Source organism: Somniosus microcephalus, chromosome 11 (genome assembly GCF_052327205.1).
Source record: "Somniosus microcephalus isolate GS21.2 chromosome 11, FLI_Smic_1.0, whole genome shotgun sequence".
Taxonomy (NCBI): Eukaryota; Metazoa; Chordata; class Chondrichthyes; order Squaliformes; family Somniosidae; genus Somniosus; species Somniosus microcephalus.
Window position 1 is genome coordinate 104,027,974 of NC_140997.1, and position 144,179 is coordinate 104,172,152.

Here is a 144,179-nt window from a genome sequence, read left to right on the forward strand (position 1 = left end):
CGGAAATCGCAAGCTTTCTTTTGAGGCGACGCGCGCGTCGGTACGCTCTGTAACTTTCAAACGTATAGAACACGGACAGACAGACAGACAGAAGAGCCGCTTTATATATATAGATACTAGCTGAAGTGCCCGGCGGTGGCCGAGGCTTTTTCGAGGGCATGTTGTTGTTGGAAGAGAGAGAGAGAGCGACTGGGGGGAGAGAGAGAGAGCGACTGGGGGGAAGAGAGAGAGCGACTGGGGGGGAAGAGAGAGAGCGACTGGGGGGAAGAGAGAGAGCAACTGGGGGAAGAGCGAGAGCGACTGGGGGGAAGAGAGAGAGCGACTGGGGGGGAAGTGAGAGAGGCGACTGGGGGGAAGAGAGAGAGCGACTGGGGGGAAGAGAGGGAGGGGAGGGGGGGAGGGGAGGGGAGGGGTACGGGAGGGGAGGGGGGTGGGGAGGGGAGGGGGAGGGCAGGGGGAAGGGAGGGCGGGCGGGGGGAAGGGAGGGCGGGGGGGAAGGGCGGCGGGGGGACGGGGGGGCGGGGGGGAAGGGAGGGCGGGGGGGAAGGGAGGGGGAAGCGAGGGCGGGGGGAGGGAGGGGGAAGGGAGGGGGGGGGAAGGGAGGGGGGAAGGAGGGGGAGGGCGGGGGGGGGAAAGGGAGGTGGTGTGGGGGGGAGGGGGGCCGGGGGGAGGGAGGGCGGGGCCCCCCCGAGGGTCGCGCCCCCTCCCGAGGGTCGTGCCCCTCCCCGAAGGTCGCACCCCCCCCCCAAGGTGAAGGCCGCCGAGGCGGGGGAGGGGGGGGGGGGGGGGGGGGGGGGGGGGGGGCGCGGAGAGCAGAGGCTGAGACGCGGCGTCTCTCTCTGGCTCGGCCGGCGGGCCCGGTTGCCCAGGGTAACCGTGACGCTGACCAAGCCCCGCCCCCCGGCCGAGCAGAGAGAGAGACGCCGCGTCTCAGCTGCTCCTGCTCGCGCGCGCAGCCCCCCACCCTCCCCCCTCCCCCCCGAGGGTCGCGGCCCCTCCCCGGAGCGTCGCGGCCCCCCCCCCCCAAGGTGAAGACCGCCGATTGCGGCTGTGCGAGACGGCCGGCGGGCCCGGTTGCCAGGGTAACGCTGGACGCTCATGCAAGCCCCGCCCCCCGGCCGAGCCAGAGAGAGACGCCGCGTCTCAGCTCCTGCTGCGCGCGCACCCTAGCGGCGCTGGGCTGAGGCTCGCCCTGCAGCCTTCGAGTGGGGCCGGGAGGTGCTAGCTTGGGCGTGGGTGCGGAGGAGACGCCGAGGCTTCTAGGCCTACCTGGAAAAACGGGGAAAGGTTGGAAATTAATGAGATTAGATAAGTTAATTACTTCCTAAATCATTTTTTTTAAAAACAATATGTGTTTTAAAAGCAACGTTTTTTTTTTTAAGACGCAGAAAGCGGGAAAAAGAAAGGAAAAGTTTGGAATCAAGATGGCGGCGACTCACCTCGGTTCAGAAGGATAAGGCCCGGCCACACACGCACCGATTGGCCTGGCGGCACACGCCAGCAACCCGGCGTACGATTGGTCGAGCTCGAGGTCACTCTGTCGCTAATGAGCGGATAATGAGATGCTAATGAGCGGAATCTTAAGGTTTTGGGATACCGCGGGGCGCGATTTTAGCCCAGGCCGAAAGGTAAATACACTTAAAACCGTCTCGGAAGCGTAAGCTTTCTTTGGAGGTAACGCGCGCGTAGGTACGCCCTGTAACTTTCGAGCGCATACCCGACAGACGCACACGCGATGACAGACAGACAGAATGACAGACAGATCGACCGATTTATATATAAAATAAGAAGATAGATAGATAGAATAGATATATAGATAGATATGCTACCTTTGTGTCCCTGAGTGGGCCCTTTTTCTTTCAATGCCTACTTTTTTATTCACAAGATGTGGGCAAGGCTGGTTTTTATTATCCACCCTCGTTGCCCTGAGAAGATGGTGGTGGGCCTTCTTGAACCGCTGCAGTCTATCTGGCGATGGTGCGCCCAGGATGTTAGGTAGGGAATTTTGGCCCAGCAACCATAAAGGATCAGCAATATATGTCCAAATCAGGATGGGCGTTGCTGCAGTGCATCCTGCAGTTAATACATACTGCAGCTACCGTGGTGGTAGCAGATAACAGTTGTGGTGCTGATTACGCTTCTTTTCTTCTAGTTTGCAGATGTTGCTGCGGGGAGTTGCAGAAACCGCTTTCCCCTTGCTGTTTGCAGATGTTGCAAGCTCCCGGGCAACTCCGCCCCGGTGACGTCAGGGGTTCGCGCGGGAACTTTTCAAACGGGGTGTCCGGGCTGGCCGAGCAGAGTCCGGAGAGAGAGAAAGACCACACCACAGGTACTGGGGGAGAGCGGGCTCCACACCATCATTACCACAGGTACTGGGGGAGAGCGGGCTCCACACCATCATCATCATCATCATCACAGGGGAGGAGAGAGACCGCCCGCCCGCATCACGTCATTATCACACCTCACCACAGGTGCTGTGGCGGGGCGAGCGGGGGTTCGGTCACTCACCCGCTCCCGGGAGCGGCCCTAACGGTCAGTGGACGGTTCCCCCCCGGGCCGGGCCCCTCCAACCCCACCCCCGGGCGACTCCGGGGCCCCGGGCCTGACTCTTTCCCCCGGGCTCACCTCGGAGCGGGGTCCAATGCCGGAGCCTCGCCACCGCCGGCCTGTCGCGGGGGGAGGGAGAGGCCGAGTCGGTCTGGGCCGCCCGGGAGCCGCGGTGTGACCGCGGTCCCGGTTCTGTAAATCCGTGTTCACCAGGTTCAGGTTAGTAGGTGTAAAACCGCCCAATCCAATGATTCGCGGCCCATGCCCAATTGTGCCTTGTTTTAAAATGTTACTCTAAGTATTTCTCCATTTTAAATCCTGCTCATTCATTCATTATTCTAAATATTTACTTTGCCTTTTAGTTATATCTTTCTTTCCAACCTTGCCTTTCTGCAGCCGTCAATGAAAGAATGCTTGGTAGCTGGGCTGGGCACTGCCAGCTACTGTCTATAGAAACTTATAGTGGCCCATCAGTATTTCCAAAACGACGACTTTGCGAGACAAGTAAAGAAAGTCTTGTGTTTATATAAAACTAGCTGGGGGTGCCCGGCGGTGCCGAGGCTTTTTTGAGGGCATGTTACATAAGAACATAACATAAGAAATAGGAGCAGGAGTAGGCCAATCGGCCCCTCGAGCCTGCTCCGCCATTCAATAAGATCATGGCTGATCTGATCCTAACCGCCAATCCACTATCACAGAACCATCTCCTGAATCTAACAGAATTAGACACACGAAATAGGAGCAGGATCAGGCTACACGGCCCCTGGGCCCGCTCCGCTACCCACAGGGCCATGACCGATCCGAACCTAGACTCATGTCCAAATTCCTGCCCGCTCCCCGTAACCCTTAATTCCCTTTACTTCTAGGAAACTGTCTATTTCTGTTTTAAATTTATGTAATGATGTAGCTTCTACAGCTTTTTGGGGCAGCATATTCCATGGACCTACCACCCTCTGAGTGAAGTAGTTCCTCCTAATCTAAGTTTTGAAAGAGCAGCCCCTTATTCTAAGACTATGCCCCCTAGTTCTAGTTTCACCCATCATCGGGAACATCTTCCCCGCATCCACCCGATCCAACCCCTTCACAATCTTATATGTTTCAATAAGATCGCCTCTCATTCTTCTGAACTCCAATGAGTAGAGTCCCAATCTACTCAACCTCTCCTCATATGTCCATCCCCGGGATTAACCGAGTGAACCTTCTTTGTACTGACTCGAGAGCAAGTATGTCCTTTCTTAAGTATGGACGCCAAAACTGTACGCAGTATTCCAGGTGCGGTCTCACCAATACCTTGTACAACTGAAGCAATACCTCCCTATTTTTATATTCTATCCCCCTAGCAATGAAAGCCAACATTCCATTGGCCTTCTTAACCACTTGCTGCACCTGCATACTAACCTTTTGAGTTTCGTGCACCAGGACCCCCAGATCCCTTTGTACTTCAGTACTTTCCAGTTTCTTGCCATTAAGATAATAACTTGCTCTACGATTTTTCCTGCCAAAGTGCATAACCTCACACTTTCCAGTATTGTATTCCATCTGCCAAATCTCTGCCCACTTACTTAGCCTATCTATGTACCCTTGCAGGTTTTTTATGTCCTCCTCACTCACTATTTTCCCTCCCATCTTAGTATCATCTGCAAACTTTGATATGTTACACTCGGTCCCCTCCTCCAAATCGTTAATATAGATTGTAAAGAGTTGGGGACCCAGCACTGACCCCTGCGCAACACCACTAGTTACTGATTGCCAGTCTGATAATGAACCATTTATCCCAACTCTCTGCCTTCTGTTAGATAGCCAATCCTCTATCCATGCCAGAAAATTACCCCCAATCCCGTGATTTTTTATCTTAAGCAATAATCTTCTGTGTGGCACCTTGTCAAATGCCTTTTGGAAGTCTAAATACACTACGTCCACTGGTTCCCCTTTATCCACCCTATATGTTACTTCCTCAAAGAACTCCAGCAAATTTGTCAAACATGACTTCCCCTTCATAAAAGCATGCTGACTTTGTCCTATTAAATTATGATTATCCAAATGTCCTGTTACTGTCTCCTTAATAATGGACTCCAAAATTTTACCTACCACAGATGTTAGGCTAACCGGTCTATAGTTTCCAGCCTTCTGTCTACTGCCCTTTTTAAATAAGGGTGTTACATTAGCAGTTTTCCAGTCTGCCGGGACCTTTGCCGAGTCCAGGGAGTTTTGGAAAATTATTACCAATGCATCCACAATCCCTACCGCCACTTCCCTCAAGACCCTAGGATGTAAGCCATCAGGTCCAGGTGATTTATCCGCCTTGAGTCCCATTATTTTACCGAGTACCACTTCCTTAGTGATTTTGATCGTGTTTAGCTCCTCCCCCTCTTTAGCCCCCTGTTTGTCCAGTGTTGGGATATTCTTAGTGTCTTCTACTGTAAAGACTGATATAAAATATTCATTCAGTGTTTTTGCCATCTCCATATTTCCCACCATTAATTTCCCGGTCTCATCCTCTAAGGGACCAACATTTACTTTAGCCACCCTTTTTCTTTTTATATAACTATAAAAACTCTTACTATCTGTTTTTATATTTTTTGCTAATTTACTTTCATAATCTATCTTCCCTTTCTTAATCAATCTTTTTGTTATTTTTTGCTGTCTTTTAAAGTTTTCCCAATCCTCTATCCTCCCACTAGATTTGGCTACCTTATATGCCCTTGTTTTTAGTCGAATGCTATCCTTAATTTCTTTACTTAGCCACGGATGGCTGTCTTTTACACCCTTTTCTTCTCAGTGGAATATATTTTTTTTGGAAGTTGTAAAATAACTCCTTAAATGTACACCACTGATCATGCATCGTCTTACCCTTTAATCTATTTTCCCAATCCACTCTACTCAATTCCGCTCTCATACCTTCATAGTCTCCTTTATTCAAGCTTAGCACGCTTGTTTGAGATCCAACCTTCTCACCCTCTAATTGAATATGGAATTCAACCATGTTATGGTCACTCATTCCAAGGGGATCCTTTACTAGGACATTTTTAATTAATCCTGTCTCGTTACACAGGACCAGATCTAAGGTTGCTTGCCCCCTGGTCGGTTCAGTTACATACTGCTCAAGCAACCCATCCCTAATACACTCAATGAACTCATCCTCAAGGCAGCCCTGCCCAATTTGATTTGTCCAATTAATATGATAGTTAAAATCCCCCATAATTATAGATGTTCCCTTATTACAAGCCTCAACTATTTCCTGATTGATACTCCATCCAACAGAGTTGCCACTGTTCGGAGGCCTATAGACTACGCCCACTAGTGTTTTCTTCCCCTTATTATTCCTTACCTCCACCCAAACTGTTTCATTATCCTGATCTTTTGACCCCATATCATTTCTCTGTATGACAGTGATTCCTTCCTTTATTAACATGGCCACCCCACCTCCCCTTCCTTCCTGCCTGTCCTTCCTGATCGTTAAATAACCTGGTATGTTTAATTCCCAGGCATTGTCACCCTGCAGCCATGTTTCTGTAATGGCCACAAGATCATACCCATATGTAGTTATTTCACAGAAATCACAGAAACCCCACAGTGCAGATAGAGGCCATTTCGGCCCATCGAGCCTGCACCGACACATATTCCACCCGATCCCCGTAACCCCTACACCACATATCCCACCCTATCCTTGTAACCCCACGTGTTTAATCCCCCTAACACTAAGGGTCAATTTATCATAGCCAATCAACCTAACCTGCCCATCTTTGGACTGTGGGAGGAAACCGGAGCACCCGGAGAAAACCCACGCAAACACGGGGAGAATGTGCAAACTCCACACAGACAGTCGCCCGAGGCCAGATTCGAACCCGGGTCTCTGGCGCTGTGAGGCAACAGTGCTAACCACTATGCCACCGTGCTGCGTATTTGTGCCATTAACTCGTCTATTTTGTTACGAATGCTACGTGCATTCAGATAGAGAACTTTCAAAGATGTTTTGTGACACTTAGTTCCTGCTTTTGCCCTTTTTATTACTTTACCTTTTACTCCATACCTTCTGCCCCTTCCTGACACGCTCTGGTTTTTAATTTCCCCACTGCTACCTAAGTCTATGACCTTCTCTGTTGTCATTTTTATTATTTGCTCTTTAGGAACCTCCCCCCCACTAGTTAGTTTAAAGCCCTCTCTACAGCCCTAGTTATATGATCCGCCAGGACTCTAGTCCCAGCACTGGCCAAGTGAAGCCCGTCCCAACGGAACAGCTCCCTCCTGCCCCAGTACTGGTGCCAGTGTCCCAGGAAGCAAAACCCATTTCTCCCACACCAGTCTTTGAGCCACGCATTTAACACTCTAATTTTATTTGTCCTAGCCAAATTCGCTCGTGGCTCAGGTAATAATCCAGAGATTATTACCCTTGTGGTTCTGCTTTTTAATTTGGCCCCTAGCTGCTCAAACTCCCTCAGCAGAACTTCCTTCCTTGTCCTATCTATGTCGTTGGTACCAACATGGACCACGACAACGGGATCCTCCCCCTCCCACTCCAAGTTTCTCTCCAGTCCAGAGGAGATGTCCTTAACCCTGGCACCGGGCAGGCAACACAGCCTTCGGGACTCTCGCTCTCGGCTGCAAAGAACTCTATCTATCCCCCTAACGATACTATTGATAAATATCTAAATCTGCACTGAGAAGGCCACTGCTATTGTGGTTCCTTCTTGAGGGTTGACAGCGATTGGCTGTGGACTGGAAGCTCTTTTTTATGCACCCACTGTTCAGGAGCAAGGTCGTAGCCACTATCTAAAAATGTTTCAAATTTGTGAATATTCTTCGGAATGACCTACATAAAGCTACTCTGAAACAATGGGGAAAATGTTTGCACAGCCAATGCTCTTTGATGCAGCCCCGAAACTGTTAGATCCGTGATTCTTTAAATAGGATGTTTCCCCAAGAACTACACGGAGGCTGTAACTTAACAATCAACAGGTGTTTACTAGAGTAGAGTAGTCTCAAGACTGAAGTACAGGTGTGGTCACTGCCGGTACTACAGTATACAGGAGCTGTGAAACAGTTCTCTCTTAAAGGTACATACACAACAGAAACCAATCTCTTTATGGGAAGCCGGCCGAAATTAAGATTATAACCTTGCATGTTCTGTTACCGTTGCTTGGCGATAAACTAATAGAATAATCCTCATTGTTTTGGTGCACTGCGAGAATGAATGGTTGAGATATATAAAGTGAAAAGAAATTAGTTTTAGTGAATTATGCAGTGTATAGTGACTGGAGGATAGTATAATGTGTATGGGTAGCATGTTGATATATTGTAAATGAATTTCCCTGTGATTATTGTGCAGTCAAAACATCATGTGTTGTAGCCAGTGGAGAGTTATCAAAACCAACCAAAGCCATTCCTAATGCTTAAAGTACAGTCCTGTAAGTCATTGAGTCAGCTTAAGCCTTCCATGTATTGTACACCCATTGATATTTCAGATTACTTTTTGTTAAACTTGCAATCCATACCAGTCTGGATATCATAGTGGTTTAGCAAGCATTTCTTATGATTCCAAGCCAGAGTTTGATTCCAGCCAAGACTGATGGGAGGAACATCTCCCCGTACCCTCTGCCAGCTGTTAGTGTCTTTCAAGAAATAATTTTGGAGCAGCCTGAGCCAATTCTTAGACCCCAAGCTAGACAGCTTACTGACATAATAAAGATAACTAATGTGGGAAATGGAATATCTAGCACTGACCAGGCTCGGTTAGCATATGTTTTAAGGCAGAAAAAAAGTTCCTTTCAAAGATGCCATCCAAAAAAATGACACTCGAAGAGATGTTAGGAGCGATAACCAAAAACTTGGTCAGAGGTTGGCTTTAAGGAGGAGGGGGATTTAGGGAGGAAATTCCAGAGTGTGGGACTTAGGTGGCTGAAGTGGGGCAAAGAGGCCAGAGAAACATCACAACATCAGGATCTGTCTCCACCCGTGCCTCAGCTTATCTGCAGCTGAAACCCTCATCCATGCTTCTGTCACCTCTAGTTCAACTATTCCAATGCTCTCCTGCCCGGCTTCTCCTCTTGCACCCTTTATAAACTGGAGCTCATCCAAAACTCTGCTGCCCGTATCCTAACTAGCACCAAATCCCATTCACCCATCACAGTTTTAAAGAGTGTGCAGGGACAGAGGGACCTGGGAGTTAATGTGCATAGGTTCCTGAAGGTGGCGGGACATATTGAGAGTGGTTAGCAAAGCATATGGGATCTTGGGTTTCATAAATAGAGGTATTGAGTACAAAATAGAGAAGTTATGCTGAACCTTTATAAAGCACTGGTTAGGCCACAACTGGAGTATTGCATCCAGTTCTGATCACCATACTTTAGGAAGGATGTGAAGGCCCTTGAGAGGGGGCAGAGGCGATTTACCAGAATAGTTCTGGGGATTGGGGGATCTTGGCTACAAGGACAGGTTGGAGAAGCTGGATTTGTTTTCATTAGAGCAAAGGAGGTTGAGGGGTGATTTGATAGAGGTGTACAAGATTATGACGGGTTTGGATAGACTAGACAGGGAAAGGCTGTTCCCACTAGTTGATGGTACAAGGACTAGGGGACACAGTTAATGTTTTGGGCAAGAGATACAGGGGGGATGTGAGGAAAAACTTTTTTACGCAGTGAGTGGTGATGACCTGGAACTCGCTGCCGACAGAAGTGGTGGAAGCGGAGACACTACATGTTTTCAAGGGGAGACGCGATAGGCACTTGAGGGAAATAAATTTGCAGGTCTACGGGGATAGAGTTGGGGAATGGAACTGACTGGATTGCTCTACAGAGAGCTGGCATGGACTCGATGGACCGAATGGCCTCCTGTGCTGTATGACTCTATGACACCCATGTGCTCGCTGACCTACATTGGCTCCCGGTCCGGTAACACCTCAATTTAAAAATTCTCATCCTTGTTTTCAAATCTCTTCATGGCCTCGCCTCTCCCTATCTCTCTAACCTCCTCTTGCCCTACAACCCTCCAAGATCTCTGCACTCCTCCAATTCTGGCCTCTTGTGCATCCCCGATTTTAATTGCCCCAATATTGGAGGCTGTGCTTTCAGCTGCCTCAGCCCCAAACTCTGGAATTCCCTCACCTAAACCTCTCTGCCACGCTCCATCTCTCTCTCTCCTCCTTTTAAGAAGCTCTTTAAGACCTATCTTTTTGACCAAGCATTTGGTCACCTGTCTTGATATCTCCTTATGTGGCTCGGTGTCAGATATTGTCTGATAATGCTTCTGTGAAGCACTGAGACATTTTACTATGTTAAAGGTGCTATATAAATTCAAGTTTTCAAAATTGGTTAAAAATTATTGTTGCTGTTAATGCCGTTTATGTTTTGTTCTTTGCTGTGATGTTTGGTCATTTTTGTCTCGATGGCAAGTGCTGATCTGATTTGTAACAACAATCCAATGAGTGCTTGCCTGGTAATTGTGTTAATGTTGCTCCCTCACAATGTTCGAGTCAATAAGGAAGTGGTCTGAGATGGTTAATTGCAGGGAGTACAAATAAAAAAGGGGGAGGAAACTAGAAATGCTGGAAATCTGAAACAAAAACAGTGCTAGAAATCCACAGCAGGGCCGTAAGCATCTGGAAAGAGAAAAGCCAGGTTAATGATTTGGGTGTTCTACCCTTCCTATACACCGCCGAATGGGTCACGGCTGGGCAGGCCTGCTGTTGAGCTGTGGGTTGTTTAAGACTGTGAATAATGTTTTTGCCGTTGTGACAGCTCTGGGTGAGAGTTCTGCTCCTCCCCATGTAAATTTTTAATGTTTTGAGAGTGCCGGCAGGAGTGTCCAAAACATTAAAAGAAAAATTCTGCTTACGTTTATACAGACACCCTGAACAGTTTTTAAACATTCCCCTCATTTGAGTTTGATTTTATTTTTTTTTAAAGGAGTTCTATTGGTGAGACTCCAGCTTTTACCAGCCCTGGTGGCGTTATCGAGGTACGAGTTTGTCTGATTTTCCCAATTGAAGCAGTGTAGTGAGGTGAATAAACAGCAGTTGATAGTGTGTAACCCAAGTTGCTTTGGTTGCATGTGCCGTGTAAACAGACAATCCTCGAGACAGTGCAGTTTAGATAGAGGGTCAAATGATAACTGATTGGAAATAGCAAACATGAATCAAAGCAGCATCCGTGGAGAGAGAAACAGAGTTAACGTTTCAGGTCTGGGACCCTTCATCAGAACTGGAAAAAGCTGGAGATGTAACCGATATTAAGCAGGTGCAGATACGGGGGGGGGAGCGGTGCGGGGAAGATAAAATGTTGCAAATGGGAATGGCAAAATCATACAGCATGAAAAATGGGGGCAGGGATTATTATCTGAAATTGTTAAACTCGATGTTGAAGGCTGTAAAGTGCCTAATCGAAAGATGAGGTGCTGTTCCTCGAGCTTATGTTGAGCTTCATTGGAACAAAGATCAGAGTGGGAGTGAAGCGGAGAATTAAAGTGACAGGCGACCGGAAGCTCAGGGTCACGCTTACGGACTGAACGGAGGTGTTCTTGGACACCAACGCCCCTCCGGAACCACCTTCCCCGTCACTTTCCTCTGATCCCATCACTTCTTCCAATCTCACTCCCTGCCGTGTTTTCACTATCCCCTCTGACCTTCTCCTCTCCGACCCCGAACGATCAGTCCTCAGCAAAGGCCGGAGTTGCAGCCCCTTACGCCCCCATCTCGGTGAATTTCGATCTCAGCATGATGCTGAGCTCTTTTTCCGTCGCCTTCGTCTCCGTGCCCACTTCTTTGGCCAGGAGTCTCCCCCACCTCCCCCCGCACAGCTGACCCTTTCTCCCGCCTTCTAAATTCTCGTTCTACTTGGAAACCTCCCTCTAGCCTCTTACCCTCTCTAGATCTTTTCATTGCTAACTGCCGACGTGACATCGGCCGTCTCAATTTCTCTGCTCCCCCCCTCTCACTCCAACCTACCTCCCTCTGAACTTGCAGCACTCCGTTCTCTCCGATCCAATCCTAACATTATCATTAAACCTGCTGATAAGGGTGGTGCTGTTGTTGTTTGGTGAACAGCTTCCGGCCTCTACCGTGCGGAAGCTGAACACTAACTCTCCGACACCTCCTCCTAACTCCGCCTGGACCATGACCCCACTAGCAAACATCAAACCATTATTTCCAAGACTGTCACTGACCTCATCTCCTCTGGAGATCTTCCCTTCATGGCTGCCAACCTCATAGTCCCCCAACCCCGCACAGCCCGCTTCTACCTCCTTCCCAAGATCCACAAACAGGACTGCCCTGGTAGACCCATCGTTTCAGCCTGTTCTTGCCCCACCGAACTTCTCTTCCTATCTCGACTCTATCTTTTCTCCCCTTGCCCAGTCTCTTCCCACCTACATTCGCAACTCTTCCGACGCCCTCCGTCACTTTAACAGTTTCCTGGCCCCAACCGTTTCCTTTTCACTATGGACGTCCAGTCCCTCTACACTTCCATCCCCCAGCAGGATGGCCTGTTGGCGCTCCGTTTCTTCTGTGAATAGAGGCCCAACCGGTCCCCATCCGCCACCACCCTCCTCCGCCTGGCTGAACTTGTTCTCACATTAAACAACTTCTCCTCTGACTCCACTCACTTCCTCCAAATTAAAGGTGTTGCTATGGGAACCTGCATGGGCCCTAGCTGTGCCTGCCTGTTCATGGGATATGTGGAACATTCTTTGTTCTAGTCCTACTCGAGTCCCCTCCCTCACCTCTTTTTCCAGTAAATCGATGACTGTATCGGTGCCGTTTCCTGCTTTCGCCCTGAACTAGATTAGTTCATTCACTTTACTTCCAATTTCCACCCTTCCCTCACCTTCACATGGTCCATCTCCGAATCTTCCCTTCGCTTCCTTGACTTCTCCATCTCCATTTCTGGATATCGGCTTTCGACAAACATCCACTACAAGCCCACTGACTCCCACAGCTACTTGGACTACACTTCCTCCCACCCCGCTTCCTGTAAGGACTCTATTCCATTCTCCCAGTTTCTCCGTCTCCGCCGCGTCTGTTCTGACGATGCCACCTTCCATACCAGTGCTCCTGACATGTCTTCCTTTTTCCTCAACCGAGGATTCCCCTCTACCGTGGTTGACACGGCCCGTGACCATGTCCGTTCCATTTCCCGCACTTTTGCTCTCACCCCTTCCCCTCCCTCCCAGAACCACGATAGGGTTCCCCTTGTCCTCGCCTTTCACCCCACCAGCCTCCACATTCAACAGATCATCCTCCGCCATTTCCGCCACCTCCAGCGTGATCCCACCACCAAACACATCTTCCCCTCACCTCCCATTTCAGCATTCCGAAGGGACCTCTCCCTCCGCGAAACCCTGATCCACTGCTCAATCACCCCTAACAGCCCTTCGCCTGGCACCTTCCCGTGCAAGCGCAGGAGATGCAACACATGCCCTTTTACCTCCTCCCTTCCCACTGTCCAGGGCCCCAAACACCCCTTCCAGGTGAAATAACGATTTACTTGTACTTGCAATTTAGTATACTGTATTCGCTGCTCACAATGTGGTGTCCTCTACATTGGGGAGACCAAACGCAGATTGGGCGACCGCTTTGCGGAACACCTCCGTTCAGTCCGTAAGGGTGACCCTGAGCTTCCGGTCGCCTGTCACTTTAATTCTCCCCTCCACTCCCACTCTGATCTCTCTCTGTCCTCGGTCTATTACTTTGTTCCAATGAAGCTCAACGTAAGCTCGAGGAACAGCACCTCATCTTTCGATTGGGCACTTTACAGCCTTCCGGAGTCAACATAGAGTTCAACAATTTCAGATAATTATCCCTGCCCCCATTTTTCATGCTGTATGATTTTTGCCATTCCCATTTGCAACATTTTATCTTTCCTGCTTCTTACATAAGCACAATATGTTCTTTCAATTCCTTCCTCCCCTCCTAGGCACCCCCCCCCCCCCCCCCCCAATCTCTGCACCTGCTTAATATCTGTTACATCTCCAAGTTTTTCCAGTTCTGATGAAGGGTCCCAGACCTGAAACGTTAACTCTGTTTCTCTCTCCACGGATGCTGCTTGGCCTGCTGAGTATTTCCAGCATTTTCTGTTGTTTCAGATTTCCAGCATCCGCAGTATTTTGCTACAGGAAACTTTGTTATATCTGGCACCGACGGGACCTAGCTGTTGCCGATCTATCAAAACTGCCGGACATACCAGCGTTAATGTTGAAGCATATGGAGGTTTTCATCTCCGTATCTGACAAACACTGTTGCTTAGCAACAGCTTCAAACAGTCGGCCCGTACCTTGGAAGCGTCTCTGTAGCTTAGCAACAGCTTCAGAGAGACTTTCCAGAGCCTGACCGTTGGGGGGAAAAAAAGCCACGAGAAGGAAAAAAAACCTAACAAAACGGCTCCTGATTTCTGCCGGTAGATTGAGGTTTCTGGACATACAACCTCTGGATAAACCAAAGTCTCCTGTATTGTATGAATCGAAACAGTTGGCTTGTTTGCAACAAAGTGATTTAACCTGAATGCCAGCAACACTTGTGATTAATGTCATTTTTAATTTTCTACTTGCATTGCATTAATGTTGCTTTTTTAAAAATAAAAAAAATAAAAAAAATTCCTAAGATTATTTCTGGGATAAACACAACAAAAGGCAAGCCTTTCAGAAGCCAAAACTGTTTTCCATGGGAGTTGCCACTCTCGGGGTTTGTTAACAATGGGAAAGAATCTGAATCATTCTTGCTGTAGCTAGAAAAATAGTTTGAACTGCTCCAGGGCTGGAGAGGCATACAGTCCCCGCCTCGGAATCTAATCATTAACATGGGAGAGCATAAAATTTAGTAGCTGAAGGACCTGTGAATTGCAGTTAGGCCTCTTTGTGTAGACTTGAGAACTAATCCTGAAATTCCTTCTAAAGCCAGTCTGTAAGTATATTCAACCGTTCATAAAATGTTGCTGATTTCCATTACTTTAAACTATGAACCCTTGTGTGGATTGGTGGGAGAGTTCTGACTGTGTGCTTTATTTTTACCTGGTCATGTGGAGGCTGCTGTTGTAAATATGATATACTGGCCGGCAGCTGGTTTGTTCAATGGATTCTTTAAACGTCTGATTATATTCCTTTTAAAACTCACCGATCAAAGAAAAGCTCTCTTTTTTGGGGGAGATATTGACTACTGGCAATACTTTTGGTAAAAATAGTATGCTTGGCAATGAACTTCCTTGAAAAAGTGTTGTTGCATTGGTAAATTTGAGTTTGACAGGATTTTTGTAGTTTATTTAACACTTTCCCTTTGTGCTTCCTTCTCCCCGCCCCCTCCTTCCCCAGAAGGGAACAGAAGTTAGAACGTGCAGCTGAATTGTTTTGCAGTAAGATGAGACTAATTAAAATACCATCAACTGTTTAGTGTTGGTGAATAGAGTAATCGTATCAACTAAACGTTTGTTTGAAAGCAAGAGACGATCTATGAGCTGTCTCGAGTAGACACTGACATCTGTTGCAGTTGGAAGTTTTCGGTTGTGCCTGGCAGGCAGGTCATGTTCTGTTTTGGCTACTGCTCATTCGTGGGTCTAGTTTTACAGTACTACAATCAAAGACCGTATGCTTGCCAAAAAGGAACCTAGATTGTGGCTGGGAATTTCATTTTAGTGCACACATTCTATTTGACTGGAGTAAAAATTAAAGTATCCATCACCTCAGTTGGTATTTGATTTATAATGTGTGCAGTTGTCAGCATCTTGGTTGAATTCCATCTTACTTCACATGCTCTGCAGGTATTGAGGGGTGCAATAGCCACTGAAAGTTCATATTGGCAGAAAACTTTCAAACCATCCCCTGGAAGGGTCTGGTGTATAATTATTTCAGCATTAAGAGTTCATGGCTTTCCATAAGCAGCAAACTGGTAAAGCACTGATCTGAGTGGAGGATGAAAATCAAACTAAATTGATCAGGATCCGTTGGCTGAAAGAGCAAGAGCGGTTACATTTCTGAATACGTAATTATTAAAATGATATTGGTCAGATCTCTCGGTGACAGATTCAAATATAATGGTGGAATCACAGAAACCTGATTGTTTGCCTGAGACAGATAGGCCAGTGACAGTTGTGTGCTGAGAACAATGTCAGAAATTCAGTCCTGTAGTTTCTGCTTGGTGAAATCAGATTGAAATGGAGAGTTTTGTGTGGCACGGGGCTGGCTGGATGTGTGGGATCTGGAGTGAAGTCTCGTCACTGCAAGGGGCCAGGAGGCATCTGCTCCCGTTCCGTAACAAACCCAGCGTCGGAGAGAGGGCAGCAGTTGTCTGTTCCCTTCTAGTTTCCAGAGCACTGATTTTTTTTTAATGGTGTAATTTCTGGGGCTCTGCTGATGCTATGCAGAGAATAAAATGTTTAAAAATAGACACGTGTTGCAGTGTTGTACCTCAGAATGGTGACGCTGCTTTGTGTCTGTGGTTCCCTGCAAAGGGAGTTACTATTGCCATGAAGTGGAGGCCAGCCATTTCTTCAAGGCTAGAGCAGCGTTAGTCAGCTCTTGTGCAACTCCTTGTCGTTTGTTGAGGAAAAACATTGATGAGGGCTCTGGGAAAAATTACTTGTACATGCTTTCAGTTAGGCAATGATCGTAGGATGCGAGAAAAATGCCGCACAAATCAAAACACGGATCACTGAACAAAATTCAGACTACATTAAAATAGGAGCTTCGAGAAACTGGAGCGATAGTCTGAAATATGTGACTCTTGCATAATGGTGAATCATCCTTGAAACCTGGAGGAATTTTAATATAATGCTAATTAGCTCTGTGTTGTTATGAGTCTGTCAGTTTCTCTTGCCCAGTTGAATAAATAAACAGCTTACACTGAGGCACATCTCTTCACTGCATCAAGGAATACTTTTGGCAGGCCTACATTCTCAGCGCAGATTTCAGCTAAGAATTTGACACTTCATATTGTTTGTAAATCAAATGAGAGCATGGCGGAGCCCAGCACGTGAGTACAAAAGACAAGGCTGAAGCATTTGCAACCATCTTCAGCCAGAAGTGCCGAGTGGATGATCCATACTGGCCTCCTCCTGAGATCCCCACCATCACAGAAGCCAGTCTTCAGCTAATTCGATTCACTCCACGCAATATCAAGAAACGGCTGAGCACACTGGATACAGCAAAGGCTGTGGGCCCCAACAACATCCCGGCTATCGTGCTGAAGACTTGTGCTCCAGAACTAGCCGCGCCTCTAGCCAAGCTGTTCCAGTACAGATACAACACTGGCATCTATCCGACAACGTGGAAAACTGCCCAGGTACGTCCTGTCCACAAAAAGCAGGACAAATGCAATCCGGCCAATTACCGCCCCATCAGTCTACTCTCAATCATCAGTAAAGTGATGGAAGGTGTCATCGACAGTGCTATCAAGCGGCACTTGCTCACCAATAACCTGCTCACCGATACTCCGTTTGTGTTCCGCCAGGACCACTCTGCTCCCGACCTCATTACAGCCTTGGTCCAAACATGGACAAAAGAGCTGAATTCCAGAGGTGAGGTGAGATTGACTGCCCTTGACATTGAGGCAGCATTTGACCGAGTGTGGCATCAAGGAGCCCTTGTAAAACTGAAGTCAATGGGAATCGGAAGGAAAACTCTCCACTGGCTGGAGTCATACCTAGCACAAAGGAAGATGGTTGTGGTGGTTGAAGGTCAATCATCACAGCCCCAGGACATTGCTGCAGGAGTTCCTCAGGGCAGTGCCCTCGGCCCAACCATCTTCAGCTGCTTCATCAATGACCTTCCCTTCATCATAAGGTCAGAAGGGGGGATGTTCACTGATGACTGCACAGTGTTCAGTGCCATTCGCAACTCCTCAGATAATGAAGCAGTCCATGCCCACATGCAGCAAGACCTGGACGACATTCAGGCTTGGACTGATAAGTGGCAGGTAACATTCGCGCCACACAAGTGCCAGGCAAAGACTATCTCCAACAAGCGAAAGTCTAACCGCCACCACTTGACATTCAACGGCATTACCATCGCTGAATCCCCTACTATCAACATCCTGCGGGGGGCTCACCATTGGCCAGAAACTTAACAGGCCAAGCCACATAAATACTGTGAGAACAAGAGCAGGTCAGAGGCTGGGTATTCTGCATTGAAACATAGAAGATAGGAGCAGGAGTAGGCCATTTGGCCCCTTGAGCCTGTTCCGCCATTTAAAGAGATCATGGCTGATTATCCAAATTTACTACCCTGTCCCTGCTTTCTCCCGATATCCCTTTAGCCTTAAGAAATATATCTAACTCCTTCTTGAATATATTTAATGAATTGGCCTCAACTGCCTTCTGTGGTAGAGAATTCCACAGGTTCACCACTCTCTGGGTGAAGAAATTCCTCCTCATCTCTGTCCTAAATGGCTTTCTCCTTATCCTTAGACTGTGACCCTTGGTTCTGGACTCCCCTGCCATTGGGAACATCCTTCCTGCATCTAGTCTCTCTAGTCCTGTTAGAATTTTATAAGTTTCAATGAGATCCCCTCTCATTCTTCTAATCTCCAGTGAATATAAGCCTAATCGACCCAATCTCTCCTCATACGCCATTCCTGCCATCCCAGGTATCAGTCTGGTGAATCTTCGCTGCACTCTCCATGGCAAGAACATCCTTCCTCAGATAAGGTGACCAAAACTTCACACAATACTCAAGGTGTGGTCTCACCAAGGCCCTGTACAACTGCAGCAAGACATCCTTGCTCCTGTACTCGAATCCTCTCGCTATGAAGGCCAACATACCATTTGCCGCCTTAACCGCCTGCTGCACCTGCATGCTTACCTTCAGCGACTGGTGCACAAGGACACCCAGGTCTCGTTGCACGTCCCCTTTTCCCAATCTATTGCCGTTCAGATAATAATCTGTCTTCCTGTTTTTGCCACCAAAGTGGATAACCTCGCATTTATCCACATTATACTGCTTCTGCCATGCATCTGTCCAAATCATACTGAAGTTTCTCTGCATCCTCCTCGCAGCACACGCCCACCCAGCTTTGTCGTCTGCAAACTTGGAGATATTACATCTAGTTGCGGTACCCCACTAGTCACTGCCTGCCACTTGGAAAAAGACCCGTTTATTCCAACTCTTTGCTTCCTGTCTGCCAACCAGTTCTCTATCCAAGACAGTACCTTACCCCCCAATCCCGTGTGCTTTAACTTTGCACGCTAATCTCTTATGCGGGACCTTATCGAAAGCCTTCTGAAAGTCCAAATACACCACATCCACTGGTTCTGCCTACCAGTCTATTCTACCAGTTACATCCTCAAAAAATTCCAGTAGATTAGTCAAGCATGATTTACCTTTTGTAAATCCATGTTGACTTTGTCCAATCCGGTCATTGTTTTCCAGGTGCTCTGCTATTACATCTTTTATAATGGACTCTAGCATTTTCCCCACTACCGATTCTCTCTACCACCTTTTTTAAATAGTGGGGTTACAACCTGCAGCGAGTGTCTCGCCCCCTGACTCTCCAAAGCCTTTCCACTATCTACAAGTCACAAGTAAGGAGTGTGATGGAATACTCTCCACTTGCCTGGATGAGTGCAGCTCCAACAACACTCAAGAAGCTCGACACCATCCAGAACAAAGCAGCCCGCTTGATTGGCATCCCATCCACCACCTTAAACATTCACTCCCTCCACCACTGGCGCACTGTGGCTGTAGTGTGTACCATCTACAAGATGCGCTGCAGCAACTCCCAAACCCACGACCTCTACCACCTAGAAGGACAAAAGCAGCAGACGCATGGGAACACCACCACCTCCAAGTTCCCCTCCAAGCCACACACCATCCTGACTTGTAAATATGTCGCCGTTCCTTCATCGTTGCTGGGTCAAAATCCTGGAACTTCCTCCCTAACAGCACTGTGGGAGCACCTTCACCACACAGACTGCAGTGGTTCAAGAAGACGGCTCACCACCACCTTCTCGAGGACAACTAGGGATGGGCAATAAATGTTGGCCTTGCCAGCGACACCCACATCCCATGAACGAATAAAAAAGATGTTGGCTTATCGGCTTGCCATGCTGTGCTCTAATGAAAATATGCAAGGCCCAAGTTAAATTCCTAATTTACTATTTCAAATACAGCAGATTGTTCTGGGGTTTTTTCAGCTGCTGACTAACACTAGCTTGAAGTAAACTTTCAAAACTTGTGAAGTGTGTTCGTCAGTCAATAGCACAGTATTCAAAAAGGCCGTGTTTCCAAAAACAGGAGACTCTAATTTGATCTGTTACACCCATTAAAAACATACTGTATCTGTGCCAGGCACAGAAAACCTCAACCTGTTGGCTGCTACTCACATCTGAATGACTGAACTCTTACCGTGCATTGAAGTTCGCGGTGCTTTCTGTTGCTGGAAGATTTCTCATTTTTGCTGTTTATATGTCTTTAATTCTCCATGAGAGGGCTAGTGGCTGGTAAACTGTAAGCAATTTTTAATTCATAAATGAGCACAAGTTAAATAGTAATGACAGAGTTTGAGATCATCATCTGTATAAACGCAGTGTTGATATGCTTACGAAGATTTTTTTTGCAGCAACCTCTCTTGAGCTGAAGCAATTTGCAACTCTTTGATCTGGTCAGAGTTGAAACAGTGAGAAGTCAGGGCAGATCTGCATCAGTGCTCTGGAAGGAAGATAAGACAAGTTTCATTGTGGGAGGCTTTCAGAAGGGAAATAGAGCGAGTACAACACCAACATGTTCCTGTAAAGGTCAAGGGTGGGACCAACAAGCAAAGGGAACCTTGGATGACAAAGGATATACAAAAATGCATTAGGAAAAAAAGGGGGGCTTTTGGCAGTTACAAAAGACAAAAGACGGTGGAAGCCCTAGAGGAGTATAGGAGGTGCAGGGGCATACTTAAAAAGGAAATTAGGAGGGCGAGGAGGGGCCATGAAATAACACTGGCGAGCAAAATAAAGGAAAATCCTAAGATGTTTTATAAGTATATTAAGGGCAAGAGGATAACCAGGGAAAGGGTAGGGCCCATTAGGGACCAAAGTGGCAATCTGTGTGTAGAGCCAGATGAAGTAGGTGGGGTTTTAAATGAATTTTTTGCCTCAGTGTTCACTATGGAGAAAGACGATGTAGATATAGAAGTCGGGCAAGGGGACTGTGACATACTTGAACATATTAGCATCGAGAGGGAGGAGGTACTAGCGGTTTTAGCAGGCCAAAAAGTGGATAAATCCCCAGGCCCGGACGAGATGTATCCCAGGCTGTTGTGTGAGGCAAAGGAGGAGATTGCAGGGGCTCTGACACAAATTTTCAGAACCTCTCTGGCCACAGGGGATGTACCAGAGGACTGGAGAACAGCTAATGTAGTACCATTATTCAAGAAGGGTAGCAGGGATAAACCAGGGAATTACAGGCCAGTGAGCCTAACATCTGTGGTAGGGAAATTATTGGAAAAAATTCTGAGGGACAAAATTAGTCTCCACTTGGAGAGGCAAGGATTAATTGGGGATAGTCAGCATGGCTTTGTCAAGGGTAAATCATGTCTGACCAATCTGATTGAATTTTTCGAGGGGGTGACTAGGTGTGTGGATGAGGGAAATGCTGTGGATGTGGTTTACATGGACTTCAGTAAAGCTTTTGACAAGGTCCCGCATAGGAGACTGGTCAAGAAGGTAAGAGCCCATGGGATCCAGGGGGCCTTGGCGCGTTGGATCCTAAACTGGCTGAGTGGCAGGAGGCAGAGGGTGATGGTCGAAGGTTGCTTTTGTGACTGGAAGCCTGTGTCCAGTGGGGTACCTCAGGGATCGGTGCTGGGTCCCTTGCTGTTTGTGATCTACATTAATGATTTGGATGAGAATGTAAAGGGTATGATCAGTAAGTTCGCAGATGACACGAAAATTGGTGGGGTGGTAAATTGCGAGGAGGAAAGCCTCAGGCTACAGGACAATATTAACGGGTTGGTCAGATGGGCGGAAAAGTGGCAAATGGAATTTAAACCGGAAAAGTGCGAGGTGATGCATTTTGGACGGACAAATAAGGCAAGGGAATACACAATGAGTGGTAGGACCCTAGGAAGTACAGAGGGTCAGAGGGACCTTGGTGTACATGTACATAATTCCCTGAAGGCAGCGGAACAGGTAGATAAGGTGGTTAAAAAGGCTTATGGGATACTTGCCTTCATTAGCAGAGGCATAGAATATAAGAGCAGGGAGGTTATGATGGAGCTGTACAAAACGCTGGTGAGGCCACAGCTGGAGTACTGTGTGCAGTTCTGGTCGCCTCACTATAGGAAGGATGTGATTGCTTTGGAGAAGTTGCAGAGGAGATTCACCAGGATGTTACCTGGGATGGAGCGCCTCAGCTATGAAGAGAGACTGGACAGGCTGGGGTTGTTTTCCTTGGAGCAAAGAAGGCTGAGGGGGGACCTGATTGAGGTGTACAAAATGATGAGGGGCATAGATAGGGTAGACAAAGAGGAACTTTTCCCCTTAGTAGGGGGGTCAATAACAAGGGGGCACAGATTCAGGGTAAGGGGCAGGAGATTTAGGGGGGATTTGAGGAGGAACTTTTTCACCCAGAGGGTGGTTGGAAGCTGGAACTCACTGCCTGAAAGGGTGGTAGAGGCAGGAACCCTCACAACATTCAAGAAGCATTTGGATGAGCACTTGAAATGCCATTGCATACAAGGCTATGGACCAAATGCTGGAAAATGGGATTAGACTGGACAGGGAGGGATGGGCGGCGCAGACACGATGGGCCGAAGGGCCTCTTTCTGTGCTGTAAAACTCTATGACTCTATGAACAAACATGACTAGTGTAACTTGTCTTGCTTGAGTTCTTGGATACTTCTTGTTCATTTAGTTCAAATTGCATCAGTACCAACATCCCCGTGTCTCTGTTAAAAACAGTAGTTCAGTAGGAGTAACAGAGAAACACTGAGAAATCTTTTCTAGATATTGCTACCCTCACGTCCAACGCAGTTTAGTTTCAGAAATGCATGATTAACTAAAAAATCAATCAATCAATGCTATTTTTAGCCACTGGCTATGTAACAAACACTTTATAATTGCGTTTGGTAAGTATTCAGTGTGTGAATCTTGTTGAATGAGATGAGCGTGCTTGGTGAAAAAGTCATGCTCCACAATGGCTCCAGCTGGTTAAGATCATGAGTAGCTAAGCCTGTGCCACTGTATTCCTGGATGGCTCGAGGGAAGAGAAGCAAAGATAATTGTCAGGTGTGGGAAGGAGAAAATAAAAAGTAAGGAATATTCGTTAGATGTGACATACAAATATAACTCTAATTTTAGGGAAGTGTTAGGTGGTAAATTTTAGACCCTTTTGTTTTGTAGTCATACCTTTTGTCATTTAATCACTCCTGCCTTCCACCCTATCACAGACCTTCCCTTTGTTCTTTCTGCACTTGCTTAAAATCTGTTACATCTCTAACTTTTTCCAGTTCTGACGAAAGGCCATCGACCTGAAACGTTGACTCTTTCACTCTCCACAGATGCTGCCTGACCTGCTGAGTGTTTCCAGCATTTTCTGGTTTTATTTCAGATTGCAGAGGAGATTTGAGGATGTTGCCTGGACTGGGGAATTTTAGCTATGAGGAAAGACTGGATCGGCTGGGGTTATTTTCTTTGGAACAGAGGAGGCTGAGGGGAGACTTGATTGAGGTGTATAAAATTATGAGGGGCCTAGATAGAGTGGATAGGAAGGACCTATTTCCCTTTGCAGAGGTCAATAACCAGGGGACACAGATTTAAAGTACTGTAATTGGAGGGGATTTGAGGAGGAATTTTTTCACCCAGAGGGTGGTGGGGGTCTGGAACTCACTGCCTGAAAGGATGGTAGAGGCAGAGACCCTCATCGCATTTAAAAAGTACAGGAAACTTTCGATTAACTGGCCCCTAAATAACCAGAACGCTCTATCCACTGGCAAAATTCAGGAGTCGGTTCAGGTAACTTTTTTTTACTTTTAGTTACTTTTTTTAATTGATTTGTTGCTGTGCAAGGGTGTAGCTGAAGCTGTTGCTAAGCTACAGAGACGCTTGCAACTTGTGCCGATTTGTTTTGAAGCTGTTAAGCAACAGGGTTTGTTGCTTTATACGGAGCTCTGAGCTCCGTATCTTTTACTATAGCGTTCGGTTATCCGGAATTGTTGACGAACCGGCACCACGTCGGTCCCGTCCGTGCCGGATACCAGAAAGTTTCCTGTACTTGGATATGCACTTGAAGTGCTGTAACCGACAGGGCTATGGACCAAGTGCTGGAAAGTGGGATTAGGGTGGATCGCTCTCTCGGCCGCCACGGACAAGATGGGCCAAATGGCGGCCTCCTGTGCTGTAAATTTCTATGATTTCCAGCATCGGTAGTATTTTATCACAGTTTGTTTCCCAGTGTTGTGAATTGCTTGGAGAGATTATATTGTAAGGGTAACAAATTTCATTTGTGGCTGCTGTTTTCTTTGAAAAGAATAATTGTTCATGTTTTGCTACTTCCTGGATGCTGCCACTCTTGGCACTGGGAGGTATGCAGCTTTGATTTTAACCCCCTCTTCTCTCTCTCTCTCTCTCCTGTTCTCCACTGCTTGCCTCCCCAAAGCATTATCGTGCTGGGCACCAGTATAGTGCTTAGGTTTGGGAGTTGTTGCTGTAGTTGAAATTATTACGAAGCTGCACTCTCGTATAGCCGGGGTGAAACAGATCGTTTTGATCCAGGATGTGTAGAAAATGAACGGTCTTGACTCTCTGCTGTGAACATTTAATCTGAGGGAAAATGGTTTTTTTTCTTGCAGCTCTATGAATCACTTACTTTTGCGTAAATGTGCATTTCACATTGAAAATGGGTCAGACCTGATGCTGGTATAAGTGAATGCACACAAGTGAAAATTTGTGGTCCTGTGGTTTTTTTATTTTGTCCTCTTGGGGCTTTGTGACATTCTGTTAACTGAGCTGACAGATGGCCTGATCTTGTGCTCTGCCTGTTCATCATGGCTTCAGTCAGTTACCTTGAGGTGCAGAGAGTGGCCAACCATGGACCTCCCCAGAGTATCTCCATCAGGTACATGAAGTGCCACGGTGACGGTTTTCATGTGACCTGCATCATGAGAGCAGCAGCTCCGGGTGCAGTTGAGACTTGAAACAGCACTTCTTCTCCACACAGCAGCAGAACTTCCTGATGACTTTGTACTGGGAGGTTTTACTATTTATTTTTCAGCATGTTTTTCTCCCCTCTTCTGAAAGTGGTGACTCCTTGCTAACGGTACTGGTCAGTAGGTGCTGAGCACTGTCTGGTAATTTGGTCAGATGGTCATTCTTCAGTGGTCATTCACTTCTTGACAATATTGGTAGGCTAGCTGACTGGGGGAGGTGGTGGGGACATCGCAGCTAAGCCTGACCTTGTCCTCACTCAATCAGTACAGCAGGGGCTGCTGGAGATCAACAGGGGACCTGGGCTGGCTTCTTCTCCTGTGTACGCAAGCCAATTGTAGTCGCCACTGACCGAATGGGATCAGCTTCAGTTAGGGTATTGAACCTGGAACCTTCCTGGTTGGTATGGCTCAGCTCACTCATTGGATAAGCTCACTTGAGCTGTCAAAGGGTGGGGAAGCCCTTTAAGTTCTTGAGCAACATGAGTGGCCCAAAGTAGCAGATAGCAAAGATTAAAAAAAAGAATTGAAAGCAGCACCAAAAAATGCAAACAATTTACTCCGAATAACTCCTATACAAAGTCATGGCTTTGTGTGTATGTAGAGAGGTTGGTTGGATGGTAATCTTCAATCCCTTTTTAACCTGATCTTCCTTTTAAAATGAGTTAATTAACATACAATAATGAACTGCCTTTAACGGGGTTATTGCACTTAAATGATAATCAGTAGAAACGGGGAGTTTCTTATCTGCATTTTCAGCCGAGGCTTGTTGTTTTTGCTCTTGTGACCTGAGGTTACACAAGCAGGAGTTAAGTTTACATTTACAGCACCGCCACTGTTCAATACCTGGCTCCACGGCTTGCTCAATTGTTTGTGAGAAAAGTGGGAAATAGGTTTAGAAGAAAGAAAAGTAGATTTTGAACCTCCAGGATTTTTAAATAAGTTGCCCATCACTGGAAATTCAGATTGCACGTGGTCTGTGGCAGGGATCTGGTCTGCTCTTTTTTGGTGCAGTTATTAGTGGCAGAGACTTTTTGTCTCAATTCCCTGCCTAAAGCTCGCCACTTTTTTATATTTAAAAAAACTTGTCGAAACCTATCCTTTCGACCAACCTTTCTCGGCTCTTCTAACTCTCTCACTGTGGCTTATTGTTTATTCCTTTATTCTTTTCATCACCCCATCCCTAAAGCATTTTGGGATGTTTTCTATAAAGCTGCTATATAAATGCAAGTTAATTTTGCTGTCATTTGATTTGGAGTGTGGAACCTTTTTGTACTTGTACACATACATCCTAAATGGTAATTAATATCTTCATTAGATACTTGATTGTTCCACTCCTTAATGAACGGAGTACCTTTTTAAAATTGTAATACTTTTTAAAAAAAACTGTCATGAAAATGAACAAAAATGTTAAGTTTCCAGCATGTAGATGAGTGCCTTCCAACATTTCAAAGTTGGAAGAAAGACCACAGCATTGCCAACCCTACCTTATGGAATCAATGTTTATATCAATACTTAGTAAAAGTCTGTTTACAACATGCTGTGTATTTAAATTAACCATCAGGCATTTATATAGTGCCATTAATGTGGAAAATCTTCAGACACTTCGATTAAAAGTCAAAGTCCCACTTGTCTAAATGTTTTTTTTAGACTTCTTCAATTGTTCTAAAGTGCACAAGTTCCTGGCTTTAATATGTAATCCATTTATGTAATTAACATGTCTAGAAAAGTAGTATTAGCTCTCTCATAAGTTTCTAATCAGTGCAGGACAACAGTGAAGTAGTTAACATTCTCAATGTAGTTGGTACTGTCGTCCTGTTCCTTCTTTGCCTTCCCTCCCTTTCTCATTCAAATCAATCTCTTGCAATAGGTTGGAATCTGAAAGAGTTAATTGCCTTCTCAGTTGGCTGAAGTGCAGCTGCAGTGGCCAATAGCTTTAAAGGTTGTTCCTGACTGACAGCATTAATTGGTAGTAGGTGGACCAGATTCGTAATCCTTCATGCTTTGTGGAAACAGGGAGGCCATTTTGGAATACTGTGTTGTTGACGAAGAAATACATCGGCAAGTTGTGAAAGTTCGCCTTCAGCCAGCATTAATCACTGTTTAAAACCGTGGCATACAAGGATGTGTTAAATGGGAAGACTCCACTGTGTCTAAAGATGTAAAGCACATCAGTGAACGTAGGATACTTGGATTTGCTGCCTTGGTGGATTTGCATCAGGAGGTTATACTGACAGATTCTGTGAATGCTGCATGGGCGAGCCCTTTGAATAAAAGCTGACTTACTATAGTTTGCATAGTGCTTAAATGTTTTTAGCATGTCCGGTATTCAATAAGTTGATGACAAATATGTGATTTGCAATTTGCTTTTGTGTTTTAGGCCTAAACTGAATGATACTTGCTGTGTGGTGCGTGATGATGTAGACAAATGTGCCTAACTGTATAAAGTTCTTGCTCTGCATGAGGAAATAATTTTAATTTGCCTTGTTCCTGTTAATGTTTAGCTTCAGTGTAGATGTTTTTTCTCACTGCATGCTGATGTACTGTGTTCAGCCTGTTAACCTGCTTTTAATTGTCTTAACAATTGACCTCACTCGATTTTTTTTTCAGATGAAAACAGGGTTAAAATTTGCTTTAAATTTTGTGTACTTGGTTGGAGAAACCTTAACAATTGAGGGATATAAGGAAATGGTGTACTACCTGTGTTAAATAACAACTGGAATCTTCAGACATTTTACAGAGCTTGGGAATATGGTGAAGGATGCTGCCCTGGGTCATTGTAGTAAAGATAATTTAAAACATTTGGTGTTAGACTTGCGATTGGTTTTCCCCTTTGACAAGGTTAAATCGGGTACAAAATTTTCCATTCTAATTTTTTTCCAGAATGTATGTTAATGTCAGTAGATTATTTTGAAGGACGGTAATTTAACATTTTTATTAACTTCCAGCAAGTTGAATTTTTGAAAAGCTGTCTGCCAGTGGCCCATTTTATTTCTGTTGTAAGCCTGCTCAAGATACTTTTTTTTGTCATTTTACTTAACTCTAAACAGGAGAAGCGGTAGAGTGAGCTCACATATTACATGACAGTGGATTTTGTAAATGTTTATCAGCTGTCCCAGCTTTCCTGTCCAGTGCTCATAAATCAACATTGGGATTTAATCAGGCACTAACATGTGTTGGTGATGGTTTTGACCATCACTACTACTGAAATTTAGTAGGACTGAGAAATTTGACGAGATAACAAGGGAAAAACAGTGAAATTGTCCTCTTAAATGTATCAAACATTGGCTACTCAAAGTGCTGATATCCATTTAATAAATAGGGTTTTAATCTTGTAAGTAAGTGTTTTATAAAAAAAACGAGTTCAGGTGCAAGGCTGCAGAGCTCAATGTTGCCAAATGCGAACAATTAATGGTATACATTCGTGCTGCACACAGTGAATGATGCATATAGTGCTGTGCACAATTCAAATAATTGGATTTAAATGACGGTTGGATCGAACACCAAATTAGGACTAGAGTCTCAACTGTTTGTGGCACTGATAATCGTTTTCTCATTCTAGTTCACTCTCGTGCTCTGTCCCAGAGAGAGAGAAAGGTGGTCTCTCTGGTTCCTGCTCGTGCTCCAGTTCTCAAGCCATTGCTAAAGTGGTTTAAAGTGACTCCCTCTGCCATTTCACTCTTTGTAGGGAAAGCACTGGCTTCCCCAGAATGATGTGGCTGAGACTGGGAACTCCAGCAAATGTAGACTCAGAGATGGAATCTACATCTATCCCACTGTGCCACTGTGTTGATTCACTATGTTGCTCCAGGGTTGCAAATCTTCCCAGATTGTCCTGGAATCTCATGGATTTGAAGATTAATCTCCCACAAGCAACCTGGGAAAAATATAGGGGCATTTTCTTTTGTTTATTAATTATAAAAACATTGGAGTTGGGGGGCGGGGGGGGGTGAAGAAGCGCTGTTTGACTGATGGCCACGAATCATCCAATCTAGTAATGAGTCTGTTTGCTTTCCAATTGACACGGGAAGGTGGCGTGTCGCCAGCCAGTGGCAGGAGCATGGGGGCAGGTCAGTTAGAGGCGGGAGGGAGAGAGGGAGGACAGGTGATGAAACCTCCCGAACTACATTTAACCAGAGGAGGCAACCCGACTCTGCTGAGGACTGCCCACTGTTCTTTATTTCCTTCCTTCTATTTGTGTAGGACATTACCTGCTAAAGAAAGTGTCTGCTTTTATTAATGGCACCATGCCTGTGATTTAGCCAAATAAGTTCCTAATCTCATTTGTGCTGCTGTGGAATAGCCTTTCCCCAGATAGGAAGTAAATCGCAGTCAGAACATCCCTCGGTGCTCCATTGGTATTGGTGTAAACCTGGAATGTAGTTGCATGTCCACCTTCTTGGCTGAGGAGTTAGGGGAGGGAAAACATTTTTTTTTTTTTTTTTATAAAAAGAACCCCAAAAATAGTTTGGGGTTCTTAACATTACGTTTTGAAATTCTTAAACTATGAAAGAAAAAGTAGTTTCATTCAGTTATTGGTATCCATGTAATTGACAGTAAATTAAATATGATGGATATCGATTTCCAGTGACCAGTTTCCACTGCTGATAATCCATACCTAGACATACTGTATGCAAGCTATGGTTTATATTTTTAACTTATTTGTTTACTCATTGAAAAGGTTTTTCATTCTTCTGAAATTGGGGGAAAACAGTAAATTCTAACTAATCCTTGGTGTGAAGATATATGGCTTTTCTCGACTTGTAGTGCAAAGGTAGAAGTTTGGTAGGTTTTGTTTTAATCACAAGTACAACTTAACAAGACACTGAGTGTTAAACCTGTTTAGCTTTAGACTCTTAAACACATGTAAATTACCCTTGTGATTCGTGCTTTCAGTCGAGATTCTATATTCGGCTTAATAAATTTGGCTCAAATACACTATTTCTAGTTGGAGTGGATGTTTGTAAATTTCCTGCTTTTTTGGAAAGCAGATTCTAAAAGGAAATTGAAATCGAAGTTGTATCTGACAGTTTAGTTTTAAATATGATGGGATTCCTGATAGAAATGTAATTTGAATATAAACAAGCCCAGCTGGCCAATGAAATCATGTGATGCAGCTCGCGTGTAGCGTTACAGCAATGTGTTTTGTTTGGGTGTGTCTGATTTGAAAACACATCCTCGGGAGGGCATTCTGGCTCAATTTGTCTTGCATAGTGGGTTCATGTCATTCGCTTCAATAAAAGTAGCTGGTGAGAATGACGAACGCCACATGAATGGGTGCTTTTTTATTGAAATCTGGGGCCATTCTGGTGAAAATCAAATTGGTGATTATCAACTATCTAAAAGTGGAACTGGATAATCTTGAGCCTGGATCTAATAGGATTTCTGTCAACATTACTTATTGGTGGGAAAATAATGAACTACAGTATTTTCTATCCGAATGCAGTAGAATTCCAAATTAAAGTTGGTAATTTAGCACCTTGGGGACAGGCAAGTCATAATCTAGGACATACTCCTCCGCCTCTGTTAATGTTCTATTTTTTGAGTCTTTACCAAGTTTAATGTTCAATAATACATGACTTTAGAAAGTGCAACATCCAACGCCAGATGCACAAGAGAACACATACAGGACGATACTGTGCTGCAACACCAGCTCGGCTCAAATACTCAGTGTTCTTTGGGTGAGAGGAGGGAAAAGCCCACAAACAGCCCCTGAACATCCCTTGACCTCCACACAGGTAGCCATCTCTGCACAGCCCCTGTACTAGTCCTTGACCTCCACACGGGTGGCCATCTCTGCTCTGATGGATATTCGTTTCCTACTACAGTACTTCCATTCAGAATTGTTGTTTGGGGCCTTTTATTACCTATCACAGGTTTATGGTAGCTGATTCAGTTACAGCTTTAATTGTAATAAACCTAAAAGCCAGAAACACTGAACATTTTGGGGCTTTTATAATAGAATGGTTAGCTTTTTAAAAAAATTGAATTAGCTCACAAACTAAATATTTTCTGTGTTGGTGTTCCATTTCCGACCACGTCTCACTTGAGTTGGTCATTTGCATTGTGGAAGATCAGGATTTTTTTTCTTTCGGAGAGCAGGAAACTGCTTTCATGTTGGGTCATGCAGCTTCAAGCTGGAAGACATTCAGGATTACAACAACTTGAATTTACATAATGCTTTAATGTAGAGATAGGCCGCAAGGCGCTTCAGAGGTGTAATCTGACCCAAAAATGGACGCAGAACTAAAAAAGAACATTTTACAAAAGCTTGCTCAAGATGGTGGGTTTTAAGGAGGGCCTCAAAGGAGAGGCTGATCGAGGCGGAGGGGTTTAAGAAGGGTATTCCCGAATTGGGCCTCGGCAGCAGAAGACACAGCCGCCAATAATGGGGTGAAGGAAGGGATGCACAAAAGGCCATAGTTAGATGAATGGAAAGAACTGAGGGGGTTGTCAGGCTGGAGGTGGTTACAGAGATAGGTAGTGGTGAGGCCATGAAGGGATTTATACGCAAGTTTGAGAATTTTAAATTGGAGGCGTTGGAAGACTGAGCCAGTGTAAACCAGCAAGGACCAGGAGCAATGGATGAGCGGGACTTGGTATGAGAAAGATTGTGCGCAGTAGAGATTGAATGGGTGTAAAAGATGGGAGGCTAGGGCAGGAGAGCATTGGGATAGTCATGTCTGGAGGCAACAAAGGCATGGAAGAGAGTTTTGTCAAAAGATGGGCTGAGGCAGGGGTGATGTTAGAGAGGTGGAAGTCGGTGGTCTTTGTGATGGAGAGAATATGGGGTTAGAATCTCAACTTGGGGTCAAATAGGTCACTGAGCTGCAAAAAGTCTGGACGGGCACAAGAGTGGCAAGGGTACGGAGTTTGTGGCAGGGAGCCGAGACTATGGCCTTTACCTGAAGGAAATTGTACCTCCTTGTCTTGCTGACAGGTCAGGGGCAGCATGTAAATGAGGAAGGGGCAAGGATAGATCCTTGGGAGACTCTGGAAGTAATGATACGGAGAGGCAGTGAGAGAAGCCATTGCTAAAGATGATCTGGCTACGATTTGAATGGCAAGAGTGGAATGAAGCGAGGGCCAGTCCCACTGAGATAGTATTGAATGCCATGGGATGGAGTTCTGTGTTGGAGCCTGTTTTGGTTTCCATAGTGTTTTTTTAAAGGGAGTGGGGTGGGGAAGGTGAGTAGCAATATGTTTTTGGTCCACATCCTAAGGGCCATTCCCCTACACAGAAGGCATTCTCTAATCACTAGGCATATGAGAGCAGCCCAGGGTGGCTTGCCCGTACTTGGATTTATTCTTCCCTCCGTGAAGTTATTTTAGAAATCGGAGCCTTGACTATTGAAAGGTTTTGCCTGGTCAGATGGAGTTTTTAACAAGCTTTTGTGTTGTCCAATCAGTGTTCTGCGGTAATGAAAGCATTGCTTGAGATCTGGAGTTAATGGGGTTCTTAAAGCATCAGAGTTGACCTCCCCTTAGTTTTTATCTTTGTGATTCTACAATGGTTTTGGTTCAGAATGTTTTTGTCTCCGCAGCAGAGCATAAAACTAAACATGACTTTTAGAACTTGTGTAAAGACTAACTTTGTCACAAATCAACAACAATTTGCTTGCTCAGGAGACTGCATTACAAGTAATTTTAAAATCCACATATCTATTGCTGAGGCAAGCTAAAATCCTTTTGTTGATTTTACCACCATATGCAATATTAAGGCGTGCATTGTTTCAGTAATTTTTTTTCTTAGAATTGAAAGTCCATTTTGGCAAGGGTCTGCTCTTGCATTGAAGTATATTAACCTCGAGTCATGTCACCTGAAGTACAGGTAATGCAAGGGATAAGGCGCTTCACGTTGCCTCATCACTACTGCAGGCTAAACCTGCTTGGCCCCTCTGTACAGCAGTCTTTTTAATTGCAATTCTGCTGAATATTCAGACTGTGCTACAACAATAACAACTTGTACTTGCATAGCGGCCACATCTCTGTCCGAGTTGCAGAACCCCAGAAAGATTGGAAGCTGTCCAGAGACGCCCATAAAGCAGCAATGCTATCGCCTTGAAAATTCCTCAGGGTCTAGCAACCCTTTGACTATTAAAGTAATGGAAATGTCCCAGATGCATTTACTGCAGGTGGATTTTGAGCCTGGCATGAGAGGAATCACAAGACCTAATGTGAGTCAGATTATGATCTTCCCATCAATTAGCAGACTAAGTTCCCTTTTTTCTACCTCCAAATTAAACACTTCCTGCAGGACCTGGGAACAGCATCAACTACGTAAAGGATAACCATTGCAGAGATGCTTTTATTCGTGTATATAGTAACAGAAATATATTGCTCATCAGTTAAATACAGAATTTTGATGGACTGAAATCTCATGAGCTTGGGAACTCCCTGGGTTTCCTGTCGGGTGGATCCTATGGTCCATAGACTGCAGTTTTTTTGGTGGGGTGGGGGGGAGGGTTTCCTGAGGCAAATGATGTGTAACACACTTCAATCTTTCACCCGTCCCGACCCCAGCTTATCCACACAGATATTCCCAAGACTTGGCAATGTGTACATGTAGTAATTCAACTTCTTTTGTGCATTTTACTATTTTTGTTTCTTGTATCAGGCAAATCGGTTGAACACAAAAGTGGATTTTTATGTTTTGATACACTGAAATGTACATGGTCTTCTATTGCTTGGAAGTATTGCATCATGTTATTTTTCACCTTGCAGTAGAACAGTTGAGCATGGATTTTTCCCGACTACATACATACACTCCTCCTCAATATGTGCCAGAGAACACTGGCTATACCTATGCACTCAGGTGAGATTCTCCCAGCTAAGGTGCATGGTGTTTGTTGTAGAAAGTCGCGAGCAATGATTCATTTGACTTGAATGTTTAATGGTTATTTACAATTACCACAAATGTTGTATTCTAGAGATTGAGAGTGAAACACTGACTTGTGTTTGGTGTATTCTATCAGCAAACTGGAATGCTCTAAATTGTTGGTGGTTTAAATATTTTCCTAATTAGACAACAGAAAACCATGTTAACCATGCTTATACTGCAATCTAAACTCATTTTCTGTGTTAAAAGAGCATGTTTTAATCTTGGTGGAATTGTAGCCTTGCAACAGAGGGAAAACTTCCTGAAATAAATAGAAAATTGGTTTTCGAATAGAGCTGTACAATGCAATTGATTTGTCTAAATTGGACTTGATTTGGTGAATGTAGGACCATGTATTGAATGCCCCTATAATAGAAAGAGGAGCATCCTAATGCGAGTCTAAATGCATCTGTTTTGGAGTGTACTTGTTGCTTATATTGCATTGTTAACGTCTTGCCTTCTTGTGCTGTTTCCGCTCTTATTCGCCTGCAAGATCTGTTTCTGGTAATCATTCTTCTGAAAAAAGTGTGCCTGGACAAATGCATGCTTGATTTTCCACCATGGTCCTGAAGTGAACTGACCTTGAGTTCATTCTGGATATCTTCATTATTCTTATTTATCATTGTTCCTACCTGCCTCTCTTGCAAATCCCTTTGTCGCACTGCCTCTCTTTTCTGATATAGAATTGGACTCATACTTTGCAGTTTATGTTGGTGTAACAAAAGTTGGCACATCATTGATGTGCTGCTTGTACAGGTTTCTCTTGATTTTTGTGTTAACCTATTTCACGTGAGCAGGCTTCTGAGAATCATGTCTGTAAAAATATAAGTTAATGTGTCTTCCGCAGAGGCTGCCAACAATTTTATCTGTCTTTTTGAGATTTGGATTTGAGTACATTTGTTCATTTTCATTACCTTATCATACTATACTGACCTTTAATCCATTTTTCAAGATCACTTGGCCGGCAAGAGTTTCCGTAACTGACATTATATCTGTGTAAGGATCCTCTACCCTGATTACGGTATCTTAAACTTCACCAGTTGTTTGTTCAGTCCCCCCTAACTCTGCATTCGTTGACTTGATCAATGCAAGTTACGGAATTTGGGATGGGTAAGCGCACTCAAACAAATGCACAAGTCTGTTAACACAAACACTGCTTTATGTTTCTGGGTATTGCTTTTGGCCACGAATGAAGAGACCTGGCAAGAGTGGCCCAGTTGTCTTGAGAGCACATGTGGTGTGCATGTTTACAAGAAGATTGCAGCTGCCATTTCTTCTTTAGATTTGTGCTTCTAATGTTGCACCTAACACTGCCAATATTTGTTTAGTGTGGGGAGAATGAAGACAGACAGATGCACATCACAAGTGTACGGAGAGTTAATTTAGAAAGCAGACTGTCATGTGTTCAGAAAAGCCTTAGAGCTGATAATTGGCTTTTGAAATACTGTAATCCTACAGAGGGTGAAACTAGGGTTTGTGGCGTGTCAAAGATTTACACAAGGGCGACTGTCCTCGATTCAAGATTTGAAGAGTGAATTGCCTTGTGTCTACTTGCATCACCACAGTGAAAATCTAAAACTCTAACACTCATAGAAGGCAGACCAGCTATCGGGTTCAAATACTGTCTCTACCCTTTTCACTAAAATGCTTGAAGTGGTATTTTAGTTTCAGAAAGGTAAAGTAGAAGGCAGAATTTGATTTTCATTGTGCTAGTCGTCTGCAGTAATGACTTGAAAATGCTTCACCTGGTTTCTTCTGAAAACATGCATTTTTAAATCACCGTCTTCAGCTACGTTAGGATTCTTTGAACAGAGATAACATTAGGAATACAACCAGGTATACAATACTGTGTTCTCTATCCTCTGGTAGGAAATTCACTATTTCTGTTTTACTTCAAGGTTTGAAATTGTTTAATACTGAAGTGTGTATGCAGATGCTATTCCTAGCTCTGATTCATTTAGAGAGTCTGTTCAGTCTTAATACAAATTGTCATTGCAGCAATTGAAGATACTGTGATAGAAAGCAACTAATCTAATTTCATTTTTGCTGTAGCCGTGACTATGTAGCAAGCCTGTGCCTGTATGAGGTGGGGGAGATGTGAGGAGCTTGAATAACCTTATAGCATTTTTGTATTCCGTATTGAAGATACAGACTGAAATCTATCTGAAGTTACTCTCTTGAGATCTTGAGAAATAAATAGACTCTTCTAAAGTGAATTTGTCAAATGTGAGTCCTTAATGTGTCTCATTTAAACATTGAGAAATTGGACCTTCATTCCGATCTAGGCTGCACAGATGTTTAAGCATTAACTTTTCAGCTCTGGCTCCTGACCGTGAATCCAGTTCAGTTTGTTTGGTATGGCTTTTGGCACAGTGCTGGTAACATGTAGTGAAGGAGTTCCATCCTGCAACGAATATATGGTGCGCCTGTCCTGGGAATAGTAGAGTTGGTGACACTGGCTGCAGAATCAGAAAATGTCCTCTCCCTTGCATTAAAATGGGTCATCTTCAGCACACAATCCTCCTCTCAATGAACAAGTAAATTTAAGCTAATTTATTTGCTAACTGGGGGAAGGATTTGGTGTTTAATCACCTGGGCTAGCAGTGAAGAAGCTGTTCTGTTAGAAATAGTGTATTCTGTGGCAAAAATTAATTATTAATTCGATTCCTTCTTGCAGGTGACAGTACACACGAAAACTAAAGTTCATTTGGGGAGAAAAAGAGGCATTTTGATAGACAGACTATTGTCTCCCTGCCCTCTTTTTCAAACATACTTTGGTAAATTGGGTTTCTGTACTTACATAGAAACATAGAAGATAGGAGCAGGAGTAGGCCATTCGGCCCTTCGAGCCTGCTCTGCCATTCAATGAGATCATGGCTGATCATCCAAATTCAGTACGCTGTCCCTGCCTTCTCCCCATATCCCTTGATCCCTTTAGCCTTAAGAAATACATCCAACTCCTTCTTGAATATATTTAATGAAATGGCCTCTACTGTGGTAGAGAATTCCACAGGTTCACCACTCTCTGGTTGAAGAAATTCTTCCTCATTTCAGTCCTAAATGGCTTACCCCTTATCCTTAGACTATGACCCCTGGTTCTGGACTCCCCGGCCATCAGAAACATCCTTCCTGCATCGAGTCTGTCCAGGCCTGACACAATTTTATAGGTTTCGATGAGATCCCCTCAATCTTCTAAACTCCAGTGAGTATAAGCCCAATCGAGACAATCTCTCCTCATACGTCATTTCTTCCATCCCAGGTATCAGCCTGGTGAATCTCCGCTACACTCCTTCCATGGCAAGAACGTCCTTCCTCAGATAAGGCAACCAAAACTGCACACAATACTCAAGATGTGGTCTCACCAAGGCCCTGTACAACTGCAGCAAGACATCCTTGTTCCTGTACTCGAACCCTCTCGCTACGAAGGCCAACATACTATTTGTCTTCTTAACCACCTGCTGCACCTGCATGCTTACCTTCAGTGACTGGTGCACAAGGACACCCAAGTCTCGTTGCACTTCCCCTTCTCCCAACCTATTGCCGTTCAGATAATAATCTGTCTTCCTGTTTTTGCCACCAAAGTGGATAACTTCGCATTTATCCACATTGGGCAGAAGCATGGCATAGAAACATAGAAACTAGGAGCAGGAGTAGGCCCTTCGAGCCTGCTCCGCCATTCAACGAGATCATGGCTGATCGTCCAAACCCTAGCACCCGGTCCCTACACCGACAGCCATCCCACCCAAGCCCTATCCCCGTAACCCCACGTATTTAATCCCCCCTAACACTAAGGGCCAATTTTTATCATAGCCAATCAACCTAACCCGCACATCTTTGGACTGTGGGAGGAAACCGGAGCACCCGGAGGAAACCCGCGCAAACACGGGGAGAATGTCTGTGTGGAGTTTGCACAGTCACCCGAGGCCGGATTTGAACCCGGGTCCCTGGCGCTGTGAGGCAACAGTGCTAACCACTATGCCACCGGCAGATGCAGTATAATCATCCAACCTGTCCAAATCATACTGGAGTTTCTCGGCATCCTCCTCACAGTACACACGCCCACCCAGCTTTGTGTCGTCTGCAAACTTGGAGATATTACATCTAGTTCCCTCATCTAGATCATTAATATATATACTAGCTGGGGGAGCCCGGCTTTGCCAAGGCTGTTTTGGGCCGGGCGGTTTAAATCGAGTGCCAGGCTTTGGGCCCTGTCTGTGTCCCTTTGTGAATCTGCTGCCGGGCAACATTTCTACCTTTTAATACCTGGAAAGATGAAAGTGAAAGTACTTATAAAACGTTTTTGGTAAATCTTATGTTATTTTTAAAAGAGATACTAACTTTTTCAAAGCTGGATGATCAAAGTAGTTTGAGCTGGAAGCTGAAGTAATGGCAGTGAAACAATGGCTGCCAGATCCCTGAGATGAAAACGATTAGTCACACGCACGCACGCACACACGATTGGCCAACCATCAGGGGACTGTACTGTAGGATTGGTCAATCGTGACGGCACAGGATTGGTCGAACCTTGACGTCAGGCAATCAATGCTAAGTAGCAGATAATGAGTTTAATTTTGAAGGTTTTTTTGCATAAGGCGCGAACAATTTTCGTCCGACCGAAAAGTAAATACGCTTACGAGCGTCCCGGAAGCGTAAGCTTTCTTCGGAGGTAACGCGCGCTTAGGTACGCTCTATAACTTTCGAGCGCATAGCCGGACAGATGCACACGTGAGGACAGACAGAAGGACAGACAGATAGAAGGACAGAAAGAAGTATCCGTTTATATGGAAGAGAGAGAGCGCGGGTGGGGGGGAAGAGAGCGCGGGTGGGGGGGAAGAGAGAGCGCGGGTGGGGGGGGAAGAGAGAGAGCGGGTGGGGGGGAAGAGAGAGAGCGGGTGGGGGGGAAAAGAGAGAGAGCGGGTGGGGGGGAAGAGAGAGAGAGCGGGTGGGGGGAAGAGAGAGAGCGGGTGGGGGGGAAGAGAGAGAGCGGGTGGGGGGGAAGAGAGAGAGCGCGGGTGGGGGGGAAGAGAGAGCGCGGGTGGGGGGGAAGAGAGAGCGCGGGTGGGGGGGGAAGAGAGCGCGGGTGGGGGGGGAAGAGAGCGCGGGTGGGGGGGGAAGAGAGAGCGCGGGTGGGGGGGGAAGAGAGAGCGCGGGTGGGGGGGGAAGAGAGAGCGCGGGTGGGGGGGGAAGAGAGAGCGCGGGTGGGGGGGGAAGAGAGAGCGCGGGTGGGGGGGGAAGAGAGAGCGCGGGTGGGGGGGGAAGAGAGAGCGCGGGTGGGGGGGGAAGAGAGAGCGCGGGTGGGGGGGGAAGAGAGAGCGCGGGTGGGGGGGGAAGAGAGAGCGCGGGTGGGGGGGGAAGAGAGAGCGCGGGTGGGGGGGGAAGAGAGAGCGCGGGTGGGGGGGGAAGAGAGAGCGCGGGTGGGGGGGGAAGAGAGAGCGCGGGTGGGGGGGGAAGAGAGAGCGCGGGTGGGGGGGGAAGAGAGAGCGCGGGTGGGGGGGGAAGAGAGAGCGCGGGTGGGGGGGGAAGAGAGAGCGCGGGTGGGGGGGGAAGAGAGAGCGCGGGTGGGGGGGGAAGAGAGAGCGCGGGTGGGGGGGGAAGAGAGAGCGCGGGTGGGGGGGGAAGAGAGAGCGCGGGTGGGAAGAGAGCGGGGGGGGAGAAAGAGGGCGGGGGGAGGGAGGTGGAAGGAGGGCGGGGGGGGAGGGAGGAAGGGAGGGCTTGAGGCTGAGACACGGCCACGCCCGGTTGCCGGGGTAACCCTGCCGCGCCGCCCCGCACTCCCGAGAGCCCCGCTCTCGAAGCCCCAGCCGCCCCGCACTCCCGTTGCCGGGGTAACCCTTCCCGCTCACCAAGGCCGAGATCCGCACTCTCGAGAGCCCCGCCCGAGCCGAGCGCGGAACAGAGTCTCACCTGCTGCTGCTGCGCACGCACCCTGACCCTCGTGGCTGACGCCGTTGCCCCGGGTAACGTGGGGCGGGGGGCGGCGGTGAGGAGCTTAGCAGCAGCCCAATTACCTAGCTCTGGCTGGGCAAGAAAGGCCCAGGCTTTCAGGCCTAAGAAAAAAACGGGGAAAGGTAGGAAAAAGAATCTTCAGGTTAGATAAAATATTTACAAATGAGTGATTTATTTTAAAACAATTTAATAAATTCAATTTTCTTTTGCTGGAAATGTATATTTGAAAAGAAAGACGCAGAAAGCAGAAAAAAGAATGGAAGCAAGATCACCTCGGTTCAGAACGATAAGGCCCGCCCACACACGCACCGATTGGTCGACCGTCAGGTGACCAAAGCGTAGGATTGGTCAATCGTCCCGTCACTCGACCGTAGGAGGGCCCGGCCGCACGCGGCAGCAAGCCGCCGTACGATTGGTCGACCTCGAGGTCACTGTCACTAATGAGCGGATAATGAGATGCTAATGAGCGGAATGTTGAAGGTTTTTCGGATACCACGGGCGTGATTTTAGCCCGGCCGAAACGTAAATACGCTTAAGACCGTTTTGGAAAGGTAAGCTTTCTTTCGACGTAATGCACGCGTAGGTACGCCCTGTAACTTTCGAGCGCATAGCCCGACAGACGCACACGTGATGACCGACAGACAGAAGGACAGAAGCATCGCTTTATTTATATAGATAGATATATAGATATATATCGTGAATAGCTGGGGTCCTAGGACCGATCCCTGCGGTACCCCACTAGTCACTGCCTGCCACTCGGAAAAAGACCCGTTTATTCCAACTCTTTGCTTCCTGTCTGCCAACCAGTTCTCTATCCAAGTGAGTACCTTGCCCCCAATCCCATGTGCCTTAACTTTACACGCTAATCTCTTATGCGGGACCTTATCGAAAGCTTTCTGAAAGTCCAAATACACCACATCCACTGGTTCTCCCTTATCCATTCTACCAGTTACATCCTCAATGGACTCTAGCATTTTCCCCACTACCGATGTCAGGCTTACCGGTCTATAATTCCCCGTTTTCTCTCTACCACCTTTTCTGAATAGTGGGGTAACATTAGCTACCCTCCAATCCATGGGAACTGTTCCAGAGTCTATCGAATTTTGGAAGATGACCAGCAATGCATCTACTATTTCTAGGGCCACTTCCTTAAGTACCCTAGGATGTAGATTATCGGGCCCTGGGGATTTATCGGCCTTCAATCCCGTCAATTTCCCTACAAATACTGATTTCTTTCAGTTCCTCCCTCTCATTAGACCCTTTGTTCCCTGACATCTCTGGCAGGTTATTTGTGTCCTCCTTTGTGAAGACAGACCCAAAGTATTATTTAACTGGTTTTCCATTTCTTTGTTCCGCATTATAAATTCCCCTGATTCTGACTGCAAGGGACCTATGCTTGACTTCACCAATCTTTTTCTCTTCACATAACTATAAAAGCTTTTACAGTCAGTTTTTATGTTCCCTGCAAGCTTACTCTCATACTCTATTTTCCCCCTCTTAATTAATCTCTTTGTCCTCCTTTGCTGAATCCTAAACTGCTCCCAATCCTCAGGTTTGCTGCTTTTTCTGGCCAATTTATATGTCCTCTCCTTGGATGTTATGCTATCCCTAATTTCCCTTGTTAGCCACGGTTGAGTCACCTTTTTTTTATTTTTATGCCAAACTGGGATGAACAAATTCCGTAGTTCATCCATGCGATCTTTGCATGTTTGCCATTGCCTATCCACCCTTTGAGTAACATTCCCCAATCAATCCTACCCAACTCGCGCCTCATACCATCGTAGTTTCCTTTATTTAAATTCAGGACCCTAGTCTCTGAGTCAACTACTTCACTCTCCATCTTAATGAAGAATTCAATCATATTATGATCGCTCTGACCCAAGGGGCCTCGCACAACAAGATTGCTAATTAATCCTTTCTCATTACATAATACCCAGTCTAAGATGGCCTGATCTCTCGTTGGTTCCTCGACGTATTGGTCCAGGAAACCATCCCGTATACACTCCAGGAATTCCTCCTCCACAGTATTGATACTAATTTGGTTAACCCAATCTATATGTAGATTAAAGTCACCCATGATAACTGCTGTGCCCTTATTGCACGCGTCTCTAATTTCCCGTTTAATGCCATCCCCAACCTCTGCATTACTGATGGGAGGTCTGTATACCACTCCCACCAACGTTCTCTGCCCCTTGGTATTTCTCCGTTCTACCCATGCAGATTCCACATCATCAGAGCTAATATCCTTCCTTTCAATTGTGTTAATCTCCTCTTTAACCAGCAATGCTACCCCACCTCCTTTTCCTTTTTGCCTATCTTTCCTGAATATTGAATACCCCTGGATGTTGAGTTCCCAGCCTTGGTCACCCTGGAGCCATGTTTCCGTAATCCCAATCATATCATATATCCGTTTACCTCTATTTGCGCAGCTAGTTCATCCACCTTATTACGAATGCACCTCGTATTAAGACACAAGGTCTTCAGGCTTGTTTTTTTAACACTTTTACACCTTTTAGAATGATTATTTACTGTGGCCATGTTTGATTTAAACCCTTGATTTCTCTGACTGCCACCTTTATTTTTCTCCTTCCTGTCTTTTGCTTCTATCCTTGTTTCCCTTTCCTCTGACTCCCTGCTCAGTTTCCCAACCGCCTGCCATTTTAGTTTAAACCCTCCCCCAGAGCACTAGCAAACACTTCCCCAGGACATCGGTCCCGGTCCTGCCCAGGTGCAAACCGTCCGATTTGTACTGGTCCCACCTCCCCCAGAACCGGTTACAATGTCCCAGGAATTTGAATCCCTCCCCCTTGCACCATTCCTCTAACCACGTATTCATCTGAAATATCCTTCGATTTCTACTCTGACTAGCACATGGCACTGGTAGCAATCCTGGTGCAAGGTACTAATTTGATTCATCCTGCCAGCATTCATGTCGGATAGGATACTTGTTTACAGGTAGGCGGGGAAGTTATTCAATTCAGACATCCCGTCATTAACATCTTGGGCATCTTATTGAAGTTGTAGGTTTGATTGACAGCACTGAGAGGGGCAAGGCCACCTCTCGAACTATAAGCTTCTGATTTGTGGGATTTCATTTGTCTGGCTGCCCACTAGTCAGTCTGAAGCCAGCACAAGTACAGGACTAGTCAGAGTACTCCTTGGTAACTGATGGGTCCATGGTCCAATCCTGAATGTAAAAATTCTCACCCTTGTGTTTAAATCCACCCATAGTCTCGCTCTTCTTTACCTCTGACCACCCCCCCCCCCCCCCAAAAAGTTGTTCCTCTGACTCCGGCCTCTTGTGCACCCCCAGCTTTGCCCCACTATTGGCTGCTCTGCCTTCAGCTGTGTTCTAGAATTCCTTCCCTAAAACCCTTCACCTCACCACCTGACTATTGTCCTTTTTAAGCAGCTCCTTAAAACTCACCTCACGGGACTTCTTCCGGTCCCCTGGCCAATAATTATCCTTCAATCAACAGCACTTTAAACATTTTGTCTAGTTATTTATCTCATTACTGTTTGTGGGTTGAAGCCCCACTCCGAGGCTTGAACACGTATACTGCAGGCTGACATTTCAGTGCAGTACTGAGGTGGCCATACATGATCCCATGGCCCTGTTCAAAGATGAGGAGGGAGTCCTTCCAGTGTTCTGGCTAACATTTTTAGAAACCAACACCACCAAATCAGATGAAGTGAAATAAATCAATCATTTATTGCATTATTGTTTGTGGGACCTTGTAGATTAGCTGCTGCAGTTGGCTACCAAACAACCTTGATTACGCTTCAGTGTTTTTTAGTGGCTTGAGAAGTGCTTTAGGCCATCCTGAGGACATGAAAGGTGCTATATAAATGCAAGTCTTTCTCTCTAAATTCTTACTGCAGACTGTCTTGAATGGTTAGTGACAACCAGTTTGAGAATCTGTATGAATGACTTGGTAAGCTACACTTTTCTGGTTACCACAGTTAAATTATAATATGCAATTTGTTCGTACACAGGCCATTTCTTGTTGCTATTTTGATTCTCACTTTCTTAATCCATTGTAAAGGAGTGAGCAGTTGGAGTATGCTGTACGGGGAACTGTATTAATCCAAAGATGTGCGGGTTAGGTTGATTGGCCATGATAAAAATTGACCCTTAGTGTTAGGGGGGATTAAATACGTGGGGTTACGGGGATAGGGCTTGGGTGGGATGGCTGGCTGTGTAGGGACCGGGTGCTAGGGTTTGGATGATCAGCCATGATCTCGTTGAATGGCGGAGCAGGCTCGAAGGGCCGAATGGCCTACTCCTACTCCTATCTTCTATGTTTCTATTAAGTACAGGAACAATGCAACACAGTAATTAAAATTCTAGCAAAATCTACACACATACTTCCTGGAATATTTTTGTGTTGGCTCTGAGATACTGAGCAAGGTCTCCATTCTTGAAGCAAAATTCGATTCACGACTTGATGTCTGTAAAAGCTGTATGCAGAGGAATTGTAAGATTTGCAGAATTTAAGTTTGTGTAGAATTCAGGTTAATACAGGGTCAATTACATCAGGCATTTTTTCAATTGGTAACTACCTGTTGGATGAGATTCCTTCTAATTCCGAGTACTGTATATTCATGCTATGAATGGATACACTAGTTCATAAATAGTATTTTAATTTGCTGGCATTACTTGCTGCTTTGTCTTCCTCCTTTCCAACTCTGCAGTTGGTTGGCCTAGCCCTCCATTGAGATAATGTTGTCTGCCACCTGTTGCTTTTCTTGTGAAAGACTTGGCTGGTAGATGGACCAGCAGTTGACTTTAGTAAGTTAATGTTGCCGTGAAAAAGGTGATGAATGTCGCGCCTTATGGTTGTAAGGATCCTTAGACCATGTATACGGACATCACCACTAAATTGCAGGAAAATGGCATTTGTAGCTATCTGATCTAAATCATCAAGCCCAGCTCGGCAAAGCCCTGCTTTTGTTGGGCTTTATTTCTTTGTTTTAGTCTCTGCCTTTCTGATCCCGCACACAGTTTTTACCAACCTATTCACCAGTGATCTGTCTTTCCATACTTTTGGTTCTTGTACTTTCTCTGCTTTGATTTGCTGTCTTGTAGAAAAGAGCATGGTCCAGAAACACAAAGTGAGATTCAGAGAAAGACTGCAAAAGTAAACAAAAAGTGAAAATTGGGAAATAAGTAGAACAAGATTGTTCGGTAGTAAGGAAAGAAAGGAGGGAGGCAGAAGTCGAGGACAAGTTTGAATAAAACTGCACCATCTTGTACTGTAAAGGGAATAGGACACAAACATTATCTGGAATTTATACTGCTTGCTTGCAAAAGCAACTCCTGTATCTTGGAAATACTCAGCCGGTCAGGCAGCATCTGTGGAGAGAGAAAGAACAAACATTTCAGGTTGATGACCTTTCATTCTGACGTCGAAAGTTCTGACGAAGGGTCATTGGCCTGAAACGTTGACTGTTTCTCGCTCCACAGATGCTGCCTGACCTGCTGAGTGTTTCCAGCATTTTCTGTTTTTATTTCAGATTTCCAGCATCTGCAGTATTTTGCTTTTGTCATAATGTATCTTTTTGCTTAATGGACTGCTATTGCAGTAACTACTTATTTATTTTTAATTTGAGGCCTTTAATAAAACACTTCACACACACTCGTGATAGAATCCCTTGTGTGAAGTGACATTTAAATAAATTGAGGGCCTAACAGAACAAAACCAGACTAAAGCAACTTTTATATATGTCTGAATGGGTTTGAGCTTTTATTGATTCACAGCAAAACCCCTGTGGTGGTCGGTTTGTTCGTACAATAGTGAAGTAATGTTAAAAATGGTGGTGGGGGAAATAGATGACCTGCTTGATATTTGTCTTGTATTTCAGGTTTTTGTGGATATTGCAGGAGTTTCGTAGAATGAGTCCTCAGGTTTTGGGTTGGAGATTTGAGGTTTCAGATGGTCTGTTGGCAGTCAATTATGCTGTTGAAACATGCTGGACAGTGCAAACAGTTTAGTTGTAACACTAGCTTTTTTTTTCCTGTTGAAACAGAAGAGATTCTTCATAAATTAACCATTTGCTGGAGGGTTGTCAATCTCATCCCTTGAATAATCTGACGTCTGCATGACTAAATTTATTCAAATTTTGCCATGCTTATGCTTTGTAATTTAACTAACATTTTTCAATAAAAAATTTCAACTGCAGTGTGGAAGCTTTCCAGATGCTGCGGCTTGTGATGGTGAAAACTAGTTGTGCAAAATTGTTCCTGTTTCTATTATTGGTCTAGTGGCACAGCCATATATAAAGCCAAAAGGTGGTTCTCCACTAACAAGGTAGTTTGCACACATGCATCGAACTACTTTCCCCAGCTAGTACATTTTGAATGTTTTCAGCATGCAGCTGAGAGCTTTCTCAAAATACTACAAAAAGGCTCTGCTTCATCTTGTAAAATGCCCAAGAGAAACAACATGGCACAGAGTAAAACTAGTAAAATGTCAAGCTGCTTTTTAAAAAAAAACGTTCAAAGGCAGCGTCTGGTGAAAGGGGATCACTCAGCAACTGGGGAAATCTGGAACCCTCTCTCCAGACAAAGCTGTTGAGGCTGGGGGTCAGTTGAAGATTTCAAAACTGAGATTGCTAGGTTTTTGTTAGACAAGGGTATTAAGGGTTACAGAGCCAAGGCGGGTAGATAGAGTTGAGATAAAGATCAGCCATGATCTAATTAAATGGCGGAACAGGCTCGAGGGGCTGAAAGGGGGAACGTGGGAACAGCAGTAGACCAGTGTTCAGGTCAGTTCAGTCCCTGACTCTGGAGTTCTATCATTTTTGCATTACTGCAAAGTGGAAACCCCTTTACAGAGGTGCACAAATGGCTGCATAACTGCAAACGGTTGCATTTGAAAACACTTACTTTATCAAACTTCATAAGGGAGCTCTTACAAAACACTAGCATTCCTCAGCTGTTTTAACCAGTTGGTGTTCAGTTCATACATCGTTAAATACTAATGGCTCAATTCAGTACATAGTACCCTTGTTTATGCTGTTGGCACGAGCACACATCTGCCCTTCCCCTCCCCTCCCCACCAACAGTATGAATAGAATTAATACTGCCTTCTGTAGCCTCCCAGCATGAAGGGACATCTTGTTAGGGTTAAGTTTCACTGTGGGATGCATTTGGAGGCCAGGCTACTGAAACCTGCTGTGAATTTTCCTCAAGTCCGCCTCCTTGTTACCGTCATAGTATTGTTGGCTATTTATAATCTGTGTTGCATTACTTACATATGCACAAAAAATCTTAAACAACAGCTCTTAAATCGTGAACTAGTGTACGTTGCTGAATTTGGAATATTGGACACAAGCACCGGAAGAGCCAATACTTTAATAAAAATTGTCCTGTTTTACCATGGAATATGTTTTGTATAATTCTCTTGCTGCTTTCAACATTAACTAGAACCTGCTGCTTTATATAAACTTGTCTTGCAGTAAAATGCTACGGTCTTTGGTATTTTTAATGTAAATTTTTAATGTACAACATACCCTTCGCTTACCACTCCTCCATTTTCCTCTTTCTTTTACCCCCCTCCTCCCCAAACAAGTGTCTCGAAACTTGACAAAAGTGCAATGACATGTACTCTTGCTTCTGGGCATGGAATGGTTATAAGTTACGTGCTTTATCCCCTATAGTGTTCTGTATCTCTCTCTTGGGCTGCCCTGGAGTGAAGTCAACCAGAAAGAGGAACCAAAAATGAGTCAACTAGTGTGACTCTCGCGCTCGCCCCAGCAGTTGACGACAGAACAGCATTGGGAATGGCCTGGGAATAGATTGCCTGCTTTCCCGTCAGTTGAGGAGTGGTGGGAGGGATGTGAGGAGGAGGGAAAAAATTAATTGGAGTAACTCTTGAGTTCTGTGCTAAAATGTTTGAAATGGTTTGTATTTTTGATGCAAATGGCATTTGTTGCAATAACATGCAAGTTCATAGCCTCTCTGGATTTAAGAATCATAAAAAATGAACATCACATGAAGGAATTTGTTGTAGGATGTCGAAATGCATGATTTTATAAAAGAGTTTTTGTGACTGTTAATCTTTGCTAATCTAATCACCATCTTAATAATTGTATAATTTTGGTAATAGTGGTATAACACCAAATTTGCAGACGACACAAAGCTAGGTGGGAGGGTAAGCTGTGAGGAGGATGTTGTGAAACTCCAGTACGATTTGGACAGGTTGGGTGATTGGGCAGAAACATGGCAAATGCACTATAATGTGGATAAATGTGAGGGTATCCACTTTGGTGGCAAAAACAGGAAGGCAGATTATTATTTGAATGGCAATAGATTGGGAGAAGGGGAAGTGCAAAGAGACCTGGGTGTCCTTGTGCACCAGTCGCTGAAGGTAAGCATGCAGGTGCAGCAGGCGGTTAAGAAGGCAAATGGTATGTTGGCCTTCGTAGCAAGAGGGTTCGAGTACAGGAACAAGGATGTCGTGCTACAGTTGTACAGGGTCTTGGTGAGACCGCACCTTGAGCATTGTGTGCAGTTTTGGTCGCCTTACCTGAGGAAGGACATTCTTGCCATGGAAGGAGTGCAGCGAAGATTCACCAGGCTGATACCTGGGATGGCAGGAATGACGTATGAGGAGAGATTGTGTCGATTGGGCTTATACTCACTGGAGTTTAGAAGATTGAGAGGGGATCTCATCGAAACCTATAAAATTCTGTCAGGCCTGGACAGACTAGATGCAGGAAGGATGTTTCTGATGGCCGGGGAGTCCAGAACCAGGGGTCATAGGATAAGGGGTAAGCCATTTCGGACTGAAATGAGGAGGAATTTCTTCACCCAGAGAGTGGTGAACCTGTGGAATTCTCTGCCACAGAGGGCGGTGGAGGCCAGTTCATTAAATATATTCAAGAAAGAGTTGGATATATTTCTTAAGGCTAAAGGGATCAGGGGAGAAGGCAGGGACAGGGTACTGAATTTGGATGATCAGCCATGATCTCATTGAATGGCGCAGCAGGCTCGAAGGGCCGAATGGCCTACTCCTATCTTCTATGTTTCTATGAACCTTTGCATAATCTTGGAATTGGAAGTTTTACATTAGTAATATTGATATCTATAAAATGTGAGGATTAAAAAATCTAGAATAGTCACTACCAGGTTGTGTTTAAAACTTCTTTTGGTATTTGAATTTACGATAAAAGATAACCACGTTACTACATCTAAATTGCATCAACCTGCATGCTATGTATCGCATGTTTTTAATGGGAAATGCATTGGTCAACTGTTCTCAAAACAGTAATTAATGTACAAATTCTTTAAAGCTGAAACCAGTGAGTGGACAACTCCGTGCATTCATATTCTTGTACAGTGTTAATGTTGAATCGTTTTTAAGTGCCCGAGTGAAATGTTCATGTAGAGTGTTTTATTACAGTTCCAGCTATTCTACAGAGGCAGTGGATTTTGAAAGCACGCATCAGTTGCATCCAGTATACGATTCACCAAGAATGTCTCGACGCAGATTGCGTCCTGTCAGCACTGAATATTATTCCACAGAAAGCGTGCACAATGAGAGCGTTGGCAGCAGCCACTCTTTCACGGGAAGTGTCTTCTATAAAGAATCTTCATCCAGGTGAGCCTGCCATTTATTGGAAGAAGGAGTTAAAACTATTGGTGGTGTTTTCTTTAATGGACCCATGGGACCATGGATTACTTTTTTTACAGAAAATATGGTAGATTAGTAGATAAGAACATAAGTAGGAGCAGGAGTAGGCCATTCGAGCCTGCTCCGCCATTCAACACTTCAACAACACCTTCCCACATTACCCCGATTCCCTTCGTATCCAAAAATCTATCCATCTCAGCCTTGAATATACTCAACGACTCAGCATCCATAGCCCTCTGGGGCAGAGAATTCCAAAGATCCACAACCCACTGAGTGAACAAATGTCTCCTCCTTACTGTCCTAAAATGGTACAGGGCAGATCTCTTTCCCCCTCACCCCCTGCCCTTCGCTCCCCCGGCATCAAAAATCCTTTTCCATGTGCCTTTTCATCTTTTCCTTAACCTCTTTCTTCCTTCTCTTTGCCCTTCCTCCCAAAAAACTGCCAACTAAATCAGATCACTTCAGCACCTGGTTCAGGTTGATGGTTACAATTCAGCCATTTGGTTCTCCTTAAGGTCTCGAGCACCTCAGATGAAAAGAAAAATCTGAAATGTAAACAGAAAATGTTATTATAAATATACAACAGTTGTCAACATCTGAAGGTAAAAAAAAAGGTAACTTTTTCGGCAGAGCCCCTTCATCAGAAAGTATGTGATGCAGCTGTTTCTTCTGGCACCTTCTGCTGAATTCCCAGTGTTGACGCGATCCTCCAGCCTGGGATGGGGAAGAGGAGACAACCTGATTGCGAATGTCACTTAAAATCATGACGTGCCCACAGAATGTGCAAGTTTGTGGCTAGATTAAATGCAGCAGTTTGGGGCTATCGAGACACTGTTAATGCATTATACCTACTGTTTAACCATGCAGCTGCAATGCGTATAGAATTACACTAAGATCATTACTTACATATGTTTGCATAACACCAAATCATGAGGTTACCAATGGGAAATGTTTGGGGTTTTTATCCTTTGAAGTTTCATGTAGAACACAGAGGTAGGCAGGAAATCTGCTCCAGACCTCTGCTCTTTCTGCTGTTGGCTGCCAGATATGTGAAGGCAGCCTGGGTTGACCATTCTCCTTTGCTTGGTATTTCCCTGAGTGTTGTAATTGGGATCTCGCATGTTCTACAGTATGCCTGAGCTCTATTGTACTACAATACAGTGCTATTATGGAAAACATATCAACATTTGTTGAAGATCTTTTAACCTAGCTATCTTTTTCAGAAGCACAAAGCAACAGCAGAAACACCGAAGTGCAAGCAAACAAACTGCTTCTGTGTCTCGTACTCCAAGGAAAGCCATGGTTGATTCCTCAGTTACCAGTCACAGCAGTATCCTCAGCTATGGGAGTGACACATCAATGATGTCCACAGTACTGGATGAGTCTTCAATTAGAGAAAAAACAGAAGTAGGCCATTTCTGGGGTAAGCAAGATAAAGTGCAAAGTTACAAATTAGCTTCAGGAAATGCTGAAAACACTCAGCAGGTCAGGCAGTATCTGTGGAGAGAGAAACTGCTGAGTATTTCCTGTTTTTATTTCAGATTTCCAGCATCCGCAGTATTTTGCTTTTGTATTACAAATTAGCTTGTTCTGATTTATTACATTAAACTTCTAAACTGTTAAAGTTGAAGAACTGAATAACCTCAATTTAACGGGCAATTTTTTTCTGGAGACTATCAAGGGTTGAGTTAGAGACCTTAGGAAAAGGATGTTTGGAAACTAATCCAATTCACTTGTGATGCTGCTTTATATTTTTAGATTTATCTAACTTCACTTGAATTTTTCTGTCACAGGACCCTGGGTCCTTCCACAAATAGGGCATACTGCTTTATTTTTGTTTGGCAATCCTTCCTTGAAAAGAACACCAGAGATGGCTCACAAACTTTTCTTGAGCCTTACTGTAGTCTCTCCTATTCCTTTAACCAGCAGATATTTTTCGTGTTTCAGAAGCTACCTCGATATCTCTAAGGATATGGTGTTAAGGAAGCTAAAGGGATTGAAGGTGGACAAATCCCCAGGGCCTGATAACATGCATCCTAGGGTACTGAAGGAGGTGGCCCTAGAGATAGCGGATGCACTAAGGATGATTTTTCAGAATTCATTAGACTCGGGAACAGTGCCGATGGATTGGAGGGTAGCTAACGTTACCCCACTATTCAAAAAGGGGGGTAGGGAAAAAGCAGGTAATTACAGACCTGTAAGCCTTACATCAGTTGTGGGCAAAATGCTGGAGTCCATCATTAAGGATGAAATAGCGGAGCACTTAGCAAATGGGGACAGGATAGGACAGAGTCAACATGGATTTACAAAGGGTAAATCGTGCTTGACTAATCTATTGGAATTTTTTGAGGGAGTAACTGGTAGAATAGATGGGGGAGAGCCAGTAGATGTGGTGTACCTGGACTTCCAAAAGGCCTTCGATAAGGTCCCACATAAAAGATTAGCATGGAAAATTGAGGCTCATGGGATAAAGGGGAAAGTTTTGGCGTGGATAGGGAACTGGCTGTCAGATAGAAAACAGAGAGTTGGAATAAACGGCTCATTTTCTGAATGGCAGGCAGTAACAAGTGGGGTACCACAGGGATCTGTCCTGGGCCCCCAGCTGTTCACAATTTACATTAATGACCTGGATCAGGGAGTCGGATGCAGCATTTCCAAATTTGCAGACGACACTAAACTAGGAGGTGGGGTGGGCTCAGAGGAAGAGACCAGGAAGCTCCAGAGCGATTTGGACAGACTGGGCGATTGGGCGGATAAATGGCAGATGCACTATAATGTGGACAAGTGCGAAGTTATCCACCTTGGGTGCAGGAACGGGAGGGCAAATTATTATTTAAATGGCAATAGATTGGGAGAGGGGGAAGTACAGAGAGACCTGGGTGTTCTTGTACACCAGTCACTGAAGGCGAGCATGCAGGTGCAACAGGCGGTCAAGAAGGCAAACGGTATGCTGGCCTTCATAGCAAAAGGGTTAGAATACAGGAACAGGGATACCTTGCTGCAGCTGTACAGGGCACTGGTGAGACCACACCTCGAGTACTGTGTACAGTTTTGGTCGCCTCATCTGAGGAAGGATGTTCTTGCCATGGAGGGGGTGCAGCGGCGATTCACCAGGCTGATACCAGGAATGGCGGGAATGACCTATGAGGAGAGACTATGTAGTTTAGGGATGTACACACTGGAGTTTAGAAGATTGAGAGGGGACCTCATAGAAGTGTATAAAATTCTGACAGGTCTAGACAGACTGGATGCAGAAGGAATGTTTCCCTTGGCGGGTGAGAACAGAACTAGAGGACATAATTTAAGGATAAGGGCTAAACCATTTAGGACAGAGATGAGGGGGAATTTCTTCACTCAGAGAGTGGTGAACCTGTGGAACTCATTGCCACAGAGGGCAGTGTACGCCAACTCATTAAATATATTTAAGAGGGAATTAGATATATTTCTACGGGCAAAAGGGGTTAAGGGTTACGGAGAGAAGGCGGGGACGGGATACTGAATTAAAGGATCAGCCATGATCTCATTAAATGGCGGAGCAGGCACGAAGGGCCGAATGGCCTACTCCTGCTCCTATCTTCTATGTATCTATGATATGACAATCACAACCCCTGTTAGCTTCTTTCTGCACTTGGTGTTTCAGCGTTGTAGTACTCTTAAGAATAATGAATGCTTAACGTGAAGTCCATTGCTGATTTGAATTAGAATGTCATGATATTATGCACCGTGCTTCCTCTTTGCCCCATTTGGGCAGTGCTTTTATACTTCATTTTGTGAAATCTCTGCAGCTAGCACTCCTGCAACATTTTCCAGCACTGTAGCACTCCAGCAGTGGGCTTGGAAACTGTCTAATGGTTGTAATATAGGTACACCAGCTGTTTTGAGAACTGATGAGCCTTGCTAGGAATAGAGTTTTTTTGAATTGGAGCTTGGTGTGTTTAAAATCCATTTCTGGACTGCAAAGAAGTCTGTATTTTTGACTCTGCTGGCAGTAAGTGATCACTGGCTCAGCAGATAGGATGTGTTTAAATTCTCAAAATGCATGTTTCCATTTTTACATTCTAGGTGAACAAAACTTCTTTTGAATCTAAGTAAGCTCATTTCAAGTATGAATTTGGTGTTTATCAGATTATGGGGATTAGTTGGGATACCAGTCCAGTTGCCTCAGAAATTAGCTAATGCTTGTGTTCTTGGTCCAACTAGGAAGGAGGCATTGCTGGATCTGGTGCTGGGGAATGAGGTGGGCCAGGTCGACCAAGTGTCTGTGGGAGAACAATTGGGTACGAGTGATCATCATATCATAAGATTTAGATTAGCAATGGAGAGGAGCAAGGAACAATCTAGAGTGGAACTTCTAAATTGGAATAGGGCTAACTTCAATGGGATGCAAAAGTATCTAGCCAGGGTAAAACGGAACCAAAGACTGATGGGAACAACTGTAACGGAACAATGGGTGATCTTTAAGGAGAAGATGTTCCAAGTACAGGCTAGGTACATTCCAACAAGAGGGAAGGATAAGGGAACCAAAGCAAGGGCTCCTTGGATGACGAGGGAGATAGAGAAGATGATGAAACAAAAAGAGGGTGTATGATGAATGTCAGGTGAATTCTTCAAGGGAGAACTAGACCAAATACAGTAAGTTGAGAGGGCAAGTGAAGATGAAAATAAGATTGGCAAAGAGAGAATATGAGAGTAGAATGGCGGTTAACATAAAAGGGAACCTAAAAATCATCATCTGGCATGTAAACAGTAAGCGGGTAGTAAGAGGCGGGGTGGGGCCTATTGGAGACAAAGAAGGTGATATATGCTTAGAGGCACAGGGCAAGGCTGGAATACTCGATGAGTACTTTATATCGGTGGATGCTGACAAAATATTGGTAGAAGTGGAAAAGGTAGAAGCAATGGAAGGGGTGAAAATTGATAGACAGGATGTACTAGAAAGGCTGGGTATGCTTAGAGTAGATAAGTCGCCTGGTCCAGATGGCTTGCATCCCAGATTGCTAAGGGAATTGGGGGAGGAGATAGCAGAAGGGCTTGCCATAATTTTCCAATCTTCCCTAGATGCGGGGTAGGTGCCTGAGGATTGGAAAGTGGCAAATGTGACACCATTGTTCAAGAAAGGGTGTAAGGACAATCCTAGTAACTACAGGTCAGTTAGTTTAACACCAGTGGTGGGTAAAGTTTTAGAAACAATAATCAAGAAAAAAATTAACGGGCATTTGGAGAGGTTTAAGCTAATTAAGGATAGCCAACACGGATTTGTAAAAGGCAGATCGTGTTTGACTAATCTAATTGAATTTTTTGATGAAGTAACAGAGGATTGATGAAGGGAATGCAATGGATGTTGTCTACATGGATTTTCAGAAGGCGTTTGACAAAGTACCACATGGAAGGCTCGTGGAATAGGTGGGTCAGTGGCAGCTTGGATAAGGAATTGGCTTAAGGACAGAAAACAGCGAGTTGTGGTAAATGGCTGTTTTTCAGACTGGAGGATGTTAGACAGTGGTGTTCCCCAAGGGTCAGTGCTGGGGCCACTGCTTTTTTTGATATATATAAATGACCTGGATGTTGGAATACAGAGTAGAATTTCTAAATTTGCCGATGACACCAAACTTGGGGGTGTGACAAACAGTGAGGATACCAATCGACTGCAACAGGACATAGAAAGGCCAGCAGAATGGACAGACAAGTGGCAGATGGAATTTAATATAGAGAAGTGTGAGGTGATGCATTTTGGCTGAAGGAAGAGGGAGAGGCAATATACACTTAATGGCACAGTTTTAAAGAGTGTGCAGGGACAGAGGGAGCTGGGAGTTAATGTGCATAGGTCCTTGAAGGTGACCGGACATATTGAGAGAGTGGTTAGCAAAGCATATGGGATCCATAAATAGAGGTATTGAGTACAAAAGTAGAGAAGTTATGCTGAACCTTTATAAAGCGCTGGTTAGGCCACAACTGGAGTATTGCGTCCAGTTCTGGTCACCACACTTTAGGAAGGATGTGAAGGCCCTTGAGAGGCTGCAGAAGAGATTTACCAGAATGGTTTGAGGGATGGGGAATCTTAGCTACAGGAAACTCTTTGGTATCTGGCACCGACGGGACAGGGATGGTGCCGGTTGATTAAAAATTCCGGATGACGGAGAGGGTTATCTACCGAGGCTATTTTTAACAAACAGAAATTAAAAAATCAAGAAATGTGCAGTATACAGTAATTGGGTACTCACCTACAGAATGTTGTTAAATGGATGGTGGAAGATGCTTGATTAAGTACAGTACTGCCAGTTGAGGGTAATCCATAACTCTAGTTACTTAACAGTAAAACAAAACTTATACAGTAAACAGAAAAATGGCGGATCGGAAGAGACTACCGGCAACGCAGGAGAGTCAGACTCCTGTTATTGAGGTGTTCGGACTTCTGACAGCGCCAAGAAGCTGAGTAGTGGCAGTTTGGAGAACTACCCCCACTGACTAACTCGGCCACCGCGGGAGACTCGGACTCGGCAACATTTCTGGTTATTGAGGTGGTGTTTTCGGAGTATGAATTTTGCCGGTTAATAGAGAATTCCGGATATTTAGGTGCCGTTTAAACAAGAGTTTCATGTACAAGGACAGGTTGGAGAAGCTGGATTTGTTTTCATTAGAGCAAAGGTGGTTGAGGGGTGATTTGATAGAGGTGTACAAGATAATGACGGGGTTGGATAGGCTAGATGGGGAAAGGCTGTTCCCACTAGTTGATGGGCAAGAGATACAGGGGGGATGTGAGGAAAAACTTTATTACAGTGTGGTGATGACCTGGAATTCGCTGCCGACGGAAGCGGTGGAAATGGAGACACTCAATATTTTCAAGGGGAGACGGGATAGGCACTTGAGGGAAATAAACTTGCTGGACTATGGGGATAGAGCGGGGGAATGGGACTGACTGGATTGCTCTGCAGAGAGCCGGTACAGACTCGATGGGCCGAATGGCCTCCTTCTGTGCCGTTATGACTCTGACTCTAAAACAATGGAAATTTCTGAATCACACGCAAACTTAAGCAGTTCTGCTGTCAAAAAGGCTAAACTTTAGATCTAAATGAACAAAAAGCACACTCATTTTTAAAGTCCGTTACTACCAGGGAGTATCACACACATTACAGCAAACGAAACGCGTGGTGCTTAGAGATGTAGTCTTAAAACCACCAGTATTTTTTTTTATAAGGAAACCACTTTAACCACACAAAGAGAAGTGTGGGCAAAAGAATATAGCCTTAACACTGCTGAATAGTACTTGGTGTGCTGTTCAAACAAAACCATGCTCGGAGCAAATACGTGATTTCAGCAAACCTGTGCTGCTAACACCAATATAATGGAGTCTGCCCGAAGAGACCTGCATTTAAACCCATTCCAGCTAATACTCACACTGAGGTGCAGGAGCTATATAAACAACCACAGAGGTGTACAATGCTGTCTTTCAAAAGAGGAATACTGTTTGTTTTTGGAGGAAGAGGAGGGGAAGTAATTTGAAACCCATCTCTGTTCTCAAGTGTGGGAAAAGCTGGAAGGTGCCTCCGCATTGCTCTGGTACATTGTGTCCTGTGTCTCTGCTTCTTTCAGTTACACTTACATTTTGAAACTGCTTATGAAAAGTAGCCCAGTCCTTGGGCTGTATCGAACCCCAGCTATATTAAGTGTTTTATTGTTTTCTTCAAATGTGGTCTAATACTTGAGGTCAGAGTGCATTTGAGTGTTATCAGAAACTTAAACTTGTATCATCAAGTGAATCGGTCAACAGCAATTCATTTAGTACTTGTAAATCTTAAAATGCACTCTTTTTTTGTGTATTAAATCATTCTTTTTAAGTATGTAAATACACTGTCCAGTGTAGAACGATGTTATACAGACTCAAGGTCCCATATTGGATCCTTTTACCTCCACTGAGTGAACAATGGGGTGCTACAGCTGATTTCAGTGCATTCTGGGTGAAGGTTGAAGAATTCGCTCTTGTTTTGACTGGTGATAGCTATTCATTGACCTCTGCTGGAAGGGGGAAGTATATGGATGGTGGGTGAGAACGGGTTAGGACACGGCTATGCCTTCTGCTGGCACTCGCTTTCTAAACTCACATAAAGACAACTTGGGAAGATGTACTAAAGGGTCGATGGTGCCTGTGAAATTGTGCCCAGCATAAGCTCAGGAAATGATGGGAGAAAATGGTGGGGTGGAACTTGTCTACAGGGCAATACCTACCAGACAAACAGCTGCTATCCTCATTTCCATTTTTAACATGTTACTTGGCGATGAAATGTATTCAGTGATTTGTTAGTTACTTGATTCATGATGTGATGGAACAGAATTAGTTGCACAGTAGAAGAAAGAACTTGCATTTCTATAATACCTTTCACATCCTTGGAACGCCCCATAGTGCTTTATAACCATTGAAAGACTCTTTGAAGCGTCGTCACTGTTGTAATGTAGATATTTGCTTTTTTAGTATTGATACTTTTTATAGCTATTTGAATTAAATGTTTTGTTCAGCAGCATAAACAGACACTAAAACTTCCTAGTGTTGCTGCTGGTACTCGAGTGAGCTCTGCTTTTGTTCCAGGATTTGACCTGAAAAGTATCTGTGCTGAGCTACATTTGGTTTGCTCCAGTGCACTGAAGCTAAAGTTGCTCGAGATAATTTAGCTAATTACGGTGAAATTGAGCAGTGTTTAAAAATTTGTTCTGCTTGTTTTGGCAGGGCTAGATGACGAGGATGGAGACAGTAAAGGTAAATAAATATTCAGCTGTTCGGCTCATTTGACACACTGAAGTACGGCACCTAATTTGTTTGGATAGTGATGGTGTCATAAGTCGAGTTTCCTCTGTTCTTTGTCATTTAGGTGGAAATGCAACTTTGATCCCAGCAAATGGGGACATCATAACAGGTGAAATGCAGACGGCTATGTTCAACGGTTACACCTGTACTGACTGCAGCATTCTTTCTGAGCGAAAAGATGTTCTGACTGCATACTGCGCCTCCCATGCACCCTCCTCAACCGTCTACTCCAGAAGCAGAAACAAAAAAGACAAATCAAGTAGGTGACTGGCATATGGAAGGCTCCCTTTTGTAGCATAACAAGGTAAATGCACTGCCTGGGTGACACTAAGCCACAAGAACTAGTGGCTGTAGGGCTATTGGCTGGGGTGTGGGGGTGACGATCAGTTAGGGATCTCTCTTGCTATCCAGCGATGACTACTGTACTTGTGGACATTGGATAAGGATAGGTTCAGCTTGCCAATAATTATCGCTACCCTACCAGCGGTAAAATAGACTGTTGTCACTTAGTCAAGACTCGCCCCCAGCTGGAGTATTGTGTCCAATTCTGGGCACCACACTTTTTAGGAAGGAGGTGAAGGCTTTGGGGAGGGTACAGAAGAGATTTACTAGAATGGTTCCAGGGATGAGGGATTACAGTTACATGGATAGACTGGAGAAGCTGGGGTTGTTCTCCTTAAAGCAGAGAAGGCTAAGAGGATATTTGATAAAGGTGTTTAAAATCAAGAAGGGTTTAGCTAGATTAAATAAAGTGAAACTGTTCCCATTGGCAGAAGGGTTGGTAACCAGAGAGCTCAGATTTAAGGTGATTGGCAAAAGAACTGGAGGTGACATGAGGCAAAACTTTTTTGCGCAGCGAGTGGTTAGGATGTGAAATGCACTGCCTGATGGGGTGGTGGATACAGATTCAAGTAGCTTTCAAAAGGGAATTAGATAAATACTTGAAGGAGAAAAAATTGCAGAGGTATGGGGAAAGAGCGGGGGAGTGGGACTAACTGGATTGCTGTTCGAAAGAGCCGGTGCAGACTTGCAGGGCCGAATGGCGGCCTCCTGTGCTGTACTATTCTATGAACAATGCTTACTGAGTAAGGTGCCAAACAACCACCGACTCAGTGGCCATTCTTAATCTGTGGCATGAGCACGAGTCGGTGGCTTGAATTCATTTTTACTGCAACTTAATTTTCATGGATTTAATCAGCAAATTTGAATCCCTCCAAAAACACATGATTTTACAGTAGGATCTGTTTTTTTTATTTGTTCCTGGGATGTGGGCGTCGCCGGCAATGCCAGCGTTTATTGCCCATCCCTAATTGCCCATGAGAAGGTGGTGGTGAGCTGCTGCCTTGAACTGCTGCAGTCCATGTGGTGAAGGTTCTCCTACAGCGCTGTTAGGGAGGGAGTTTCAGGATTTTGACCCAGTGACGATGAAGGAATGGCGATATATTTCCAAGTCAGGATAGTGTGTGACTTGGAAGGGAACTTGGAGGTGGTGGTGTTCCCATGCGCCTGCTGCCCTTGTCTTTCTAGATGGAAGAGGTCACTGGTTTGGGAGGTGCTGCCAAAGAAGCCTTGGCGAGTTGCTGCAGTGCATCTTGTAGATGGTACACACTGCAGCCACGGTGTGCCGGTGGTGGAGGGAGTGAATGTTTAAGGTGGTGGATGGGGTGCCAATCAAGCGGGCTGCTTTGTCCTGGATGGTGTCGAGCTTCTTGAGTGTTGTTGGAGCTGCACTCATCCAGGCAAGTGGAGTTCCTGGGTGTAACACTACTAACAGCCCTGCATAAGTGTCATGGATATAATTAAGTCCTGGAATTTAAAAATTGGTTGCATTTGCTTTTTTTAGGAGGAGTGCAGTTATTCATGAGTCACATACTTCAATTGGCAAAGTATACTGTATCAACTGCAGCAGCATGGTTTTTGCAACTTTATCAAACAATTTTGTTGAAGACTGGTTTTTACTCCAAAGGTACCTAACTGTGTGGGGTGAAACATACGCTTGCATGTTCTTAAGTCTGTTTATTGCTGACTAGATGAGCCAATTACTTTTTTTTGTATTTCCCCTGTTGTAGAAAGTTTTGCCACTAATTCTCATTGTAAGAGTGCTGGTTGTGGTCTCTCCAGGTGCTTCTCCTAAAATGCATACATAAAATATTCAGAATTCTTTTGTGTTGGAACGTGAACAGCATGGAATTTCTTTTTTTCTCAACACCAGGAGGTTCTGTCTTGTGCTGTTGCCTGTAGTTCACTCTCGCTTGTTTGAATTTAAGCAGCATGTCACTATTTACACAGCTTGTAGCTGAACTGCAAATGGGTGTCTAAAATGTAAATAGCCTATGCCTTTAGCTTTGTGCTCGTTTTATTTAGGTAAACTCTCAATAGCTAGCTCATTTGCATGCATGAGCAGCGTAGTCCTGGCTACATGCAAATACAGTGACTTCACTACTCATTGGTTTGACAGTCAAGATTTTTCTCTACAGAATATGTTTCCCATCTCAGAGAAAGACAGCTAAGGATCAGTTTCTGTGTTGCAGCCCATTCAAGTTACTGTGGAAGAATGAATGTAAAAGAGTTGATTACTGGGGATGGACAGCTGAATATAAATGGAGAATCTTTGTGTAAGTATTTTGGTTTGATACCTGCTGCTGCTGCTTCATTCCACAGTTGCTTGTGGGACATAATGCATTTGACCACAAACTGGGTTCACTTTGTTCACTGCACTAATGTAATGTACTGCCACAATCAACAGGTGATGATTGTAAGGGGATGAAACACGATACATATAAATCCACCGAGGTGGGGTCCACAAAGTACATGAAGTTTACACAAGTCACACGGACTCTCTGGCTGGTCTTTGCTTATGCAGGTTGATTTTTAGACTTCTATTTTGTCCTCCCATTTTGTTGATATAATGTTTTGAAGAATGGTGATACTTGTTGCTATTACTGCACATTTGGGATATTTGGTGCATTAACTTTTGTGCAGTATATTTAGTAAAATAAAATTTACACCAAGAAAGATTGCCTGAAGATGCAAAGTTGATGTATTGCAGATTGATGTGTTTTGTATTTGTAGGCTCATTGTTGCTGCGGGTGATGCAGGCTGCCGGTGCTGTTGCCTGGTTTGTATCCAGGAAGGCCTTGTCTATTCTGTGGTTGGCCATTGTATCTCCAGGTTATTTAATTTTTATCTTTTTTGTTCTGCATCTGTTCCATCTATTCATGGTCCTCTAGAGCTGGTGTTTATTGTGCATGTATATTAAGTGGTAGAGCATTGCAAGCTTTGATTTCACCCAAGTCTTGTGCATATAGCGATGGCTTCATTTTCTTCAATCTAGTGTACTTGTGCATTTGTTCCTATTTTCTCAGATTTATGGTTGGGCTAATTCACACAGCATGTTTGTTGCAGGATTTGCACAGATGTAAACTGCTTCCCAGGGTGAGCACCTGATTACTTCATCATACATCATTCTTTTGCATTTGTTTTTTTAGGAAAAGCTGCTTCTGGAGTTTTCTGGTGGCTTGGGACTGGATGGTACCAGCTGATTACTTTAATGTCCCTTCTTGATGTGTTTTTGCTCACCAGGTATGGAAGGAGCGTGTTAATGCTTGTAATTTAGTATAGATTTTCAAACTTGCTGGATGTAATCTAGTTTGGGGATTATTCTTTGTCTTTACATCCAGGTGTCTTCCTAGATTGCTCAGATGGTTGTTCTTGTTGATCCCATTTCTTCTGTTATTTGGTAAGTGAACACCTACAAGTTTGATCGGGCTGTAGTCCTGATAGTGTGATGTGATGCCAAACGATAGAATGCGCTGGAGCACGGTGAAGAAACCATATCCCTGTTTGCTGGATTAACAAACTGTCAAAGCAACATTATACTTGAAAGCTGGTTTGTCATTTGGAGAGAATTGTGTAATATTTTAGGATGACATGCACTTTGAGAGGCAAGTTACAGATGCCTAAATGCGATATCTACATTCCCAACCCAACACAATGCCTCCCCTGCCCAAGCTAAAGTATACACCAACCTAGTTGGAGCTTTCTGCTGATTTCATGACTGAGGCAGCCATATATGTGTTTAGTGTAAAATTTTCAATTTTTGTGTCAGAAATAAATCAATTTGGGCAAATAAAATACACAATATTAATGGATAGAGACCAAGCACAATTCAAACCAAAACACAATTGAGAACATGCAGTGGGAGGGTGTATAATGCGGCCCGAGAGAGTCAGCTAGGTCGGAACTGAAGTCTGCTTACAGGTTAACTAACTAGAACTTTGATCTTCGCACTTTAAATAATAACCTCTAACCCGACACGTACGTTCTTTTCCATTACCTTTATTTAACTTGCAAATGACAACACTTAAATGTATTGAATTATAATTGGTATCTAAATGGTTCATTTTTCAATGTCCTGAAATAAATGACATACTGTCTGTTAGCCAGGCTCCCATATGGTGATCTGTTCTTGATTCTTGTGTCCTCCCATATCACAACAACAACTTGCATTTATATAGAATACAAGAGCAGGGGGATTATGCTTCAACTGTATTAAACACTAGTTAGGTCTCAGCTAGAGCAGTTCTGGTCACCACATTACAGGAAAGATGTGATTGCACTAGAGAGGGTACAGAGGAGATTTACAAGGATGTTGCCGGGAGTAGAGAATCTTAGCTATGAGGAAAGACTGGATCGGCTGGGTCTGTTTTCCTTGGAACAGAGGAGGCTGAGGGGAGACCTTATTGAGGTGTATAAAATTATGAGGGGCCTAGATAAAGTGGATAGAAAGGACCTATTTCCCTTAGCGGAGGGGTCAGAAACCAGGGGGCACAGATTTAAAGTAATTGGTGGAAGGGGATTTGAGGGGAACTTTCGTCACCCAGAGGGTTGTGGGGGTCTGGAACTCACTGCCTGAAAGGGTGGTAGAGGCAGGAGCCCTAACCACATTTAAAAAGTACTTGGATGTGCACTTGGGATGCTGTAACCTGCAGGGCTACGGACCAAGAGCTGGGAAGTGGGATTAGGCGGGATAGCTCTTTGGCCGGCGTGGACACAATGGGCCGAAATGGCCTCCTTCCATGTTGTAACTTTCTATGCTAAGATGAGATAAGCATCCCACTTCTTTGGACATATTGAAGGGATAATTACAGTCCTAGCCCTTTTGGGCTACCCCAGATCAGGCGTATTCCCCAGATGTTCACCTTCAACTTAAGTTAGAGATAGCCGAATTCCATAAGACACTTAAATGGGTCTAAAGGTTCAGGCTATCTCTCCCTAAAGGAACGGAACAACTGAAGATGTTACCATCCTCCGGATAGTACTTTTAATAAGTTGAACTAGACTGTAACCTTCCGGGTATTATGAGGGTCTGCAATACCCCCCAGAATTCTGCAACTCCTTACAAAAGGGTGTACAGAATTTGTGGGTTTGCGAGTTTATACAGAATTACTCTGAGACAATTCTAAAAATATAGTTTTATTTAAGGGCCGACATTAAGTTAACATCTGTTGAATCAGTCGCAGCATTAACAATTCAAAATACAATTAGCTTACATTTCTTATTTCTCAGAGATCCTTATTCTCAAATCTTTACTTCATTGCATTTCTTATTTCTAAATCCAGAACATCCACCAAAATCAATCTGACTTCCCGATACTCATTGTTAAAGACTTAGAGATGCCTCTGGAAAGTTGAGAAACGCCCTGCCCATTCAGCGTGTTCTGACTTCTGTTAAAAAGTTTTATGTTTTATACTCTTTTGGTAGTGGTTTCTTCTTTGATGTTCTCTGCTGATAGCTAATTGTCTTTATTGATACCTCTTTCGAATGCTTTCTATTCTTACTGTCAGTTCAACTATTGCATGCATAATTATTTCTCTACCTTTTTAGGTGTTCCAAAAACCATCATAAAAACAATGACAGCTATGGTTTTTGTTTGTCATTCTTACAAAATACTTTCCATTCAATTCTTAATATTGGCTTAACTGCTTTTTAGCAGACATTGAGTCTCCGTGGTGGTCCACGTTTAATACAAAAACAATGTAATTGCTTGGTGCCTCTATTGAAGTTATATCTTCAAAGTCTTGTTGGTATGGTTTTTACTATATCTAAAATTCTAGCTATCTCAATTGGTTGCATATTTAATCTTATGGTTCCTGTTTTCCAAGTTTAACACAAAACTATTTGACCAGCAGATGTTTCTTTACTTGATGTCATGTTTCAAAGGCACATGCCTCTTTTTTAAAGTTTGTGTTTCTGTTTTAACGTGTTAGCTCTTAACACTTAAACTGGGTCTTCTCATTGCGTTACACTCAAACTCACTCTTCGGAAGCAAGTCTTTGCTTTTCAGTAGGGTCTTAGTTTCTTGGTCGATATCCCTTTCCCATTTCAAAGCCTGTTTACAACTTTGTTATCAACTGATCTTTATCTCAGAAGCCTGTATTCTGTTTACAGCCTTGTCTGCTGAGACTTGTGTCTTTTAAACCCAGTATGTCTTTTATTAATATCAGAATTCTGTTCATGGTATCGTGTATTTCTCTGAATCATGGCTATTCCTTCACAATATCAGTGTGCTGAAAGATATGATATCCCTTTAAATCTGTGCCAGTTGATGAGGCTCCTTTTTACAGGTAGAGCAGTGTCATCTAGTAGGTTGTATAAAAATGTGTTCTGTGGATAACCTGGTAAATCATTGAAGAAAGGTAGGAAAAATATTTGTTAAATTCCTGTTAAGTATTTAATGGCTAAACAGTCCTTTTATGCAGCTAGTCAAAGGTTTAAAATAAGCAGCTGATATGTGTCAATCTGTCCAGAATTGTTGCAGTAAATTTAAAAACAAAATGAGCAATGTTCTAAAAGGGCCAGCCGAACACGTGAAACGAGAAAGCAGAAAAACTTGTGTTGGCTCAATGCATTTAGCAGTGTTAAAGATCAAGGCAGAAACTACAGCTCTCCAATTTCTTCTATCTGTAAAAAATCCTCGCTTATCAAACTTATTGCAAATAAACTGATCATAGTATTAAATGTTGTGACTTTTCCATAAGTTAACATACTGTTTCTTTCTTCAGTTGGTCTGTGGTACTTTGGTCTGGCAGGCTTGTGGTCATTGTTGCCTGTCTTTAATGGGACAGCAGTACCAACAATGCAGCGCTCAAAAGAAATTGTACCAACTATCCAGACAAATGGGGAGATTCCAGGCTCTCTGCCACTTCCACTGGTAATACTTCCAGCATAAATATCTTTGCGCAACATTGTCTGAGTCCCAAAGTGCAGCTTTGTCACTGTACGACTCTGTTTCAGAGCACTGGACACGCGTTCGATTGGAGTCGTGTGACGGAGTTGGAAAAGCAGATTGCCATGCTAAATGACCGATGTGTTCAGAGCTCCCACACTTCAGATGATCGTTACATTCAGCTTGCCAGTTTGTTACAGAAACTACAAGAGCAGGTTGGGGAGCTGAGCGATAAAGAGAGAATCTTGGTCCTCATCAGAAACTCAATCAGCCAGCACGCCAGTGTGCTGCGGGAAGAGATAAAGCAGGAAAGAACTGACCTTTCCCAGGTAAGCTGTTGGAGTCAAAGACTTCTGATAGAATGCAACAGCTGAGGTGACTGAATACATCTTCAGCTGGGCAGATGTTGGGCGCATCACCAGTGTTGGAAAACTGGCTTTTCGTTTCGGTAGTAGATTTTAATGCACTAAACGTTTCTTAGTTGTTGTATGAGTTGTCCAATTGCCTGCAGCCAGCTTTAACAGCTGTGTATTCTAATTGTAACCTTTGCTACAGGGGGAGTATAATGACCTCCACTGTGGAGTTAAGGGTCTGTCTCCAGGAGCAGTTTTTTTCAACATGTAAAACTTGAGTTGAATCAATTACCGTATGGGTTATTTTTAGCTGCGGTTTTGATTTTTAACTGCTTTACATACTTCAGTGTGCACCTGGACTTGAAGATCAGTGATTGAGCTGATTTGTTATGTTACTGGGCTGTTTTTTATTTATTTTTGCATTGTTGAATATCCATCTACTTCAGTATTCTCGCTTGGTGCAAGGTGACACAAAGTGCTGCTACCCCACCTGCACTTGTCGAACTCTCGGGAGGGCAGCTCCACACTTGAGATGTTTATACACACGAGCATGTTTTGTATCCCTTTAGAAATTTTTCAGTTGTGCGGAAAACATTAACGGGTGAAAGTCCAGTGAGTAATTTTATATTGAGTTACGTCAAATGTTCCTGGAGTGAAGCTGGAACTATATGTAACTTGAGTTTTTAATGGGAATTGCTGGTGGTATTTCAGATATTCCAACACATTTGTTGGTGCCAATGAGATCTTGAGATATTTCTCTTGAAATCACCTTTGAGTGGTCATTGGTGCTCTTGCTCTACTCTGCTTATTTTGGGGGGGAAAATGTTATTTTAAGCCTCTATAGAAAGGGTGTGTCATTCCAGGTGCCTGGGTGTTTTGGGCTTTCTAACAAGAAGAAAGCTGCTCTAAGTGGTCAATCAGTGAGCAGCTCTGGTAGCAGTGCTGCATCTTTTTTGGTCTTGTGTTGCATATTTCTTCAGGCGAGTGTGCCAGTGGAGACAACTCTGTTAAATATGAACAGAATATTTTGGAAATATGCTCAATTGTTTGCCAAGGCTCTGGGTAGAGACAACATGGGGATCCTTCAATTAGGAACAGTAGAGGTGCATTAAAAGCAATTAATTCCAACATCGAAGCCCAGCCTGGGAAATGCCCAGACTGATTTCCATAAATGTCACTGCTACAGATAGGCACCACACCAAAGCTTTGACATAGCAAAATACTCAAAAGTGTGAAATTGGGACTGCACTCGCTGCCAGAACCAAAACACAATATTATTTTGGATTTATTGAGGCCTATTTTTGCTATCAAGGTACCAAAAGCTTCAAAAGATGCATTTGTCACTCGTGTTTAATGAAGGTCACTCAACATTGGCACAATGCAAGTGGACTCCATGGCAGCTGCTTTTGACATTTGCCCATGACGTGACTAGCCCAGCCAGGATCTGACAATTGATCTGCTCGTTCAGAACCTGAAGTGGAACATTCAACAAGCCAAGGTGGGCTACTTAAATATTCTCACCAATGAAACAAATGGCCACCTTGGTTTATGTGAATATTTAATCCAAATGATGCATGCCGAGTGCAATGATACTTAAACGGTGATCATTTCTGTTTGTTTGCTGAGGAATGTGGCGATGGAAGAAGCTTGCCTGCCCCTCAAATGTTTCTCCAACCATTTGCTCCCGTCTCTCAAAAAAAGCAGTGCTCTCTTGCCATGTACGTGAAAACAAAGCAAGCTCGGCCAGCTGGTAATTTGCTTAAGTTTGGCAACGAAAAAATAAAACCTATTCTGGTTCATTTGCATTATTAAGTAATACCCAAATATTGTATCGGTGTGTATGCTGACCATTTTTCCAACAAACTGATAATGCGTGACTGATCACAAGATTGGCTTGGGTGAAGAGCCACTTGAACCTGCTTGATGTCATTCCTTCAGGTTACCAATCCTACCATCTTGCCTCTACAGCTGTGATAACTTAGGGTATTGTTTACATTTATAGTCATGAGATTAACAGTTGAGCTTTTCCTCCCAGAGAATTTCTGGAAAAGCTACCTCCATTAAAATCTTTTTACAGTGTATAATGCCAGTGCCTTGTGTAGCCTCACCTTCCAGAGTGATGGGGAAAGGTTTTGGGATTACTTTGTCCACATATATTTATCTACACGTACAGCTGAAATTTAACCACTTGTGATAGCCAAGTTTTGAAAATATTTAATTTCCTTCCCTCACCAGAACCAGCTTATGGCTCTACATCAGAAGCATGAGTCACGAATTGCTGAACTGGAGTTTCTGCTTCAGAGTTTGTCGAACAGATCAGAGGTACCGTAACATTGTAATTAAGCATCTGCTGCTTTGATATTAGATGTGACTGACGATTGTAGAATATTTGGTTACTTCCTGTTGGCAAACCTGTAGTAGATGAGCTGTTGATGCACAGGATTAAGAGTTTTGTGAAAATGCAGGTATATAACCTAGAAGCTGTGATAATCCTGTGTCAGCCAGCCAGCAAAAAAACCTGAAAATATGTGGCTTGATAAATAGCAAATCTCGAGTTTAAAGTGTTACTAAACCACTTAAGCTTCACTCTGGTGGTTCATGACATCATTTCAACCCCTTTGTTAATGCTTTGTAATACAGTGCAGGTTCTGCAAAATAGTTGATGCAAAGGCATATGCTGCTTTTATGAACTTGGCTCATTTCCAGCTCTCCTAGCTTAATGGGTAAATGCACGTCTATTCAACTCTTATGGACTAGGCCGGCATTTGGTTCAATCCGGAGTTTGTGTTGACTACTCTCAGTACAAAGGTGACAGTATGGATGCAAGGATTAGCCCTGGTGTCATTGGGCTGGGGAGTGTTGAAATCAGCCAGGGTTCCCATGTTTGATGGCTGGAGATTCCTGTGGACATCTGCTCATGACTTGGTCAGGCTTGGCTCTGATGCATCCATGGTTAAATCGCCTGCAAATGCAGACTGTCGAGGCTCATGTACAAATAACCACGAGCTGCAGTTGGTATGGAGCAGTACCCCAGTGTGAGAAGAGGATCAAAATTGGAGAAATCTCTTTTTTGGACTAGTATCAATCTGATTGTATGTTAATCTTGTAATTAGTTATAGTTTTGGTACTGTAATGAGTGATCCGTAGAAATTTAGGTCAATGAAGGTTTCATTGTTGAGTGAGAAATTAAGTTGATTGTAGTGAATGAAATACAAACTAGTGGTACTGCATCACACTGTTTTCGAACAGCAGAGCACATTTCCCTGCAAGAGATGGGAAACCTTATGCACTAGATACCTATATCTGCTTTTAGACACTGAGGCCAGCACAGGAGTCGTGTAATACAAAGGGTCTGTGAATGCTCAAGAAGGAGATTACTCGGTGCACTGCTTGTTACATGCAGTGACGATTGTTACGTCAGAAGTGGCTATGATTGTTGTAAGGAGGTTGACTTGTTTAATTATGCTGCAGCACTGAAGAAAGATTCTGACTATTGAAATGAAGTGTTAACAACGATTTTCAAAAACGTCATTCCTTGGGAAATTGAGAGCAGTTATGGGTATGTTTTTAAACTGGAGGCTGGATGTTTTACTGAGAACTTAGCTGACCCATGGAGATCCAAATGCTTTCTTAAAGTAAACTTTTCACTATTTACAGTGTGGAAATGTGGTACATGTTCTATTGCGTGAAATTTGGAGAAAATGATTGCGTACTTGTATTACTGTGAGTCACCCAGTCTGAGCATCTTCATCTTGTTCAAACACTCTGGCCTGAAGTTTGGGGAAAAAGAAGAGGCTCAAACAAAGAAATCCTCATTTCTCAAATGATCACCAGAAATGGTGCACGCTGTCATGATCTTGGCTGGGCATGTTTGATGGTTATAGAGAAGCTACAAATGTGCAAAGTCCATAATCTAAAAGGCATGTTATTTGCCAAAAAACAATGCTAATACTAGGTGTGGAAGTTGTGGTTAATTGTTCGTTTGATCAATGCACTACACTGAAGCTGAGTGAAATCACTGGTGTTCTATTAACCAGTAACAAAGCCACAGATCGGGTATCATTTCCTGCACTGTGATGCTTTAACTGTTTGAGCAGCGAGACATTTTAGCTTTCAAAATACACAGCTACCTGTTCATGCTCAATCTCCGAGCAACAGCTGTTAAAATGATTTTCTGTTCTGTTGTGGAAACATTTTATGAAATCAACTATAAGTGATTCTTTGGTGCAGAGATACCAATGCACCTGTGAACGTTTAACTCCCAAGTTTTTAAACTTGTGAAGTTATCAAATGAATGAAGGAACGCCAAGTGCAGATGCATTGTGTATTGCTATACACTTTGGTTTTCTTCCAACATATACACAAGTTATTGTTGAAAAACATTGTACTCATTTAAAGGAATTTACTTGATAATTTTATTGCAAAGGTAGTAAAGTTGCAGATTGTTGAACACAATGCATCATACTGCACACTCGTGGAAACTAATATCTGATTCATAGTACAAAAATGTTTTTGAAAGTGCCTCTGTGAACTTTATGGCTCCAGCATATCATTTACAGTGTGGAATGGTTTTGTTCAACAGGAAGGAGAAAGTACTGACTTAAAAAAAGGCTGTTAACCCCAAGCCTTCCCATTGCCCCATAGCACTAATGTGATTTGTAATGCCATTTCTTGGAACCGTGGCTCCTTCACTAAACCTGGGTTTGGGGATGGGGAGGGACATTGAAATGAAGTGCATGCTCCCGGCACATGTTTACTATTTAAAATGTACACGTTTCAAAGTTTTTTCCTCTTGCTCTCTTTCCTCCTTCTCTTCCACCACCACCCCCCCACAAACAAGTTTAAGTAATTGTCCTGCCAAATCCTTTGTATTCCAATGACTCAATTTTGACATAATCTGATGCGTCTGGTGACATCTTATTTGCACAGTAATTGCTGGCTTCCAGTGTTGCTGAAGCATTGCCGACCTGGAGTTTTATTGTTCTACATGATGGAAAGCTTGTGTCTGGCTCACCATCTGCTGTCGTCATCATTTAAATAATGTGCATCACATTTCAGTGGTTAGTTAAAGATGCAGCGAAAAAGAAAATCGTAATTATTCAGGCTGGTGCAGCAGGTTAGTGGTAAGGTGCTGGTTTGTAACCATGATTCCCTGCACATCAAAGTGCTGAATAGCCAGTTTCCACAACCTTTTCACAGGCCTTGTGAACTGCAGCTAGAATGGGCAGCTGTGCTTCTGTAATTCACCAGGTGCAAAAGATGAGCTTGCCGAGTGTGGTTCAGAAGCTTGTACAGCACAGCCACATACCAAAAGAATTTGGAAAGCAAGTCATCTTTGCAAATTCATAGAAGGGACACAATGGTTCGTGTGCCTAGCCAGACTGTCAAAAAGTAGTGTGTAGTTTGGTGGAGTTCATGGGAAGGGATTTTTTGTTGTTGTCTTTTTGCATGTTATCATGCATGTGCAGCAATGCTAGCCATAGTTGGGTGTGGATAGAACATGTCTTTATATAGAATGATGATGCAGCATCTCTTTCCCCAAAGCCCTGCAGTTTTCTCCCCTTCAAATATTTAACCAATTCCCTTTTGAAAGTTGCTATTGAATCTGCTTCTACCACCCGTTCAGGCATTGCAGTCCTGATCACAACTTGCTGCATAAAAAATAAATCCTTGTCTCCCCTCAGGTTTAGGTCATTGGCAAAAGACCAGTGTCCTCTGGTTACCGACCCTTCTGTCAGTGGAAACTGTTTCTCCATATTTACTCTATCAAAAACCCTTCATAATTTTGAACGCCTCTATTAAATCTATTCTTAACCTTCTCTGCTCTAAGGAGAACAATCCCAGCTTCTCTAGTCTCTCCACGCAACTGAAGTCCCTCATCCCTGGTACTATTCAAGTAAATCTCCTATGTAAATGCCTCAACTCCTAGTCCTCTGAATATTACGTCCCAATGCAATGGACAAATTGACCTTTACGTGGAAGGTAAACTGGAATTGGCTATATTTTTGACATTTGATGGTCCATTAAGAACATTATTTATGACTGAAAGCAGTTTCTCTGCACAGAAGTAATTCTTTTTTTTAAACTACAGGAAGTTTACAAAGAGGTGGAAACTGCAAAGACCAGCATTGCAAGGTATGATGCACCATATTGCTCATATCAAATGTGCAGTGATTTCTCATTGGATACTATTTCCAGTTTGCTTTTTTCTTTTTCAAGCGATGAGAATGAGGAACAGTACCAACACCTCGTGTCTGAACTCAAGAGACTGGATATAGAATTGTCTACAGTCAAGTCAGAACTGTCAAATATGCAAGAGCTAAAGGCATCCTGTGCAAAGTTAGATGGAATACAAGGAAGTGTAAGCATGATTTTTTTTCTGCCTTGTATTGCACTAATATTTGAATATTTTTGTATTATATTCCAAAGCTGCTGCTCACTATTGGATAAGCACATTTATAGCGACAGTGACCGTAAGCTCAATCATCCCAGCAAAATCTGCAGTTTCTCTACGTACAATTGCCATTTATTGTCCTGCTTTTCCAGGTAGACAATCAGGTCAGGGAATTGGTCAACTTGTTGATTTTTGGAAACAAACAAGAAACTTCACCCGAATCCTTCAAGGAATGGCTGTCCTCGCAGTTTGCCAGCCAAACCGAACTCCAGGTCCTCTTGAAAAATTTGGAAATGAAAATCCTGAAAAATCTCACTCAGCATTGGGTTGAAACAAAGAAACTGCCAGATGCACAGGCAGCTACATGTGTGGTCACTAATGCTGGGATAAGTGGCATTTCAGAGGAGGTGAGTACAGTTAAAATTATCATCTCTATTTCCATCCACACCTCTCTCCATGAAAAAGGACTTTGTCCTATTCTATTAAATTGTCATTGTGGTGTCAGTTATTGTAATGCATGGTGCTTGGTCTCTGGGCTAACTTACTCCAAACCAATATTCTTCTCCCTGACCAACCCTCTCTCTATGTATAGAGACTAGGCATTCCCCAGCCCAGGTAGAACGATGTTTTGCTTCATGCCCCCTCTCCCCCAAGTATTGAGAAGCGATTTTTAAAATCTGTGATAGAGTCATAGAGTTTTACAGCACAGAAAGAGGCCCTTCGGCCCATCGTGTCTGCGCCGCCCATCCATCCCTGTCCAGTCTAATCCCATTTTCCAGCATTTGGTCCATAGCCTTGTATGCATTGGCATTCCAAGTGCTCATCCAAATGCTTCTTGAATGTTGTGAGGGTTCCTGCCTCTACCACCCTTTTGGGCAGTGAGTTCCACATTCCAACCACCCTCTGGGTGAAAAAGTTCCTCCTCAAATCCCCTCTAAATCTCCTGCCCCTTACCCTGAATCTATGCCCCCTTGTTATTGACCCCCCTACTAAGGGGAAAAGTTCCTCTTTGTCTACCCTATCTATGCCCCTCATCATTTTGTATACCTCAATCAGGTCCCCCCTCAGCCTTCTTTGCTCCAAGGAAAACAACCCCAGCCTGTTTAGTCTTTCTTCATAGCTGAGGCGCTCCATCCCAGGTAACATCCTGGTGAATCTTCTCTGCACCCTCTCCAAAGCAATCACATCCTTCCTATAGTGAGGCGACCAGAACTGCACACAGTACTCCAGCTGTGGCCTCACCAGTGTTTTGTACAGCTCCATCATAACCTCCCTGCTCTTATATTCTATGCCTCGGCTAATGAAGGCAAGTATCCCATATGCCTTTTTAACCACCTTATCTACCTGTTCCGCTGCCTTCAGGGATCTATGTACATGTACACCAAGGTCCCTCTGACCCTCTGTACTTCCTAGGGTCCTACCACTCATTGTGTATTCCCTTGCCTTATTTGTCCGTCCAAAATGCATCACCTCGCACTTTTCCGGGTTAAATTCCATTTGCCACTTTTCCGCCCATCTGACCAACCCGTTTATATCGTCCTGTAGCCTGAGGCTTTCCTCCTCGCAATTGACCACCCCACCAATTTTCGTGTCATCTGCGAACTTGCTGATCATACCTTTTACATTCTCATCCAAATCATTTATGTAGATCACAAACAACAAGGGACCCAGCACCGATCCCTGAGGTACCCCACTGGACACAGGCTTCCAGTCACAAAAGCAACCTTCGACCATCACCCTCTGCCTCCTGCCACTCAGCCAGTTTAGGATCCAACGCGCCAAGGCACCCTGGATCCCATGGGCTCTTACCTTCTTGACCAGTCTCCTATGCGGGACTTTGTCAAAGGCTTTACTGAAGTCCATGTAAACCACATCCACAGCATTTCCCTCATCCACCCCTCTAGTCACCCCCTCGAAAAATTCAATCAGATTTGTCAGACATGATTTACCCTTGACAAAGCCATGCTGACTATCCCCGATTAATCCTTGCCTCTCCAAGTGGAGACTAATTTTGTCCCTCAGAATTTTTTCCAATAATTTCCCTACCACAGATGTTAGGCTCACTGGCCTGTAATTCCCTGGTTTATCCCTGCTACCCTTCTTGAATAATGGTACTACATTAGCTGTTCTCCAGTCCTCTGGTACATCCCCTGTGGCCAGAGAGGTTCTGAAAATTTGTGTCAGAGCCCCTGCAATCTCCTCCTTTGCCTCCCACAGCAGCCTGGGATACATCTCGTCCGGGCCTGGGGATTTATCCACTTTTTGGCCTGCTAAAACCGCTAGCACCTCCTCCCTCTCGATGCTAATATGTTCAAGTATGTCACAGTCCCCTTGCCCGATTTCTATGTCTGCATCGTCTTTCTCCATAGTGTCACTAATATCTGGGGAAGCATTAAAAGGCCTTGTGTAATGCTGAACCTCCCTCCTGCAACTTCTTCCTCCACACACAATCTGTTGCCAAGACTACTTTCTTTCACTTCCAAAACATTACTTGTCTTCTCACCCTCTGTTGCTCTGCTGCCAAAACTCCACTCCTTGTATTGTCTTGGCTCGCATTGCCATCACCTCTATCCCTTCTAAGCTGCACTGGCTCTCAGTGTCCAAACAAATTGACCTCAAGATCCTCATCTTCACCTTCAAATCCATCCATAGCCTCGCGCGTCCCCCCCACACACAATCTGTGATCCCCAGCCGTATGTCTCTGCATGTACCTTCCACTCTGACACTGACCTACACCGTGATCCCCATTGTCTGCACTCTACTGTCTGTGGCCACTCCTTCGGCCACTCCTACCTCTATAACCTCCTCCAGCTCTACAACCCGCCAAGATCCCTGCGCTCCTCCAATTCTGACCTCTTGAGCATCCCTGAATTTAATCGCTCCACCATTGGTGACCGGGCCTTCCGCTGCCAAGGCCCTAAGCTCTGGAATTCCCTCCTTAAACCTCTCTTTCCTCCTTTAAGACACTCTTTAAAACCTACCTCTTTTTCCCTAATGTCTCGTTAATGTGGCTCGATGTCAAACTTTGTTAAATCTCCTGTGAAGCACCTTGGGACATTTTACGACATTAAAGTTGTTTTTGCTGTTGTTGCCTGATCAGAATTTCACCTCAGTTGATGAAGTTTTATTTTAGTTTTTTTTAAATCAAGTGTTCTGCAAATCTTGCATCCTGAAAACACTGACTTCCCAATTTCTGCCAATTTACTGCCATATGAGGGATTTTATGTTAGACACTGGGTTTGTATTTAAGATATTAGCATTGTGGGTTGTGTGTGTAATTACTAACAAAACTCTCAATGTTGCTTGGTGTATTCTATCATTGTATCTTTTGCAGAAGAAAGTGCTCTAAAATGTGCTTGTGCTAGAACAAGTTGTGTTTAAAAATTTGTATTCATGTTGTTTACATTGACATTTGTGTACTTAGAACATTTTGACTGCTTGTGGGAATATTTCCCTCCAGCACTTTTAGGTTTTTTTTTAGGGCGGGGTGGAGAGGATGGCTACATTTGTGTCCAGTTTAGTTTACTTTGACTTTGTTCGTAACCTTCGTTAATATATTTGAGGAGAAAAATGAGTCTGGCTTCATAATTCTGTACAAATTGCCAGTTTTTCAGCATACAAGTTACTTATTTTTATTTTCTATCCTTCCTGGGTTACTTGCTGTCCAGCAAGTGCATATCATAGTGGGCAATGCTTTGAAACTGTACAGTGAAGATAAGACTGGAATGGTGGATTTTGCTTTGGAATCTGGAGGTAAGTAGCTGTCGTTGTTCTTCGGGAAAAAACATGAAAATGTAGAAGTTCACGTGAACAAAAATATATATTCAAGCACTTGATGCTGACTTCTTTGTCAGACATGAGAAATGGTTTAATCTGCTAACATTATCTCTGCAGCAAACTGGTGTTTCAGTTTGTGTGTTTTAAGTTAAGAATAGTGGTGATCTGTATGTTTCTCATATGAATGAATTTTTGATCTATATTGGAAAAGACTGTTCGTGTTGGGTTTTACAGACATTTGTGATCTGGCTGAACAGTCTGACGGAGGTTCCTGTAAATAAACCTCTTTTATAATCTGCCTTTGCAGAGGTGTGTATTCCAGGGATACAGTAATCTGTTCACAGGATTTAACATACTCATGATATGCTCATGACACCCTTTGTTAAACTTCCTACTTAAATTCAGTTACAGATTGCAGTGACTTAGAGAATTGAAAATTTTGCTTTACAGAAATCCATACAGCTCCCATTTTCTGGACTTGCATACACTTTTTACATCGTGAATTATTTAATCAATATATGAGGGCTCAAAATGGCATAGATGTGACCAATTTGCATGATTGTCACCTACAAAACGTACACAAAGAATAGACTATTTCCTACTGACCGATGGTTTTGTACTGTCGGTTCCTTTCATGAAACAACCCTGTTCAATACAATCTTCTTTAATTGAAAATGAAACCAGTAAATCCACACATTTGTGACTGACTCTTGCTGTGCATGAGCAGTGATTTTACAATGGGCAAAGGATTAAATTGCTTTCTATGGCCTGAGATAAATTATTTAATGGGAACTTTTCTGGAAAGGTGACCTCTTGGCAAAAGGTGTTGCACCACTTTGCTTCAATTTGGATTCCATTCAATCTCCACAACCATACAAACTTGTTACGAAAGCAAATGATTTATCAACAGATGTAATTCGACCATTCTAGTAATTGAACCTGTGCAGAGGATGGGGCATGAGCATTGCTGAAGAGACCAGATTGTATGTATAGTGTTCCTTAAACTATTTTGGAGAAGCACCGATCATAAATAGCCACAGCAGTGATAAGTTAAAAATATTGCAGGTATTTCCTGTGGTGTCAGTTAACCTGCCACACTGCCGATGACACCTGTGCAGCAGGTGTAACTTCTCCGAGCGGTACATTCAGATCTCTTTAAAATTCGGATGTTTTGAATAGGGAAACCATAATGCAAAAAGGCTACGAATAAATGGGTTCAACAGGAAATGGAAGTAGCTACAAATCTATTCGACAGGAAACTTTTTATTAAAAACTTTTTAGGAAGAATTCTCTTGTTGTGGTTGTCCAGCAAAAATCAGGTGACTGAAATTTGCACTCTGGGGGCACATGTATCCGGGAGTGATTGAGCCAGTAACTTGGCAATTGTATGATGTGGGATCTTCCACACACTGCTTGAGCTGCCAAATTGCCAAACATTGCATGATATATCTGGTGAACTAACAATGTGCCAGGTCTGGACTTGTACCTGCATATCTTGAGTCACGCAGTCAAACTATTGATAACCTGAATACCATCCATCAGGAACACATTTTAATAAAAATGCCCATTTAAAAATATAATGAGTGAACCATAAAAATCCTTCCAGCTATTCTTAAAGCACCTAAATAGCTCTAACCACAATCACAAAAGACATTGTCTTTGTTTGTGGCCATGGTGCATTACCCCATAACATCCTCCCTATAGCCTTTTACACGGCCGACCACACCAATCTTCTCCAAAGCCTCTCCTCCATTGTCCATCTCTGGCTGACTGCCTTGGTTTTGTTCCACTCCTCTATCCAATCATAGCCAGAACATCTCCAGCAATGGTTTCTCTTCCCCCATCCTTACTTCTGAAGTCCTCCAAGGATTTATCCTCCTGCCCCCCGCCCATCTACATGCTGCTTCTTGCCAATATCATCTGTAGACTTAGGGTCAGCTGCCGCATATTTGCTGACAATACCTAGCTCTACCTCTCCAACGCCTCTTTCAACCCCTCCACTGCCTCTTGTGTTATCAGACAGCTTGTCTGACAGGCAGTCTTGGATGAGCTGCAACTTCCCCCACTTAAACTGAAGCCATCATCTTCGGCCCCGCCACAAACTCTGTGCCCTCACCACGAATTCCATTCCTCTCCCCAAGTACTATATCGGGCTGAACCAAACTCTCTGCCCTCACCACGGATTCCATTCCTCTCACCAAGTACTATATCGGGCTGAACCAAACTCTCTGCCCTCACCACGGATTCCATTCCTCTCACCAAGTACTATATCGGGCTGAACCAAACTCTCTGCCCTCACCACGGATTCCATTCCTCTCCCCAAGTACTATATCGGGTTGAACCAAACTCTTCACAATTTTGGTGTCCAACTTGACCCCGATCTGAACTTCCGACCCCATGTTGTCTACTTCCACCCCTACCTTGGCGCATCAAGCCGTTATCCATGCCATTATCACCTCCTAAGACTCGACTATTCCAAAGCTCTCCTGGCTGGCTTCCCATCCTTTACCCTCCGTAAATTTCTGCTCAGCCAAAACTATGTTCCCATATCCTGTTCCTCCAACATATGCTGAATTTTACACAGTACCTCAAATTAGGTGGCCCCTTCACTTTTAATACATTTGTTTATGGGATGTGGGCGTCGCTGGCAAGGCCCGCATTTATTGCCCATCCCTAATTGCCCTTGAGAAGGTGGTGGTGAGCCGCCGCCTTGAACCGCTGCAGTCCGTGTGGGGAAGGTACTCCCACAGTGCTGTTAGGTAGGGAGTTCCAAGATTTTGACCCAGCGACGATGAAAGATCGGTGATATACTTCTGAGTCAGGATGGTGTATAACTTGGAGGGGATCTTGGAGGTGGTGGTGTTCCCATGCGCCTGCTGCCCTTGTCCTTCTAGGTGGTAGAGATCGCGGGTTTGGGAGGTGCTGCCAAAGAAGCCTTGGTGAGTTGCTGCAGTGCATCTTGTAGATGGTACACACTGCAGCCACGGTACGCCGGTGGTGGAGGTTTAAGGTGGTGGCTGGGGTGCCAATCAAGCGGGCTGCTTTGTCCTGGATGGTGTTGAGCTTGTTGAGTTTTGTTGGAGCTGCACTCATCCAGGCAAGTGGAGAGTATTCCATCACACTCTTGACTTGTGCCTTGTAGATGGTGGAAAGGCTTTGGGGAGTCAGGAGGTGAGACACTCGCCGCAGAATACCCAGCCTCTGACCTGAATGGGCTATTTCAGGTCTTTGGGGCTTCTTGGGCAAGGAGTAGTTATGATGGGTTGGAATTTTCAAAACCTTCCCAAAAATCGCTTGTACTGTAGAGTTCCCCATTGTGAACTGCATCTATCTTCAACTTTCCAGGTGGCAGCATCTTGAGCACGCGTTGTTCTGAAACCTACGAAACGGCAACAGCTGTGATGAGCCTTTTTGGCGTTCCGCTTTGGTATTTCTCTCAGTCCCCTAGAGTGGTGATTCAGGTAGGTAGATTGGAAAATAATTCATAAGTCTTTGTGTAATTATTTTGTGCAGAATATGATGAGTTGCATTTATACAGCGCCCTAATGTACCAATGTGTTGTGTAGATCAGGCAGTGTAACGTGGTTGTACAGTGGGCCAACTTTGAGAAGAAATAAAAGCGTTGCAAGGAAAAATTCTACAAATGCAGCTCATAAATGTGGGAACTTTTTGAATGTGGAACTCACTAACACATGGAGTGGTTGAGGCGAATAACATAGATGCATTTAAGGGGAAGCTAGATAAACACTTTTTAAAGGTTAAAACAACAAAGAAAGGAATAGGAGGATATGCTGATAGGGTGAGATGACGAGGGGTGGGAGGAGGCTCGTGTGGAGCATGGACACGGGCCGAATGTCCTGTTTCTGTGCTGTAGATTCTATGTAATGTAACGTGGGCATTATAATGAGGATACACTTTCATCTCTAGAAACATTGTTCGTTGAAAGAATTCTCCCAAATGAGCCCTTGCCTCAACCGATTAGCAACAGTATTTAGAAATATAAAGAGGAGTGGCTCCTAATGTGCACATGCAGGAGACCATAGTGTTCTAACTTGTGCTTTTTACCTTTTTTATCCACATGAAGTGCCTTTGAAACTGTTTCACAAGAATGAAAGACCATAGTCCCGGAGTTTTGACTTGGTGCCCTGTTCATCTTGCACAAGATTCCTCGAGGGGGTGCGACTTCCCAGGATCCCTTGCAAAACACCAAAAACTAACATTGGGTTGCCTTTGGAAAGTCTAGTTCAAAAACTGCAGCTCTTGATTTCCAGCACCTACCTGTACTGGATCAAATAGAACTGTAAGCCAGTTGGTAGGAAAGCTTTGTTGTTGAACCATAAGCAAAATTGATCCTGTCACAGTTGTAATAAACCTTTCTGCTCCAAAGGAAGGCTTTTTAAAAAGAAAATTGCAACATATGCACTCGCAGTATTCCATTGAACCCCATTATTTTCTGTCAATTTGGTCAAAATTTAATTCCATGACACTGATTTTATGCATTGGAGATCTTTCCACTGAAAGATAGTTTACTCCAAAGTTATTTGCATATGCAGATATCAATCCATTTATTTACTCAACTGAGAGTTTCTTGGTTGAAGTTCCTTCAGTGTTGTTTGGACAATCATTCAACATATTTGAACTCGCTGCTTTTGTCTGACTTAATTTCTCTTGTATTTTAGCAGTCTTGCCTTATTTTGCTCGACATTCACATGCTTTGCAAAGGAATGTTAAATTCCAGCAATTCAGTGGAGATTGAAAAGACAGTTTTGTGATTGGTCTAAAAATAAACTAAGCCCACCGACGCCAATGGTAGGAAGCAAGTTCACTGTGCGGACCAGTAGCACCAGAGCCAAGCTCACTCTACTGTTTCAGGATCTTGTAAACATGTGTTTGTTCTGGGTTTAATTACTTGAAATTCGTAGGATTAGATAGAATTTGCAGCACAGAAACAGGCCATTTGGCCCAACGTGTCCATGACGGTGTTTATTCTCCATACGAGCCTCCTCCCGCCCCTCTTCATCTCACCCTATCAGCGTATCCTTCTAGTCCTTTCTCCCTCATATACTTCTCTAACTTCCCCTTATATGTATCCATGCTATTTGCCTCTAAGTATATGCACAAATATTAGGGAATTGTATTTTTATATAGCCCCGATTCCAGAGAGTGAGAGTGCAGGACTAATCACAGAGTGGTATGCACTCAGACCCAGAGAAGATTTGACTATCCACTCCCAAAGTCTGCTTGTAATTTGGACTGCTCTATGCAAGGAATAGTGGGTAGCAAATAAGCATCCTGAAGTATAGTGGCTTGATTTTGCTGTTTTTGCTGGGTGATGCTTCAAGTTTTCTCACCTATAGCATTCTTTTTCTTTTGCACACTCAGTCTCGTGCCTCATTTTATAAATATTATGATTGCTGTTCCCCTTAACATTCCTCCCCAGACCAGCAGCGTCCTCTCCAAGACAATATTGGTGCACATGCTCCCCCTGCTGGTGGAATCCTTGAGAATTTCTTTCTCCACAGCCTGAGACGGTTTATTTCAAGCCATGCTTTTTACATGCAGCTCTGCACTGTGGGGAAACTGGGTCCTGCAAAGGAAGGACATCACAGACTCAAGAAATGTGGTTTGGAAAATATTATTGCACTGTATATTTAGACAGGAAAAATATTAAAGCCCACTTGATTAATAATCCAGTGTAAGTGCTGAAAGCACACTGTGATGATTAACACCACAGTAAAGGACCTAATGAGTGCTGGCTCTTGCGTCACCGCCACTGAGCTCTCTTCAGTTTCAAGCTGATGCCTTTTTGCTGTTCCTTCGGCTAATATTTAGAATAATGAAATAAGAGCTGTTGAGCTAGGTTCAAACTGTGTGTGTGTGAGAGTCGCTCAGCTCGTGAGTCTGCCTAACTTCTCAAACTCACATTTCAAATGGTACATCTTGGCTCCAGTTTGAAAACCGCAGCAGCTCAGCCCTGTGGGGTATTTTCGCTTCTGTATTTCCCCCGCCAAACAAACACACACACACTCCTTCCAAGAGCTATATCTCAGAAATACTTTGCAAGGCATTTTTCTGGAAAAACTTTTGTTTTTCACATTGCATACAATGTTTCCACGTGAAAGTATGGCAGTTTAATTTTAAGTACATTGTGCTCTAGGCAGACTGAAGTTCTGTTGCTGCAACTACATGTTGCGCGATAATTGTAAATGTCGTTTGAGGTGACTTGTACCTTTTTTAAAAGGTTTGTGCAGTTTACCTCATGGCCTCCTATTCCTAAATGTTGTCAAATCTGTACACTTACCAGTGTTGCTATCAGCTGTTTCCTGTTTAGCACTCCAGCACTGCTGGCTGGAGGCAGCCTGCGAGTGGGCATTTTGTGTAGCAATCTTTCTGCTGTGATCTGAAATTCAGCTCCAACGATGTCAAAGAACCATTGGCCACGGTCCTTGTTAAATAACTCCTTCCCCTCTTCACCCTTCCCCCCCCCAGAGGCTCCAGTTTTCACCGGGGAGCAATTCCACAGGTGTAATCAGTTTTCTGGTTGAATGGCCATTCACTTTTGAACCTAAGCAGAGGCCATCAATGGTCTGTTTGACCGTGCAGGCATTATAGTCTAGTCTAGCCCAGTATTATCCTGGCCAAAATAAATACACACACTTTCCAGCTGGGGTAACTGCGTAGCAGTCAGAGTGGAATTCTTGGCCGATTCTTTCACCTCCTGGGCACTGAACCCAGTTGTCCTTTCTCCACTGCCGCCCCAGCTCAGATCAACTAACTTGGCGTAGAGGTGTGTCTTTCCTGGTCTGTACATCTCGGTACCACACGGGTGCTGGCTTTTTACCTGCTGAACCATCTGGAGAACAACTGTCTCCATTCACGAATGCTGCGGGAGTGGAACCTTTATGATGTTGCAGCAGCAGGGATGTTACGGAAAACATGCTCCCAGACTGTTTTGTGTAACAAGACTTTTCAACCAACCATTCCAAAGCATAAAACTGAGTAATGAGGGGTGACTGAACTGCTCTAATAAATGTTAGGTATCTCCCTGTATAGTCATTCAGCAGATTATGCTCAGCTAAAATATTCTGGTACAAAACCAGACTCACTCAAACTGAGTGTGATAAATGTTGCAGTCGAGTTTTATGACCTGTGCTGAGATGATGTGATGGGACATGACAGATAATTTTCATAACTCGAGAGTCAAAACTTAGGATCACTTGAACGCTGAAAATGAATAAATTGTGAATGTAAAGTTTACATTAGTTTTGAAGGAAGTGTGGATTGGAATGTTTTGAACCTTTTGTATTTCTGATCTTTTACAGCCAGATGTCTACCCTGGAAACTGCTGGGCATTCAAAGGATCCCAGGGGTATCTGGTTGTTCGCCTTTCTGTGGAGATCTCTCCGTCTGCCTTCACTCTGGAGCACGTACCAAAGTCTCTGTCACCAGCCGGCAATATCAGCAGTGCGCCCAAGGATTTCAGTGTTTATGTAAGTATTTAAGGGGTATTTGACAATTAGGAAGGACAGACAGGAAGGAAAGGGAGGTGGGGTGGCTATGTTAATAAAGGATGGAATCACTGCAATAGTGAGAAATGATATTGGGTCAAAGGATCAGGATAATGAAACAGTTTGGGTGGAGATAAGGAATAATAAGGGGAAAAAGTCACTAGTGGGCGTAGTTTATAGGCCTCCTAACAGTTGCAACTCTGTTGGTCGGAGTATAAATCAGGAAATAGATGGGGCTTGTAATAAGGGAACAACTATAATCATGGGGGATTTTAACTTTCATATTGACTGGACAAATCAAATTGGGCAGGGCAGCCTTGAGGAAGAGTTCATAGAGTGCATTAGGGACGGGTTCCTTGAGCAGTATGTAACTGAATCAACCAAGGGGCAGGCAATCTTAGATCTGGTCCTGTGTAATGAGACAGGATTAATAAAAAAATGTCCTAGTAAAGGATTCCCTTGGAACGAGTGACCATAACATGGTTGAATTCCAAATTCAGTTGGAGGGTGAGCGAGTTGGATCTCAAACCAGCGTACTAAGCTTAAATAAAGGAGACTATGGAGGTATGAGAGCAGAGTTGACTAAAGTGGACTGGGAAAATAGATTAAAGTGTAAGACGGTACATGAGCAGTGGTGTACATTCAAGGAGATATTTCACAACTTTGCAGAAAAATATATTCCAGTGAGGAAAAAGGGGCGTAAAAGAAAAGACAGCCATCCGTGGCTAAGTAAAGTAATAAAGGATAGTATCAGACTGAAAACAAGGGCATATAAAGTAGCCAAATCTAGTGGGAGGATAGAAGATTGGGAAGCATTTAAAAGCCAGCCAAGAATAACTAAAAGATTAATTAAGAAAGGGAAGATAGATTATGAAAGTAAACTAGCAAAAATATAAAAACAGATAGCAAGAGTTTCTACAGTTATATAAAAAGAAAAAGGGTGGCTAAAGTGACTGTTGGTCCCTTAGAGGATGGGACTGGGAAACTAGTGGTGGGGAACATGGAGATGGCAAAGACGCTGAACAAATATTTTGTATCAGCCTTTACAGTATAGGACACTAAAAATATCCCAACACTGGACAAACGGGGCTATAGGGGGGGCGGAGCTAAACACGATTTAAATCACTAAGGAGGTGGTACTCGGTAAGATAATGGGACTAAAGGCGGATAAATCCCCTGGACCTGATGGCTTACATCCTAGGGTCTTGAGAGAAGTAGCGGTAGGGATTGTGGATGCATTGGTGGTAATTTTCCAAAACTCCCTGGATACAGGAAAGGTCCCAGCAGATTGGAAAACTGCTAATGTAACGCCCTTATTTAAAAAGGGAGGCAGACAAAAGGCTGGAAACTATAGACCAGTTAGCCTAACATTTGTGGCTGGTAAAATGTTGGAGTCCATTATTAAGGAAGCAGCAACAGGACATTTGGATAAGCATAATTTAATCGGACAGAGTCAGCATGGTTTTACGAAGGGGAGGTCGTGTTTGACAAATTTGCTCGAATTCTTTGAGGATGTAACATACAGGGTGAATAAAGGGGAACCAGTAGATGTAGTGTATTTTGACTTCCAAAAGGCATTTGACAAGGTTCCACACAAAAGATTAATGATCAAGATAAAAAATCACAGGATTGGGGGTAATATGCTGGCATGGGTGGCAGATTCGCTATCTAACAGAAAACAAAGAGTTGGGATAAATGGTTCGTTCTCGGGCTAGCAATCAGTAACTAGTGGTGCCCCACAGGGATCAGTGCTGGGACCCCAACTCTTTACAATCTATATTAACGATTTGGAGGAAGGGACCGAGTGCAACGTATCCAAGTTTGCCGACGATACAAAGATAGGAGGGAAAGCAGTGAGTGAGGAGGACATAAAAAACCTGCAAAAGGACATAGACAGGCTAAGTGAGTGGGCAAAAATTTGGCAGATGGAATATAATGTTGGAAAGTGTGAGGTTGTGCACTTTGGCAGAAAAAATCAAAGAGCAAGTTATTATCTAAATGGAGAGAAACTGCAAAGTGTTACAGTACAAAGGGATCTGGGGGTCCTGGTGCATGAAACACAGAAGGTTAGTATGCAGGTGCAGCAGGTGATCAGGAAGGCCAATGGAATCTTGGCTTTTATTGCAAGGGGGATGGAGTATAAAAGCAGGAAGTCTTGCTGCTGTTATACAGGGTACTGGTGAGGCCACACCTGGAATACTGCGTACAGTTTTGGTTTCCATATTTAAGAAAAGATATACTTGCTCTAGAGGCAGTTCAGAGAAGGTTCACTCGGTTGATTCCGAAGATGAGGGAGTTGACTTATGAGGAAAGGTTCAGTAGGTTGGGCCTCTACTCATTGGAATTCAGAAGAATGAGAGGCGATCTTATCGAAACATATAAGATTGTGAGGGGGCTTGATCGGGTGGATGCGGTGAGGATGTTTCCACTGATGGGCGAGACTAGAACTAGGGGGCATAATCTTAGAATAAGGGGCTGCCCTTTCGAAACTGAGATGAGGAGAAACTTCTTCACTCGGTAGTAAATCTATGGAATTTGCTACCTCAGAGTTGTGGAAGCTGCGACATATTAAATAAATTTAAAACGGAGATAGACAGTTTCCTAGCGAATAAGGGGTTACAGGGAGAGGGCAGGGAAGTGGACGTGAGTAAGTTCGGATCAGCCACGATCCTATTGAATGGCGGAGCAGGCCCGAGGGGCCGTATGGCCTACTCCTGCTCCTACTTCTTATGTTTCTTATTATGTTTCTTGAGTGTAAGCAGTGTGCCTTTAGAGATCAAGGGGATGGAAAGCTTTGCTTAACCAAAGCGGTGTGTGCTCTCAAATCAGCCACGCCCATGGTGAAGAGTGACCAAGCAGAAGGTTGGTAATTGGTGAGGCGGCCAAGTCTGTTGGAGGGACCCGTGTGCCTATTGTTAGTTCTGCATTTTGGTTTTAAGTGGCTGATGTGCTGACTGCTTAAACTCCACTTGGGGAAAAAAATGATACATTTATAGAATGTTTTTAAGAAAGAAGTTACATTGAAGAATATCGGCCTTTGGTAGCAGCATTTTAAGAGGCTTTTTATATATTGCTATTTGAGATGCTGTTTTGTGTTTTCCTGTTTAGGGTCTTGATGATGAGTACCAAGAAAAAGGCACAATTTTTGGAGCGTATACATACAACCAAGATGGAGAGGCAATACAGACTTTCTTCGTCAGGGTAACGCTGTTTCAAATTTTAGCTTTTTTTCTTTAATTGCCGGTTTAATGCTTTTTATCTCTGCTTTTCATATTTAAGGATGTGTAATTCAGATTTTTGTAAAATAGTTTAGCAGTTCCAATTTATGATTTAGCCTAGTGACTTGGTGTGTGAAATTTGTAGCAGGTATATTACAGGTCATTGGGATCCTTTCCATCCCACCCCAGCACTGACCAATAGTTATGGAATATTGTTGGAGTGCAGGTATAAAATCATAAGACATACTCATAATTACTTGCAAGACTAAGGCACATAATAAATCTGTTTTAAGCCTTCAGTTGTCTGGGCCCTAAGCTCTGGAAACCCCTCCACCTCTCTCCCTAAAACCTACCTCTTTGACCAAGCTCCCGGTCACCTGTCTTAACATCTTGTTATGTGGCTCAGTGCCTGTGAAATGCCTTGGGACGTTTATGTTGTTGATTCTTGCGTAAAATGATTGGAGGCAATGCAGTCAGATGATCAATTAGGATGTTGAGTATGTAATTGTTCCTCTCTCTTTTCTGTTCTATCCTCCCCTCTCCCAATATTAGGAGGAAAGCTTGAAGAACTACCAAATAGTTGAACTCCGAATATTCTCCAACTGGGGCCATCCAGAGTACACGTGTCTCTATCGGTTCAGAGTGCACGGCAACCCTGCGAAGCAATGAATTGTGGACTGCACTAATATTGTACAAATTGTAAATACTGGAAAAAAACTGGGAATAATTCTGGACACTGGAATTTGTTCTTGGGGACTGTGGCATGAATAACGTGTACTGCTGAATCGCCTACTATCAGACGCTTTAAGAACACTGCCAGCTGAACTGTTAATGGCTGTGTCACCTTTTTAGAGAACGTTTCTTTGTCTCGTTTTTATTTTGGTGAATGTCTGTGTTTGTGTCGTGCAACAGGAATATCGAATGCCTTTCCATTTGGGAAAAAAGGAAAGAAATTGATGTACAGAGCATTTTATTGGATAATGTTTATTTGTATATTGCACAACAGTCCTTGTATTTGTAAAGAGAATACTTCAGAAATATAAACTTATATTAACCTATATAATCTATATATTTAACTATTGATGTAAAACCTGTGGCCTATGTAGAAAGACTTGGAATATGAAATGCACTCGTATATTTCATAAACTATGATATGAAACCAGGCATATTTCCTCCTGTTAAAGCAAAATTAGGGATTTTGGGAAAGGGTCTTTGTGAATAACTATATTTATTTTTCAATAGCAACATAGGACTTTGTGCAATGTATTTTTGTAAATTTTTTCACACTTTATCTTGGTGTTTTTATTTCCTTGGCTGTCGCAGAACTGACAATGCTATTCAGATGTTTAAATAAAGAATTTAATTTTTTGAGAGGCTGCATGTAATTGAGATACGTAATAAAGGGTAAACTTTCTTTTGTGTAACATTCGTATTTAGATATGATAAATTTCCAATAGTTCAAGCTTTTTAGATGCTGCACTGTGTAAATTGGGGTCCAGTTTGAGAATAAACTGATCGGTAAACATCAAGCTGTTATGATCTGGAATGCACTGCCTGAAAGGAAAGTGGAAGCAGATTCAATAGTGACTTTCAAAAGGGAATTGGAGATGTACTCGAAAAGGAGACATTTTCAGGGCTGTGGGGAAAGAGCAGAGAAGTGAGACTAATTGGATAGCTCTTTCAAAGAGCCGGCATAGGCACAATGGGCCGAATATCCTCCTTCTGTGCTGTATCATTCTATGATTGTCCCAGTATCTTCTGACCCATCACATACAAGAAAGGTTAGGGTTCAGAAGAGGAAACATTCTGCACTAAAATATTGAACAAATTCTTTCTGGGATCACAATTTCATAATGTCCATCAAAGATGAGACTCCCTTCGATAACTTTAGGTCGGGTTCGTGCAGTCGGCCAGATTGGAGTAAGGGATTATGGCCATGTAGCACAAATGGGGCATGACCTGTGGGGATGGGCACAAGGAAACAGCAAGGGGTAATTGATGGGGTTCACAGGGAAATAGTTACTATCTGGCCCTCTTCAAATGAGAAATATGATTTCCACATCCTGGGATGATGTGCCTTAAAAAGCTCTGTACTCTTATATGATGACCATGGTATCTATTGGTTGTAGTGATTGCTTATTTATCCACTGCTGAATGCACACTGAAAACTGCCTATGCAGAGTGGGTAGCAGCAGTGACCATGCTACAGTCAAAACCTTATTGTTGCAAACCGTGGCAACAAAGTATTATAGAATTCAGCAAGTTAGAAAAATAATTTGCTAACTTTTACCCCTCTTTAGTTACCACCTGATGCTGAGGTATGGTTCCTTGGGTACTGACAGTCCCCAAGTGGCTATTCTTCGTATGGAGAGACGGGGAGATTTAATTGGAATTGGATTTAAGCATTATGGGGAGATTTAATAGATGTTCAAAATGATGAGGGGTTTTGATAGAGTAAATAAGGAAAAACTGTCCACTGGTGGGTCAGTAGCCAGAGGACACAGATTTAAGGTATTTGGCAAAAGAATCAGGGGGGAGATGAGAATTTTTTTTATGCAGCGAGTTATGATCTGGAACGCACTGCCTGAAAGGGCAGTGGAAGCAGATTCATTAGTGACTTTCAAAAGGGAATTGGATAACTCTTGGAGAGAAAAAAATAGCAAGGCTATGGGGAAAGAGCAGGGGAGTGGGAATAATTGGACAGCTCTTATCAGAGAACTGGCACAAGCATGATGGTCCGAATGGCCTCCTTCTGTGCTGTAAGATTCTATGCATCCGTCAGAATGGGGGAAGGGACTGTGGCCATGCAGCACAAATGGAACAAGAGCTCTGACACTTTGAACAAACGCACAGCCTGGGGGTTGAGCCGCCTTGTATGACTTGGTGCTACGGCGGGTGGTGCCTTTCCTCTTGGCCATCGGGGAAGTTCAATTTTAATCATAGCTTTAAACTAATTGTGTTCAATGCTAAAACCAGGCAGATCGACAAGTTATTTTGGGACTTGTACATTCCTATGTTCCTGAAACATACTTTAACTGAAATGTGATGTTTTAGTTTTCACAGCAACTCCTTTGAGGAGATTCGCTTTATTAAGATATACACACTCTTCTCTCCAATTTCTATAGAATTTCACTGGGACCTGATTAAAAGGTTTGAGACTAAAGCTTTGACTGTAGTTTGCTTTATTGCACACTGTTGGTATTTAAATGTTGGCACTGCTGAACCTCACTGTCCATTTTACTGTGTGACTGTTGCAGATCCTTGAATGTTGGGATATCTAACTTATTACAATGAACCTGATCCTCTCTGCATAAGATTTGCACAAGAACATGCAAAACAAAGTTCCAAATAAGCTATTATTTCTGATCTGTTAGTTGCAAACATTCTTACTGGTGAGATGCATTTGAGTGCTATTTGATATAAACTCTGTTTCTCAGCAAAACTTGTGGAGCTGTGGTCGGATGACTTGTGTGTACCAAGTCAGGCAGCACAAGCAGAGGGGCAAAAGGGACACAGCACTTTGGATATTTCTCTCTCTTGCTTTTGCTGACCATTTGGTGTAATGGTAAAAAGGTGGTGGTTTTGCATGAGAGGAAATGGGCTAGCTGACCACCAGACGTTCTAGCAAGATCTGCAACATGCTTGTGGGGGATTTCAACTTCCCCAATATTAACTGGGATAGTCAGAGTGTGAAAGGCTTAGAGGGTGTAGAATTCTTAAAGTGCATCCAGGAGAGCTTTTTGAGCCAGCATGTAGAAAGTCCTACAAGAGAGGGGGCGGTACTGGACCTAATTCTAGGGAATGTGGCCGGGTAAGTGGTAGAAGTGTTAGTAGGTGAGCACTTTGGTGACAGTGACCATAATTCAGTGAGATTTAAGGTAGTCATGGAAAAGGACAGAGATGGACCGGAAATAAAGATTCTAAATTGGGGGAAGGCCGATTTTAATATAAGGCAGGATCTGGCCAAAGTGGACTGGGATCAGCTACTTGTAGGAAAATCCACATGGGAGTCTTTCAGAAAGGAAATTGAGAGTACAATGGCAACATGTTCCTGTAAAGGTCAAGGGTGGGACCAGCAAGCCCAGGGAACCTTGGATGTCAAGGGATATACGAGAATGTATTAGGGAAAAAAGGGGGGCTTTTGGCAGATACAAAGGACTAAAGACAGAGGAAGCCCTAGAGGAGTATAAAAAGTGCAGGGGGATACTTAAATAAATAAGGAGAGTGAGGAGGGGCCATGAAATAACACTGGCGAGCAAAATAAATGAAAATCCTAAGGTGTTTCATAAGTATATTAAGGGCAAGAGGATAACTAGGGAAAGATTAGGGACCAAAGTGGCAATCTGTGTATGGAGTCAGAAGATGTAGGTGGGATTTTAAATGAATTTTTTGCATCTGTGTTCACGATGGAGAAGGACGATGTAGACATAGAAATCGGGCAGGGGGACTGTGATATACTTGAACATATTAGCATCGAGAGGGAGGAGGTACTAGCGATTTTAGCAGGCTTAAAAGTGGATAAATCCCCAGACCCGGACGAGATGCTGTGTGAGGCGAAGGAGGAGATTGCAGGGGCTCTGACACAAATTTTCAGAACCTCTCTGGCCACACGGGATGTGCCAGAGGACTGGAGAACAGCTAATGTAGTACCATTATTCAAGAAGGGTAGTAGGGATAAACCAGGGAATTACAGGCCAGTGAGCCTAACATCAGTGGTAGGGAAATTATTGGAAAAAATTCTGAGGGACAAAATTAGTCTCCACTTGGAGAGGCAAGGATTAATCGGGGATAGTCAGCATAGCTTTGTCAAGGGAAGATCATGTCTGACTAATTTGATTGAATTTTTCGAGGGGGTGACTAGGTGTGTGAATGAGGGTAGTGCAGTGGATGTGGATTTCAGTAAGGCTTTCAATAAAGTCCCGCATAGGAGACTGGTCAAGAAGGTAAGAGCCCATAGGATCCAGGGTGATGTACATAGATCCCTGAAGGCAGCAGAACAGCTGGATAAGGTGGTTAAAAAGGCATATGGGATACTTGCCTTCATTAGCGAATATAAGAGCAGGGAGGTTATGCCGGAGCTGTACAAAACGCTGGTTAGGCCACAGCTGGAATACTGTGTGCAGTTCTGGTCGCCACACTATGGGAAGGATGTGATTGCTTTGCAGAGGAGATTCACCAGGATGTTACCTGGGCTGGAGCACTTCACCTATGAAGAAAGACTGGACAGGCTGGGGTTGTTTTCCTTGGAGCAGAGAAGGCTGAGGGGGGACCTGATTGAGGTGTACAAAATTATGAGGGGCATAGATAGGGTAGATAGAAAGGAACTTTTTCCCTTAGTAGAGGGGTCAATAACAAGGGGGCATAGATTCAAGGTAAGGGGCAGGAGGTTTAGAGGGGATTTGAGGAAGAACTTTTTCACCCAGAGGGTGGTTGGAATCTGGAACTCTCTGCCTGAAAGGGTGGTAGAGGTAGGAACCCTCAACATTCAAGAAGCATTTAGATGAGCACTTGAAATGCCCTAGCATACAAGGCTACGGACCAAATGCTGGAAAATGGGATTAGATTAGACAGGGCCTGATGGCCGGCGTGGACGCGATGGGCCGAAGGGCCTCTCTGTGCTGTATAACTCTATGACTCTAAAATCTTTACATGGGGGGAAAAACAAATTAACCATTCCAATTGCTGCCGCACGTGTGGGGAAAGCATTTGGGCATTCCCTATTTTGGAATGCACCATGTTCCTGCCATGCCATGTTGGGGAGATGCCACCAATCGGGGCCTTCCAAGAAAGGGGCAGAGATCAGCAGGTGAGATGTCCTTGTTTGTTCATATGTGCTTCCAAGCCTCTCGATAAAGCAAGTGTTTTGATGGTGAGCACCTGGCAAGGAACAATGCATAGCATTTTTTGGGGAGTTGTTGAGACTATTGTGAGCAGCATGTTCTTCAATTGCAAATTTAGTTATTGCAAGTCCCAAGGGCACTCGTGTGTCCCCCAAGTAATTCAGGTGCCTTTTTGGATGCAACCAGATCCGACGTTTGGGATAACACGTTGCCTATTGAAAATAGTGCTGTGGAAATGTCCGGTTGACAGAACTCTTGTAAATGATCCTTGTAGAACAGTTTTGGAAAAAGGGTTCACCCGAAACGTCGACTATAATTTCTCTCCACGGATGTCGCCTGGCCTGCTGAGTTTTTCCAGCATTTTCTGTTGTTTTCTAAATACAGTACCCTGTCCCTTCCTTCTCCCCATATCCCTTGATCCTTTTAGCCTTAAGAAATATATCTAACTCCTCCTTGAATATATTTAATGAATTGGCCTCCACTGCCTTCTGTGGTAGAGAATTCCACAGGTTCACCACTCTCTGGGTGAAGTAATTCCTCCTCATCTCTGTCCTAAATGGCTTACCCCTTATCCTTAGATGGTGACCCCTGGTTCTGGACTCCCCTGCCATCGGGAACATCCTTCCTGCATCTAGTCTGTCTAGTCCTGTTAGAATTTTATAAGTTTCAATGAGATCCCCTCTCATTCTTCTAAACTGCAGCAAGTATAAGCCCAATCGACCTAATCTCTTATATGTCATTCCTTCCATCCCAGGTATCAGTCTGGTGAATCTTTGCTGCACTCCCTCCATGGCAAGAACATCCTTCCTCAGATAAGGCGACCAAAACTGCACACAATACTCAAGATGTGGTCTCACCAAGGCCCTCTACAACTGCAGCAAGACATCCTTGTTCCTGTACTCAAACCCTCTTGCTACGAAGGCCAACATACCATTTGCCATCTTAACTGCCTCCTGCACCTGCATGTTTACCTTCAGCGACTGGTGCACAAAGACACCCAGGTCTCCCAATCTATCGCCGTTCAGATAATAAGCTGCTTTCCTATTTTTGCCACCAAAGTGGATAACCTTGCATTTATCCACATTACACTGCATCTGCCATGCTTCTGCCCAATCACCCAACCTGTCCAAATCATACTGGAGTTTCTCTGCATCCTCACAGAGCACACACCCACCCAGCTTTGTGTTGTCTGCAAACTTGGAGATATTACATCTAGTTCCCTCATTTAGATCATTTATTTATATATATATATATATATATTGTGAATAGCTGGGGTCCTAGGACCGATCCCTGCGGTACCCCACTAATCACTGCCTGCCACTCGGGAAAAAGACCCGTTTATTCCAACTCTTTGCTTCCTGTTTGCCAACCAGTTCTCTATCCAAGTCAGTACCTTGCCCCCAATCCCATGTGCCTTAACTTTATACGCTAATCTCTTATGCGGGACCTTATCGAAAGCCTTCTGAAAGTTCAAATACACCACATCCACTGGTTCTCCCTTATCTATTCTACCAGTTACATCCTCAAAAAATTCCGGTAGATTAGTCAAGCACGTTTTACCTTTTGTAAATCCATGTTGACTTTGTCTGATCCTGTCACTGTTTTCCAAGTGCTCTGCTATTACATCTTTTATAATGGACTCTAGCATTTTCCCCACTACTCGTTTTCTCTCTACCACCTTTTTTGAATAGTGGGGTAACATTAGCTACCCTCCAATCTATGGGAACTGTTCCAGAGTCGATCGAATTTTAGAAGATGACCAGCAATGCATCTACTATTTCTAGGGCCACTTCCTTAAGTACCCTAGGATGTAGATTATCAGGCCCTGGGGATTTATCGGCCTTCAATCCCGTCAATTTCCCAGCAAATACTGATTTCTTTTAGTTCCTCCCTCTCATTAGACCCTATGTTCCCCGACATCTCTGGGAGGTTATTTGTGTACTCCTTTGTGAAGACAGAAGCAAAGTATGTATTTAATTGGTCAGCCATTTATTTGTTCCCCATTATAAATTTTCCTGATTCTGACTGCAAGGGACCTACGCTTGACTTCACCAATCTTTTTCTCGTCACATATCTATAAAAGCGTTTACAGTCAGTTTTTATGTTCTCTGCAAGCTTACTCTCGTACTCTATTTTCCCCCTCTTAATGAATCCCTTTGTCCTCCTTTGCTGAATCCTAATCTGTTCCCAATACTCAGGTTTACTGCTTTTTCTGGCCAATTTATATGTCCTCTCCTTGGATCTTATGCTATCCCTAATTTCCCTTGTTAGCCACGGTTGAGCCACCATTTTTGTTTTATTTTTATGCCAAACAGGGATGAACAATTTCTGTAGTTCATCCATGCGATCTTTGAATGTTTGCCATTGCCTATCCACCATCAACCCTTTGAGTAACATTCCCCAATCAATCCTACCCAACTCATGCCTCATACCATCGTAGTTTCCTTTATTTAAATTCAGGACTCTAGTCTCTGAGTCAACTACTTCACTCTCCATCTTAATGAAGAATTCTATCATATTATGATCGCTCTGACCCAAGGGGCCTTGCACAACAAGATTGCTAATGAATCCTTTCTCATTACATAATACCCAGTCTAAGATGGCCTGGTCTCTAGTTGGTTCCTCGACATATTGGTCCAGGAAACCATCCCGTAAACACTCCAGGAATTCCTCCTCCACAGTATTGTTACTAATTTGGTTAGCCCAATCTATGTGTAGATTAAAGTCACCCATGATAACTGCTGTGCCCTTATTGCACGCGTCTCTAATTTCCCATTTAATGCCATCCCCAACCTCTGCCTTACTGTTTGGAGGTCTGTATACCACTCCCACTAACGTTTTCTGCCCCTTGGTATTTCTCAGTTCTACCCATACAGATTCCACATCATCAGAGCTACTATCCTTCCTTTCAATTGTGTTAATCCCCTCTTTAACCAGCAATGACACCCCACCTCCTTTTCCTTTTTGCCTATCTTTCCTGAATATTGAATACCCCTGGATGTTGAGTTCCCAGCCTTGGTCACCCTGGAGCCATGTTTCCATAATCCCAATCATATCATATCCGTTTACCTCTATTTGTGCAGCTAATTCATCCACCTTATTACGAATGCTCCTCGCATTAAGATACAAGGCCTTCAGGCTTGTTTTTTTAACACTCTTACACCTTTTAGAATTATTATTTACTGTGGCCATGTTTGATTTAAACCCTTGATTTCTCTGACTGCCACCTTTGTTTTTCTCCTTCCTGTCTTTTGCTTCTATCCTTGTTTCCCTTCCTCTGTCTCCCTGCTCAGGTTCCTGTTGTGTCTGTACCTTTCTACCTGGACACAATTAGGACTCAGAACTCAGAGATTCAAACATGAAGTGCTTTATTCAAAAAGAAGGTTCTGGAGAGTACCGAACAAAGAGAACTAAAACTTAACCAAGAGAACAATCCCAACCATTTATCTGCTGTGACAGCGCCACCGCAGGTGGGAGGAGAACACACAATACATAACATATTCCTCCCCTCTTAAATGAAAGGTCCACATTATTCCTCAACAGGTAAGTTACTTTCAATGCACTCAACTAACCAAGGGTAGAGGTAGACTGCCTCAAACCCTGATGTTACCCTGGGGTTTATTCTGCCCTAGTCTTGTGGGTAAGTCACTAATCCTACAGATCCAAGCGTCTTGGAGGCCGCCGCTCTCTGACAGGATACCGGCGGTCATCGCTGGCTTCCACAGCAGTAGGCATTGACACAGGCCCAGAAGGTGCCTGTATCAGTCGAAAGTCAGGAGTTTGCACAGGTGGAACAGTCTCTTTGACTTCCTGTGTTGGAGAAGAGCACTGTAGCAAAGGATGCTGGTTTGCGGTATCATCCGGAAACAGTTCAGGCCAACCAGTCATTGGAGCCTCTGTGGCTGTCTCTGCTCCTAGCAACAGTTGATCTGTGTGTCTTCTCCAGACGACGTCCTCATCAGTCTCAACCGTGTAAGACACAGGGCCCGCCTGCGCGATCACCATAGCAGGAACCCATTTCGGTCCAGTGTTGTAGTTTCGAGCTAGGACGTGCTCTCCAGGATGAAACCGTCTCTCCTTGGCTCTTTTCTCTCTCTTTTAAACTTGAGCTTATTGTTGATGATGGACAACCTGCTCTGCCCTTGGAGGTTTGAGTAAGTCAAAACTTGTCCGCAACTGCCTCTTCATCATGAGCGAAGCGGGGGAAGTTTTGGTTGTGGCATGCGGCTCGTTCCTGTAGGACAACAGGAAGCTGTTCAGACGTTGGTGGATTGAGCCCTGACCTTGCGATGCCTTCAAGGCGTGCTTCAAAGTTTGCACGATCCTTTCTGCCAGGCCGTTAGTAGAGGGATGATAGGGCGCAGACCTGATGTGTTGGACACCATTCACATGCAGGAAGGTTGCAAACTCCTGTGATACAAATTGTGGACCGTTGTCACTTACGAGTTGTTCCGGTGAGCCATAATGGCTGAACATCTCACCAAGTTTCTCGATTGTTTTCTCTGCCATGGTACCCTCATCACAGCGACCTCCGGCCACTTGCTACGTGCGTCCACAACCACCATAAACATCTTCTCTTCGAAAGGACCGGCGAAGTCCACATGTACTCGCTGCCACACTTCTTCAGGCCAATCCCAGGGGTGTAGGGTTGCCAGCTGTGGAACATTCTGGCACAGCTGACATGGGGAACATGTTTTGGCTTTCTCCTCAATATTTCCATCAAGACCTGCCCACCAGAAGTAGCTTCTTGCCATTTCCTTCATCCGAACCATCCCACTGTGGCCTGTATGAAATTGTTGCAGTATAGGTTCCCTCAGAGGTGGCGGAATGATGACACGGCGTCCCCAAAGAAGACAACCTGCCTGGACAGAGAGCTCAATTCTTTTTGAAACATAAGGTTTCAAACTAGGAGAATCTCCTATAGCTCTCCCTCGAATGACAGGACTGGATCGTTGCGGGTGTACTGCAGTGACAGGTGCTCCCTCCACTTGTCTAAAGTAGAAGATGTCTATCTGACGAGGCTCTGGGGGAGTAACAGGCAAGGGTAGCCTTGAGAGACCATCTGCATTGCCGTGCAAGTCTGATTTGCGATATTTGATGTCGTATGTGTGTCCTGACAACAGTAAAGCCCACCTTTGCATCCTGCTGGCAGCAAGAGACGGAATTCCGGTGTGGGGCCCGAAGATTGAAGTCAATGGACGGTGGTCCGTCAGGAGTGTGAACCTTCTCCCAAACAGGTACTGATGAAATTTTCGAATTCCAAAAACGATTCCCAAGGCCTCGCGCTCAATCTGCGCATAGTTACTCTCAGCCTTGTTCAAGGTGCGTGATGCGAAGGCGAGAGGTTTCTCTTCCCCAGAAGGCATGATGTGGGATATGACTGCTCCCACACCATATGGTGATGCATCACATGCTAGCTGCACGGGTAGCTTTGGGTCGAAGTGTGTCAGGACCTCCGGCTTCAGCAGTGCTTTCTTTGCTTGGCGAAAGCTTCGTTGCACAGTTCAGTCCATTTCCATGTTTTGCCTTGACATAGCAACTGATGTAACGGCTTCAGCAATGTTGCTAAGTCTGGAATAAACTTCCCATAGTAGTTAAGTCGCCCCAGAAATGAACGTAACTGGCTCACATTCTGGGGTGCTGGGACCTCCACGATCGCCTTGACCTTTGACGGCGCCTTATGCAGGCCAGTAGCGTCAATCACATGCCCCAGGTACTCAACTGAAGACTGAAAGAATTCACATTTGTCCTTACGAACTCTGAGTCCGTACTCTTTCAGTCGCTGTAGTGTCGCATCCGAGTTCAGAAGATGATCCTCCTCATTTGTCCCAGTGACAAGGATGTCGTCCAGGTAGCACTGGACTCCTGGCAGTCCACTTAAAATCTGATCCATTGCCCTTTGGAATAGCGCAGGGGCCGACATAATTCCAAACGGAAGGCGGCAGTACCTGTATAGCCCCTTGTGTGTCACAATTGTCAGCAGCTCCTTTGGTTTGTCATCGACATGCATTTGTAGATAAGCCTGGCATAAGTCTATTTTGCTGAACTTTTGCCCTCCGGCCAGGCCCGTAAACAGATCACCAATGAGGGGAAGAGGGTACTGTTCCGCAGACAGCACCGGGTTAATAGTCACTTTAAAATCCCCGCAGGTTCGAACAGATCCATCCTTTTTCAGGACAGGAACAATGGGTGTGGCCCATTTGCTCACACTCACAGGCTCCAGGACTCCATTCTCGACTAAGGCCTCCAAGTTAGCCTCAACTTTTGGCCTAATTGCATAGGGTACAGGTCAGGCTTTGTGAAACTTTGGCTTTCTGTCAGGTTTAATGTCCAGTCTCACGCTGATCTTTTTCATGCTCCCAAGTTCACCATTGAAGAGTTCTGCATATTTGTTTAACACTGCAGTCAGACCTGACTCCCCTTTTGACATAATGCGGACTGCAGGCCAGTCCAGCATGATTTTCTCTAGCCACGCACGCCCCAGTAGAGATGGGTAATTTCCCTTTACCACATATAGTGGCAGTTTCGCAGTCTGTCCATTCAATTTAACTGTCACCTCAATGGCGCTTCTCATGGCCACAGGTTCGCCGGTATATGTCTTTAGCACAATGTTTGTTGGCTGAAGGGTAAGATGCTTTAGCATTTTGTTGTAGACAGTGTCTGAAACAAGGGCCACAGCCGCGCCTGTGTCCACCTCCATCTGCACTAACTGTCCCTCCACCAGTGGTGACACCCAGTAGCCATTTGGACCACCTGCAACCGTCAGTATGTGCACCTCTTCCTCCTCAGAGGTGTCGCTCCCCTCTGTTTTGCTTGTTCCATCATACTGCACTGAATGAACACTCTTTTTCTTCTCTTGTCCAAATACAGACATTTTGCTTTCATGCTTCCCAGCTCTGTCTGTTCTTTTTTTTACCTCTACAGGCACGTTCAATGTGACCTTTTTTGCCACAATTTTGGCATTCCAGCTCCGTACGCCAGCAGTCATTAGCGTGATGGCCCGTTTTCCCACAACGGTAACATGTGCCGTTCCGCGCACCTTTAGGCTCAGACGACACCTTGTGAACTCTCCCTGTTGAACTCAACTGGTGAGCCTCCTTTTCCGCCATCTCCATGGAGACACTAACTTCAATGGCCTTTTCAAGAGTAAGGTTGTCCTCAGTAAGAAGGCGCTTTTGTGTGGCTGCACTTAGCAGACCACACACAAGTCTGTCTCTAATGGTGTCATTCAGCACCTCCTTGAACTCGCACTGTTCTGACAACCTTTTTAAAGCAGCAATAAACATCATCACTGATTCCCCCTCCTCTTGATTCCGTTTGTGAAATCTAAAGCTCTCAGCAATAACCAGAGGTTTTGGTGAAAAATGTGCTCCAAGAATTTCCACTAGTTGTTTATATGTTTTAGTTCCTGGCTTATCTGGCTGTACAAGGCTGCGAAGTAAATTGAATGTCTTTGCCCCCATTATACTCAAAAAGGTAGGCATGACCTTTTCATTTGCCACCGCATTCGCCAAAAAAAAATAGTCAAAACGTTCCGTATAAGCGCTCCATTGCTCCACATTTTCATCAAAATCACCGATGTTTCCTAATATAGTAGCCATCTCACGTTTCAAATTTTAATTTCTGTTTACTCACTGCACCCGTAACGTTAATGTGATGCTGCAATCTCTGTTCCGAGTGTTTTGTAGTTGAAAACAAGAAAGTTCCCACAATGCAGATTCATCCCATCCTCGTCGCCACTTTGTTGTGTCTGTACCTTTCTACCTAGACACAATTAGGACTCAGAACTCAGAGATTCAAACATGAAGTGCTTTATTCAAAAAGAAGGTTCTGGAGAGTACCGAACAAAGAGAACCAAAACTTAACCAAGAGAACAACCCCAACCATTTATCTGCTGTGACAGCGCCACCGCAGGTGGGAGGAGAACACACAATGGAGAACACACAATACATAACAGTTCCCAACCCCCTGCCATTTTAGTTTAAACCCTCCCCCAGAGCACTGGCAAACACTCCCCCTAGGACATCGGTCCCGGTCCTGCCCAGGTGTAAACCGTCTGGTTTTTCACAGAATTTTTTCACAGAAACCCCACAGTGCAGATAGAGGCCATTTCGGCCCATCGAGCCTGCACTGACACATATCCCACCCGATCCCCGTAATCCCTACACCAACACATATCCCACCCTATCCCTGTAACCCCACGTATTTAATCCCCCTAACACTAAGGGTCAATTTATCATAGCCAATCAACCTAACCTGCACATCTTTGGACTGTGGGAGGAAACCGGAGCACCCGGAGGAAACCCACGCAAACACGGGGAGAATGTGCAAACTCCACACAGACAGTCACCCGAGGCCGGATTTGAACCCGGGTCCCTGGCGCTGTGAGGCAACAGTGCTAACCACTATGCCACCGTGCTGCCCTCTTTGTACTAGTCCCACCTCCCCCAGAACCAGTTCCAATGTCCCAGGAATTTGAATCCCTCCCCCTTGCACCATTACTCTAGCCACGTATTCATCTGACATATCCTTCTATTTCTACTCTGACTAGCACGTGGCACTGGTAGCAATCCTGAGATTACTACCTTTGAGGTCCTATTTTTTAATTTACCTCCTAACTCCCTATATTCAGCTTTTAGGACCTCATCCCATTTTTTACCTATATCATTGGTACCTATATGCACCACAACAACTGGCTGTTCACCCTCCCCTTCCAAAATGTTCTGCAGCCGTTCTGAGACATCCTTGACCCTTGCACCAGGGAGGCAACATATCATCCTGGAGTCACATTTGCGGCCGCAGAAACGTCTATCTATTCCCCTTACAATAGAATCCCCTATTACTATAGCTCTCCCACTCTTTTTTCCTCCCATCCTGTACAGCAGAACCACCCACGGTGCCAGGAAGTTGGAACTTAGTCCAAAGTTGTTCAAGTTACACTTATGGAAACTATGCGAGACCAACTGCAGAAAGCAGCCTTGCATTGCTTGGAGTCGCATAATTCTCCAGCCAGTCAACTGGAGTGTCTGCGATTGTTTAAAGTCTTTTCAAGATTCACAATTCTGACCACACTTAATAATGAAATAAACCAGTATTTGTATACTGGTGAGATTGTTTTTAATTGTCATTGAGGGTTGTGAAATTTGGTGGGAAAGTGGAGTTGAGGTCAAAGATAAGCCATGATCTTAGTGAAGCAGGCTCGAGGGGCCATATGGCCTACTCCTGCTCCCATTTATATTCTTAACCCCGCTCTGTCAGACCTGTTACACTCAGCAGGTATTGGTACGAGAAGAACTCCCAAAAGTATTGAGCTTTGGTTACTTATGAAGAGAGATGGCCTTTATTGATAGTGGAAGGGACTTGCCCCAGTCTGTTTTTCCCTCCCCAGGCAACTAAGCTAATACTTTGTAAAATCTGGTGCACAAGTTGCTTCTTAATATTTATGTTCTCTCTGAATACAACTGAAAATTCTGTGGACCTTGCAGAAAAACCAACTGTGAAATTCAGGTACATGCATCTTAGACAGTGCATCTCACTGTAGTCTAATTTAGTGAAAGCTGAATTTATTTGCACAATTTCCATATGTAACAGATATGGGGAAGTGGGGAGGAAATCTCCTGGCTTCAGAGACCCACGTAAGGCCTCAGACCTTAAGTAAAGTAATAAAAAGGGCAAAAGCAGGAACTAAGTGTCACAAAACATCTTTGAAAGTTCTCTATCTGAATGCACGTAGCATTCGTAACAAAATAGACGAGTTAATGGCACAAATAACTACATATGGGTATGATCTTGTGGCCATTACAGAAACATGGCTGCAGGGTGACAATGCCTGGGAATTAAACATACCAGGTTATTTAACGATCAGGAAGGACAGGCAGGAAGGAAGGGGAGGCGGGGTGGCTATGTTAATAAAGGAAGGAATCACTGTCATACAGAGAAATGATATTGGGTCAAAAGATCAGGATAATGAAACAGTTTGGGTGGAGGTAAGGAATAATAAGGGGAAGAAAACACTAGTGGGCGTAGTCTATAGGCCTCCGAACAGTGGCAACTCTGTTGGACGGAGTATCAATCAGGAAATAGTTGAGGCTTGTAATAAGGGAACATCTATAATTATGGGGGATTTTAACTATCATATTAATTGAACAAATCAAATTGGGCAGGGCTGCCTTGAGGATGAGTTCATTGAGTGTATTAGGGATGGGTTTCTTGAGCAGTATGTAACTGAACCGACCAGGGGGCAAGCAACCTTAGATCTGGTCCTGTGTAACGAGACAGGATTAATTAAAAATGTCCTAGTAAAGGATCCCCTTGGAATGAGTGACCATAACATGGTTGAATTCCATATTCAATTAGAGGGTGAGAAGGTTGGATCTCAAACAAGCATGCTAAGCTTGAATAAAGGAGACTATGAAGGTATGAGAGTGGAATTGAGTAGAGTGGATTGGGAAAATAGATTAAAGGGTAAGACGATACTTGATCAGTGGTGTACATTTAAGGAGTTATTTTACAACTTCCAAAAAAATATATTCCACTGAGAAGAAAAGGGTGTAAAAGAAAAGACAGCCATCCGTGGCTAAGTAAAGAAATTAAGGATAGTATTCGACTAAAAACAAAGGCATATAAGGTAGCCAAATCTAGTGGGAGGATAGAGGATTGGGAAAACTTTAAAAGACAGCAAAAAATAACAAAAAGATTGATTAAGAAAGGGAAGATAGATTATGAAAGTAAATTAGCAAAAAATATAAAAACAGATAGTAAGAGTTTTTATAGTTATATAAAAAGAAAAAGGGTGGCTAAAGTAAATGTTGGTCCCTTAGAGGATGAGACCGGGAAATTAATGGTGGGAAATATAGAGATGGCAAAAACACTGAATGAATATTTTATATCAGTCTTTACAGTAGAAGGCACTAAGAATATCCCAACACTGGACAAACAGGGGGCTAAAGGGGGAGAGGAGCTAAACACGATCAAAATCACTAAGGAAGTGGTACTCGGTAAAATAATGGGACTCAAGGCGGATAAATCACCTGGACCTGATGGCTTACATCCTAGGGTCTTGAGGGAAGTGGCGGTAGGGATTGTGGATGCATTGTTAATAATTTTCCAAAACTCCCTGGACTCGGCAAAGGTCCCGGCAGACTGGAAAACTGCTAATGTAACACCCTTATTTAAAAAGGGCAGTAGACAGAAGGCTGGAAACTATAGACCGGTTAGCCTAACATCTGTGGTAGGTAAAATTTTGGAGTCCATTATTAAGGAGACAGTAACAGGACATTTGGATAATCATAATTTAATAGGACAAAGTCAGCATGCTTTTATGAAGGGGAAGTCATGTTTGACAAATTTGCTGGAGTTCTTTGAGGAAGTAACATATAGGGTGGATAAAGGGGAACCAGTGGACGTAGTGTATTTAGACTTCCAAAAGGCATTTGACAAGGTGCCACACAGAAGATTATTGCTTAAGATAAAAAATCACGGGATTGGGGGTAATATTCTGGCATGGATAGAGGATTGGCTATCTAACAGAAGGCAGAGAGTTGGGATAAATGGTTCATTCTCAGACTGGCAATCAGTAACTAGTGGTGTTCCGCAGGGGTCAGTGCTGGGTCCCCAACTCTTTACAATCTATATTAACGATTTGGAGGAGGGGACCGAGTGTAACATATCAAAGTTTGCAGATGATACTAAGATGGGAGGGAAAGTAGTGAGTGAGGAGTACATAAAAAACCTGCAAGGGGACATAGACAGGCTAAGTAAGTGGGCAGAGATTTGGCAGATGGAATACAATACTGGAAAGTGTGAGGTTATGCACTTTGGCAGGAAAAATCGTAGAGCAAGTTATTATCTTAATGGCAAGAAACTGGAAAGTACTGAAGTACAAAGGGATCTGGGGGTCCTGGTGCACGAAACTCAAAAGGTTAGTATGCAGGTGCAGCAAGTGGTTAAGAAGGCCAATGGAATGTTGGCTTTCATTGCTAGGGGGATAGAATATAAAAATAGGGAGGTATTGCTTCAGTTGTACAAGGTATTGGTGAGACCGCACCTGGAATACTGCGTACAGTTTTGGTGTCCATACTTAAGAAAGGACATACTTGCTCTCGAGTCAGTACAAAGAAGGTTCACTCGGTTAATCCCGGGGATGAGGGGATGGACATATGAGGAGAGGTTGAGTAGATTGGGACTCTACTCATTGGAGTTCAGAAGAATGAGAGGCGATCTTATTGAAACATATAAGATTGTGAAGGGGTTGTATTGGGTGGATGCGGGAGGATGTTCCCGATGATGGGTGAAACTAGAACTAGGGGGCATAGTCTTAGAATAAGGGGCTGCTCTTTCAAAACTGAGATGAGGAGGAACTACTTCACTCAGAGGGTGGTAGGTCCATGGAATATGCTGCCCCAAAAAGCTGTAGAAGCTACATCATTACATAAATTTAAAACAGAAATAGACAGTTTCCTAGAAGTAAAGGGAATTAAGGGTTACGGGGAGCGGGCAGGAATTTGGACATGAGTCTAGGTTCGGATCGGTCATGGCCCTGTGGGTAGCGGAGCGGGCCCAGGGGCCGTGTAGCCTGATCCTGCTCCTATTTCGTGTGTCTAATTCTGTTAGATTCAGGAGATGGTTCTGTGATAGTGGATTGGCGGTTAGGATCAGATCAGCCATGATCTTATTGAATGGCGGAGCAGGCTCGAGGGACCGATTGGCCTACTCCTGCTCCTATTTCTTATGTTCTTATGTAGACCGCGGGTGTTGGCGGGAGGCGCGAGCGGGAAGCTTAAAAAGGCTTCAGAGACCCAGGTAAGGCCTCAGACCGTGGGCGTCGGCGGGAGGCGCGAGCGGGAAGCTTAAAAAGGCTTCAGAGACCCAGGTAAGGCCTCAGACCGCGGGCGTCGGCGGGAGGCGCGAGCGGGAAGCTTAAAAAGGCTTCAGAGACCCAGGTAAGGCCTCAGACCGCGGGCGTCGGCGGGAGGCGCGAGCGGGAAGCTTAAAAAGGCTTCAGAGACCCAGGTAAGGCCTCAGACCGCGGGCGTCGGCGGGAGGCGCGAGCGGGAAGCTTAAAAAGGCTTCAGAGACCCAGGTAAGGCCTCAGACCGCGGGCGTCGGCGGGAGGCGCGAGCGGGAAGCTTAAAAAGGCTTCAGAGACCCAGGTAAGGCGTACCAATCTCCAGTCTCCGAAGTCAGAGGGAAGGAGAGAGATAAAAAGTAATCCAAGTGTGACGTCACCAGAAAGCGGGTAAGTGATTGGTTGGTAAGTATTTCTCTCTTTTTTAAGCTTAAACTCTGTGGTTTATAGTTTCTAAGGTGCGATATTCATCATCTAGAATCGGGGCAGAGGGTATTTAAAAATAATATTAATAAATTTAATTAATTACATAGAATGGGAGATCAGGTGATGTGTTGCTGCAATATATGGGAGCTGGTGGACACCATTGATGCTCACGGTGATCACATTTGCAGTAAGTATTGGCTGCTCGAGGAATTCCGGCTCCGTGTTGAAGAGCTGGAGTCCGAGCTTCAAACACTGAGACACATCAGGGAGGGGGAGAGTTACTTGGACTCTGTGTATCAGGAGGTAGTCACACCAATTAGATTAATTAATTCAGATGTAGTCTGTGGCCAGGGTCAGGATGGTGTGACTAGAAGTGAGGCAGGTACGGGGGTCCAGGAGGTAGTGTTGGAGGAGCCGCAGCCCTTGCTCTTGTCCAACAGGTTTGAGGCTCTTACTCCCTGTGAGGATGGGAACAGGGACTGCGGGGAGGATGAGCAACCTGGCCACAGCACCGTGGAGCGGGGGGCCATTCAAGTGGGGGGAGTTAAAAGAAATGTTGTAGTGGTAGGGGATAGTATCGTTAGGGGGATAGATAGAGTTCTTTGCAGCCGAGAGCGAGAGTCCCGAAGGCTGTGTTGCCTGCCCGGTGCCAGGGTTAAGGACATCTCCTCTGGGCTGGAGAGAAACTTGGAGTGGGAGGGGGAGGATCCAGTTGTCGTGGTCCATGTTGGTACCAACGACATAGATATGACAAGGAAGGAGGTTCTGCTGAGGGAGTTTGAGCAGCTAGGGGCCAAATTAAAAAGCAGAACCACAAGGGTAATAATCTCTGGATTACTACCTGAGCCACGTGCAAATTTGGCTAGGGTAAATAAAATTAGAGAGTTAAATGCGTGGCTCAAAGACTGGTGTGGGAGAAATGGGTTTTGCTTCTTGGGACACTGGCATCAGTACTGGGACGGGAAAGAGCTGTTCCGTTGGGACGGACTTCACTTGGCCAGTGCTGGGACTAGAATCCTGGCGAATCGAATAACTAGGGCTGTAGAGAGGGCTTTAAACTAATTAGTGGGGGGGAGGTTTTAAGAGAGCGAAAAATAAAAATGACAGCGGAGAAGGCAATAGAGCAAGGTAGCAGTGGGGGAATTAAAAACCAGAGCATGTCAGGAAGGGACAGAATGTATAATGATAAAGGTAAAGTAGTAAAAGGGGTAAAAGCAGGAATAAATTGTCAGAAAACATATTTGAAAGTTCTTTATCTGAATGCACGCAGCATTCGTAACAAAATTGACGAGTTGACGGTGCAAATAACTACACATGGGTATGATCTAGTGGCCATTACAGAAACATGTCTGCAAGATAATCATGAATGGGAATTAAACATACAAGGGTATTTGACAATTAGGAAGGACAGACAGGAAGGAACGGGAGGTGGGGTTGCTATGTTAATCAAGGGTGGAATCACTGCAATAGTCAGAAATGATATTGGGTCAAAGGATCAGGATAGTGAAACAGTTTGGGTGGAGATAAGGAATAATAAGGGGAAAAAGTCACTGGTGGGCTTAGTCTATAGGCCTCCTAACAGTTGCAACTCTGTTGGTCGGAGTATAAATCAGGAAATAGTTGGGGCTTGTCATAAGGGAACAGCTATAATCATGGGGGATTATAACTTTCATATTGACTGGACTAATCAAATTGGGCATGGCAGCATTGAGGAAGAGTTCATAGAGTGTATTAGGGATGGGTTCCTTGAGCAGTATGCAACTGAACCAACCAAGGGGCAGGCAATCTTAGATCTGGTCCTGTGTAATGAGACAGGATTAATAAAAATGTCCTAGTAAAGGATCCCCTTGGAATGGTTGAATTCCAAATTCAGTTTGAGGGTGAGAGAGTTGGATCTCAAACCAGCGTACTAAGCTTAAATAAAGGAGACTATGAAGGTATGAGAGTAGAATTGACTAAAGTGGACTGGGAAAACAGAGTAAAGTGTAAGACGGTACAAGAGCAGTGGTCTACATTCAAGGAGATAGAAACATAGAAACATAGAGATAGGAACAGGAGTAGGCCATTCGGCCCTTCGAGCCTGCTCCGCCATTCAATGAGATCATGGCTGATCTTCGTCTGAGATCATAGCTGATCTTACCAGTTCAGTACCCCGTCCCCGCCTTTTCTCCGTAACCCTTAATCCCCTTAGCCTTCAGAAATATATCCAATTCTCTCTTGAAAATATTTATTGAATTAGCCTTCACAGCCCTCTGTGGCAGGGAATTCCACAGGCTCACCACTCTTTGAGTGAAGAAATTCTTCCTCATCTCTGTTTTAAATGATTTGCCCGCTATTTTTAGACTGTGGCCCCTGGTTCTGTGCTCCCCGGCCATTGGAAACATTCTCTCTGAATTCAGCCTGTCCAGGCCTGCCATAATTTTATATGTTTCGATGAGATCCCCTCTCAATCTTCTAAACTCCAGTGAGTACAAGCCCAAACTATTTAATCTCTCTTCGTAGGTCATTCCCGCCATTCCAGGTATCAGCCTGGTGAATCGCCGTTGCACTCTTTCCATGGCAAGAACATCCTTCCGCAGATGGGGCGACCAAAACTGTACACAATACTCCAGATGCGGTCTCACCAGCACCTTGTACAGCTGTAGTAAGGTATCCCTATTCCTATACTCGAACCCCCTTGATATGAAGGCCAACATACCATTTGCCTTCTTAATCGCCTGTTGCACCTGCATGCTCTCCTTCAGTGACTGGTGCACAAGAACACCCAGGTCCCTCTGCACTTCCCCATCTCCCAATCTATTGCCATTTAGATAATAATCTACCCTCCTGTTTTTACCCCCAAAGTGGATAACCTCGCATTTATCCACATTATAGTGCATCTGCCACGTATCCGCCCATTCCCCCAACCTGTCCAAATCGCACTGTAGCCTCCTGACATCCTCATCAGAGCCCACCCCTCCTCCTAGTTTAGTGTCGTCAGCGAATTTGGAAATATTGCATCCAATTCCCTGATCCAGATCATTTATATATATTGTGAACAGCTGGGGTCCCAGGACAGATCCTTGTGGCACCCCGCTGGTCACTGCCTGCCACTCCGAAAACGAGCCGTTTATTCCAACTCTCTGTTTTCTATCCGCCAGCCAGTTCTCTATCCACGTTAATACTTTGCCCCCAATCCCATGAGCCTTAATTTTGCATGATAATCTTTTGTGTGGAACCTTATCGAAGGCTTTCTGGAAGTCAAGGTACACCACATCCACTGGCTCTCCCCCATCTATTTTACCAGTTACTTCCTCAAAAAATTCCAGCAGATTAGTCAAACACGATTTACCCTTTGTAAATCCATGTTGACTCTGTCCGATCCTTTCCCCATTTGTCAAGTGCTCCGCTATTTTATCCTTAATAATGGACTCTAGCATTTTGCCCACAACCGATGTAAGGCTTACTGGTCTATAATTCCCTGCTTTCTCTCTACCCCCCTTTTTAAATATTGGGGTAACATTAGCTACCCTCCAATCCACGGGTACTGTTCCCGAGTCAATGGAGTTCCGGAAGATGATCCTTAGAGCATCTGCTATCTCCAGGGCCACCTCCTTAAGTACCCTAGGATGTAGTTTATCAGGCCCCGGGGATTTGTTGGCCTTCAGTCCCCTCAACTTACCCAACACCATATCCCTAGAGATACTAATTTCTGTCAGCTCCTCCCTCTCATTAGTCCCTATGTTTGCCGATATTCCTGGGAGGTTATTTGTGTCCTCCTTTGTGAATACAGAACCAAAGTATGAGTTTAATTGGTCTGCCATTTCCTTATTCTCCATTATATATTCTCCCGAATCGGACTGCAAGGGACCGACTTGGGATTTTACCAGTCTTTTCCTCCTGATATACCGATAAAAGCTTTTGCAGTCTGTCTTTATGTTTGCTGCAAGTTTACTTTCGTATTCTATTTTCCCCTTCCTGATTAATCCCTTTGTCCTCTTTTGCTGTATCCTGTACTGCCCCCAATCTTCCGGTCTGGTGCTTTTTTTTGCCAGTTGATATGCCCTTTTTTTTGATTTTATGCTGTCCCTAATTTCCCTCGTTATCCACGGTTGAGTCACCTTTTTAGGTTTATTTTTATGCCAAACCGGTATAAACATGTTCTGGAATTCTTCCATTCTATCTTTGAATGCTTGCCATTGTCTATCCACTGTCAATCCCCCCAGAAACACCACCCAATCAATCTTACCCAATTCCCGTCTCATACCCTCGTAATTCCCTTTATTTAAGTTCTGGACCTTAGTCTCTGATTCAATTTCCTCACTCTCCATCTCGACTGAGAGCTCGATCATATTATGATCGCTCTGACCCAAGGGGCCTCGTACAAGAAGATTGCTGATAAGTCCCTTCTCATTGCACAATACCCAGTCTAAAATGGCCTGATCTCGAGTCGGCTCCTCGACATATTGGTCCAGATAACCGTCCCGAAAACATTCCAGGAATTCCTCCTCCTCAGAATTTTTACTAATTTGGGTAGTCCAATCAATATGTAAATTAAAGTCACCCATGATGACAGCTGTGCTCTTATCGCACGCTTCTCTAATTTCCCTTTTTATGCCTTCCCTCACCTCCATATTACTATTTGGAGGCCTATATATCACACCCACTAACGTTTTCCTCCCCTTGCTATTTCTCATTTCTACCCATACAGATTCCGTTTCATCCGAGTTAATATCCTTCCTTTCCATTGCATTAATCCCCTCCTTTACCAGCAATGCTACCCCACCTCCCCTACCTTTTTGCCGATCCTTCCTAAATATTGTATATCCCTGGATGTTAAGTTCCCAGCCTTGCCCACCCTGCAGCCACGTTTCTGTAATCCCAATCAAATCATACTTGTTTACCTCTATTTCCACAACTAATTCATCCACCTTGTTCCTAATGCTTCTAGCATTAAGATACAAAGCCTTCAGGCTTGCTTTTTTCACACTCTCATTATGAATTAGTTTGGCCCTTTGTGTTTCTCTCCTTTGCTTATTGCTTCTCACCTTTCTACCATCTACCAGATATTTCACATCTTTCAAGATAAATATATTCCACTGAGGAAAAAGGGGAGTAAAAGAGAAGACAGCCATCCGTGGCTTAGTAAAGTAATAAAAGATAGTATTCGACTGAAAACAAGGGCATATAAATTAGCCAAATCTAGTGGGAGGATAGAAGATTGGGAAGCATTTAAAAGCCAGCAAACAATAACTAAAAGATTAATTAAGAAAGGGAAGATAGATTATGAAAGTAAACTAGCAAAAAATATAAAAACAGATAGCAAGAGTTTCTACAGCTATATAAAAAGAAAAAGGGTGGCTAAAGTGAATGTTGGTCCCTTAGAGGATGGGACTGGGAAACTAGTGGTGGGGAACATGGAGATGGCAAAGACGCTGAACAAATATTTTGTATCAGTCTTTACAGTAGAGGACACTAAAAATATCCCAACACTGGACAAACAGGGGGCAATGGGGGGGGGGGGGAGGAGCTAAACACGATTAAAATCACTCAGTAAAATAATGGGACTTAAGGCGGATAAATCCCCCGGACCTGATGGCCTACATCCTAGGGTCTTGAGAGAAGTGGCGGTAGGGATTGTGGATGCATTGGTGATCATTTTCCAGAACTCCCTGGACTCAGGAAAGGTCCCAGCAGATTGGGTGGAAGATTGGCTAACTAACAGAAAACAAAGAGTTGGGATAAATGGTTCATTCGCGGGCTGGCAATCAGTAACTAGTGGTGTTCCGCAGGGGTCAGTGCTGGGACCCCAACTCTTTACAATCTATATTAACGATTTGGAGGAAGGGACTGAGTGCAACATATCCAAGTTTGCCGACGATACAAAGATGGGAGGGAAAGCAGTGAGTGAGGAGGACATAAAAAACCTGCAAAAGGACATAGACAGGCTAAGTGAGTGGGCAGAGATTTGGCAGATGCAATATAATGTTGGAAAGTGTGAGGTTATGCACTTTGGCAGAAAAAATCAAAGAGCAAGTTGTTATCTAAATGGAGAGAAACTGCAACGTGTTACAGTACAAAGGGATCTGGGGGTCCTGGTGCATGAAACACAAAATGTTAGTATGCAGGTGCAGCAGGTGATCAGGAAGGCCAATGGAATCTTGGCTTTTATTGCAAGGGGGATGGAGTATAAAAACAGGGAAGTCTTGCTGCAGTTATACAGGGTATTGGTGAGGCCACACCTGGAATACTGCGTGCAGTTTTGGTTTCCATATTTAAGAAAAGATATATTTGCTCTCGAGGCGGTTCAGAGAAGGTTCACTCGGTTGATTCCAGAGATGAGGGGGTTGACGTAGGAGGAAAGGTTGAGTAGGTTGGGACTCTACTCATTGGAGTTCAGAAGAATGAGAGGCGATCTTATCGAAACATATAAGATTGTGAGGGGGCTTGATCGGGTGGATGCGGTGAGGATGTTTCCACTGATGGGTGAGATTAGAACTAGGGGGCATAATCTTAGAATAAGGGGCTGCCCTTTCAAAACTGAGATGAGGAGAAACTTCTTCACTCAGAGGGTAGTAAATCTATGGAATTTGCTACCCCAGAGAGCTGTGGAAGCTGCAACATTAAATAAATTTAAAATGGAGATAGACATTTTCCTAGCAGATAAGGGAATTAGGGGTTACGGGGAGAGGGCAAGGAAGTGGACGTGAGTCTCGATTCAGATCAGCCATGATCCTATTGAATGGTGGAGCAGGCCCGAGGGGTCGTATGGCCTACTCCTGCTCCTATTTCTTATGTTCTTATGTTCTTATGTTCTCTTGAACTTTCTTCCCTCACTGAGATGCCCCCTCATTTTCTCTTACCAACAGCAATTTTCTGCTGTTCTGCACTGTGCTTTTTCCCCCTCCAATTGTTCTTTGAAACATTTTCATATTTAATCTTCATATAGATTGGACAAATCAAATTGGCAAGGGTAGCCTTGAGGACAAGTTCATAGAGTGTATTCGGGAAGGTTTCTTAGAACAATACTTTGTGGAACCAAGCAGGGAGAAGGCTATTATAGATCTGGTAATATGTAATGAGACAGGATTAATTAATGATCTCATAGTGATGATTCCGATTCTTTTGCCCTCAATCTGGTTCAGTACAAACACTGAGTCGAATACCGGTTGGGTGCGTTCAACAGTTTTATTTCGTCATCCCGGGAGACTTACTCTGATACAGCACAGTCCTGACTCCAGTAGAGTCCGACAGGCTCACCAGAGCAAGTAAGTTACAAAACAAAAGGTCAAATATTTATACAGTTTCTTGACAATCCATCACATGACTGCGGTCTGACTGCTGTAAGCTAGTTACAAGGTTAACTTGATCAATTCTTGTACAATATACAGTTTCTCCATCACATGACTGCAGTCTGACTGCTCTAAGCTAGTTACAAGGTTAACTTGATCAATTCTTGTACAATATACAAGTGACTCAGCGATGTCGACATTTCACCACCATTTTATGCTGACAGGATCCTTGGCCATGCGAAGCGAGTTGATACCATATTTTGCATTCTATATCCTCAATAGTAAAAGATTCTCCAGGGAAGAGTGATCATAGCATGACAGAATTTCAAATTCAGTTTGAGGGTGAGAAACTTGGGTCTGCAACTAGTGTTATATACTTATATAAAGGCAATTACAAAGGTATGAAGACCGAGTTGGCTAAAGTGGACTGGGAAAATAGGGTAAGATGGTAGATAAGCAGTGGCAGACATTTAAGGAGATATTTCATAACTCTCAACAAAGATGTATTCCAGTGAGAAAGAAAGACTACGAGAAGGTGAACCACCTGTGGCTAACCAAGGAAGTTGAGGGTATCAAATTGAAAGAAAAGGCATACAATGTTGTGAAAATTAGTGGTAGGCCAGAAGATTGGGAAATTTTTAGAAACCAGCAAAGGATGACTCAAAATAATAAAGAGAGAGAAGATAGATTATGAGAGTAAACTAGCAAAAAATATAAAAACAGACCGTAAGAGCTTCTACAGGTATATAAAAAGGAAGAGAGTAGCTAAGGTAAATGTTAGTCCCTTAGAGGATGAGACTGGGGAATTAATAATGGGAAACAGGGAAATTGTTGAGGATGTAACTGGTAGAATAGATAAGGGAGAACCAGTGGATGTGGTGTATTTGGACTTTCAGAAGGCTTTCGATAAGGTCCCGCATAAGAGATTGGCATGCAAGGTTAAAGCACATGGGACTGGGGGTAAGGTACTGACTTGGATAGAGAATTGGTTGGCAGACAGGAAGCAAAGAGTTGGAATAAACGGGTCTTTTTCCGCATGGCAGGCAGTGACTGGTGGGGTACCGCAGGGATTGGTGCTAGGACCCCAGCAATTCACAATATATATTAATGATCTAGACAAAGGAACTAGATGTAATATCTCCAAGTTTGCAGATGAGACAAAGCTGGGTGGGCGTGTGTGCTGTGAGGAGGATGCAGAGAAACTCCAGTATGATTTGGACAGGTTGGGTGATTGGGCAGATGTATGGCAGATGCAGTATAATGTGGATAAATGTGAGGTTATCCACTTTGCTGGCAAAAACAGGAAGACAGATTATTATCTGAATGGCAGTAGATTGGGAAAAGGGGACGTGCATGAGACCTGGGTGTTCTTGTGCACCAGTCGCTGAAGGTAAGTATGCAGGTGCAGCAGGCGGTTAAGAAGGCAAATGGTATGTTGGCCTTCATAGCGAGAGGATTCGAGTACAGGAGCAAGGATGTCTTGCTGCAGTTGTACAGGGCCTTGGTGCGACCACACCTTGAGTATTGTGTGCGCTTTTGATCGCCTTATCTGAGGAAGGATGTTCTTGCCATGGGGGGAGTGCAGCGAAGATTCACCAGACTAATACCTGGGATGGCAGGAATGATGTATGAAGAGAGATTGGGTCGATTAGGCTTATATTCGCCAGAGTTTAGAAGAATGAGAGGGGATCTCATTGAAACTTATAAAATTCTAACAGGACTAGACAGACTAGATGCAGGAAGGATGTTCCCGATGGCGGGTGAGTCCAGAACCAGGGGTTACAGTCTAAGGATAAGGGGTAAGCCATTTAGGACTGAGATGAGGAGGAATTTCTTCACCCAGAGATTGGTGAACCTGTGGGATTCTCTACCACAGAAGGCAGTTGAGGCCAACTTATTAAATATATTCAAGAAGGAGTTAGATATATTTCTTAAGGCTAAAGTGATCAAGGGATATGGGGAGAAAGCAGGGACAGGGTACTGAATTTGGATGATCAGCCATGATCTCATTAAATGGCGGAACAGGCTCGAGGGGCCGAATGGCCTACTCCTGCTCCTATCTTCTATGTTTCTATATTTAAATGGCAGAGACTTTGAACAAATATTTTGTATCTGCCTTCACGGTAGAAGACACTAAAAGCATCCCAATGATAATTGATAATCAAGGGGCTACAGGGAGGGAGGAACCTAAAGCTATCACTAGAGAAAAAGTACTAGGCAAACTAATGGAACTAAAGGCTGACAAGCCCCCTGGACCTGCATCCTAGGGTCTTAAAAGAAGTGGCTGCAGAGATAGTGGCTGCGTTGGTTTTAATCTAACAAAATTCCCTGGATTCTGGAGAGGTCCCAGCGGATTGTAAAACTGCAAATGTAACGCCACTATTCAAGAAAGGAGGGAGACAGAAAGCAGGAAACTATAGGCCAGTTAGTCTAACATCTGTCATTGGGAAAATGCCGGAAACCATTATTAAGGAAGTAGTAGCAGGACATTTAGAAAATCATAATACAATCAAGCAGAGTCAACATGGTTTTATGAAAGGGAAATCGTGTTTGACAAATTTAGTAGAGTTCTTTGAGGATGTAACAAGCAGGATGGATAAAGGGGAACCAGTAGATGAAGTGTGTTTGGATTTCCAGAATGCATTTGATAAGGTGCCACATAAAAGGTTACTGCACAAGATAAGAGCTCACGGTGTTGTTGGTAATGTATTAGCATAGGTAGAGGATTGGCTAACTAATAAAAAACAGAGTCGGGATAAATGGGTCATTTTCAGGTTGGCAAACTAACTAGTGGAATGCCACAGCTATCGGTGCTGGGGCCTCAACTATTTACAAGCTATGTTAATGACTTGGATGAAGGAACCAGGCGTACTGTAGCCAAATTTGCTGCTGATACAAAGCTAGGTGGGAAAGCAAATTGTGAGGAGGACACAAAAAGTCTGCAAAGGGATATCGATAGGTTAAGTGAGTGGGCAAAAATTTGGCAGATGGAGTATAATGTGGGAAAACGTGAGGTTATCCACTTTGGTAGGAAGAATAGAAAATCAAAATATTATATAAATGGAGAGAGACTACAGAATGCTGCTGTACAGAGGGATCTGGGTGTCCTCGTACATGAAACACAAAAAGTTAGCATGCAGGTACAACAAGTAATTAGGAAGGCAAATGCAATATTGGTCTTTATTGCAAGGGGGATAGAGTATAAAAGTAGGGAAGCCTTGCTACAACTGTACAGGGCTTTGGTGAGATCACACCTGGAGTACTGCATGCGGTTTTGGTCTCATTTAAGGAGGAATATGCTTGCTTTGGACGCAGTTCAGAGAAGATTCACCAGGTTGATTCCTGAGATGAAGGTTGAGCAGGTTGGGCCTATATTCATTGGAGTTTAGAAGAATGAGAGGTGATCTTAGTGAAACATATAAGATTCTGAGTGGCTTGACAGGGTAGATGCAGGAAGGATATTTCCCCTCGTGGGGGATTCTAGAACCAGGGGGCATAGTTTCAGAATAAGGGGTCGCCCATTTAAAATGGAGATGAGGAGGAATTTCTTCCCTCAGAGGGTCGTGAATCTTTGGAATTCTCTACCCCAGAGAGCTGTGGCAGTGGAGTCATTGAATATATTCAAGGTGGAGATAGACAGATATTTGAACTACAGGGAGTCAAGGGTTATGGGGAGTGGGCAGGAAAGTGGAGTTGAGGCCAAGATCAGATCAGCCATGATCTTATTGAATGGCGGAGCAGGCTCGAGGGCCAAATGGCCTACCCCTGCTCTTAATGCTTATGTCTTATGTTCTTATATAGCGTTGTTGTATTTGCAAGTATAATTGACCATAATCTAAATAATTTATGGTTTTATTATTCCAGTATTTCAAGTCAGATTTCCCTATTGTGGTTTCAAACCCCCCTTCCCGGACCCAGGCACCAAGATAAGAGCTTGATCTTATGTTCTGGATATTATTACACAAATAAACCAAACACATTTCGTATTTTTTAACTTTCATTTTTCTTGCCAAATTTCACCTTCCTTTCCTGGAGGTTGAGGTTCTGCATGTGCTGGGAATTATGCCGTCAACATTACTCTCACATGAAATCTGGCAGTGAATGTTAGACAATTTAACCATGGAGTGGCTGAATCTGCATTGGAGCTGAGCCCAACCCTCCCCTCACCTGTTGTCCAGATACCTGTAGTTACCATGTTTGCTTTGCTGGATAGGGATCGGGAGCCGCAACCTCAGTTGACTTTTCCCTCCTTAGTTCTAATTGGTGCCAAGATCAGTAGTGGGTCCCCGACCACTCTACTGGATGAGATCAGCTAGCTCTGCACTGATCCTGTATTAGTCCTGGGATCATCCTGTCTCTAGCTCCTCTTGTATAAACTTGCTGAGTGTTGAGGACCAGTAGAAAGCTGCAGTGTGGTTGGCTTATGCCAGAAAGTCAAATTCAGCTGCCAGAACATAGATACTCGATTCCTGCAGATCCCAGTGCTTCAGCTTAGTGCAAAATGTTCTGGTCGCCATATTATAAAAAGGATATAGAGGCACTGGAGAGGGTGCAGAGAAGATTTACAAGGATTATTATGTCCGTGTATGATTGAGACACGGACAGCAGGAGTTGAACAAAACAAGTCTTTACTGAAAGGAGTCAATCGGGAAAACTGAAACTACAGAGGCTTACTAGCGCCTTTTATACAGGGGTGGTCACTGCTGGTACTGCAGTCTGAGACCAGTTATTCTCTTAAAGGTACATACACAACAAGGATGATACCAGAAATGCGAGGGTACCTGTATATATATCAGGAAAGGATGAACAGGCTGGGTCTCTCTTCTCTTGAAAAAAGAAGGCTGAGATGTGACCTAATAGAGGTCTTTAAAATTATGAAAGGTTTTGATAGAGTGGATACAGAGAGAATGTTTCCACTTGTGGGGAGGAGCATAACTAGAGGCCATCAATATAAGATAGTCACCAAGAAATCCAATAGGGAATTCAGAAAAAACTTCTTTACCGGCATGGACTGGTTGGGCCGAATGGCCTGTTTCTGTGCCGTATATCCTATGTAAAATCTCTCGCCTGTCCCAGGTGTGAAACAAAGTCATGACTACAAAGAGTCTAATAGTAAGAGCACTATTTCTTGACTCGGGCAGACCTTGGTGAGTATTAGTTCAGTGTTCCGCACATCAGAACCAACATTCAAAAGAGAATAATTGACCAGTGCTCCAGACTCGCTCTGAGGGGCACCAATGAAAACCTAGCTTTTCATTACCTTGTTCCCAGCACCAAAATGGAGACACACCAGTAACATGACCTCAGATCTATCAAGCTTTATCTTAAGAGCCTGGGGAAATGCTGTATCATCCGGTGATCTTGCTGTTATATTGTTTATGCTTTTTAAAAAATCTCAATGTGAAACCTTTTATCACCAGTTTATGTGAAGCTGAAAAGGAAATTGTACTTTATGGTTCTAAGACAGTTTGCTCATTCTCATACACACTAAAGGCATTTAAGCAAAACCTTTTTCCTGGTCCCTATTATGGTGACAAAGACTGTTTTTCTTAGCTTCAGCAATTCTTGGCAAGACCACTAAATGGAACAATATATGGAATCTCCCATTTTGATGGTCGAAAAAGCTGCCCACCAGGACCAAATCATACTAGTCCGTTGAGGGCTTTAGATAGGGCTTGGACTCTGTCTTTATAAAACCTTGATTTGGCTGCCCCACTGGTGTTCAGGACACAGGTGGTTGCAGCACTGAGTACCTCTGCTGTCTGTTGGAGTGACAGCGGTCCAGGTACCAGTGGCTTTGAGTTTTACACAAGCCTGATTCATATAAACATTCATTCTATACTGTGTGTGTACCGTCCATCAGATATGCAATCAGTCCATATTTTAGATCCGTATTTTTGGTGTCCATTTTGCCAATAAATTTCATGGATTCAACAACCTGCGTTTATATAACGCCTTTAACTTAATAGAATGTCCCAAGGTGCTTCACATGAGCGTTAGCAGACAACATTTGACACCAAACCACATAAGATATTGGAACAGTTGACCTACACGCTTGATCAAAGAGGTAGGTTTTAAGGAGCATCTTAAAGGAGGAGAGAGAGGCTTAGAGGTTTAGAGAGGGAATTCTAGAGCTTGGGGCCTATATAGCTGAAGGCAGGGCCCCCAATGATGAGGCAAAGAAAATCAGGGATGTGCAAGAGGCCAGAATTGAAGGAATGCAGAGTTCTCAGGGTTGTAGGGCTGTAGGAGGTTGCATAAGCAAGTGTGGCTCCATTGTTCTGTGCATGCCACACTCGGCTGTGTGCCTTTCGTGCTTATTGGGATGGATGTTTGTTTGTGGTGGAGAAGGATTAAGCCACAGGGATTTGACAAGACATGGACTGCATCAGAAACATTTAGGAGGTAAAGCACTAGAACTGCTAAAAACAATGATGTTTCATTGCATATTATTACATTAACAATAATTCAGATGAAAGCTTACATCGTAGACTTCTAAATCAAGGCTGCTTTTGAGGTGTCCTTGTTTTCAATCCCTCTATGGCCTCACCCCTCCCTATCTCTGTAATCTCCTCCAGCCCTACACCCTCCGAGATCTTTGCGCTCCTGTGTGGATTAATTAAGGAAAGCCAGCATGGATTTGTTAAAGGCAACTTGTGTTTAACTAACTTGATTGAGTTTTTTGATGAGGTAACAGCGAGGATGAAAGCAATGCGGTTGATATGGTATACATGGATTTCCAAAAGATGTTTGATAAAGTGCCACATAATAGGCTTGCCGGCAAAATTGCAGCCCAAGGAATAAAAGGGACAGTGGCAGCATGGATACCGAATTGGCTAAGTGACAGGAAACAGAGAATAGTGGTGAACAGTTGTTTTTCGGACTGGAGGAAGGTATACAGTGGTGTTCCCCAGGGGTCGGTACTAGGACCACTGCTTTTCTTGATATATATTAATGACTTGGATGTGGGTGTACAGGGCACAATTTCAAAATTTGCAGATGACACAAAACTTGGAAGTATAGTGAACAGTGAGGAGGATAGTGATAGACTTCAAGAGGACATAGACAGGCTGGTGGAATGGGCAGACACGTGGCAGATGAAATTTAATGCAGAAAAGTGCAAAGTGATACATTTTGGTAGGAAGAACAAGCAGAGGCAATATAAACTGAAGGGTACAATCCTAAAGGGGGTGCATGAACAAAGAGACCAGGGGTTATATGTGCACAAATCGTTGAAGGTGGCAGGGCAGGTTGAGAAAGCGATTAAAAAAGCATACGGGATCCTGGGCTTCATAAATAGAGGCATAGAGTGCAAAAGCAAGGAAGTTATGATGAACCTTTATAAAACACTGATTCAGCCTCAACTGGAGTATTGTGTCCAATTCTGAGCACCACACTTTAGGAAGGATGTGAAGTCCTTAGAGAGGGTTCAGAAAAGATTTACAAGAATGGTTCCAGGGATGAGGGACTTCAGTCATGTGGATAGACTGGAGAACCTGGGGTTGCGGAAGCTGCAACATTAAATAAATTTAAAATGGAGATAGACAGTTTCCTAGCAGATAAGGGAATTAGGGGTTACGGGGAGAGGGCAGGAAAGTGGACGTGAGTCTAGATTCGGATCAGCCATGATCCTATTGAATGGCGGAGCAGGCCCGAGGGGCCGTATGGCCTACTCCTGCTCCTACTTCTTATGTTCTTATGTTCTCCTTAAAGCAGCAAAGGTTGAGAGGAGATTTGATAAAGGTGTTCAAAAACGTGAGGGGTCTGGACAGAGTAGATAGAGAGAAACTGTTCCCATTGGCGGAAGGGTCGAGAACCAGAGGACACAAATTTAAGGTGATTGGCAGAAGAACCAAAGGCGACTTGAGGAAAAACTTTTTTACGCAGCGAGTGGTTAGGATCTGGAATGCACTGCCTGAAAGCAAATAAATTTGCAGGGCTACGGGGAAAGGGCGGGAGAGTGGGATTAGCTGAAGTGCTCTTGCAGAGAGCCGGCACGGGCTTAATGGCCTTCTTCTGTGCTGTAACTGTAATGTATGTACCTTTAAGGGGAGAACTACTTTTTACAGCTCCTGTATACTGTAGTACCGGCAGTGACCACACCTATATATAAACCCTGAGTAGGGATCTGTACAGTTAGTTTTAGAGTAACCCTCATTCAGTAAACACCTGTTGATTGTTCCCTGCAGTCTCTTGTCTAATTATTGAAGGACACAACATCAAGATACACGGATCTAACATTGGCGACGAGAAGATTCAAACCTACCTGCAACTCTGCATCACCTCCCAGGGATTCGCTCCTGGAGAACACTGAAAGAAGGCCGAGTCCAGAAGCACGGGCGTCGACCACGGGAAACCCCCCCGTCATCCAGCGGAGATTTGAGCATCGCAGGGGAGGCTGTCAAGAGCCAGGCTTGGTTCTCCGGTCACGGTGGTCCAGCGAAACGGGCTGGCAACAGGTACTGCGCAGGCCCTTCCCGGACAGCGGTGGCTAGAGCCGACCGACGGCACAGGAAAAGGCCGAGCAGCGTCGACGGGGGAAAGAGAGAGGGTAGAGCGCACAGGGCGCAGCCGGTGTTCAGGACCGAGCAGCGTCAACGAGAGGGAGCAGAGCGCAGCCGGTGTTCAAGGGCCGAGCAGTGTCAACAGGAGAGAGAGGTGCGCAGGAAAACGCGCAGAGAGCAGCCGGTGTTCAAGGGCCGAGCAGCGTCAGCGGGGAAGAAAGGAAAACGCGGGAGACGCCATTTTAAGCCGCAGCGGGGAAGAAGGGAGAGCGCGGGAGACGCCATTTTGAGCCAGTCTAACCACACCCAGGGATGCCGAAGAGTGGCAGTGTCACAGCGTTCGACAATGAAGTCGAAGATTGGACAACATATGTCGAACGCATAGAAGTGTACTGCAAGGCGAATGAAGTGCCAGATGACAGGAAAGCGCTGGTATTGTTGAATTCAATGGGTGCAAAAACGTATGGCTTACTGCGAAACCTAGTAACCCCAGAGAAGCCAGTGGAAAAGGATTTTGAAAACATAGTGTCAATCCTACAGGACCACTTAAACCCCACACCGCTGTTGATAGCAGAAAGATTTAAGTTTCACAAAAGGAACCAGCATAAAGATGAAAGTAATGTTGAGTATTTAACGGAACTGCACAAGCTATCGAAACACTGCCAGTTTGGAACGGGACTAGCAGATACTTTAAGGGACAAGTTTGTGTGTGGGCTTCAAAGTGAAGGAACCCAGAAATGGCTTCGATCAGAAAAGGATCTTACGCTGGACAAGGCTTTCAGCATGGCAGTATCACACGAAGCAGCAGCATGGGGCGCGGCAGAGATACAACGGAGACCGCAAGAATATGACACAAATGAAATGTCATACGGAACAGTGAAGTGCTATCGCTGCGGCAGAACAACACACGACCATAAGGATTGCTGGTTCAAGGACAAAGTGTGCAGACAGTGTGGAGAAGTAGGACACATAGCAAGAGTCTGCAGGTCGGGAAAGAAAAGCAGCAGCAAGAAATCTCCACAGGAGAAGTACAAGAAGGTACATAAGGTAACGGAGAGTAGTTCAGACGAACAGAAAAGTGATACAGACTCCAGAAGCAAGGAGCTGGGTTGTCTGAAACTACATAATGTGATCAAAACGGAGGATCACCAAACTATCTGGGTCACGCTAAAGATAGCCGGAGTCCAAGTGAAAATGGAATTGGACACAGGATCAGCCCTAACAGTCATAAACCGAAGGGACTACAAGCGGCTATTCTCACATATACCCTTGAGAGATACAGAGATTGTCTTGAAGACGTACACGGGGCAAAAAGTCTACCCCAAAGGAAAAATAAGGGTGAACGTTATATATAACGGCAAGGAAACACCAAAATTGGACCTATATGTATTGCCAGATGGAGGACCACCACTACTAGGACGTGAATGGATCCGGAAGATACAGCTAGATTGGCATTCCATACAAGCACTGACTGTAGATGCCAAAAAGGATGACGACGTCACACCTGGACGACTGTCAAAAATGCTAACTGACGCACAAGAAGTGTTCCAGGAGGGACTCGGAACACTAAAAGGCATAACAGCGACAATCAAAATAGAGGAAAATGCAAGCCCAAAGTTTTTTAAGGCCAGACCGGTACCTTATGCGATCCGTCCAGCCGTCGAAGCAGAGCTGGAAGGTTTGGAACGTTCAGGAGTACTGTCCAAAGTGGACTGGAGTGAGTGGGCTACACCCATCGTTCCTGTAATGAAGAGGTCGTTGAGTAATACGCCTGGGGAACCAAAGAATGTTCGCATCTGTGGGGACTTTAAGGTGACAGTGAACCCAGTCCTTCACACTGTACAATATCCGCTTCCGCGGATTGAAGATATTTTTGCCTCGCTATCTGGAGGTAAACGCTTCACTAAGATTGATCTGGCCCAGGCGTACCTGCAAATGGAGGTAGAAGAAGCCTCGAAACAGTACCTCACGATCAACACTCATAAAGGTCTCTACCAATACAACCGGCTGGTGTTCGGGGTAGCATCAGCTTCGGCTATTTGGCAAAGGGCAATGGATCAAGTCCTGCAAGGGATTCCAGGGACCCAGTGTTACTTGGATGACATCCTGGTCACGGGCGAAAATGACAGTGGTCACCTCGCCAACCTGGAGCAGGTGCTCACTAGATTGAAGGAATACGGGCTCCGAGCTAATCGCCACAAATGCGAGTTTTTCCAGAAGCAGATCTCGTATTGTGGCCACGTTATTGATAAAGAATAAGTCCCCTGAAAAGATTGAGGCAGTAGTCAAGGCTCCAGCACCGGAAAATGTGTCACAACTGAGGTCGTTCCTCGGGCTGGTGAACTACTACCATAAGTTCTTGCCGAATTTGTCTACCATACTACACCCACTGAACACCCTACTGCAAACGGGGGTACCATGGAAGTGGAATGACGAATGTAAACGAGCTTTCCAGAAGTGCAAAGAATTGATCACATCAAAAGAGGTGTTGGCTCATTTCAACCCAGCACTACCAATTCGGTTGGCGTGTGATGCATCACCCTATGGCATTGGAGCGGTGCTGTCGCACAAATTCCCGGATGGCTCAGAGAGGCCAGTAGCCTTTGCGTCTCGGTCACTAACCTCAGCCGAGCGTAACTACGCCCAGATTGACAGAGAGGCCCTCAGTCTAGTGTGGGGAGTGAAAAAGTTCAACCACTATCTGCACAGGCAGAAGTTCACCTTGCTGACTGACCACCAACCACTTGTCTCCATATTTAATCCAAAGAATGGCGTTCCGGTGATGATTGCGCAACGGCTACAAAGATGGTCCCTTTTTCTAGGGGCGCACCAATATGAAATCGAGTATAAGGGCACGAAACAGCATGGAAACGCTGATGGGCTATCACGCCTGCCACTGCCTACTGCGGAGGAAGCACCAGCAGTGGACCCTGTCGAAATATTTCATTCGACTATAATTGAACGCTTGCCAGTAACTAACGCTGGTATAGAGAAGGAGACCTGAAATGACCCGACACTGTCTCGGGTATATGACTTGACGGTGAAGGGATGGCCAACACATGGCGACTCATTGTTGCCAGCATTCTCATCCAGAAGAGAACAGCTGTCAGTATGCCAGGGGACCTCGATGTGTGGATCCCGAGTGGTAATTCCACCCAAGTTAAGGGAGAGAGTGAGCTTCACGAAGGTCATCTGGGAGGGGTGAAAATGAAAAGCCTTGGTAGGGCTTATGTGTGGTGGCCGGGGATCGATCAGCAAATCGAGGTCCTGACAAAGAGCTGCTCAGGATGCCAGAAGGTCCAAAATGCACCACCACATGCCCCTCTACACCCATGGGAGTGGCCCTCATCTCCATGGCAACGGGTGCATATTGATTTTGCTGGTCCATTCATGGACTCAATGGCCTAGAAATTCGGTTGGTAGCGCCGGCGCTGAGCGCCTAAAGAGACCTAGAATTGGGGCGATACCCGATGTTGGGGCGGTCGCTATGAAGATAGCGACAACTCAGATATTGACTATACATTTAACGCCTGCGCTAAGTGTTTGCGCGCGCCCGCGAGCGCAAGCAGATCATGACGTCATTTCAGTGTGCAACGCCTTTTAGGAGTGCCTGAGCGCATATTGGGTGGCGCCCGGAGCCTTAACGCCTAGCGCTATTAGTGACAGTTCAAGGGAGGGCTAGCAGGCCCTTCTCGGAGTAGGGGGGCGCTATTTAAAGGGGACAGCTCTAGTGCAGAAGCTTCAGCCACTTGGCCTGCTCATTGCGATCGTTGCTGGAGAGAGTTGGCGAGCTACTGTGGAGCAGAGTTTTGGGAATTTAGCTTTACAGTACTTGGGACCTTCAAACCTGTCCGAAGCACTTGCAGCACTACACCTAAAAGCCTTTTGACCAACTGGCATCGGAATGGGAGCTGCTTTGGAGGGCGACAGCCTCATGGCCCAACACTGTGAAGGGGCAGAGAGACGGCGGGAGAGAGGGCCGGGATTGGCCAGAAGGAGGAGGGGCAATGGAGGTCGGCCAATCCGACGGGATGCTGCGAGGGTCTTTAGGCAGCAGGTGTCAAGCCTTGACATGTCGGAGGAGCAGTGTTTGCGAAGGCTCCGATTCTGGAGGGACATTGTTACTGATCTGTGCCACCTGCTTGGTCAGGATCTGCAGCCGCGTGAACGGTGCAGAACCTCTCTGTCCGTGTTCGCTAAACTGACTGATGGCCTCAATTTTTATGCCAACGGATCCTTTCAGTCAGCCATTGGGGACATTGCGACTATCGCTCGGGTTGCAGTCCACTGTTGCATCCGGCAAGTTACAGATGCCCTTTATAGGTGAAGGCGTCAATTCATGACCTTCCCTCTGACCCTGCACAAGCAGGCGGAGCGCGCGCAGGGTATCGCTTCTATTGCGGACTTCCCCATGGTGCAGGGGGCGACTGACAGCACACACGTGGCTTTGAGGGCACCATGCCAGCATCCTTAGGACTTCCGCAACTGCAAGGGGTTCCACTCCCTCAACGTGCAGCTGGTCTGTGACCACCGCCAAATCATCATGGCAGTCACCGCGCATTTCCCAGGGTGCAGCCACGATGCCTTTATCCTGCGGTTGACCTCAGTTTGTTACCTTTTTGAGGGGCTGGCTCGAACACGAGGCTGGCTTACTGGGGACAAGGGCTATCCTCTCTGCCCATGGCTGATGACAACACTCCGTGTGGCCGACACCCCAGCAGAAGAGCTGATCAGCAGCGGCCATCAGGCGACCAGGCACAGTAAACAGCACACTATTGGTGTTCTCAAAAAGCGTTTCCGATGTCTGGAACATTCGGGGGGATCCCTGCAGTACTCACCGTTGCAAGTGGGACACATCGTCATCGTCTGCTGCATGCTTCACAACTTGGCGATTCGACGCACCCAGCCAATTCCACCTGTCCCTCAACGACCAGCAGAGCAGGCGGAGGAGGAGGAGGATGAGGAGGAGGAGGAGGAGGAAGAGCAGGCAGAGGAGGAGGAGGAGGAAGAGCAGGTGGAGGAGGAGGAGGAGGAGGAGGAAGATGGAAGGGCTCCTGAAAGTGGAAGGGCCATACGTCAGAGGCTCATCAGGACTACTTTCAAGACCCCTGTGGCGGAATGATGAGAGTCTTAACTCCTGCGCACTTTGGATGTTTGATGGCCTCTGAATGCCAGCATCACTGAAAGTAGTCACATGCACCATGCCACATTGAAACTTCTGTTTATTGTCACAAAAGTCTTTCATTACAGCAAAACAACGTAATGTCAACAGAAACCATAAGTAACAAAATAACTGTGAACTCTTCGGCAAAGCCGCAAAACTCAACAAACCTTCTGCAAATATAACAACAGGTGAGGGTGCCCTTGAATTTGGACAAAGAAACGTCTCAGCACCTCCCTCTACAACTGGCCCCTTGAGGGAGAATGACTTCTCTTTCACGCCCGGCCCCTTCCCTCCCTGCTGCTCCTACGTAATTGGACCCCAGTGGCGGGCTCAAGGCTGGGGGACGCCTGCTGACTGTGTGGAAGCGCAGAAGCCCCTGAGGGACGGGCTGGCCGACCTCTGGGCTTGGAGGGTGCGGACGCAGGATGCTTGATGTGACCATGGCTGGAAGCAGTGTGCCCTGCTGGTGGTGGCAGCTGCACTGCAGACGTCCCAGCGCTGGCATGTGCAATGGTCTCCTGCCGAGAGAGGACACCTGCACCATGGTCGGACGACACACTGGCTATCTGAGGGGAGCGGCTCGGCTCATCCGCCACAATCGCATGCTCCACTGATTCCTGGCCTTGTATGGGACTGGAAGGGCCCAGGGTGATCCTAACTGATGCAGAGAGGGTGGCTGCAGTGAGAGATCGCGTTGCCTCAATCTGGGTGTGGAGGAGCCCAGCAAGTGACTGCGTGGCAACAGTGAGGACCTGTGTGCCAGGTGCCAGTGCTTCGGAGAAGCCCTGGACAGTTCTTCCCATTGCTTCGGACAAGGCAGGTGCCGACCACTCCACTGCCTCGGACAAGCCCTGGACAGACCTTTCCAGGGATTGTCCGAAGCCCTGAACAGTCCTTTCCATAGCGGCCTCAAAGCCCTGGACAGTCCTCTCCATTGTTGGGCCAAAGCCCTGGATAGTCCTGTCCATTGTTGCCCCGAAGCCCTGGATAGACCTGTCCATTGTTGCCCCGAAGCCCTGGAGAGTCCTGTCCATTGTTGCCCCAAAGCCCTGGAGAGTCCTCTCCATTGTTGCCCCGAAGTCCAACATACTCTTAGCCAATGAATCTATTGACTCAGGCATCTTCTCCACTGCAGCCATCAGCTCCGTGTGTCTGAGCCGGGCCTGTTTGCTCATTTCAGCCAGGCGACGCACCTCCTCTGCACTCTGTGCAGCAGTCATCACTACCTGCCTTGCCCTCCGGGGAGACGGTGGCCGAACTTGCCTATCCCCCTTGCGTTGCTGCATGCCGCTTGTTCCGGCAACTGGTTCATCCTCAGAGCCCACCCCCTCCCCTCCAGGGGACTACTATCCCCAGTCTGTAGATGTGTCCGCTCCCCGGATTCTGCAACGGCTGGTCCGGATTCCTCCTGCTCCTCGCCTCCGGTGGCACTGGCACTGGCAGCGAGGAGCCCGAGTTGGTGCTGATTCATCTGAAAGCAGGGAGGTGGAAGAGTGGCTTTAGCAAAAGGACAGGTTTGCGGAAAGGCATGCCAGATTGCGGCAAGGCTCTGACATGGCTGCACACTGAGGAAGCATGCTGGCGGGGGGACCAAGTGGAAGGCAACAGGTGAAAAAGGTGAGAGTCTTACCCTCGCTGTTGGAAATGGGGTCGGCAGATGCAGTGGTCACAGGACCAGACAGATGTCCTCCAAGAATCTGGTGCACTCTCTCCTCCAGATCCGTGAGAGTGACCACTTGTGGAGGTCCGCCACCGGTTCGACGCTGCTCCTTTTGGATCGTCGCCAGCTTGGACTGCAAGGGAAAGAAGGGGAAGTTCTGTAACATGATGCCTTGAGAGATCATCTCATGCCCCCCATGGTGAAAGAGCCCTTACATGATGCCTTGAGAGATCATCTCATGCCCCCCATGGTGAAAGAGCCCTTACATGATGCCTTGAGAGATCATCTCATGCCCCCCATGGTGAAAGAGCCCTTACATGATGCCTTGAGAGATCATCTCATGCCCCCCATGGTGAAAGAGCCCTTACATGAGGCCTTGAGACATCATCGCATGCCCCCCATGGTGAAAGAGCCCTTACATGAGGCCTTGAGACATCTGTCCATGTGTGTGCCCAGAAAGGGCCATGGGTGCTTGCTGACAGATGGCCATTGGGGCATCATGGCAACAGGGTGCCCGAAGTCAGCTGCAGATGGAGGGAATCAGAAGTTTGCTAAACCATCACTCACCCTAACGATCCGTGTGAGGTCGTTGAATTTCTTCCTGCACTGAACAGGGGTCCTGGTCGCCATGCTGCTGGAGTTGACCCTCACAGCAACCTCCCTCCAAGATCATCGGTAAGCCTTCTGATTCGGCCTCTTGCCATTGTCCGGATACAGGACATCTCGACGGCGCTCAACTGCAGCCACCAACTGGTCCAGAGCCTCAGTGCTGAAGTGCTCTGCTCTCTGTCTAACCTTCTCCATGCTCAACAAGTTTCTAACGCCAGAGAAGGGCGAGCGCCGAATCTGAGGCCTACAGGGCGTTGGGTGTGGAAGCTCAGGCTGACTGACCCACCCCTTTAAGAGCCGGCCGGCGCCTGGAAGTCTCGTGGTTTCCCGTAATTGAGATCACCTGCGCTGCGCCCGTCCGCGTCGATATTGAGTAGCGCCTGAACTTTTGCGCCTTAGGAGCACCATGCAATGGCTGAATTAGCGCCTCAATCCCCTTTGGGGGCGATGGAACCCAATATCTCACCAGGCAGCGATAAGTTTCGTCTGGCTATAAACTTTGCGCACCACCAGTTCTAGCGCCTCAAGCGGGGCTATACCCAATTTCTAGGCCAATGTTTTTAATAGCCATGGATGCGCACTCGAAATGGCCTGAGGTGATCAAAATGTTCTCCACCACCACGGAGAAAACTATTGCAGTCCTACGGACCATATTTGCCAGGAACGGCTTGCCAGAGCAGATTTGCTCTGATAACGGACCACAGTTTGTGTCCGAAGAGTTTCGAAGATTTATGAAAAGGAATGGGGTAAGGCATTACACATCCGCCCCGTATCATCCAGCCACAAATGGATTGGCTGAGAGGTTCGTACAAACCTTTAAAAAAGCAGTAAGGGCCATGTGCGATGACGACATTCCACTGCAGCATAAGATGGACAATTTCCTGTTAGCTTACAGAAATGCGACACATGCAGTCACCAACCAGACCCCGGCCATGATGTTCTTTAACCGAAGGTTGAGATCTCGTCTGGATTTGCTCAGACCAAATGTACGAAGAGATGTTGAGAATAAGCAATTCCAGCACATCAATGAGAAGCCGACAAGGAGCTTCAATGTAGGGCAACCAGTCTTGGCCCGCGACTACCGAACAGAGAAATGGCAACCAGGAACGATATGCACACGGCAGGGGCCACTAATGTACACAGTGGATGTTGGGGAGAACATTGTGAGATGCCATGTTGACCAGATCCTAGAGTCACAGGAACGAGTCAACCCCATGTCTCGCCCATACATACCTGGTGATGAACCCGACGTACAGGTATCATCTACCCCAGAAACAGTAGCATCGGAAGCGGATGAACCAACCGACGACAGGGGGCCAGAATCGCCTCCGCACCAAGAGCAAGACACTCAGGAAAGGCACTATCCAGAAAGGATCAGGAAGCCTCCCCAAAGACTGAATTTATAAATAGATTATTTACAGTTAATGTTGCATGTTAAAAGTGTTAATTGTAATTAGTTGATATTTAATTGTTAAATGAATGTTATGGTACTGTTAATCTAAAAGGGGAGGAATTGTAATGTATGTACCTTTAAGGGGAGAACTACTTTTTACAGCTCCTGTATACTGTAGTACCGGCAGTGACCACACCTGTATATAAACCCTGAGTAGGGATCTGTACAGTTAGTTTTAGAGTAACCCTCATTCAGTAAACACCTGTTGATTGTTCCCTGCAGTCTCTTGTCTAATTATTGAAGGACACAACATCAAGATACACGGATCTAACAGTAACCATTCTACGATTCCTCGAATTCTGGCCTCTTGAGCAACCCTGATTTTAATCGCTCCACCATTGGTGGCCACGCCTTCAGCTGCCTGGGCCCCAAGCTCTGGAATTCCCTCCCTAAACCTCTCCGCCTCTCTCTCCACCTTTAAGATGCTCCTTAAAACCTGCCTCTTTGACCAAGCTTTTGGTCACCTGCCCTAATATCTCCTTATGTGGCTCGGAGTCACATTTTGTTTGATAACCGCTCCCGTGAAGCACCTTGGGACGTTTTACTGCATTAAAGGTGCTGTATAAATACAAGTAGTTGTGTCAGTTATCTGAGGGCTCCCTGCTGTGCATCACCACTGAAGTTGTTGGGCAGCTGTTTCTGGGTTGATATGGGTGCAAAGAACCAAAAGGTGATGTTTCAGTATCAACCTGCACCATCAGGAAAGAATAAAGTTGAAGACAAAAGGAAAAAAAGTGTTGTGGCGGAGCCACTGAATGACTCTGGGCAACTGTATATAATTCCCTTTAACAATGTTCTAACACCAGCCTAAGCCGGTACCATTGTGTTAGACATTACTGTGTTTTGTATATAGTGTTTGTATGTACGGGGCGTGGCCCCTTTAAGAGTGCGGGAAAAAGCGGGCAAATGCGATGATGTCACGTCGCAAACCACGTGACTGCCCAAGCAGTCCTCGTGGAATCTCCATCTTGTTAAGACCTGTTTTCGTGGTTCTCCTGTATCGATCTCAACAAATGGTTCGAACTCATTTAGTCTTACATTAAAGATCTGTTTGTTTGATCTCCTGAGTCGACCTCAGTTATTAGTTAGGAATTCGACGATTCCTACATTGGTGACCCCGTTTTTTGTGAATGTTTTTCGCAAAAAGAACACAACATGGAGGCCAACGCCGTTTCGCTGAAGCTACCGCAGTTCTGGGAGCAGCAAGCGACCTCGTGGTTCATTCAGGTCGAGGCCCAGTTCGCCCTGAGGGACATCGTTGCGGATCAGACCAAATATCTCTATGTGGTCTCCGCACTCGATGGCTCTACCGCCTCGCGGATCATCAGCCTCCTCGAGAACCCTCCAACGGAGCGCAAGTATGAAACCCTCAAGGCGCAGTTGCTGCAAGTTTTCGGGCTCACTAAATCGGAGCGCGCCCATCGATTGCTCGCTATGCCCGGGCTCGGGGGCTCCAAGCCTTCGGAGTTGATGAGCCAAATGCTCACACTCCTGGGCTCAGAACCGGAATGCTTCCTTTTCCGTGAACTATTCCTCAGCCAGCTGCCTGAGCAGGTGCAAGCTGTCCTGGCCAGATCAGAGGTGGAAGACTGCGCGGCACTCGCGGCAGAGGTGGACAAAATTTTTGCGGTAACGCAGCAGTACTGCACCGCCACAAGACGCCCATCCCCCACAGATGCCGCCCCAGCTTGTCAGCCTGCTGGGCTGTGTTTTTACCACGCGCAGTTCGGCGCGAAGGCGAGACGTTGCCGCCCTCCCTGCAGCTTTCCTCAAAAGAAAACAACCGCGACTACTGAGGAACGGGTCTAATGTGCGCCCCGCGGTGGCCATGGCGATCGGCAACGCGGGCAAGTTGCTTTTCATCACTGATACACTCTCCGGTCGTCGTTTTCTGTGTGACACCGGAGCGCAGTGCAGCATTTTACCCGCGTCCGCCCTCGATGTGCAGGCAGGGAATCACGGCCTTGCCCTTGAAATGGCCAATGGCGGAGCAATTCGGACCTTCGGCAGACGGCGAGTGGAGGTGTGCTTCGGGGGGCAACGTTTTCACTGGGAGTTTGTTACGGCCAAGGTTTCTCAACCCATTCTCAGCGCGGATTTCCTGTGCGCCAACAGCCTCTTGGTCGACATGAAGAACCGGTGGTTGATCAACGCGGCAACTTTCAATTCTATCCCTTGTTACCGCAGTAACACTACGTTGTGCACCGTCGCCTGTGCTTTCCCGACTCCTGACGAGTTCGCTCATCTGCTCGCCGAATTTCCCGACCTGACAAGACCCACGTTCTCCTCCACAGTCACAAAACATGGTGTTGAGCACCACATCACCACCAACGGCCCCCCGGTCTATGCGCGAGCCCGGCGCCTGGAACCTGGCAAGCTGGCGGTCGCAAAGGCGGAGTTCGCGACCATGGAACGGTTAGGGATTATTCGCTGGTCGAATAGTCCCTGGTCTTCACCCCTCCATATCGTCCCAAAGCCTGGCGGCGGATGGTGACCATGCGGCGACTATCGACGCCTAAATGACGCCACCACTCCTGATCGGTACCCGATCCCCCACATCCAGGATTTCTCTGCCCATTTGGCAGGGAGCACCGTCTTCTCGAAAGTCGACCTCGTACGGGGCTACCACCAGGTCCCAGTGCACCTACAGGACGTCCAGAAGACCGCAGTCATCACCCCATTCGGCCTCTTCGAGTTTTTGCGAATGCCGTTTGGGTTAAAGAACGCCGCCCAGGCTTTCCAATGCTTGATGGACTCCGTTCTGCGGGACCTCAAGTTCCTCTTCGTCTACCTGGACGATATTCTCATTGCCAGTCATACTAAAGAGGAACATATCTGTCACCTACGCACCCTTTTTCGATGCCTCAGCCAACATGGCTTGATTATCAACCCGGCCAAGTGTCAGTTTGGCCTGCACCAAATTGATTTCCTGGGGCATCGCATCACCGCAGAGGGAGGGATTCCTTTACAAGTGAAGGTAGAAGCGGTGATATCGTTTCCACGCCCGCAAAACATTAAGGCCCTGCAGGAATTCCTAGGCATGGTAAACTTTTACCACTGTTTCATGCCTAAGGCAGCACTACTCATGCAGCCCCTGTACGAGGCCCTCAAGGGCAAGACTGGCAAGAACCCGGTAGACTAGACGGATGACATGGCCCGAGCGTTCGCCGACACCAAAAGCGCCTTAGCCAATGCAACCATGCTGGCGCACCCGCTGCCAGGAGCCACCATCGCCTTCACCACCGACGCGTCAGACTACACAATCGGCGCCATGCAAGAGCAGTGGGTGATTGGGACGTGGCAGCCTTTGGCATTCTTCAGCCGTCAACTATGGCGGAACGAGAGAGCATATAGCACGTTCGACCAGGAGTTGCTCGCCCTTTTTCTGGCCATCTGCCATTTTCGCTTCCTCCTGGAAGGACATCCTTTCACCACCTTTGTGGACCATAAGCCACTAACTTTTGCCATGGCCAAGACCGCCGAACCGTGGTCATCCCGACAGCAATGTCAACTGACTTATATATCCGAATTCACCACGGATATACAGCACGTGGCCGGTAAGGACAACCTGGTGGCAGACTGCCTCTCCTGCGCGACCGTCAATACGGTTCATTTGGGCATCGATTACGCCCTCATGGCAGCGGACCAAGCCTCAGCCCCAGAAGTCCAAGCCTGCAGAACGGCCGTCACTGGCCTTCGGTTGGCTGATGTCAAGTTCCATTCGGCAGGTACCACGCTGTTGTGTGACGTCTCCGTACGGGACCCTCGGCCGGTCGCCTGGCGCCGTAAAGTGTTCGAAGCCATACACGGGTTGTCACACCCAGGAATGAAGGCCTCTCAGAAGCTGATGTCAGCGAAATTCGTATGGCATGGCATGCACAAGGATGTCCATGACTGGGCCAACACCTGCGTGGTCTGCCAAAAGGCCAAAGTACAGCGCCACGTCAAAGCTCTGTTGGCCACCTTCACAGTTCCGGATCGACGTTTTGACCATGTCAATGTGGACCTGGTAGGACCACTCCCACCCTCCCATGGTTTTTCACACATCCTGACCATGGTTGACTGCACCACCAGATGGCCGGAGGCGGTTCCCCTGTCATCGACTACTTCAGCGGATGTGGCCAGGGCATTCATTTCCACCTGGGTCGCCCGTTTCGGAGTGCCCGCAGATATTTCTTCCGACAGAGGACCGCAGTTTTCCTCCGAACTCTGGAATGCAGTGGCCCAAGGACTCGGTGTCAAATTGCACCGCACCACGGCCTACCACCCACAGGCGAATGGCCTCTGTGAACGCTTCCACCGATCACTGAAAGCCGCCCTGAGGGCCAGCCTCCAGGACGCTGGATGGGCAGACAAGTTACCGTGGGTCCTGTTGGGCCTTTGCACGGCCCCCAAAGAAGACCTTCACTCTTCATCAGCGGAGCTGGTGTACGGTCAGCTGCTGCGAGTCCCGGGGGATTTCCTGCCAGCATCGACGAAGCCATGGTCCGCGTCTGACCAGCTTACTAGTCACCAGGAGGCGGCCAGATGCTTCGCACCGGTGCCCACTTCGCATCATGGGCTGCAGAATTCGCACATTCCCCCAGAGCTTCACAAGGCTGAGTACGTCTTTATTCGCCATGATGCTCATAGGGATCCACTCAAGGCCCCATATACTGGTCCCTTCCGCGTGTTGGAGGCAGGGGGCAAAACCTTCACGGTAGATGTCGGTGGTAAACCGGACCACATTTCGGTCAATCGCTTAAAACCAGCACATCTGGACCTCGACTGCCCCGTCGAGACAGCACAACCACGGGGGGCATGGTGGCATAGTGGTTAGCACTGTTGCCTCACAGCGCCAGGGACCTGGGTTCAAATCTGGCCTCGGGCGACTGTCTGTGTGGAGTTTGCACATTCTCCCTGTGTCTGCGTGGGTTTCCTCCGGGTACTCCGGTTTCCTCCCACAGTCCAAAGATGTGTGGGTTAGGTTGATTTGGCTATGATAAATTGACCCTTAGTGTTAAGGGATTAAATACGTGGGTGTAAAGTCTGTGGGTTGTGCGGTTAATAAATACACAGACTTCAGAAATAACAACAAACAGGTCTTTACTATTCGAAGGTCCGGGCGAATCTGCCCCAGCAATCCTGCTACAACACTTATATACTGGTGTGGTCACTATCGGTATTACAGTATACAGAAGCCAAACAAATAGTGCCACACCTAAAGTAGTTCCCTTAAAGGTGAACGGTTACATTCAATAGTTCCCTTAAAAATCCTCCCTTTTTAGCTTATTACTTACAGAGTCCCCGTTAAACATACATATCTTCAACTTCCTATAAAACAAATTACAGATATAATCTCGGTGGAGTCAATGTCATATAAAACAATTTACAAATATAATCTCGGTGGAAACAGTTCACAGGTTCAGTCTCTGCGGAAACAGTTCATAGATTCAGTCTCTGATCTTGACTCGTTCCGAACAACATTTCTTTGGTGTAGCCAGATTACCTGGCTAGCGTGACTCCTCCATAGCCTTTTTCTTGACGTAACAGCTTGAACCTTCGTCCTGTTGAACCAGCAGTGCGGACTTTTACAACCAACTGGCTGTCTTGACATTTTCCAGTTTTTCAACTAATTTAGCTCCTTTCGCAATGTCCCGCCTGGAATGGTAGAAGTGCTAATATTTTAGACAGTTATTATCTTCTGCTTCTTCTTTTTCTTTTCTGCCTTTTTGAAACTCTCGGAGCTCCTTTCTCGGCTGCCAGCTGTAGCGCCACCAACTCTCTATGTTCCTTAGACCTTAAGTGCTTCCTCCGGATTTCAGCACTTTGAGAGTTTTCATCACAAGCTGGGCAGACCACATCCTCGTAATATTCAGTGTCACTCAACAGGTCATGGTAATATTCGGGTTCGTCCTGAGTTAGGCCAGCGAGAGAGACTTCTTCTTCCTCCTCACCCGTCTGGACGTTAGCTGATGGTGGTTCCTTCCCTAAACATCTTTCTTGAAAAGCCTTCTTCATGCATTCATACTCATCCCGCTCTTCCTGGGTTATCTGCCATTCCTTCACGACGGACCTCATTTGTGAGTTCAATACCTTCCTTTCCATCGGTAATTGCGTTATCAGGCTATTTAACCCTTCTACTGAAGTAACGGTTTCCACATTCTTCTGTTCACCTTGACGTGATTCAATGTACTTTTGGCATCCTTGTAAAATTTGTGTTGCCACCTCAGCTATCTCCGTGACCTTTGAGAGCTCCGAACTCGTTCCCCCTGAAGATTGAAGCTTGTGTTCAGATTGTTCCCCTTGCAGAGTCTTGTCCTTCAGCATATGAAGGAGTTGGCTGACCGTTAACTCTTCCCTGGGAACACGGTGGATCAGAGTCTTCTCCATTTCCTCCACCTCTTTCTCCAATACTTCCACCTTACGTTCCTCTTGAACTTTGGCTTTCAGCGCTCGGAAAAGTTGCGCCCTGATGCTCTCTAGTTCATGTTCAGGGACCATTCTTACAGTGTCCTGTTCTTCCACTGAAAGGATTCCCAGTTGAATCTGTTCTTCAAGTTGTTGAACCTCGGTCATTGCCGCCTCATATTTGTCTTGGGTGTCCTTTAATGTTTTTATAAGTTCTTGGACATCCTGTCTTTCATGCTCTGCCATGAATTTCACCTCTAATTTCTCATCTATGGATGGAGCTCCTACCGATGAGTCTGTCTTGGCCTTGAGCTCATCAAGAATTTCCTGCAGCCTTTGGACTTCTTGCTCATGTTCAACCTTTAGTTGTTCATATGCTTCTACTGAAACTAGCTTTTCGGAGGCTGCCGAGTTAACCCCCTCCAGAATTGTAGCCTGGGCCTGTTCATACTGTTCTTTCAACTTCTCACACTCTGCTTGTAAGGAGTCGTAGAGAAGAACTGGAATAAAATCCTGGCTCCCTGAAGATTCCTCTTCCTTTGGTTCATTCTGTAAATATTCTAGTTCCTGAACAGCATCAGGGGAATGTGATTGGTATTTGACCACGATGGCTCTATGGTCGCTCTCTGCTTGAGCTAGCTGTCTCTGTAGTCTTTCCAGGTTCTCCCATTCGGTGTCCCAGAACCTTTCCATATTTTTCATCTCTTGTACGAGACGGTCACTCAACTGTTCCAATTGTTGTCGTACTTTGACATAAGTTTGCGTCCGAGCTCGGTGTTCTTCCATCATGGATGAATCCTTTGCTTGAACAGGCTCAGAATTCTCTGTCAACCTGGAGTTCTGCTCTGCAGCTTTATTCTTCTTGGTACCATAAGTCCTTCTGCATGTCTTCGTTTTCTTTCCCATCGTCGGCAAGTCCCTTTTAGCCTTGTCTTCCATATTCGACTTGGTCTTATCATCATCCATTTCAGAATCTGAGCTAATAGCTTGCACCGAGTCCTCCCTCATTATGGCTTTTAGGTAATGCCATTCCATGTCTATTTTCTTAATCCACTCCCACCCTAGAAGTGGTGGTCCTCCCTCAGGTAATACGTACAAGTTCATTCTTGGGTGTTCTTTACCCCTATCTCTCACCTTGACTCTTATTTTCCCCACGGGGTATACGTTATGCCCCGTGTATGTCTGTAATACGAACTTGGTATTTCTTAAAGGTATGTGAGAGAATAGCCGGTGGTAGTCCCTTCGGTTGATGACTGATAGAGCTGATCCAGTGTCCAGCTCCACTCTTACTTGGACTCCAGCTATTTTTAGTATGACCCAGATGGCCTGTAGATCCGTTTCTTTACCCACATTGTGGATTCTCAGCCTACCCAGCTCCTGGTTGTTTGGGTCTGAGTCTGAATTCTGTTCGTCTGAACTCTTCTCAGCCACCTTGTGTACCTTGTTGTACTTTTCTTGTGGTGGCTTCCTTTGATTATTGGTCTTTTTCCCGGACCGGCATACCTTCGCGATGTGACCCAGTTTGCCACATTTCCTACACTCTTGGTTCTTAAACCAGCATTGATTCTGGTCATGCGTTGTCTTCCCACAACGGTAGCATTTTGTTGTGCTTGAAGTAATTTGGTCCACCCCGAGTGCCGCCGCCTTTAGTTGCATTTCCGCCGTTCCTTTCGCTGCGGCTTCGTGCGATGCAGCTATAAGGACAGCCCTGTCCAGTGTGAGGTCGTTCTCTTCCAGTAGTCGCTTCTGCGTCCCTTCTTTGGACAATCCGCATACGAACTTGTCCCGCAGCGCTTCTGTCAGATTCCCTCCGAACTGGCAGTATTTCGCTAGCCTACGCAGTTCGACCAAGTATTCCGCATTGCTTTCGTCTTTCTTCTGCGTTCTTGCGTAGAATTTGAATCGTTCAGCCAGCATCAGCGGTGTGGGGTTCAAGTGGTCCTTCAGCACAGCCACAATCTCTTCGAAGGTCTGATCCGCTGGTTTATTTGGTGCTATTAGATGCTTCAAGAGCCTGTATGTTTTTGCCCCCATCGAGTTTAGCAATGTTATCGCCTTGTCGCCTTCCTCTATTTTGTTGGCTTCGCAATAGATCTCTATGCGTTCCACGTACGTGGCCCAGTCTTCTATTTCAGAATTAAAGTCGTTAATATTCCCTCGCTTAGGCATTTTTCTTCCCTTGGGAGCAGCACCAGTATTTCTTTAAGTATTCTTATTTATTTGTTTGTTTCTAAGATGGCGATTTTCCCGCGAAATCGGCGGTTTCCCGCTCTTTCCTTCTCTCCCCGCCCACTTCAATGGCGGTATGTCAATCAAGATGGCGGTTTTCCCGCGAAAATGGCGGTTTCCCGCTCTTCCTTTCTCGCCCCGCCCACTTCAATGGCGGTTTCCCACTTCTGGCGTCTTCTCCGCCTAATGGCGGCTTCCCGCGTTTCTTCCCGGTGGAAGGGGTACGCTTCCCCCACAGCGGACAGGTTCAGCCGCTGGCTGGCTTCCGCACAGCTCCCCTTACTCGGCTATGTCTTTTCCTCCCGCCCGCACGGCTCTACCGGCGCTGGGTACACCCCGTTAACGGAGGACAGTTCAGCCGCTGGACTGGCTCTCGCGCAGTCTCTCTCTCCGTACCCGGCTCTGTCGCTCTCTCACCCGCACGTTCGGTGCTACCGGCCCTGGGTACCCCGTTGGTGGAGAACAGTTCAGCCGCTGGACTGGCTCTCGCGCAGTCTCTCACCCCGTTTTCGGCTGTGTCTCTCACCCACTCCCGCACGTTCGGTTTTGCCGGCTCTGAGTACCCCGTTGGTGGAGAACAGCTCAGCCGCTGGACTGGCTCCTCGCAGTCTCTCTCTCCACACCGGGCTCTCACCCGCACGGTTCCCGTTCGCCTCCCCAGCCCTCTCGCAGACCGGTGTTTCCCTCCCCGGCTGCGGCTGGGTTTCTCCTCCCGCGCCTACTCGCAGGCTCAGCGCTTCGTGGCTGCGGTCGCTGCCCGGATTTTTCCCGCCGATCACGGTCCGGCTGTCACCCGACGCCGTTGGACCCGACTTTTGGCCGGCACAGCTCCCCCTCGACCGAGGTCGAGTGCTCTGCCCTTATCCTCCGGATATTCTCTACACCTTCCCCTACTCACAGTCTCTTCGGCCGCCTTGTTCCCTGCTGATCGGCTCACTCCGCACCGTGGTAGAAGGGTAGTCAGTGCCTGTTGCAGACGGAAGCTTTTGTTGCTAAAGTCTTCCACCTTTCTCCTGCTGCAGCCTCGTGTTTTCTTCCAGCAGCACGACGAGGGCGGTTGCCTCTCTTCGACGCTCTTCTTGCTTTGGTAATCTTGCCGCAGGGTACGGTCGGACTCGTCGCCACTGTAAAGTCTGTGGGTTGTGCGATTAATAAATACACAGACTTCAGAAATAACAACAAACAGGTCTTTACTATTCGAAGGTCCGGGCGAATCTGCCCCAGCAATCCTGCTACAACACTTATATACTGGTGTGGTCACTATCGGTATTACAGTATACAGAAGCCAAACAAATAGTGCCACACCTAAAGTAGTTCCCTTAAAGGTGAACGGTTACATTCAATAGTTCCCTTAAAGATAGACGGGTACATACACTACAGTGGGGTTACGGGGATAGGGTGGGATATGTGTCGGTGCAGGCTCGATGGGCCGAAATGGCCTCTATCTGCACTGTAGATTCTGTGATTCTGTGAACCGCCGAGACGAGGTCAGCCACCCATCGCCGTTACAGCAGACCAAGTGCAACCGCCCAACAGCCTCCGCCTCAGGAGTACAGGAGTCGTTCTGACAGGCTCATCAGACCCCTCACCGCTTGACTTTGTCCATTAAAGTGAATTCTGGGGGGGCGCATGTGGCGGAGTCACTGAATGACTCTGGGCAACTGTATATAATTCCCTTTAACGATGTTCTAACACCAGCCTAAGCCGGTACCATTGTTAGACATTACTGTGTTTTGTATATAGTGTTTGTATGTACGGGGCGTGACCCCTTTAAGAGCGCGAGAAAACGCGGGCAAACGCGATGATGTCACGTCGCAAACCACGTGACTGCCCAAGCAGTCCTCGTGGAATCTCCATCTTGTTAAGACCTGTTTTCGTGGTTCTCCTGTATCGATCTCAACAAACGGTTCGAACTCGTTTAGTCTTACATTAAAGACCTGTTTGTTTGATCTCCTGAGTCGACCTCAGTTATTAGTTAGGAATTCGACGATTCCTACAGTGTCTTCTTTTTGAGCAACCAACATGAGTAAGTCCACCTAGAAATAAGTTTCCTCTTCACTACAGATCAGTGCGGGCTGAGCCAGGGCCGATGTGCTGGGGTTTTGAATGTGTGAAATAAAAACAGAAAATGTTGGAAACACTCAGTGGAGGGAGAAACAGAGTTAGCGTTTCAGGTCTAAAATAACAGAAAATGCTGGAGATACTCAGCAGGCCAGGCAGAGTTTCTCTGTTTCTCTCTCCACGGATGCTGCCTGGCCTGCTGAGTATTTCCAGCATTTTCTGTTGTTATTTCAGATTTCCAGCATCCACAGTATTTTGCTATTGTAACATTTCAGGTCGATGGCCCTTCATCAGAACTGGAAAAAATTGGAGAGGTAAAAGGTTTTTAAGCATCGCTGACATTTTCCAGTGCTAATGAAAGGTCACAGATCTGAAACGTTCACTCTGTTTCTCTCTCCAGCATTCTCTGTTTTTATTTCAGGTTTCCAGCAGCTGCTGTATTGTGCCTGTGTATTTTGAAGGTGTGAAGCGCGCTGTGGGGCGGGCGGGCCGCCGTAGCGCTGACGTCAGGCGGGCCGCCGCTGCCCTTTGACCTGCGGCTGGGAGCGGCCATGGCGGACGGCGAGCTGGCCAAGTGCTGCCGCAACCGGGGCGGAGTGCAGCGGGTGGAGAGCAAGCTGCGGGCCAGCGTGGAGAAGGGCGATTACTATGAGGCGCATCAGATGTACCGGACGCTTTTCTTCCGGTAAGGAGTCGCCGGGCGGGCGGGCAGAACCGGCGGACCGGGAGCGTCGGCTTTTTCCAGATCCTTCTGCGGGAGCGCGGCCCCCCCATTGGTCCGGAGCCCCTGACGCCGCGGCCGCCCATTGTGAGGCGCGCCCTCTGATTGGCCGGTCGGCCTGCCACTCAGGCCTGAGGTGAGTGATGCAAGCGGCGGCTCTGACCAGCAGGGGGAGCCCGAGAGCCGGGGGCTAACACAGACGCAGTGGGCCAAATGGCTTCCTGGCCAGGCCGGGGGCTAGCACAAGCGCAGCGGGCCGAAGGCCCTCCTGGTCAAGCTGGGGTCTAGCACAGGCGTAGCGGGCCAAATGGCCGCCTCTTGGCCCGGCTGGGGGATAGCTCAGGCACAGTGGGCCGAATGTGCCTGTTATTCTGTGGTCTCATGGCCTCGCCCCTCCCTATCTCTGTAACCTCCTCCAGCCCCACAACTCTCATCCCCCGCCCCCCCCGTATTTGTGCTCCTCTAATTCTGTCCTCTTGTGCATCCATGATTATAATTGCTCAACCACTGGTGACTGTGCCTTTTGTTGCCGAGGCCCTAAGCTCTGGAATTCCCTGCCTAAACCTCTCCGCCTCGCTACCTCTCTTTCCTCCTTTAAGACACTCCTTAAAACCTACCTGTTTGACCAAGCTTTTGGTCAACTTTGAGTGCTGTTGGGGGGGGGATGGCTTATCAGAGGAAAGCAGCAGCAGCCAACTTCCTGGCACAAGGGGTGGCTCTGCTGCACAGGATGGGAGGAAAAAGAGGGGGAGAGCTATAGTAATAGGGGATTCTATTGTAAGGGGAATAGATAGGCGTTTCTGCGGCCGCAAACGAGACTCCAGGATGGTGTGTTGCCTCCCTGGTGCAAGGGTCAAGGATGTCTCGGAGCGGCTGCAGAACATATTGGAAGGGGAGGGTGAACAGCCAGTTGTCGTGGTGCATATCAGCACCAACGATATAGGTAAAAAGTGTGATGAGGTCCTAAAAGTGGAATATAGGGAGTTAGGAGGTAAATTAAAAAATAGGACCTCAAAGATAGTAATCTCAGGATTGCTACCAGTGCCACGTGCTAGTCAGAGTAGAAATAGAAGAATATTTCAGATGAATACGTGGCTAGAGGCATGGTGCAACGGGGAGGGATTCAAGTTCCTGGGACATTGGAACTGGTTCTGGGAGAGGTGGGACCAGTTTAAACCGGACGGTTTGCACCTGGGCAGGGCAGGAACCAATGTCCTAAGGGGAATGTTTGCTAGTGCTCTGGGGGAGGGTTTAAACTAAAATGGCAGGGGGTTGGGAACCTGAGCAGGGAGACAGAGGAAAGGGAAACGAGGGTAAAAGCAAAAGATAGGAAGGAGAAAAACAAAAGTGGCAGTCAGAGAAATCAACGGTTTAAATCAAACATGGCCACAGTAAATAATCATTCTAATAGGTCTAAGAGCGTTAAAAAAACAAGCCTGAAGGCTTTGTGTCTTAATGCGAGGAGCATTTGTAATAAGGTGGATGAATTGGCTGCGCAAATAGAGGTAAACGAATATGATTTGGTTGGGGTTACGGAAACGTGGCTCAAGGATGGCCAAGGCTGGGACCTCAACATCCAGGGGTATTCGACATTCAGGAAAGGGAGGTGGGGTAGCATTACTGGTTAAAGAAGGGATTAACCCAATTGTAATGAAGAATATGAGCTCTGATGATGTGGAATCTGTATGGGTAGAATTGAGAAATACTAAGGGGCAGAAAACGTTAGTGGGAGTGGTATATAGACCTCCAAACAGTGAGGCAGAGGTTGGGGATGGCATTAAAAGGGAAATTAAAGAAGCGTGCAATAAGGGCACAGCAGTCATCATGGGTGACTTTAATCTACATATAGATTGGGCTAACCAAATTAGTAACAATACTGTGGAGGAGGAATTCCTGGAGTGTTTACAGGATGGTTTCCTGGACCAATATGTCGAGGAACCAACCAGAGATCAGGCCATCTTAGACTGGGTATTATGTAATGAGAAAGGATTAATAAGCAATCTTGTTGTACGAGGCCCCTTGGGTCGGAGCGAACAAAATATGATCGAATTCTTCATTAAGATGGAGAATGAAGTAGTTGACTCCGAGACTACGGTCCTAAATTTAAATAAAGGAAACTACGATGGTCTGAGGAGCGAGTTGGGTAGGATTGATTGGGGAATGTTACTCAAAGGGTTGACGGTGGATAGGCAATGGCAAACATTCAAAGACCGAATGGATGAACTACAGAATTTGTTCATCCCAGTTTGGCATAAAAATAAAACAAAAAAGGTGACTCAACCGTGGCTAACCAGGAAAATTAGGGATAGCATAAGATCCAAGGAGAGGACATATAAATTGGCCAGAAAAAGCAACAATCCTGAGGACTGGGAGCAGTTTAGGATTCAACAAAGGAGGACAAAGGGATTAATTAAGAAAGGGAAAATAGAATATGAGAGTAAGCTTACAGAGAACATAAAAACTGACTCAAAGCTTTTATAGATATGTGAAGCGAAAAAGATTGGTGAAGTCAAGCGTAGGTCCCTTGCAGTCAGAATCAGGGGAATTTATAATGGGGAACAAAGAAATGGCAGACCAACTAAATACATATTTTGGTTCTGTCTTCACAAAGGAGGACA

General features: G+C 45.3%; 2 protein-coding genes across 22 annotated transcripts in view; both read left to right on the forward strand.

Annotated features, from left to right (window-relative positions):
- The first annotated feature begins 2,175 nt into the window (after positions 1-2,175).
- On the forward strand, positions 2,176-87,800 carry sun1b (Sad1 and UNC84 domain containing 1b). 16 transcript variants are annotated; one of them, XM_086001157.1, is made up of 23 exons: positions 26,646-26,873; positions 33,374-33,464; positions 48,881-49,078; positions 50,335-50,534; positions 57,831-57,860; positions 57,973-58,167; positions 59,752-59,874; positions 60,386-60,523; positions 60,655-60,771; positions 60,981-61,079; positions 61,397-61,490; positions 61,589-61,647; positions 64,973-65,121; positions 65,205-65,465; positions 67,725-67,811; positions 71,581-71,624; positions 71,709-71,850; positions 72,036-72,290; positions 75,552-75,636; positions 79,006-79,121; positions 82,983-83,150; positions 86,277-86,369; positions 86,939-87,800. In XM_086001157.1, the coding sequence occupies exons 2-23, from the start codon at positions 33,388-33,390 to the stop codon at positions 87,053-87,055; spliced, it is 2,847 nt and encodes a 948-aa protein (XP_085857283.1). In that variant the 5' UTR covers positions 26,646-26,873; positions 33,374-33,387; the 3' UTR covers positions 87,056-87,800. The 16 variants fall into 16 exon arrangements, with proteins under 16 accessions (XP_085857278.1, XP_085857287.1, XP_085857291.1 ...); XM_086001158.1 differs by having other exon boundaries at positions 26,646-26,829; XM_086001152.1 differs by lacking the exons at positions 26,646-26,873; positions 33,374-33,464 and adding an exon at positions 2,176-2,369.
- Positions 87,801-141,322: 53,522 nt separating this feature from the next.
- The window catches only part of get4 (guided entry of tail-anchored proteins factor 4), an 83,438-nt gene continuing 80,581 nt past the window's right edge, over positions 141,323-144,179 (forward strand). For 2 of the 6 annotated variants that reach the window (XM_086001170.1, XM_086001169.1), the window contains exon 1: positions 141,323-141,525. In XM_086001170.1, the coding sequence (XP_085857296.1) occupies positions 141,392-141,525 (134 nt within the window). In that variant the 5' untranslated portion in view covers positions 141,323-141,391. Of the gene's footprint in view, positions 141,526-141,545; positions 141,698-144,179 lie in introns of those variants that run through there. The other 4 variants (XM_086001174.1, XM_086001175.1, XM_086001176.1 and 1 more) reach the window with 4 other exon arrangements.

Coding starts and splice junctions, on each gene's coding strand:
- sun1b (XM_086001152.1), top strand. CDS start 2,209: ATGTTGCAAGCTCCCGGGCAACTCCGCCCCGGTGACGTCAGGGGTTCG. Junction 60,772..60,980: donor GCTGGTCTTTGCTTATGCAG/GTTGATTTTTAG, acceptor TTGTATTTGTAG/GCTCATTGTTGCTGCGGGTG. Junction 65,122..65,204: donor GCTCTCTGCCACTTCCACTG/GTAATACTTCCA, acceptor ACTCTGTTTCAG/AGCACTGGACACGCGTTCGA.